Raw genomic sequence first — 144,179 nt, 5'->3', positions numbered from 1 at the left:
ACTGTCATTTGCTTAGTCTGTGCAGACATGTTGCTTTGAATTTGGTGAAGAAAGCTGAGATACAGTTAACACTGACTGATGATTTTTAGCATAGCATAAAGAAAAAGATTCATGGGTTTCTTGTACAAATCTTATCATAATAATTAGATTTCATACTGTCATCAAATATGAGGCATAATATACGTCTTTGCCCTTTCTGGTGATGTTCCGTTACGTTCTCAGGCACATTTATGCTGGCTTATTTCCCGGTTCATTAATCCCTGCCTTCTGCTTTCAGTTACTCCATGTTCTTATTTTGTACCTTAGTTTCCGTCCACATTGGTTTATAGTTTTTTTTCATATTAAAACATTTTTGTTCATTGGTTTTTGTCGCCTCACAGAGAGAATTTATAAGAGATTGAACCAACTGGGCTTCTTGTTACAGTAATAATTAGAAGTTTAGTGGCAGCTTTGTCCTTTGTGGCTGAATTCCAGTTACCCAGGAGGATGGGCAACAAGATTAAAATTAAAGACTGCTAACCCTGATATGATTATGGGCACTGGAAGTTTCTAAAGTTTGCCAAAACAGCTCAGGTGAGGAGACATGTATTCACTCACTGATGTTTCAAAGAGTACCTCACTGAAATGCAATTCTTGGAATCAATGGCAACTAAATTAATGTGAGAACTATTTTTCCCAAACTAAATCACTATTTGCTGTGGATGTCACTCTGTATAAATAAAATGCTGATGGGCCAGTAGCCAGGCAGGAAGTATAGGTGGGACAAGGAGAGAGGAGAATTCTGGGAGGTGGAAGGCTGAGTTTTTGAATGAGATTTTCCTGTACTTTGTTGTGCTATGGATAGATAGTCTTAATCCTTCTCTGTTGCATGCTGTGTATTCTAATTACTGCTAAATCTCTGTTTGGTCATATTTATAAATATCATTTGATTTTCACTGAATATGAACACATCATTTATGTAACCAATCTACCTTTAGTCTTATCACGTTGTTTAGTTTTATTAGCAGCAACTAAAGGAGTACTATTTAGTATCAATGCAATTTTAATTATAAATACAATATAGACACTGAAATTATATGGAGATGGTGTGGTCATTTAGATGCTTTAGAATAAACTATTAGTTTTATGTAATGATCAGGATAGAAACATGCAAATTAAAAATTTTTATAGAGCATGACCAGGTCTTTGACACTGTTTTTGGATTCTCAGGTGGTGATATCTACTAGTTTGAGAAACATTAGTTTGCTTGTCTAATGTTTAGACCAGTGAATCTTGAAGTCTGACCCTGACTAACAGCATCTGTGTGACTGGAAGACATAGGAATACAATTTCTGAGCTACGGGTATGGCTCAGTGGTAGAGCACTTACACAGCATGAGTGAGGTCCTGGGTTCTATCCTAAGCATTTACAAGAAGAAATTCTTCAGCTGCACTACCAACTGGTTGATCCAAGAACTTTAGAAATAGATCTCAACTTTAGTTTCAGTTTCCTACATATTTCAAATACACCTGGAAACACTGTCTTAGACTACAGAGAATGTTGCTTTTTTAATTTGTTTTCTGGGATTTGCATATGACTTGGTTTTTATATCATAAATTATTAAAATATTTTAAAGCTATAAACCATATAATAGGGAAAAATTCCTTTAAGCCATTCTTTAAACAGGGGATGAAGGAGATCAGTATCAGGCTACTCAAAGACTGGAATGTAGCCTCCATGACTGGTCCCTACAACTTACCTATGAAGATCAATTGATCCAGGAGAAGGTGGATGCAAAAATGAAGATAGCACGTCCTCAAGAAACAGGGTAGAAGCGGGATCAGGGGTTAATGATCAGTATTCATGAACAAAGCAAGCCTGAATTCTGAACCAGTTGGAGACAATAAGTTGTTGCTTTTCTGTTGCCATGGAGACTTACTTGGACTAGCTCAGACCCATGATTGTGAGAGGGCAAATTGCTAGTACTTTTAAAATTTCAGTGTCCTGATAATTACAGTTTAGAATGTTATGTTGAGGGCTATTTTCTGACATTGTATTAAAGAATATATCAGAATCTGAAGACCACAGCCATCTGACTCTCACCTAATCATTCAGGGGTCAGAATAAGTTTAACTACCTCAAGGGAGGTATATCTGACTCTGTAAGGACGGAGGAAAGATTTCTCTTGTGTTCCAGAGCATCCTGAACTCATCCTATCAGACATTTTCCATCACCTCCTATAACATAAGGACCCCAACAGTTCCTGTCTTCTCCAGTATATTATAAATTTATGAGGTATTGCTTTGGGAAAGCCCCAAACTCCTTATGAGATTTTCTAGAAAGGTCCACAGAACCCTTCATGTAGATGACTAACACTATGACTATATGGAAAATTGCATACATTGATGAGAAGGAAAGAAGGGAAGATTTTGTAAGGTTCTGTGTTCTTCCTTATGTTCGCTCCATTCCACAAAGAGATACAAAACATATTCTCCACCAATACAAATGGCGCATGGTCATACGAGGTTTCTACCTGGACAAGCCTAGTAGAGAAGATGCCCACAACTACTGGTGGAGGCCGGGCAAACCACATCTTCTGCAGAGAAAGTGGCAGACTTCCACACACTCAGACATAAATCAGAAATACAGCCTAAACTCTGTAGCTGTGGACTGGCCACACTCTGGTTTATCAGTTAAATGTTTACTGAGAACACCAAAAGAGTCAGATTCATATTTGCCAGGCAAGGCCAACTTTGCAAGCAGACCTGTCCTTTTAAGCATTGGGACAAGGACCACATCTACTGCAATTCCCACTATTTCTCTAGAAACTTGAGATGCAGAAAATCTTCTGGAAGTAATTGGTAAGTGGATTTCCTAAGGCAAATCTGATAGACCAGTACTGTCCTAGAGGTTTCAGCTTGATCATGGTTGCACACACACACACACACACACACACACACACACACAGAGAGAGAGAGAGAGAGAGAGAGAGAGAGAGAGAGAGAGAGAGAGAGAGAGAGAGAACACAAAACCTTTAAAATGTTAGGAGTTACTGAAGCACACAAAGCTCTGCAAATGTGTCATTTGATTAAAGGCTTGGGTTACTGACTCACTGAAGTTCTCGTATATGTATGTCAGAAATCTAGTAGCTCCTTCAAGCCTCACACTGTCCCTTAATTTAGTCCTAGTGGGAGTAGATGCACAAAAACTCGGGTGCAAGTTATCTTCTCTTGCCACACATTTTAATTAAGAACACCAAATTGCTTCCTCTTTCCTTTCCCACCACAACCACCACCTACTTCTTAGAAGTATATCCTTCAATGTCATATTCCCACACAGGCTGAGGCGAGACCCAGACGCTGGGTCCAGAGATTACCTTCTGTTGAGAGCACAGAGGTTATTGTTCCCACAGTTAACCTCTTGAACATGCAGTTAACCACTTGAACATGCAGGGCTGTCTCTTCAAAGAAAGTTGTATAACCTGTTTTCTGTCCAGAAGTTTGAGAATAGAGGTGATTAGTAGCCTAGCTGACCTCTGTACTATTTGTAGGGCCAGACGGCATCTGGCTTGTCCAGACTCTTACAAACAGGACCAGAGGTGGTTAATAGCCTAGATGACCACTGTGCTGTCTGTGTGATTGAGACCATATTAGGCCCTTAAGATAACACATGTAGCCTATCTATAGAGGAATCTTCATGGAAGAAGTGGCATGTACTTTCAGAAGAATTTTGATGCAGTTATGCTTCATTGTGAGCACAGGATTGTGCTATATCAGGGAACTTTTTTCAAATTGAACTGTACTTAACTATGCCTGTAATCATATCAGAGGAGGCAGAAATCCCTCACAACCTCCTTGAAGGAGGATCCCATTATGTAGCCCAAGATAGATTCAAGCCTCAGATTGTCTTCCTCCTAAAGTGCTAGGATTACAAATGTGCACAAAATACACCCTGTCTTCTCAATTTCTAAAAAATAAAAAAATGGTTTAGTTTAGTTTTAGGTGTGTGTGTGTGTGTGTGTGTGTGTGTGTGTGTGTGTGTGTGTGTATTTGGGTTTATGCAAGTGAGTGTCTTTGTCTTTGGGGGCCAGAGGGGTCAGATCCCACAGATCCGGTGAGTGTGAGACACCCAGTGTGGCTGCTGGGAATGATCTAAATCCTCTTCACGAGCAGGGTGCATTATTTTCCTCTGGGCCATCTCTCCAGCTCCTCTTTTTGATTATTAATATGGTATTACCTTCATTTGATTTTCTTCCTTTGTTTTAGGGTTGCTGGCTATCAAATCCATGCCTGTCACATATGCTAGATGAGTACTCTGCCAGCAAGCCCAGCCCCAGTGTCCCCTTCCAAGTGCCTCAACTGTAGTAGAAAGTCATAGGGCTTTAATTTCTGATTATGCTTCTGATAAAAAAATTAATAAACATCCTGTTTTGTACCATGTCAAAAATATGCCTAAAATCAACTGCCCAGTGTCAGACTCTAGCAACTTGACCCATCATTGGCTACTGAGTTGTGTTGAACTGGACTTCCAGTTTGTCTCATGTGGATCAATACTTTGCTGGCTGTGGTGTTTGCCGAGACTCCCACAACCTTCCTCTTCCCAGTGGTATCCTCCATCCCCTTTGCAGCCAGTAAACACACCAGGTTTTACTTCTTTCTCTGTAACTATCATAGGCTAAAGCAGTCTTCATTCACCATAGAAATTACAGCAGCACTGGGTGGTGGTGGTGCACGCCTTTAGTCCCAGCACTCAGGAGGCAGAGGCAGGCAGATCTCTGTGAGTTCGAGGCCAGCCTGGTCTGCAGAGTGAGTTCCAGGACAGGCACCAAAACTACAGAGAAACCCTGTCTTGAAAAAACCAAACAAAAATAAATCTTAAAAAAAAGAAATAAGAACAGCAATAGTTTCTTTTCTGTTTCCCATCTTTGTATCACTTCACTATGGGTGTGTGTGTGTGGTGGTTGTGCTGTCTTAGTGCCAGCAACAAATAATATATATCATGTGGCATAGTATAGACATTTGGAAAATTCATTTCTAAATATGCTATATTTGGGGTGTGTGTGTGTGTGTGTGTGTGTGTGTGTGTGTGTGTGTGTGGTGTGGTGTGTGTGGTGTGTGTGTGTGTATGTGTGTGTGTATATGTAAAACAAAAGACTGATCACCAATACTTGACTCTATTTATCTTTCTTATCTTAGCTATGTATGGTGGAGTCCGTTAGACATATGAGGAGCTGGTCTATCCTCACTTGGACAACAACCAACAGTGAAGAATGTTAGCCTGTCTGTATTATAAAAGTTTAACTAGTCAGGTATAAAAAGAGAAAACCATTTTGTTGCAAGGTACATTAAGAATTGCCTGGAAGGAGGGGACAGGACCTGCCTGTACTGAATCCACCAGGTTTAAATGAATCCCCAGGGGTGTCTTGGTCCTGGAGGACATGGGAATGGAGGGGAGGGGCTGTGGGTAAGGTAGGGGTAGGGGCAGGAGGGGGGAGGACAGGGGAACCCATGGCTGATGTATAAAATTAAAACACATAATAATAAAAAAAAGAGAGAGAGAGAGAAAAAAAAGAATTGCAGCCAGGTGGTGGTTGCACACGCCTGTAATCCCAGCACTTGGGAGGCAGAGGCAGGTGGATCTCTGTGAGTTTGAGGCCAGCCTGGTCTACAGAGCTAGTCCAGGACAGGCTCCAAAGCTACAGAGAAACCCTGTCTCAAAAAAACCAAAAAAAAAAAAAAAAAAAAAAAGAATTGCATGCAACTTAAAATTTTTCTGTAATAATTTTCATGTTTATTAGAGTTTCCTTTGCCACAACAAAATATTTTGGAATGATGGTTTAAGTTCCTAGGACAATGTCAAAAAATCTTGACAGGCCAAAAATTAAGATAACATTGAAATCACACAATTAGGTGAAACAGACATAGAATCTGGTGCTTGCCTGCCATTCTTTGTGACTCAGAACACTATGTACTAAAAACTACTGGAGAGGAAGACTGATCACTTGGATCACTGATAGACAATACCTAGAGACAGAAAAAAAATGCTGAGGAAGACAGATACCAGGCATTTTCTCCATGGGTACCTCTTTGGAAAAGAGGCAGATGCATAAGTAGATGGATAGCCTGTGTATGACACAAATGCCATTTGTGTTAGGTTTCCATTGCTAGGTTAGTCAGTCAGATTTCAGTGACTGAAATATAATACCTCAGATAATTAGATGAAGAAAGGGCCGGTAGGCTCACAGTTTCAGACCTTGAGGTCCATGACCACATAGTTTGTTGTTTTGGATCCATGACACTATAGTATACCATGACAGGAGTGTATGGTGGAGACCTGATCATCTGATGACAATCAGAAAGCAAAGAAGGAAAGGAAGAACAGGACAGGGTCCCACTATTCCTGTCAAGAACGTGTTCCCAGTGACCTAGCTTCCTCCAATTAGGCCCTTCCTCTTCCCATCAAACGGGAAGACAAAGCTTTTAACACAAAAGCCACGGAGGAGATTTATATCCCCTAAACAGTACCAGGTGTTTGGTTGGTGCATTCAGATTTCTTTGAGATTATGGTGGTATATGAGGAAACGTAACTAAGGGAGATTGGAAATTGGAAAGGTGCACTACAACTAACCTAATAATTGGAAATCCTCTTTCATTGTGAAGATCATAGGTGACAATGAATTTATAGTGTCTGGTGCCATGGACTTTTGCTGGGAATAAATAACTTTCTAAAGGCAGATAAGCAGGATTTCCCAAGACAAGTCTCTGAAGCTGTTGAAAAAAAAAGTTAATTTTTTTCATAAAATGCAAATATTAACTGTAAAATAAGGAGTTATTTAGAATTCATGAAAGAATGTAAGTGAAACACTGTCCAAGTGATAGACAAATTAGCTTCAGAAGTCAGTCATTAAAGTGGGGGCAAGGAATGAAGTCTTTGAAGCCTTTTCATGTTTTAGAAGAACGCATGAGTTTCAGACTTTTAACTCCGTTAGAAAGGAATTTATTCATTTGTGTTTACATTCATCCCCATCACAAACACTGAAAGCTGAGTGAGTATGTGCCAGAACCTATATCAAAAACAACAGGTACAGAAGTGACTCGGATTTGGTCTCCACATTTCTGAAATGTGTGGTCCAGGAAGAGAGGCTTTCATGCAACCAGTGATTCCAAGATGATGAGACAGAAGTCAGAGCAAGACACAATATTATCATAAAATAAGCAGAGGCAGAAAGTGCGAAAGAAAGGAGTATTATAGTCTTTCTCTGTCTGTATATATATATATATATATATATATATATATATATATATATATATATATATATATATGAAGCTTAAAGAATTGAACTTCTTACAAATTTGTTTAAGCTAAATAGTGCTACAGCAAGGTCTCCCAGGACTAAAGTAAATGTACTGAAGTATTAATTCCTGAGTCAAACATCAGTTCATTCTCAGAATCTTTCTTTCCTTTCTAGAGTGCAAGTATCAAGATACTAAATGAAGCTATTCTGAGTTGAGGCAACTCTGCACAGTTTACAATCACTGTTGACGGCAGAGAATGTTTTGAAGTAGAAAAGTTGAACATGATTTAAGTTTGGGGGCTGATGGATCCCTTTCTGATCTTTACATGTGAAATATCATCCAAGGTGTAGTGTATTCATGAACATATGAACACACACACACACACACACACACACACACACACACACACACACACATACCTCACACACAAATTATTTCCAGTATATGTATGATATTATAGCAAAACAAAATTAGAAACCACACAAAGAAACATTCAGATGTAACAAGGAATAGATGAAATGATATACATTTTGTATTGAAATCTGTTTTCATTCATGTTTTCTTGTTTGCAGGGGGACTGGAGCTCATTTTGGAGCATTAAGAAACAATGACTATTGTCTCAAGATTCTGTGCTGTAGGGCAGTGATTATAAATAGAGGATTTAGGATCTGTGAATCCTAGAATCACTTCAGTCAGGGATTCAAACACAGTACTGAATTTAGAAAAGACTTTGTTTTCTTGTCTGAAAAACAGAGAGGAAGTTGCAAGTTTTTCTTTACAAATGCATTGCAAGGATTACACAATATTTATAAGTAACTTAATACATGAGATCATGAGTAAGAGCCACTCAGGCTTTAGGAGTGGGCTTATACCACACTGGGAGGGGAAACATTTTTTTTGTTATAAGTATAGGAGAATTGATAACTAATATAAGAAAAACTATATACAAAAGTACAATAATTATATACCATATATACAAACAATAAATACCTAAACAATGTCTTGTCCATTTGCATTTGACAAATTCAGATAAAAACTCCAATATATATATTAACAACGTCCAGTCCAGTAACATTTGATAAACTCAGACAAAAAAATTTTCATTACTTATCCTATTTAAAACAAGTAGTTCCTTTTTAAAAGTAGATTCAAAAATTGATCTTTTTCTTATCATATTCATATTCTCTCTTTTTTCTTTTCATAAAACTTTCAATAATCTACCTTTTGTCATTTTTGTATCTTTCCCTTTTTCTTTTTAGTGTAGATTCAATGATCTACCCATTTATCCTATTATTTCTTAATCTTTTTTCTCAGGGTAGATTCAGTGATCTACCTCATATCTATATTCTCCTTTTTCTTTTTTAAACCTCAACTCTATTTTTGGGTTAATTGTCAAGTCCTGTATCATTTTGCCACTTCACAACTCATGCAGCACTAGGCTGCACACATTGCAATGCCCACTAACATGACCACATAATGACTGGCTTTGGGTTCATATCTCAGGAAGTAATTTCTCACTATTCAGTAAGATGAGGCAAGGACTATTTACATCAGATGATTCCTGGGTGAATTAAATGATATGATGCACATTGAATGATTAACTAAATTCTGACACATATGTATTCAACACAGGGTAACTAGTCTCAATATTTTGGTTCCTATCAGGAAACTTTTTATTTGATGGAGTAGTAAGATGATCTATTTATTTATTTATTTATTTATTTATTTATTTGTTTGTTTGTTTGTTTATTTATTTATTTATTTATTATTTATTTGCTGAGGATCGAACCCAGGGCTTTGTGCTTGCTAGGGAAGCAGTCTACCACTGAGATGATCTTTTGATGACTTAACAAAGTCCTATCAGAGAAGCAACAAAGTATTTATTCAAAGGTCATGCTGTTGTTCTTCAGAGTGTAGATGTACAGAAGCGGTTTAGTCAAAAGACGAAGAAGTCTAAGGCCTCGATACAAGACACACCATAGCATGAAGGCAAGCTGTGAATAATTTACACTCCCTACCAAGCTGTCAAATTATTGGAGATTTTTTCAAAACAGCTTCTGACCTGGTTCCTCAGACCTTCCTCTTTAAAAGAAGGCACAACTAATAGGGAGAAAAAGTGTCCTCAGGTCTCAAGTTCTGAGTATGTCAAAGCATGCTATCTATCCTTGCTCTCCATCATCGCCTAGCTAACAGAGTATCTACACCACCACTTAGGGTACTGATACTTGCTTTATAATCACGGTTTTCCTGTTTATTCCAATGTCCTTCATTTCTACTGATAAAATGGCAATAATGACGCAGTTCAATTTCCTTTGGGCTTCAAACACTGCCACATCGTTTTTAATCCTAGGAGGAGGATAAGAATAAGAGAAGATATAAATATTGATTTTAATGCTGTACGTTATGGCTTGTTTATGTTTACGTTTTGCAAATTTTAATTTTTTTAAAAGAAATTTAAAAGAAATTTCTATTTCTCTCCACAGAGAAAAAAAAATGCTAGCATTTTGCTAGGGAAAGAGATTTGGAGTGACTTTTTGTCAGGAATAACAAAGAGCTGTGTAAATATCAATTTAATTAGAATGTAATGAGACAACCGAAAGCAGAAATTATCTGCCTGACACCTGGTTGACACGTCTACTTGGCAAGGCACTTCTCAGACTGGCAGCATTTGGGGACGACTTAGGAGTTTAAATATATCACCTGAGGCTCCAGCCCCACTCATAGCCTATCAAACTTCAGTCTATAAAGACGGGATCTGAGCCTTTGATATGTAAAAAAGCTATCTTCCCAGCTGACTCTAATACACATCAGAGTTGAAAAATATTGTGAGCCCAATATAAACGAGAGGGATCCATATGAGGCCCTCAGGGCAACAGGCTATAAGGTTTTAAGAAAGCAGACACTGCCAAAACAAACAAACAAACAAACAAAAACAAAACAAAACAAACAAAAAGCACAAAACAGCTCGCCAAACCAAAATATAAATATAATAAGATAATTTGATATTCTGGTTAAAGCTCTACCCCCCCCCCCAAAAAAAAAAGGCTACAAGTAGTTTATCAGGGAAAGCTGGACAAACACACACTCCCAAAGTAAGACATCTAGCTTTTAAAACTCTAACTCCCTCATCCTCAGGTTTCATGATCTGATCAAATTCCCACAAGCATGGTGCATCTTTTTTGTTTGCTTGTTTGTTTGTTTTTTGAGACAGGGTTTCTCTGTGTAGTTTTGGTGCCTGTCCTGGATCTCACTCTGTAGACCAGGCTGGTCTCAAACTCACAGAGATCCACCAGCCTCTGCCTCCTGAGTGCTGGGACTAAAGGCGTGTCCCACCTCTGCCTGGCTCTGTGCCTCTTCAGTGGTCTCTTTCTCTTTGGTTTTCTCCTCAGTCCAGCAGACTGGTGCTACATTCCCCGGTTATACCAGGACTCCAGAAAAGCAGCTGGCTCCATTCTCTTTTATTTCCTGGGGAATCGTGGGTGATTTTCCTCAATTCAACACATTCCACCCACCTATACCCCTATTCTCTGATGTGTTTGAATTCCTAAGGGGCTCCCAAAAGTGTATATAGCATCTCTGGCTGTAACAGACTAGTGTATAAAATCCCCACCCACGGAGAACTGCCCACATAAAGTAGAAGGAATTCTGAAAGATTCCTGTCCTATTCCTGAAATCTCAAAGCCCACTCCTTCCTCTGGAGCATCCACCTTGGTCCTCCCAAGACTCTTAAATACACAGGCCCTGAACTAAGGTAGCTCTTCCATTTAGAAAACGGCGCTCCAAATAAAGAGAGAGGGAGGGGAAACAATATCAGTAAGAAAGGACTGAGTCATTCCGTTGACTACCGAGTGTTCCACCCACACTAAACTCCCTGGATGAGCTTTGTCTGATATCACCTCTGCACTCAGGAGCCAGTGACTGTTAGTTAAGTGACTCATATCATGGCGTTTTTCTTCTCAGAAATCTCCAATTAGGTATACTGGTTAGTTTTTTTTTTTTTTTTTTTCCCATCTTGGCACAAACTAGAGTCATCTAGAAGGAGGGAATCACAACCGGGGAGATACGTCTAACAAGTTGGTCTGTTGGCAAGTTTGTGGGAGAATTTTCTTGATTAATGATTGATGTGAGAAGGCCCACCTTCATGGTGCTACCCCTAGGCAGATGGTCCTGGACTGTATAAGAAGACAAACTGAGCAAGCTGTGGAGAAAAAACCAGTAGCAGCTTTCTTCTTGGTGTCTGCCTCTGCCTCTACTTCTTCAGTGATAGGCTGGGATCAGGAAGGGTAAGACAAATACAACTTTTCTCCACAGATTGCTTCTGGCAATGGTGTTTTATTTTATTTTATTTTATTTTATTTTATTTTATTTTATTTTATTTTCAGCAATAGAGGTCATGCTATCACAAGTAGTCTCCTAACACCTGACACACATGGATGAAAGTTCATCCTCCATAAGACCTGTAAGATGTTGTGAGGTCTGAAACTCCCACTTCTGTAGTCTGTTCATCTCAGTCTCCTGCCACTCACAAACCCCCACAGAATTGATTCCTTTACTGCCCCTGAGACACACCAGGGACCTCAAGGGCTTTGTGCCTGTCGTCTGATAATCTGAGGTCTATCTCTTAGAATGCTGATGGCCTTCTTGCCTTCTTGGAAAGATAAACTGGTCCTCTTTATATTTTAATTTTTAAATTTTCATCTAAAGTTTCAAAATGTCAGTAATTATGCCAAAAGCTACATATTCCTAACAAGCTCTCCCAGTTGACGGACCTTCATTAAAACATGACCAACACTCACTTCTGCTAGCCTTCTCCACGCTGCTTTCCTTTGTGTCTTGTGGCTTTTACTCATGATATTGTTCTTAGTTTATCAGCTCTTGTCTCTAACAAGAATGGCATTCCAGTCCAAAGAGAGGTCTTCTTTGGCACATGACTGTGTTTCCAGTGTTTAGATTGGGGATTAACGAATCCAAATTGATGTCAAGTTTTTGGCCGTATGTTGGAACATCGCTGACATGACATTCCTTGGCAGAGATATTGCGGCAGAACACTGGGAACAGCTGTCTAGCCTATTCTGCTTCAATATCTCAGTGTTAGCAGGGAAGCCACCGCTGGACAGGGACTCATTTTCTCCACAAAAATTCTCCCCAGCACCCAGAGCAACACAGGGCTGTCATCTCTGCTCAGTATATGTTTGTTGAGTGATACACAAAAACTGAACCTTCTACAATTCTCAACACAGCCTCCAACCTGAGACTCAGCCTTGACACCTTCCTTTTGTTACATCAAATCGTATGAATTCATGTGAATTCTGTTGCATTTATACTGATGGACTTTCTTTAGTTCTGTGGCACTTACTCTAGGTTTTTAACATTGCCCTCCTCATTATTATAACTGTCACCCACCTAATCTCCCTATAGGAATTTAGTTTGATTCTAATTCATTCTTTCAGACTATAGCAAGAATGTAGGTTATTTTTAAGGTGTTTCCTATTATGTCTTAAAGGGAAACTTGTTAAAGACTTCTATTTGTGTTCTGGGTAAAATCTAAAATTATTAAAGAGGCCAACATGTGTTGACTGACTGGGCAATGATTTATTTTTCATGTTAAAGTCTGCCCTACAGATAAACTGACTAGACTCTTCCTTAGTGCTGGAAGACAAGGGTGAGAGGGATTCCTGTTACTAGAAGAAAAGCCTTGATCTCTTCACCATCCATATCTCTCCTCCCCTTTCAAGACTGGACAAGGTGCTTTGTTGAAATATTTTTCTCAAACACATTAAACATAAAACAGATTTTATCTTTTGGAAGCAAAGGCAGTGTCTAAGTAATTCACTACAGTATCACTAGTTCCAAATACAAACCCCGGTAAACAATATGGATTGAGCAACTGTTTCTTGTATTACATCTTGCTCAAATTTAATAAATAGGGCACATAGTACAATATATACCATGCTGTGTGGCTTAACTTTGAACATTTGTCATGTAGAATAATCACTATACCTCATAACTATTAGGTTTTTATTTTTATGGAAACATATTAAAACATGTTGGAAATACTTAGAAAATACAAAATGCATACCACATATATCATCCCAACAGTATTTTCAAACACAATCTTGTTCACTTTTGGTAAAAAGCCAAGATGGTAGCATTAATGAAAGTTTAGACAAGGAAGAAAACAATTAAGATCATTTTGTGTCAATATAGATAACTCTTGACTAACTGGTAGAAATTAAGAAATAATTATCAGTTTTACCAAACTTCCCTTTTTGTGTATTTTAGTTGTTCTTTAGAGACACATATTAATGTTATGACTAGGAATATGATAATTACAGGGCAATGCACACACATACATACCAATACTAACAATTCTACAATTGAATGGAGGTATGTGGTAGTAGTAAGAGCCTGAGCCTAATCATTTAGACAAATTTGTTTACAGATTACATGTATAAACCTGGCTAAATGTATAAATTTGGCTAAATCATAATCTCTAGAAATCTTCATTTATTTACTTGTAACTCAAGAATAAGTACATCTAAATTTTTAGAATGGTTTGTATCAAGTGAGTCAAATTCTGCAGGTATAACTTGGCATACAGAAAACACAGAATTGCAACCATAGTGTCTGATACATTATTATTGTTACTATTTAAATATAATATAATATATTATATTCCATCTTTCATGTAATTGGATTGTTGTTGAGCAATAGTTGATCTTAAGTTCCAAGACATCTCTTAAACTAGCTAGTAATTCATTCATTGGCCTTGACTTGCCTCAATATCAAATTGTAAAATGTTTAAGATTAAAAAAAAATTTTTAAAAATCATAAAAAAAAATTGGCCGGGTGGTGGTGGTGCATGCCTGTAATCCCAGCACTCAGGAGGCAGAGGCAGGTGGATCTCTTTGAGTTTGAGGCCAAGCCTGGTCTCCAAAGCGAGTTCCAGGAAAGACACAAAGCTACACAGAGAAACCCTGTCTTGAAAAACAAACAAACAAACAAACAAAAACAACAACAACAAAAGAAAGATTTTAAGAAGGTAAATATAAATAAATTGCTTCAAAAATTTCTACCGAGCAGAAAGTCTGGTAAGAAATTAGCAAGGATTATAACAAAAGAACACTTTTAATTTTGGGAACTTAATGCTGTGAGCTTTGAGGTTTTCATGCAATATATACCACCCTGAAACTTGTGAGTGATCCAATGGAAATTTTATGAACTCTGTACTATAAGATAAATGCTTAGAATTGACCAGTAGATGTATTGTGCATAATAATGATGGGCCATTCCAGAAAACAAACAAACAAACAAACAAAAACACCAAAAACTTTGAACATAACATATAGTACTGAGGGGATGGTTCAGGGTAAAACACTTGCCTTCCATGTGTGGGGATATGACTTTGGGTTCACATAAACCAGGTGCAATAGTACATGTCTGTTATTCTAGTATTTCTATGGAGATCTAGGATATGAAGACACTCCAATCTCCAGAATCTTCAAGGTCAGCTAGCAGCAACTACAGATACCCTGTCTCACACAAGGTGGAAGATGACACATACCCACGGTTGTCCTTTAACTGCCACATGCATATTATGGTGTGTGTTGTGGAATATTATTATTATTATTATTTTTGAGCTGAGGATCCAACCCAGGGCCTTGTGTTTGCTAGGCAAGTGCTCTACCACTGAGCTAAATCCCCAACCTGTGGAATATTATTTTAAGGTGTGTTACATTTGTTTATGCTGTGGAACATTTGTTAAATGATGCAAAGATGTTTTACATTATTTTATGTTGCATTTGTTTAACTCTATGAAGCTGTGTTACTGTGCTTATCTAGAACACCTGATTGGTCTAATAAAGAGCTGAATGGCCAATAGCAAGGCTGGAGAAACAATAGGTGGAGCTGGCAGGCAGAGAAAATAAATAGAAGGAGAACATTGGGGAAAGGAGGATCAAGAAATGAGAAAAGAAGGAGCCAAAAAGCCAGACACAGAATAAGAAGGAAAATAAAAATATACAAAAACAGAGAAAGGTAAAGGACCAGAGGCAAAAGGTAGATAGGATGAATTAAGTTTAAAAAAAGTTAGTAAGAAACAAGCAAAGCTAAGGCCAGATATTTATAAAAAAAGAATACTCCTCTTTGTGTGATTTATTTGGGAGCTGGGTGGCAGGTTCCCCAAAGAGCTAAGAGCAAGAGTAAAGAAAACCACCACCAACAGGCATATGTACTTAAACTCATACACATGAATGCACAAAAATTATATATATTATATTCTACATATACACATAGACACACATATATGTACACAGATACACATACACATATACAAACACAAATTATGCATATATCCAAACACACTCAATTGCATACATTAAGTATTTACTGTATTATTTTCTGTAAGAAGTCATACTTCAACAGGACTGTGTAAAAAGTATTCTTACCAAATTGAAAAGATTACTTTTGATTTTCTGAAGTTCAGCAAGAGATCAAGGGAGCTGACATCCCAAAGGCTTTCTCTAAGTTTCAAGTAATGAATCATTTAGAGGGAACATCTGTTGCATCTACAAGTGAACTATTGGGAGCTGGAAACATTCTTTGGAAAACATAAAATCTGAACCTGTGTCACAGACAATTTCACAGTTTCCAAGATTAAAATAAAAAGCAAAATTAGAATCAGCTCTCATGACTACCATACACGTTTCACAGCACTGTGCCAACTATACTTACTGTTCTTGTTCAATAATGAAATTTGATCTCTAAAACTCAACTCAGAGAATCAATCAGAATGGAAATTTGAATACCGTTTTTCTTTGATTATAAGGCACCCCAACTCTGTTCTCTACATTCAGTGTATGCATACATTTCTTTTTCTGAACTTTAGTTACACTGAAAATCAGAAGTGGCTCCCCTCATCTTTCAGAGGGCATAATATTGTGACAGAAAGGTAGTAAACTTCTAATTAGGCTTAATTTGAATCCTGTGTCTGCTGCAGAGAAGCTGTGTGAATGCAGTTAATTCAGATGACTAACTTCTATTTGACAACATGGACTTGTCTCATACATTACTTGGGGATCATCATATCCATGTTTTATTGAATACATATTGAATAAATGAGCATTTGATGTTCTCATTACAGAATAATACAAGCACCTTCCATTCTATCTTTATAAAATTCTACATCAGCTGTAATGAAACATCTTGACAATCCTGGAAGACTGAACACAAGCAGAAAGCAGCAATCGTGGGAAGCATTTTTGCAGTGGTCCTTTGGTCTATAGGTGGATAGTGTCAAATTAGTGGGTCTAGTATATCTGATGATCACCTTAATGTAACAACAATATTTTAATAGCACAATGCAGGTATCTATTGACTGACTCCTTGTGTGCACAAGCATGGTGTGTGTATGTTTATGTATGTGTGTGTGTTTATACATGTATATGGGGGTACATGTAGAACCATAGTTGATGTCAAACAACTTTCTCAATTGTTCTACACCTTACTTTTTGAGATGGAGTTTCTTATTGAACCTGGTGCTCACTGCTTTAGCTAGGAACTTGGCTGGACAGCAAGTCCCATGGAGCCATCTTCTCTATCTCCCCAATGCTGGAGGTATGTACAGCTGTGCCTGGCTTTTAAGTGACTTCTGAGGATCTGAACTCAGGTCCTCATAATTGCACAGCAAACACTGAATGAGTTATCTCCGTAGCTGGTGTAGGCACTTTGTATATTTTACTTAATTTCAGTAGTAGAATTGGCATTCATTTTAAGTTAATTCAAACATTTTATTATTTGAGAGTTTCATGCAATGTATTTTTTATCATCTTCACCCTGGACTCTTTCTACAACTCCTCCCAGATCAACCTAACCTCCCTAACTTCCCAATTTTGTCTTCTTTTAGTTTTTTAAAACTATAACACTTCAATTCCAATTTATGCTGGGTATGGAACCATCCACTGGAATGGAGTTGACACACCATGAACCACACCTGCTAGTGGCCATGTCAGAGGAACAGCAGGTGGAAATTGACTTCAGGGGATTACTCCACCACCACTCAAGGCACTGATGGGTGAATCTTGGATAGGCAAGGTCCAAGAGCCTTGGCCCCAGAATGTCTCTTAATACTTCTGTGTCATTATATGTTTGCTGCTGCCATTTTTCTCTGGTATCTGGCATGGTGTGAATGGCTGTGGGGAGATCCCTGCTTCCTCTAATGTAATATGGAAATATCTCATTCTAATGGGCATTTTTACCTGTTTTTTTTTATTATGAAGATGATTTCCTCCTAAGCTATTCTGTTTAACTGAAGCAATGGTTTTATAGAATAATAGTGTTAGTTTAAATAGGATTTTGATGACTGAGGGTCTTTAATAAATATTATGGTTGAGGTTATCTTAGTGGGAAAACTAATATAGGTAAAAGCAGGATATGGTGTTGCCCCTACCACTGATAAAGCAGGGCCTGAAAAGGATAGAAAATAAAACAAGGGAATGTCACACAGCTAGTTTCTCTTGAGGAGACGTATAGACTGTGGCTTAGGTTAATGATTAAGAGAAACAATTGAGTCCCAGAAGCTCAGTTCAAATTCTTTCAATCTTAATTGTTGAAAGATATCTTTACAGGTTTTGGTGTGCATCATAGCTTTAAATATGACTTAAGTTTAGATTAAGATGTTTTTGTTAATAGCTTTGAGGTGAAAACCTTGGGAAACAATCTAAAATTTTAGAAAGGCACATAGTTGAGTGAGGGGCTCATTAAGGTCAGGGAACAAGAACAAAGCAGCCCGGTTATTATCAGCCAATGTGCGTTTCTAGTTAGAATGGGTTGGTGATCAAAGGTCATGATTAATTCCTTGTGCCCATTTCTGTCCTCAGCTTCCTGATATATATAAAAAAAAATGTTGATGAATGGGTGTGCACTGATGGTTTTTCATATATAAAAGTTTAGGTTTGTGATTTTTTAAGATTCCTTATAAGATTACCTTTTGAGATAACTAATAAAGTGATTGATCCTTTCTTTGTAATCATAAATTGCAGCCTGCCAGTGAAAAAACTGGTTAAGAAAAACACTTTGCTTGCTTACACTCTGTTAATATATAACAAGTTGCTTGGATATGAATATATGTGAGTTCTTGAGATAATTTATTTTTCATCTATAATAAATGGGATGTTCAATTATGTAAGGAAAATGAGAAACATGTTTTTTTAACCTGTATTCATTATAATCATTCACTTGAAAAAAAAACAGAATATAATCACATTGTAATTTTTCTATTCTCGGAGACATTTTTTGTTGGGATATATAAACTGTAAAGGAAAAATAAAGAAAAAAGGAGAGAGAAAATAGAGACAATAGAGAATGACCCTAAGAGTGCATGTATTTTTTCTATTTTTTTGCTGGCTCCAGAGGGTTAAATTTAGCCTGCTTGCCTCTGAGAATTAAGCATTACTCCCTCAGATAGAAGTCAAGTAGAGTGATAGTCCACCAACTCCACTGGCTCTTCTTCCTTAAACTCTGAGCTGCTAGAGGCTTAAAGAAAACTGGCTCCTTCTTCACCAGAAGCCATTAACTATTCCTAGATCCTCAGTTAGGGGTGGAGGATCATGAAACTTTCCAACTCCATGCTAGACTGTTGATTGGTTTTATCTTGTGCAGGTCTTGTGCAGGCCACTACAGCTGCTGAGAACCAGTAAGTGCAGAGGTCCAGTAATGTTCAGAAAACATTATTCTCTCCATTCATCCCTGACTTCTGGCTTTTATGTCTGTCTCCTCTTCCACAAAAGTCTGTGAGCATTGGGTATGGAGTGTAACACAGACATTCCATTTGTGGTTGAACACTGACACCAGTTCTCCATGCTTTAACTAGTTGGGAGTTTTTGAGTTAGCTCATTGTTATGTTGCACACTGAAATTTCTCTGATGAGGACTGAAAGCTGTACTAATTTATGGACAGAGAGGGCAATATAATACTATATCCATTTAGCAGAATAATAGTGTTAGTAATAAGACCCCAGCATCTGTGAGCTCTCCAACCATGGATCCTTGGCCAGATTTATGGTACCAGCCATTCATTTCCTCCTGTGGAGTGGGCCTTAAATCCAATCAGAAAGTTGTTGGTTACCTTTATAACATCCGTGCTACTATTGAACTTATGGGCATATCATATGTGTGTGTGTGTGTGTGTGTGTGTATAAAATATGTGTGTGTGTGTGTGTATGCATGTGTGTACATATGTATACTCTTCATACAAAAGTGTTTAACTAGTTACCTTATACAGGAGATGATGCTCATTCCAGAAGCCACTGGTTTCCAAATAAAATGCCCAGTGCCAGACAGAGATACCTTCCCTAAAATTGTTGGTCAGCAGTGTCCCAGAGATTCCCCCAAAACACAGGCTATTGACACTGCTCTTGGTTTCTCACAAGAACTTGGTGGTACGATAATATTGCTGAAAATATCACACATATTAGTCATAGGATATGAATAAATCAGTTTGATACTTACTAGAAAGATCCCTCCTTTGTAGCTAGCACCTATGATGCTGATCATTGTCATATAGGCTGCTTTGGATTGAGCGTTAAACACCAATGATTTTACCTGGCATTGAACCCTGTGAAATGCTAGGTTTTTGACAAAGCTTTAAGAGTATAACCCAAATTTGTGTGGATGTATTGGGACTTACTCTGAATGTAGCTTATAAGGGAATCCTTATACATCCTGTAATTTATTGAGAAATATGACTTGATTGAATAAGTTGTTCTTCAAAATACAAATATAGAATTTAGATGATGCAGAATAGGAAAGATTTGCATTCCATTTCCTTCTCTACACATGAACCTATGAAAAATGCACATATCTTATGTTAATACTGCTGATTTTATCACTCTATACAGTACCCAGGAGGGTACCTTGCTTCCTAAAGGACTCCATAAACATCAGTGCCTTTGCAACTGGGAACACAGCATTAAATTAGTTGAACCTCCTTTTAGAAATAAGCAGTACAGTCTCTCTTTCCATAGTTTGATAAATGTTTGCTATTCATTACTTTGTGCCATCTTCTCCCTCCAGCTCCGTAGAAAATTATTCATCTATGTGCAGTGAATATAATTTATATCTAATTATTTTATAGTATGATAACAATTATGTAAATCATTGAATTAGGCTAGCTTTAACTTTTCTTCTGAGTACAACCCAAACTTTTGCATTCTCAATAATCGTAATTAGCTGTTCCTGTAATGTGTTAGTTGTGGTTTCAATTATAGTAGCAGAAGCTGTGAATCATCCTGATAGAAACAAGAAGGAACTTTACTGGGCTGCATCACAACTGTTCAGTTATTATCTGCAAAAGGATTTGATTCAGTGGCTCTGATCTTAACACCGGGGACCCATGTTAAGAAAGAATGTTTGTCTTTATGCTCTACTCTTTAAAGTGGCTTCCTAGGTGTCCCAATGTCCTCTCGTTATTGCCATTAGATGGCTGCTTGCAGCAACTGAGCAGCATGGTTCCTTGTACACATCCAGACTGTGAGAGAGAAATACCCAAAGACTATAGGCCTTTCATTTTAGTCTGATTGAGGGAGATAAACACAGAAGCCCGTTCCTGTATCAGTAACTGTTACAGAGGGTTGCTGGTACTGATAATTTCTGTGAGACAACTATCTACTACAGATGCTTGGGATTACATCATTTTCCTCTTAACCATGGAGACTCTGTGTGGGGATAGAAAAAAAAAAAAAGATTTGGGCCAAGGGGGGGAAAAAAAAAGGATGAATGTTAAGTGACTAGCCAAAAGTCCCTAGCTTAATAATCATGCAGAGGAATGGTATTATGGTTTAAAATTTAAATTTCCTCCACAGGTCTGGATTTTAAATACCAGGTCCCCAGGATGGGGTTCTATTTTGAACAGTGTAAAAACTCAGGGATGTGGGGCCTGACTGGCAGAAGCGGGTCATAGCCTGAGTCTTTGGCAGTTATACTTAGCCCTGCTCCTGGCTTTTCGACATATAAACAAGTAGCCCAGACATATTCCCAGCACTGTAAATGGAGCCTTTCCTGTTGCTACACCTTTCCAGTTATGATGGACTGAAATCTCTCTGAAATCATGAGACAAAATAAGCCCTGTGTCCTTTAAGCAGTTTAGGATAGGTATTTTAATCACCACAACACAAATATTACTAATAGTGAAAAGGATATAATGTACCAATAATCATAATCATCCCACAGTTCTTTCCATGTGTAAGTACAGCCATTACTGTACTGTGGCAGGAATTAATACTTTAGATACTTGTGAATTTTGATCAATTTAGGATCGAAAATTTCTAAATACCTGAAAATATTTCTGTTACTGGTATTCAAGTAGTGTACAAGATAAAAATGGTCATATGGATTATTAAATGGATTACAATAGTAATGGGCCACAAGGTATACACTTGCTAAGTTCAAAATACTCTCTTAGACTCCTCCTAAAATTTTATTAATTAACATTTCATTTGTTCTGTGTGAGCTACTCACAATGAGGTATTTAGGTCCCTCACGAATATCAGCTGCTTGTGACTCTATACTGTCACTATCCCTCAGACACATTGGATATTTCTGAACCTGAAGCCCCTCTCGGTTCATTCAGTACACAGTGTCAGTTCCCTTCAGGTATCTCACTGTGTTGGCAGCCTCCAGCACTAACAGCAGAACTGAATCTGAAAGATTAAACATCTTTTATGTAAATAAGCCTAAGCTATAGTCTCTGGGGAATTGAATAAATGATTTCTCATGCTAAAATCAATTTCACCAAAAGGAAGAATTGATGTCATCTAATTAAATCCTACTGGACTCTAAAGGCCAAGTTTTTATCAGACTTTGTGATATAAGACAATGACTTGAATTTATAAATCCTTTACATGGCAGATGCCCCTGTGCTTTGGAGAGTTAACTTAGATCATGCATTCTCCAATTCATAAATCCACAGCAGTTAGAGCCAGTAAGTGAATGAATATGAGAGCCCATTTGTTAAGTAATAATTTTCAATCATACGCAATGCTCTAGCCAGTGTGCTAGGTCAAGGCCACCCTGTTCTCAATTTTGAATTGACATATATATGTAATTGCAATGAGATACTTTTTGGATACAGAAATCTGCAAAGTTCAGTGTACAGAACAAGTGGTAAATTCTATCTAAGGATGTCAGGATGGCTTTTACAGAGACATCAACATTGAAGCAAAAGATTTGAAATGGATAAAATCTCCAGAAAGAAATGAGCTGAAAAACATATTTTTAAGAAAAGAATCTTATGATCCATGCCACCCAAAACTGAAAAAGTATGGCAATGCCAAGTAATATTAATGTACAGAAAATTCTTAATATGGTTTCAGGAAAAGATCTGAAGGAAGTAATAGACACATCGTGTAGAAATCTGTAAGTAGAAGAACTGGAATGTGAGAGACATGGGTTTGAATCCTTAGTCTACCACTATGAAGAGCTGTCATCATCTATAAAATACATATGTTAATTTGTCACAAGTGTGTCCTGACAAGACCCCTGACTACATTGTGACATGATCACCATCATGACCCTCTAAATCACAACTTTGGTTCCTAAGAAGAACTCTGGTAGGAACAGACCCAACTTTCCTTCTAGTTCTTATGTAGGTGATTGGTACACCAGTTTCTATCAACACATAACTGTGCCTTGTTTGTCCTAAAATTCTGCCAAGGGAAAGGCTTAAACATTTTTAGAAGGGATGTTGATTTTTTTTTGTTTGTTTTTTATTTTTGTTTTTCAGGACAGGGTTTCCCTGTGTAGCTTTTGCGCCTTTCCTGGAACTCACTTGGTAGCCCAGGCTGGCCTCGAACTCACAGAGATCCACCTGCCTCTGCCTCCCAAGTGCTGGGATTAAAGGCGTGCGCCACCACCACCTGGCAAGAGATGTTGATTTTAAAAAGATTAAAATAGGAAAGATAATATTTGTTTGACTTCCAGATAGACTAGGCAGAAAATAGACATGAAGGACATGAGGTCAACTGAGAAACTCCAAATAGCCTCTAAAGTTGATAGTTGTTATAGTGTGCATCAATGTTAAATTTCTGCTTTTGAGAAAGGAGTATCATTATTTGAGATAATATCTATATTTGGGAAACCAAACAATTGGTCCCTCTTCCACTTTTCACAGTTGCATTTACCTATAGTCAACATTAAATAGAAAAGTTTAAAAAATTATTCACATTTTTACTATCATTTATTTTTATAATTGCCATACATATTATATTATTAGCCATTGTTGTTAATACCTTTCTGTAGCTAATTCATAAATCAAACTACATCAAAGGTATGTGCATACAGAAAAAAGTATAACACATATAAAATTTGATCACATCCATGGGTTCAGACTTCCATTGGCAGTTGTCCTATGAGTGTTCATTGTCAACTTGACACAAAGTAGAATTATCTGAAATGGAGTCTTGATTAAGGAATTGCCCAGGTCAGGTTGGTCTGTGGGCATGCTTGTGAGGTATTATTGTGATAACTGATGTAGAAGTACCCAAGCCACTGGGGGAAGTACCATTCTTTTGTCAAGTCATCCAGGGCTGTATAAAAAAGCTAGCTAAGCATGAGCCTGAAAATGATCCAGCAAACAACTTTTCTCCATGGTGTTTTCTGCTACAAGTTACTTCCCTTTTTTTCCTCAATGATGGACTATAACCTGGAAGATGAAGTAAATCCCTTTCTTCACAAAGTAACTTTTGGTCAGAGTGTTTTCTCATCATAACAGAGGGAAACCTACAGCAGTGGTCTTAGAATAAAACCTACACAGATAAAAAGGGCATGTTATTCCCCAAGTTATAGGTAAATGTACCAATACAACCCATGTGAGCATTTATGTGTGTGTGCAAACATATGTAGGCAGAATTTTCTTGTCTCTTGAAATTTTTACATTAAATTTTAGATGTTATTTTAAATACAGGGTTAAGGAGCTGGAAAGATTGCTGAGTTTGTCTTCTTGCACCCATGTCAGATAGCTCCAGGTTCAGGGGATCTTATTCTCCCTTCTGTATTCTGTGGTCACCTACACTCTGCATATATACTCACACAAATACACACACACACACACACACACACACACACACACACACACATGCACACACACATGTAACTAAAATGAAAAAAAAAACCTTTCAAAATAAATAGGCATTTAGATGCCATACTATCTAATGAGCCATTAGTTTATTCACTAGATCCTTCTGGAAATATGACAAGTAAAAAGTGACTTCAAGAGTGCTTTCAGAGAGAATAGGTAAAGAAACCTCAGTGGGCAGGCGGCTTTTGACCCTCCTCCCGGAATAAGAGTAGATGGCTGTCCAGTCAATCACTACCAGTGCCAAAACTGCTTTTTCTGAAAAACTGTACTGAATTCTTGGTATAATGTAACTCTTTGTGTGTGACTCGTTGCTCAGTTAATTTGTTCTGACTTTTCTCCAGACAAGCAGGAGGACCCCTCCTTAATTCTGTCTTAGTCTTTCCTTGAATATCCAAATGCTGTGGGATTGTGTAAATATTTCCTCTTAACTGAATATTCCCTCCAGGAGGAACCAGGGAGTCTCATAAGACTCAGAAAACTAAAGAAAAATAAGGAGTAAATTCCTTAGTGTACTCAAAAAGCTCAGAATGATATAAAACTCACAAGTCCCAGCCCCTAACCCAGGTTATAAAAGCAATAAACAGTTGCTGAGGTGGGGAGATTCTTTAGCAGAACATCCTGAAGTTGGGCAGGGAGCTCCAGAGAGGTAGTGGAAGAGATCAGCCACCAGTGCTGGAGCAGTCTCTCTAGGAGGAGGCTGTCTTTGAGGCACCCACACCAGCAAACTGCACTATCTGGATAGACTCACTTCTCATGTCTGTAGTAAATGTTCTACCTGAGGTGAATGTTTGCTCATGTCTTCCCAAGGTGGGAAAATCCACCATTTGTCGAGAATTATCTCTAATAATAGGCCATAAACTAATAGGTGTGATTTTTTTCCAATTGGTCAAGTCCTCTGAATTTCAGTTTCAGCTACATCTTAAAGAATTTTTAGAGAACAGGAATCATGTGCATGTACTTTTCATTATTTACGTATTTATTTATATTTTTATAACTCTAAAACTAAATACAAATTAGAATTTTATGTAACTGAATTTTAGTGAAAGAGACTTGTGTGGAGTTTAACTATTCTGTCCTTTTAATTCCTGGACTTCAGACAGTAGTCAGTTTTAAGGATTTCCTACTTCTGGTATTAAAATGCTCTTGGAGGCCAATTTTCAGATGAAGCAGACGAAAAACCTCAAGAACCAGAGGATCAGGGAGTTTGTTGTGGGATTGTGCTTGCGAGCTGTGTCAGCGGCCACACTCTTATAGGCTATATGATTGGTCCATAGAATGGCATAAATCACACATAGAGGCTTATTCTTAATTATAAATACTCACCCAGCCTTAGCTTGGCTTGTTCCTTGCCAGCTTTTCTTAACTTTAAATTATCCCATCTACCTTTGGCCTCAGGGCTTTTATCTTTTGATACTCCTGTATACCTTTTCTTTCCTTCTTACTCCATGTCTGGCTATGAGGCTGTGTGGCTGGCTCCTGACATACTCCACTTCTCACTTGTTCCTTAATCTTTCTCTTTTTCCTCCCAGATTTCCCCTTCTATATTTTCTCTCTGCCTGCCAGCCCTGCCTAACTTTTCTCCTGCCTTGCTATTGGCTGTTCAGTCTTTATTAGACCATCAGGTGTTTTATACAGGCACAGTAACACAGTTTCACAGAGTTAAACAAATGCAACATAAAAGAATGCAACACATCTTTGCATCATTAAACAAATGTTCCACAGCATAAACGAATGTAACACATCTTAAAATAATATTCCACAACATGAGAGTGCATATTCCTTTGTTTTCAACTATTCTTTTATTTTTGAGCTGAGGATCGAACCCAGAGCCTTGCGCTTGCTAGGCAAGCACTCTACCACTGAGCTAAATCCCAACAATTTTAAACATTTTTATTTTTAAGCTTTCTTAAATGTGTAATTAAAAAAGATCACATTTTAAAATTGAGTTTCCTTACTACTAACAACCCCTTCCACTCCCACCTCCTTTTACTCATATTCCATGGTTTTTAAATTTGCATATTCATATTCTTTGTCTATTTTGAAAATTGCTCGAGTTTTACTGATTTAATTCTCTATGGAAGCTCTTCAGATCCTTGTCTTCAGTATATTTAGAAAAAATGTTTTCTCCCATTTAGCTATTTGTTTTTAAAAGGCTTTATGGTACCTTTTATTATGCAAAAATTAATTCTTCATGTATAAATCTTGGTGATTATTTCTTCTCTAGTTTAAGTGTTCTGCAGCTCATTTGGGAAACTATAGTCATGTCAAAGTAATTAAAATATTTTCCTATCTTTTTCTCTAATACTATCTTTTTCAAATTTTGAGTTTTAATATATCTAAAATGTTATGTGAGAAATAAGGTCAAATGCTTCTCCTCTAATAGAAACTAAATTGTTTTAACATGTCAATTAAATAATTTATCACCTCAATGATTAATAGAGTTGTTTTACTTAATTATTTATTTTTCTAGTTATCGTCCCCCTAGATGGAGTGTTCTGACATACATTTCCAGAAAACCAGGCCAGTCCTCTCCTGGGGTTCACATCTCATGTTGAAAACATCTCATGTTGAAAACATCCAACATACAAACACATTTGTGGAATGTATATATATATACATATTAATATGTCTCGCTCTCAATATATATATTTCTATTTCTGTCTCATTTTTCTTTTGCCAAATATTCTATGAATATTCTTCTACATGTAGAGTTTAGAATGCAGACATCAATTTCCATGAAAAGTCCCGCTGTGACTTTAATTGAGAATAAATCAAATTATGAATTGATTTGGGAGATTTTTACAACACTGAATCTCTCCATGCAGAAATATGACATGTTTTTTCTTAGTTCTGAGCTTTTGGAAAATAGTATGGTTTACTTCAGACAGAAAAAAAAAAGGGAATGTACCTTAGAGGCAGAAGGTGACCTCAGCATACACAAGGTCCAGGGTTCAATCTATAGTACCAAAGAAGGGATAAGAGTTGAAAATTAAACTGAGTCCTAGGATTAAAGATAATTAAAAGCATGCACTGCCATGCCTAACCAAACATTTCTGTTTTCTAAGAAATGTGTAAATTTTGTTGTTGCTGTAAATTAATTTTTTTTCACATTAGCTTCTTCAGTTGACTAGTTCTGTTCTGAAGAGACTTTTGTACATTGACTGGCATCTTTGGATATTGCCTCTAAATCCAGCAAGTATATCTTGTGTTAGCTGTTGTTTTTCCTCCTTTGAGGGGTTATACTCTTTGAAAATTAAGTTTATTTATTCTTCCTTCTACCTCTGCATGGCTTCCAGGGATCAAACTCAGATCATCAGCCTTGTTCACTGTGCGTTTCTACACTGAGTCATCTCACTGGTGGCTTTTCTAATCTTATCACCTCCAAATAAATCAGTTGTGTTTTCTGTATTTTGTCTTCTAACAGACCTTTGATATGTGTGCCTGTTATGGTTGGTTATCTACTCTTCATTAAATAGTGTTAGGACATTAGCAGCAGCATACAGAAGCTCATATGCAATACTTACTCTGTATGACCTTGTTAAATTAGCTCTCCAGGTGATAATTACATGAGAGATTAGTGTCTAATCAAACATAAAGAAACAAAAGTCTAGAGACAACAAGCCAAATAAAGCATGGGGAATTTCCCAACAAGAAAAGCAAAATTCCTTTTAAATAATTTCTTGATTTCATAGCTTGTATATCATTTTCCTTAATTATTGTACTGGCTAGTTTTATGTCAACTTGACACAAGCTAGAATAATCAGAAAGGAAGGAACTTCATTTTCTTAATTATTGATCAATGGGGAGGGGCCTGGCCATTATGGTTGGTGCCATCTCTGGACTGTTGATTCTGAGTTCTATAAGAAAACAGGCTGAAGAAGCCATGATGAGCAAGCCAGTAAGTAGCACTCCTCCATGGTTTCTGCACCAGCTCCTGCTCCCAGTTTCCTGCTTTTGACGATGAACGTTATATGCAACCGAGACTGAAATAAACCATTTCCTCCCCAAGTTGCCTTTGGTAATGGTACTGTTTCATCACAGCAAAGATAATTATTCATTAATAAAAATAGTTCTTTCTTTTTCTTGTAATACCCTTATCACAGAAGGGGAACACATTTCATAGCAATCCTTTTTTTGTTGGACTCCATTTCACTTCACTTCACTGCAATGAGATGAGATGTTTGCCTTTCATTCTTTTCCATTCTGCAATGTTGCAGACTATTTGTGTACACTGTAAAGATGTGTCTCTGCTTAAGGCACCTTCTGATTGGTTTAACAAAGAGTTAAATGGCCAATAGTTAGACAGGAGAGGATAGGTGGGATTTCTGGGGATAGAAAGGGAGAGGAGAAGGAATCTAGGTGCATGGAGGACAGTACAGAGAGAGGTAACCAAGTCATGTGGCAGAACATAGATTAATGGAAATGGTTTAATTTAAGTTATAAGAGCTAGTGGAACAAGCCTAAACTAAGGCTAAGCTCTCATAATTAATAATAAATTTTTATGTTGTTATTTGGGACTGGCAGTCCAAGAAAGTCTGTCTACACTGCAATTCTCTCTATCTTTGCTTTTTTCTAGAAACCCAAGTTCCAAGTTCACTTTCCAACTATTTATGAAGTAGGTCATAAACACTGAAATGGCTAATCAAGTGTTTCCAAATAGCAGAAAACTAGATAAAAACTGTTTGTTTTTAGAGAAAGAAAAGAAGCAAAGAGCTGTCAATCAACTTGCCAAATGGTACTTCTTTCATTTACAAAGAACACATATAAATCTGTAGAGCTTTTAATCCTTTTTGTGATATATACATGTTCCAACATGGAAGAGACATGGATGAGATATTGTTCCAGCAAGCTGGGTAATTCAGAGATGCATGTCCCTGTTTTATATTGTGAAGAGCCATAGCTACAGTTAGTAACAGGTGAAACTAGGAAAAGCCTAGTTAGTCTTAGCATCATTTCACTGTCTTCCCCTAACTGTTCCTCCTCCATGTTCCAGCTCTTTATTCAGGCATTCAAAGAATTCCCCAACCACAGGCACCCACTCAAGATAGATTTTAAGGTCTACCTTTGCTTCGCTCTTTGAATAAATAAAAATATGAATTTCCTTAGGTTGATAAGCTTCAGTACAAAGATGAGGTCTGCTCTTGAATATTTAGGATGTATTTTCACGCAAAAGTTAATGAAACTAATATTCCAGATTTTATTTCCTTTCTAATAAATGGGAATTATTCCCTATACTACAGAGTCAAACCCTCTAGTGGTGGTTCATTCCCCAAATGGATTCAGCAACACCTCAGCAAAATGGGTAAAACTTTAATATAAACAATTAAAATGTGAAAATGATTAAAAGGGTTCTCTGATGTCCTATAAATAAATCAATAAAGGAAATGTCCTGCTTTTTCTTCTAATATGCCAACTTCTGAACCAGCTATTATTTTGTTCATACTGTATACACCTGTCATTACGTTTGAAAGTATCCTTCTATGAAAGTGCACACTTCAACACCTATAAGCTTGTACATCTGGAACTTTTACATATTCATGTTTGCACATGAGCATTTAAGACTTGGCAGACTAGTGTGATCAAAGGAGGGAAAAAAGTGGTAGGGAGAAAGATGAGAAAGAAGGAGAAGAAAAAGAGAACATGGTGGTATACACCTTCAATCCCAGCCCTTGGGAGGCAGGGGTAGTAAGTAAGACCAGGCATTAACATCTACTCTGATTATACAGCAAGTTGGATGATGCCAACCTGAAATAAAATGGATCTTGTCTCTAAAACCCAAAAGCGAAAGTATGAGTATGGATAATATTGATCTAACTCTTAAACATTTTTATTTGTTTAATTTTAAAGCTGCTTTAATGAGGTGTGAGTGATGGACAAATCTATAGGCTTTTAAACAACTATTTTCAAGTGACAAATGGCCATACATAGGTATTAAAAATGAGCACAGAAAGGAGTAAAAGACCAGGAATGATGACACCAGTAACTCCAGCACATGTCAGGCTAAGGTAGGGCATCTCAAATTCCAGAGTATCTTAGACTGCAGACTTTCAAAGACAGGATAGTGTATCAGTTCATATGAAAGAATTTGATTGGAGTTATCTTACACAGGAGGTGATATTCAACCTGGAAGCCATAAGTTGCCAAGTAAAAAGCCTAATGCTAAGTGTGGCCTATTCCCCCTAAAAGTCATTGAAGACTGTCCCAGAGACTGCTCAAATAATGCAGACCATTGCCCTTTTTCTTTGTTGTCCTTCAGAACTTGATGGCAAGATCCTATTGCTGAAGACACCACAAATATTGTTCACACAAATATTGTCACTGACCAGGAAATGTCCTCACTGATTTACTGGAAGGTGTTATGTAGGTTGCTGGAGGGCAAAGAAAGTCACCAATAGTCTTACATAGCTATAAACTCGGTGATCAACAATATTGACTACTGTGGCAAGATATGTTAATGAGTGCAATAGTGGCATGGATACTATAGGACAGCTAACTGCTTTCTGGTTGGATTTAAAGCCCACTATACAAGAAGAAATTAATACCTTTACTGTAAAATATGTCCATGGTTTTGGAGCTCACTGGGCTGAGTGGTTGTAGCTATCACTATTATTTTGATAAATGGACACACTATCAATCTGCCCTCTAAACTTTTATTTCTCTATCAGCAGATTAATGCAGCTCCCAGACCTCATCAGAAAATTTCCATTGTACAATGTACAAGTTGCTCAGAAACTCACAACTGGTAGAAGTATAGAGAATAGGTGGCTGTGTAATGCTCAGCCCCAAATGGAACATGTATATCGCATACACCCCCACTCAAAGTTGAGGGACCATTGTAGAAGAGGAGACAGAAAGATCGTAAGAGCCAGAGGTCAGGGAGGACTGTAGTGAAACAATGTGCTCTGTATATAAAGGATCTGGTGCAGCCATGAACCCACTGCAGCTCAGGTTTCCTGCACAAGACCTGCACCAAATCAAGCAAATCAATGTTTAAGCACGGAATGGAAAGGGTTCATGAGCCCCAAATCCTAACTGAGGTTCTGTGGGCAGTTGATGGCCCCTCATCCAGGAGCATATAGACAACACACACTCGAGTCAATGGGTTATTAAAAGAAAAGAGAGGACATGAAGTAGAGGCAGGCCTAGGGATGTAGGAGTGGATCTGGGAGACATCGGAGAGGGAGTTAGCATGGATATGATCTCAATACATTGTATGAGATTCTCAAAAATTATTAAAAATATTTTTAAAAATTCAAAAAGTGAGACAGCTTCTTTTCAGAGTAAATTTTTTCCAGGTGCCCCACTGTAAACAATATGATTATAACAATTCCATAAATCTCCCCATGGACTCCTTAAATTCTCATTTTAGGCAATAATACAGAGGTTGCATTGCCCTATACTCCAGAAATACTCTGAATCTAGACTGAATATTCTGAGATCATGACTTAGTTATATCACAAAAAGTTTTGTTTTGCGATAACCTTGATGTACTTTTTATACTGGAACCATCTAAAGTGCATCTTAGGCAATTCTTTGCTTAATAAAGATAAAGGATTTAAATTTTTATGTAAAGTATTACACATGTAAACACACATGTACAATTAGATTATGTAAAATTTTATCCTTTTTATTAAATTTTCTTTTTATTTATTTTGTGTCTTTCACATCATGCATCTTGATCCCATTCACTTCTCATCCCTTTATAGCTGCCCTCTGTCCTTGCACCCCAACCCCCAAATAAAGTAAAATAAAATTTAAGAGAAAAAAGGGGAAAAAAAGGAAAAATCTTATCATGGAAGCTGTAGTATGACATAGCGAGTCATTCAGTATAAACCCTTTTATCCATGCATCTTTACTTGCAAGTGTTCTTTGCAAAGAGTTATTGGTGTGTTTCCAGGTCTCTGGTTTCTGCCACACTATTGTTGCTGGGCCCTCACTGGGACACCTCTTGGATATCCTGTTTCTGCCCTGTGTTGTGGAGCTCCTGTAGCTTTGGGTCTCAAGGCAGAGTCCCTTTGAGTGCTCCTGAAGATCATAGATGGGGTGGATGTTGGGGTGGGCCAACTCATAACTCTGTTTCTGGGCCTGGGTAGTTGCAGGGTTGGTCAGCCCTGCTAGCTCTCCTCTGTCTCCACCACAAGGGTGAGTTCCCCAGCATTGCAATGCTAGGTCACCAATTGCAATGATGAGCAAGGGATGGGGCCAGCTCTCCCACACCTACATCCTCTGGGCCAGCTTTACTGTGCTGTCCAGGTGAGGTGCAGGGTCCACTTTTCTGAGTGCTGTAGCTGGTATATAGGAAGGTCAGTTGCCTCACCCACCACAGGTACAGGGAGGGACAAGGAGGCAGAAGGCATCTTTTCCTCACCCTCACCACCACATGGCAGAGGGGGAGGGTGGCAGCTCTCCCACTCTCATACCTTCAGGGCCAGCTCACCCATACCTCTGCCCACAGGGTCAGCTCACCTGTGCTATCCAGGTGTGGTGCAGGGCCTGCTTTCCTGAGTACTGCAGCTGGTAAGAGGGAAGATCAGCTTCCTAATCTGTCACAGGTGGTGAGGGATAAGGGGGTGGGCATCTCTCACCTACACTGCTGCATGATAGTCCAGTAGTGGGGATAGCTCTCCACACTCACAACTTTGGGGCTGGCACACTCACACCTCTGCTAACAGGGTTAGCTCTTGTGCTGCCCAGATGAGATACAGGGCCTGCTTTCCCAAGTGCTGAAGCTGGTGAGGAGCAGGGGCAGCTCTCCCACTGTTAGGACCTCAGGGCCAGCTCTCCCACCTATCTTAGGCACTGAGGGGCAAGGCATGGGGCGGGCAATCTCTCCTCCACCCATACTGCCATATAACAGATGGGGGTGGGACCAGATCTCATGTTCTTGGGGCCAGCTCACCTGTTCCCCCCTGACCTCCTCCACCCCTGTCAACAGGATCAGCTCCACTGTGCTGCACGATGAAGCACAGAGATCGCTTTCCTGAGTGTTGCAGCTGATAAAGGGGAGCGTCAGCTTCCTTGACAGTTGGAGGCAGTAAGGTAAAGGGGGGAGGGCATCTTTCCTTCACCCCTACCCCCACACTGCAGATGAGGGAGGCAGTATCAGCTGTGCTCCTATCACACCCTCAGGGCTCACTCACCCATGCCCCTGTCTACAGGGTCAACTATACTGTGCTGCCCAGGCCAGGCATAGGGGCTGTTTGCCCAAGTGCTGCAGCTGAGGAGAAGTTGGGGCAGGTCCCCCACCTGTTGCAGGTGATGAGGGGTGAGGGGAGGAGGGTATCTTTACCTCACCCATGTCATAACATGGCAGACAAGAGGGGTGTGACCTGCTATCCCATTCTCATGGCCTCAGGACCAGCTCGGCCATGCCCCAGTGAACAGGATAAGCTCTATTGTGCTACTCAGGTGAGGTATAGGACCTTTTTTCCTAAGTGCTTTAGCCGCTGAGTGGCCGGACAAGTTCTCCCTAGTGTTTCAGCCTGTGAGGGGCAGGGCCAACTCTGTACAGCCCTATCCTCTCAGCCTTTAGTGGTATCAGGAGCCACAGACATCATCATAGACCATGTCTGCATCTGTGAACCCACATGTAGGCCCTGGCAGCATCCCAGGCTCAGACCCACACATCACCAAGCCACTCACCTCAGCCTGCTCCTCTCTACTTTCAACTCTTCTGATATGCCTCTGTCCACAGGACATGAACCATTCTGTCTCTCTCTTCTGTATCACACCATACATTTGCTCACCATAACAGTGCCCCTGTTTTCTTCTCAAAGCCTGGGATGTTCTGTCCCTGGCCTGCATGTGAGTCTCTTTCTCTTACTCAGTCCATCATGGAGTTAAGCAGGAACATGCTTCCTCTACCAAAATCTTATCTTCTTATACTGCGTCAGACTATTACAATATAGGTTTTGTAGTCAGACTATGGTATTAGACCTAGAGGTGTGTTGTTGTCTGTTTTCTTACTTGAACTTTTAAGTTCTTTAAATGTTCCTAGGATATCTTAAAGGAGCTTCTCAAGCTGAGATTGTACTCAGAAGACTCAGAGTTTCGTGAAAAAGATTTGGGCATTGGTTTGGAATGTGTCACTAAGTCTCCCAGAGAAGTGATGAACTACAACCAACGCACACAGTACTCAACAATGGACCATTTCCTTCTTCCACTGTTCATTATAGCCCTGGCATGTTAGAGTCTATTTTCTTCCTATGTCTACCCCTTAATTTCTCACATTTCCTCGCTGCTTTGTCAAAGGTGCCCCTTGAAGAGGACCTCCTTCCATTTCTGACAAGTAGACTCTTCTGAAAGCCATGCTCAGCGCCTCTCTGCCTTGCTCATCGTTGTTTTAAAACGTGCATTCTCCAACCATCCTGCTCTTCAGCCAAGTGCAGAGAGGTAAGAACAAAAGCCTTTATCGTGATTGGAGCACAGATCGTGGGGCCGGGTGAAGAGCAGTGTTGCCCTCGGGAAGTCTACAACTTGGGGAAATGCACTTGGACAGCACCGTTTGCACACTTCCCCAACTGCCTCCTGCCATGTTTTCTCCTTTGACCCTGGATAACGCATGAGCAACTGCACTAAAGCTTATGCATTTGTGTCTTCTATTTTACACTCAGGCCTCTCTCTTTAAAGAGAGAACTTGGCACCTCACTCCATTTCTCCTGCTAAGTCATCTTGTATCTCCTCAAGAATCCAGTGCCCTTCCTCCATCTGCCAGTTTAAGTAATGAAGAGGCCACATCACTAGGTCATTTATTCACTCATTAGTATTCACAGAAAAGCATAAAAATAATTTTCTTAATTACAGTACTTGCTGCTGCTGTGTGTCTCCCAGATTTCTGTGTGTGATTTTGTCTGGGTAGCAGGCTCTCTGCCTGAATTCAATACCTTTAATTGCTGAGGAACTTCTGCTAGGAGAGGTAATAAGCAAAAAGGGAAATCAGCTTCGAAGATTCCATTTAAAGAATGGATTTTGCCCCTGCTCTTATTGGGTTTGGGGAATCAGGTTGAGCTGTGCTCTGTGATTTGCATGTACAAGCTGAGATGAAGCTTCTTTGGGGCACTGTTTATTTGCTAATAAAAATGCAGGAGAAGGTCTAGTTCTCACTAATTCCTGCTACCCCATGAAAGGACAAAATGGGTCATTTGGTAGGCTCTAAACCATGGAAATAGCAATTCCACAGCCTTTCACCATGCACCTGAATTTTATGACCCCATCAGCTGATGATTGTAGTAGTGTGTCTCTGTGGCCTCCCTCCAAGTGCACAGACAAGGTTCAGCAGCTTTAGGTTTGTTGGGCAGCATGCTTTATAATCTCAGTCCAGTCTCAAGACTCTCAAAAGAGCAGCTGAAAGCAGGATAAATTTGTCTGAATTTATTGGCATTGAAGATCTTAGCAGCTTAATCTCCCAGAATTCCACCTTAGTACTTTTTGATATCACTTGCTTTCAATAGTGGATATTTTTTCCTTTCTGGTTATTTCTAGACTGGTGATAACCAAATATGTATCATTCTGGATTCCCTCTCCTCATCACCTCCATACTAGCTGATGCGATTGGGGATGGAGAAGCATTTTGAAGCACTGACAGATGATGCCATAGGTTGTATCAATGCTTTTCCTTTGAGCCAAGTTGAACCCAAGTTAAATACATTAGGGAGTCCCATTATGTTTTCTTTATCTTAAGCCTTGTCCATTCAGTTTCCCCAGAGAAAATAAATAAAATAAGTGACACATTTGCTTAATCCTTAAACATCTATTTTTCAATACAACAGTAAAACTAATTCTTTTTTCCTCTTATCTTCTTTATGAAGTTCCTCTTTCTTTCTTTCTTCCCTCCTTCCTTCCTCCCTCCCTCCCTCCCTCCCTCCCTTCTTTCTTTCTTTCTTTCTTTCTTCCTTCCTTCCTTCCTTCCTTCCTTCCTTCCTTCCTTTCTTTCTTTCTTTCTTTCCTTCCTTCACTCCCCTCCTTCCCCTTCTTTCTCCTCCTTTTCTTCTTCTTCTCTCCCCCTTTCTTTCTTTTTCCTGGTTTTAAAAATAGATGTTTTATTATGATGCTTATAGATCCAGCCAAATACTGCTAATGAAACTCAAAATCCCATGACAACATAAACTCTTCTGGTTTCAAGGTCTGCTATAACTTGTGAAATTCTAAAACTTTTGCATGTGCTCAATTTTTTTTAATTTAATTTTTTGATATACTCATGCATGAGTACACTTTAAATCATTTCTACTTCCCCCTTCAACTCCTCCCATGTCCCAAACACCCTTGAATTAAGGATTTCTCACTTAATAATTATTATTGTTACATCTCTCTCTCTCTCTCTCTCTCTCTCTCTCTCTCTCTCTCTCTCTCACACACACACACACACACACACACACACACACAACCTACTGAATCTAATTAGTGTTGCCATATATATAGTTTAGGGCTGACCACTTAGGAATGAGAAACGTAAGGGGACTTTTCTTTTTGTTTAGTGGTGAGGACTGAATGCAGGATCCTCTGAATGACTTCTCTTTACATTTAAGGGTCTAACTAATTTGCCCAAGCAAGCCTTAAACATGTAATCCTCTTGTTGCAACCTCCTGAATAGCTAGATTACAGGTCGGAACCTCCCCCATCCATTTTCACTGCACCCATCTGTTAGACCAGTCCACTGTTCAGGTGGGCCAGGGCCTTCTGTTACATTCACAGGTTAGCTTGTGTCAAGAGAAAAAAATATAGTAAAGGTAAGAATTTAGTGACTGAAAATTTGAAAGAAGAGATGGCAGAGGCTGGGTCCAGCTTGTGTTCCATTGTCTAGCAAGAGAGCAATTCTTGGTGGAAATGGAGAGCCTGTTTTCATAGAAATCATTGTTCCACAAGACATAAAAAATATTGTTATTGACATCTGCAGATACCTGCTGGGCTTTCCAGGTTTTTGTGTCCTAGAACAAAAAATTAAACAGCCACACTCAGTTACAGCAGAAACGGAGTTTTCCAAGAAACAGTATACTTCTGGGAAGCAGAGTGGAGCGAAGAGAAAGGGTGGGCATAAAACAACAGCGCTGCACAAAGGATGGAGACATTTATAGTACACAGGCTGGACCTTTCAGAGTCATTGGTATAGTGCAGGCTCTCTTGCACATGGTTCATAGAGTTTATAGTGTCACAGCCGCTTTCTTACTCTCTGGAGTGCCACTGAGCCTGCCCTGAGGCTTGGGGACTCCAGGTTTACTCATTGCCACTAGGTTTTCCTCACACTAATTTCCTGCCTCAGCATACACAAACAAGATCAGAACACAGAAAGCATGGCTTTCTGATGTGTAGGACAGGGAAATGCATGCAATTCTTCTTGGAAGTGGGAAACCTTTGTGTTTTTGAGGTCAGAAAAGGATTCCTGGACCAAAGCTGCACTTCACTGTTTTGGGGTGGAACCAGAAGCCAGGCAATGGGGAAGTGCTCTTCCTGGGTCAGATTTTGCATATGTGTTTTCTTTCTAGGGCATGGAAGGAAAAGGTGAAGGGGAAGCCAAAGCTCCCTGGTTAGACAGTTATTGGATTACTGGCAAAACTGCCCTTTAGTATTAATATGACTTAATTAGTATCTACAGGACAGAGAAGGACAAAGAAAACCAAACTCTATTTGCTTCTATCTCAGACAGTTCAAATGTGTGTTTGGGACCTTCAGTTTCATTCACTTGAAAACAGAAGCATTGACCTATTGTTTCTGAGGGCCCTGTGAGTTTATATCACATTCTTGACTGTGGTGATATTGTGTTCCTCAAAAAAATTGTGCACCCTAAGAAACTTATCTGGGGTCAGAGAACAGAACAGCCACTAGATACAGAGGCCAGAAAATGGTGGCACTCACACCTTTAATCCTAGTATTCTGAAGGCAGAGATCCATCTAGATCTCTGTGAGTTTAAAGCCACACTAGAAACAGCTAGGCATGGTGACTTACACCTTTAATCCCAGGAAGTGATGGCAGAAAGGTATATAAGGTGTGAGGACCAGGAACTAGAGCTGGTTAAGCTTTCAGGCATTCGAGAAACAGTTCAGCTGAGATCTATTTGGATAAGGACTCAGAGGCTTCTAGTCTGAGGAAGCAGGATCAACTGAGGAGTTGGTGAGGTGAGGAATATGTGGCTTGTTCACCTCCAATACATGGCTTCAGGTTTGTTTTTATTAATAAGAACTTTTTACGATTCCTGCTATAATTGACAATTATTACCTTGTTTTATTTCCACTATTTTATATTTGCATCTGATGATTTTTCTAAAGTCTGATGAGAAAAACTTTGTTTTAGAGTGTTTCAGAAATGGAAGCCTCAAAAAGTGATTTCTCCTAGTAACAAAATAAATGAAAAACTTGGTTTCTTGGAAGGCACAGTATGCTGAGTAAATTGGTTTATTCAAAGAGGGGTGAGAGGGGATGATGGAGGATGTTGGAAAAGCAACAGATACAAGGTTGAGGAGGCTGCTGGAAAGTGAAGTGTTGGTGATAGCAGCAGGAAATGGTACAACAAGAGCAGCTACCCACATTAAACGAATCCTTTAAGTAAGCAAGGCAGATGCTCAGTTGTTTGCTGTCTGTCTGTCTGACACACGTTAACTTAATCTGACAAAGTCATTAAAGGATCAATTGTTTCCATAAGAAAACTTCCTGTGACCCCAACTAAGACTCCAAGCAAGTGGAGAGGGTGCCTGAAACTGGCCTACCCCAGTAATCAGATTGGTGACTACTCTAACTAACTGTCATCACAGAGCCTTCATCCAGTAACTGATGGAAGCAGATGCAGGGATCCACAACCGAGCACTGGGCTGAGGTGGAAGAGAAAGAGAAGGGATTATACTAGCAAGGGAGTCAAGATCATGATGGGGAACCCACAGAGACAGCTGACCCAAGCTGGAGGGAGCTCATGGACTCTGGACTGACATCTGGGGAACTTGCATAGGATCGAACCAACCACTCTGAATGTGGGCGACAGTTGTGTGACTTGGGCAGTTTTTGGGGCCCCTGGCAGTGGGGCCAGGATTTATCCCTAGTGCATGAACTGGCTATTTGCAGCCCATTCCCTATGGAGAGACATCTTGTTCAGCCTTGATGCAGGGGGGAGAATCTTGGTACTGCCTTGCCTTGATATATCAGACTGTTGACTCCCCTCTCTGATGAGTGGATGGGTGATGGGGTGAGGAAAGGTGGGAGGAGCAGGAAGAGGTGAGGGAGGGTAAAGTGTGGTTGGTATGTAAAATGAAAAAAAAAAAAACTTTTAAATTAAAAAAAAAAAAAACCAAGGAAAAAAAGATAAACATCCTGACCTGGACTTGGAATTTTACAAGTTGTGTGTTGGGCAGGAGAATGGGATTAGGATGATTGAGAGTGAAATTTAAGGCTGACAAGAGGAAGAAGCTAGCCACTAGCCACCACCGGGAGACAAAGCACAAATAAGCCAGGAGAGAGAGCATTTTGCTAATCTCAATTCAGCCAATTTTTCTAAGCAAAGATAATGTTCAATCTGGAAATAATAAATGCTGTTTTGTAAGGCACAGAATGATCTGGTAGCTGCACTTGAATGAGTGGTTTATTAAGTATAAAGCAAGCAAAATAAAAGAATAGAGACTATCAGAAGAAGAAGCATCATATAGATAATAAAACATCATCAATTGCTCAGGAAACCCATTAGAGATTACTGGAGTAGCCTAATTGATATAGAGAGAGGAAAAGCTAGCATTAGCAAGTCAAACATTCATCAGAAATCAGCTTGCTGTGGGATGTTCTGTATGCTGTGAATGTGTTGCTCTGGTTGGTTGATAAATAAAAAGCTGATTGGCCAGTAGCCAGGCAGGAAGTATAGGCAGGATAAACAGACAAAGAGAATTCTGGGAAGAGGAAGGCTGAGTCAGGAGACACCATCTCACCATCCAGGGAGCAGCATGTAATGGTATATAGGTAAAGCCACTGAACACAGACTAACAGAAATGAGTTGAGTTTAAATGTAACAGCTAGTCAGTAGTAAGCCTGAGCTAATGGCTGAACAGTTTTAATTAATATAAGCCTCTGTGTGTTTACTTGGGGGATGGGAGTGAGAGAGATTTTTGCAGACTGCCAGCAGGCTGGGACACAGGAGATCTTTTGGCTACATCACCTGGGGGAGCCCTGGTGAAACAGCCATACTGGAGTTCCTCATTGAAAGGTCCTAGCAGAACATAGTATTTTCTCCACAGTTGAGTCCCCCCATTCTCTTTCCCTAGGAAATTACTATATTACGAGATTAATAATAGTAGTGCTGGTCAGAGTACCTTTTAGCTATTATTATGAACACAATTTTTACTTTTGAGCTTTTTTAAAAAATATTTTATTTCATGTGTATATATGTCTGTTGGATATTTGTATGTGCAGTGCCCATGGAAGCGACTGATACCCTGGAACTAGAATTACAATTGTGAGTTGTCATGAGGGTGTTGGGACTCAGACCTAGGTCCTTTGGAAGAGCAGCAAATGCTCTGACCTGGTGAGACTTCTCTCTAGACCCATTTTGTGTTTTTTTGGTGCCCGTTTTTCTCCTGGTTACAGACTTCATTGCCCAATCCGCTTTCTAATCAAGGAGTATTGGAGGACACTTGAAATAAATGTTCTTAGAGTCTGGAATAGGAGAACCCCATTCACTCTCAATGTCTACTTGCAACAAGCTTAATAAACATGTGCCAGTGCACCAAGACAATGTACATTACAAAGCTGTTACCCTACAGGACTGGATTTTCCCTCTGCTTCTAAAGCTAAATTCGTTCTTACCGCAACTTCCCTCTTAAGACTCGCTTCCTGCAGGTGTCAGGTTTGATAGAGCGCCTCAAGCTTTCCATGTCTCCATTATATTACTCTATTGATTATATAATGCCAATCACAAGACACAGCAGTATTAATTTCTATAAAAGGTCCATCCTTATATAAGTGATGTAACAAAATGAGGTAGAGCAATTCATAGTAACCATCTTCCTTGCCATCTCATGTCGTCAATCATAAGAATGACTGTGAGCTACAGCCCAGATGTTCAACAGGTCAGACAGCTCAGCGACTTCCATCTGGAGTGGGAAGTTTGTTTCTTCATTCTTTATGTCTTTATATTACACCTTCTAAGTGAGGGTGCTGATTCTTTCAGTTATCTCAAGCATTTCTGGTGGCCAGTGGGATTCAGCCCAGATAAAAAGACTGATCATAAAATACTTTAATATCAAATGTGAAAAACCTTTCCTTTCATGAAATAAATCTAAGACAGTAAATGTTATTTGGAAGCATTTTCACTAATTCTTGATTTAAAAGATAATTTTTATTTTTCTTGTCTTAGTCTACCTGGTTAGGAGTAACATTTCTAGATGTTTCTGTACAGCTTAGTTCAATGATAAGAAACAGGACTTAAATACTGTGCACATTGCTACCGCCAATTGCTTTTCAGATTTTTTTTGTCCAATAGTTAGAGTTAGTGTTCCATAAAACTTGAAAATTACCACAATTAACAGATCTTCTTCAGGATGTAATTTAATGTTTAGAGCATGAAGCAAAAATTTCAACACCTCTTTTTAATCATCAGTGTGGAATTTTCTGAGGACATCATGGCAAAATCAGAGTCATTAAAAACTCATTTAAGTTATTTTCCAGCTTTTGAGAACACAAGAATTCCAAGGTCATATAGAGGATATATCATGTATGTTGACTGATGAGTGATACATGTATGGAGTGAAGGGAAAATTATTTTCTTTTTATTAAATATTATTTTATACATCTGAAAATTCCTTTTATACTTCTGAGATCTTTCCTGGCTTATGCTGCTACATAAAAAACACAGAGCCAACTTACTGAAGTGCAATCCATCTACAAAGATCCTGACTTGCTGCACTTAAACTGTGTTTGACAGTTAGGACCATTGTCAGCTATTTGAAAAGAAGGTTTGTATAATTCCACCATTTGGCTAATGTTTGAAAATATCTACTGTGGTGCTAAAATAACTTTGAACTTTATAGGGAAAACATTCTAGATAGAACCTAATGGACATCCAATGCTAATATTTTTGTTTGCTTGTCTGTCTTTTAGCCAGCATATTCTTTTGGATAATTTTAGATATGCAGAATAGTTCCAACTATTACCATTATTCTAAACCAGAAAAAATTAAGTAAAATAATATTGTTATTATTATTATCATGCTTTATATTTTCAGGAAAGCATCTTAGTTAGGAAGTGAGACATAGCCCAACTAAGTATTCCGTTTGGATGAAAATAGCTTGATTTCAGTGTATTATCTCATTCTTGACACCCCATTGAAAAAACATATGTACTGTGGCCAGGTATCTTAAGACCACTTTTAAATGTAATTTAACCCTTTTAGTTCATTCATAAGTCATGGTTTTCCATTTATATGTAATGATTACAGTCTCCAAGAATCAAATATTCATAGGCTCCCTTAGAGATAGTGAAGAGAATAAAGTTAAATTTAAAACTTAAAAATGTTATAACATTGATGGTTGACGGTGCCATAAAGTAGATCATGAAGGAAGGGTTTGGAAACCAATTGTTTGTGTTGGAGGTTATTTAGAAAGCAGAGGGGAAGGAATTAGGGCAGTCAGATTAAAAAGGAAGGAGAGGGTTTGGGGGCTATTTCCCATATGGACAGTGGAAGCCCAGCCATGCAGACACTTCAGTAGTATTCCACCAGAAGATGAGGGCATTTCCCCAGTGGGTTTAATCTTTCCCTGTTTGACTACTTTTCACATGTGTCTTAATTCCCTTGACATTCTGGGCTATCTGTGTTCATACTGAAGGCTTTCCATAGCTTTGAACCATGTGTTGGCCAGTAAGGCTGTCACCTCACTTTTCTCAACATGGAAGAACTGCAGTGTGTGTGTGAACCTGTCTACTACAGCTGTGATGAAACCACAGAATCATAATGAAGTTGGGGCACAAGACACCACAAGGTGCTGCCACTACTAGTGTGTACTGATTCGCAATGACATAATAAATGTCACCTTTTACAACAGATATGTCAGCCAAAAGGGCATTGTGAGAAAGGGATGGAAAAGGCAAATGGCTTTCATGTCAGAGGACATATAATTAAGTGGTGAAGCTGAAGCTATTTTCAGTTTATTGTGGATGAGTGGGTGCTGTTTGATTCTGAGGAGTCCTAATGCTTCTTGGTGTCTATGGGGAATCTACACTATAGTTAGTATGTATCATGTACAATGTTTCATCTTCATTAAAACTACTTCTTTAATAAGCTCATTTATTCTCATCCTCTGACAAAAGATTCTTGAAAGGTCCACTATGTCCCAGATACTGAGCAAATGACTATGCTTGGGTGAACTTGGTGAGTAAAAATGTGCTTTCATCATCTTTTATTGACATTTTCAGGTCTAGAAAAGGAGATACAGAACTTGGTAAAATCACGTGAAGCTAATTATCTTAGACAATTGAAAACTTCTAAAGCTTAAAGTGTTACACATCACAATATAGAAAAGTATTCTTGGAATGGTGAATAGTATTAATCTTGAAGCATCTAAATGAATCTTCTTTTACCCTCTGAAAATTATAATGCTTCAAGTACACACACACACACACACACACACACACACACACACACACACTTAAACCTCTGTGTTCAATTGTGAAAGAATGGGGTCATCCAAACAAAGTTGAGATTTACTTAAGCATGAATTTTCTTTCGTATGCCAAGATGCATTTCATCTGTTTGCTAGTGGGATGTTCTAGGTACTGGCCAAACCTGTTATACCAGTTATAGCCCTGTGTGAGATTATTTGGAACTGAAAGATTATCAGCGCAATCGGCTTTACACATGAAGATTTGAGTATAATTGCTATTGATGTAAAAGCAACAGTAAGAAATATTTGCAGAAACTACTTCAAGCAGCTTCCCAAATTTCAACTATTTGTTAATTTTTCCTCATCTAATATTAACATTAAATGAACTCATTAATGTCAGTGTAATCATGGATGACATGATAAGTTAGTCATTTTTGAACCAATACACATTAAATTTCTTATTAAAATCGAAAAGTATCTATTTGTGCATTTACTTATAATTAGCTGGAAAAACAATCAGTGGTACATGCCAAATAACAATGTATCAAAATGAAATGTTTGGGGTAAAATGTTTAGAGTCAAGCTATACCAAAATAGGATGATTTCAAAGAAAAGAAACCAAAGGACCTGGATCTTTCAGTTTGACACTTTATTTCTCACCATATACACACACAAACAAACAGTTTCCACTGTAGAGAGGACGCGTAATACTGCACTTTCTTAGAGAAGAATCTTCGTCCACATGGACACAATGGTTAACTTCCAAGTAATGAAATGAATCAGCCTGCAGCTCTCTACAGCTGGTAAAAGGAAACCAAAGCATTCAGTGGCACGATATAAGCAACATGCAAGTCAGCAGGTTGTGAGAATATAAAACTATTAACTGCTTTTTAGTTTCACATTTAATATGGATGCTTAGGTTCATGAAGGGCCTATGAACTAGCTTTGATCTCTATGTTTAGCATAACTGGATAACTGCATGGCTGTTAAGGAACTCTGAATCATATATACAGAAATAAATATTTCCCCATATATGATGACAATGTGCTATAGAAAAGATGTATACATACACAATATTGTTTTTACTTGGAAAATTATAACTTTAAGAATACTTTCAGAATTATAATACACAGAGAACATAAATAGTGTACTATATTTTCTGTAGATAGTAATGAAATTAACAAGGTTTAGAAAATACACAGTAGCTTACTTACATACATATCTACCTACTATGTCTGGGTGAATATTTCTCATCAAATACAAACATCAGAAAGTACTTTATTTCTTTTGCTTTCCTTTTTACTAGTTGCTGGTTTAAACTAATCCCTGATTAATCATGCTGCACTGGACATATATCCTTAATATCTAGAGTTGATTCTTTTTACCCTTAACTTATTCAAAACACAGTCTTAATATCCAGAGTTGATTCTTTTTATCCCGAACTTATTCATCTCCTTTCTCTTACATTGATTGTCTTTTCTTAACTATCTAAACCAAGTCTATCCTTAAAAGAAATCCAAGATTCTTCTAGTGATTCTAGGACTCACTGATATTCTTTTCCCCAGGAGGAATTCTAATCTTTGTAGTCTGAAATTATATAACTTGTCTTTCTACCATGTACTCTACATATTTTGTTCATTTTATTCACATTTCAGTGATAATATGTTTTCACTCTCTGAACATACAATGTATTAATCATCATCGGTATTAAATTAGATGAGAGATATGAGGGTACTATTGAAGTTTGCGCTTATAATATATACACAAGGGATGGTTGTCACCATCATCCAACACAATTATAGTACATTTTAATGAGCTAGGAGAATGGCTTAACACAATAAAAACAAACAATAAACAAGTTACATAATTGTAAAGATAAACCTATGGAAAAAACAGGCATCATGAATATTTTAGGTCATATTTCTTAGAGATTCATTGATTCACTTATTCATTCATTTATTCAACAGAAAATCACCATCAAAGTCATCGTCCGAGTTTAATTTGTGGGGTACAAAGATGAAATGAAGTTGTCCTAATGGCATTTCCTGTTTATTTGCTTATTCAAAGTTATTCAGTATTCAAGATTCTTGAAGGATACATGTGGAGGGTAAGAACAAAGTAGTTTTCAGGCTGTTCTCAGAGTCATCCAGTAAATGATAATTTCTCAAGACAGAGACAAACAAAGCACATATTAAGATACACTCTTCAGTAATTTTTATGTATATCAAAACAGGAATGTCTTGTACTCATGGCTAGGGATTAAATGTTTGCTTCCTTATTGTGGCATCCTGTACCATTTTGGTATCATGATGTCCTTACTGACTTCTGAATGAAGGCTTTTGGTCAGCTGGAACCACATTATTTTGAGTCATATTGTACTTGTTTCTTTTCTGGAAATATTTCACCTGTATTAATACCAATCCAAGATGTTCTTGAGGAAGGTCATATTTCCTCCTGTTTGGCAGACAAAGAACAGTCATATGAACAAGAGTGGGGTCCATTCTTCTGTAAAGAAAGAAAGAAAGAGTCACTTTTAGGCTTGCAGGAATGCTGAATAACACTACTAGTTATTTCAGTCTCTTAGGATAACTTTCAATGTCCTTCACATTTCTGTTATTCCAGTTGAGAGACTACAGTATGGCCCTCTATCAAGACTAAAAGTCATCATTATGTGACTATGTGGTTTATTGGCCACTAAATTCCTTTCTTGTCTTATTACATCCAAATTTGATAGTTTTGGACAATGTACTATCTTCATAGGTATTACATGTTCTGGACTTTTATATTTTTCTAGATATGATTCTTCAATTATGAAATAAACATTCTATTTGGTTAGCATGAATTGAATTTGCTTGGTATAAAAGAATGCAATTTACATCTTGTTTGATCTGACAAAATTGAATATAGACATCCTTTATCACTCTTATCAAAGGAGATTATTTAGGTATTGAATTAAGATGATATGGATAAAACTTGTCAGTCAATGTTGTCCATTTGCTGTTGAAAATCTTAATAATGAGCTGCTTCCCAATATGCAGCTCTCCTGATTAACAGTGCTGAATTATTTGAAATCATAATTATGAAATAAACATACAAGGAAAACATTCCAGGGTCCTTTATGGCTTTCTTTATTTTTGTGGTAAGTAAAAATAAGAGTTAAAATAGTTACTTCTGATTACAGTCCATTAAAAATAGAGTATGTAAGTAATCCTTCTGTCAAGTCATCTTAGGAATTTGCAAGTAGACTATTAAAAACTGTTTTTGGTGATAGTTCTGATGACTCTAATCTACATTCTAAATATTGCCTAAGAGTTGCATCTTGAGGTTATATCATACAGATCTGCTTTCTTTCATTTGGGTGTGAGTTTTACAAGAATTAGAAAGACATATTTTTCGCATAAAATTTTAGCAATCATTTTATATATATAATGTTCTTTTTCTAGTTTCTGACTAAAGCTTGTGAAATGTCAAGTCTCTATTCTGTGAAGAAAACAAGCCATATTAAACAACTCAATTCTACATTAGTCCTACTATATGAATCATCACAGACCTACATAGGAATTTTAGAAGCAACAGACCATTTTTTATATTAATTAATGGAGATTTTTATAAAAATCAGAATTTGTATAGTATTTGCCAATACATATTCAACAGCACATTTGTACTTAAGATAGTTCAAGTCTATGTTTACTCTTTGAGGAAGTTAGCCAAGTTTTCCTGCTCTGAGCAAAGTGATATTGTGGAAGGATGAGAGCTTGGGAGGTGGGAAAGGGGAGACACCATTGTCAACAGAGGGTTCTAATAGCTTTCTTTTTGTGTGCTAGTGTAACACTTTCGAGTTGTTCCGTTCAATTTTGTTTTGGTGGATTCATTACTAGCTGAGGAAATCCAAGATAAATTGCTTCCGGGACTCAAGTTTGTGCCCTTGCTGTGAGAGGGATTCTAAGTATTTGAAATGTTTCTTCAACTTGGGGCTGACTAGATGCTCCTGAGTCTTCTCTTGCTCACATATGGCTTCCTGACTTCACATGCAACATCCCATCCCCTCCTGAAGTTGAATCGAAAGGAAAATAATATTGAATATGTTATTTGTAAAATTAATCAAATTATAGGTTAATAATTTAAATTACTTTCCTCTTATAACTTCATTTTCTAACATTTTTGCAGACTTAAAGTAGTTTAGAATGGCATCACTAGTAGCTTCACTTTTTAAAAGAAGAGACCAGAACAGCATAGCTCCTGCTTTCCTAAGACACATACTCTCCATAAAACAACTCCACTGTCCACTTAAAACTCAGTTAGATTTCATGTTTCTTTACATGGCTTTCCTAAGCCATTCACACAAATGACCCATCACTTTTGGTAGATGATCAAGATGTACACATGATCCTGTGCATTTCATCGACTTAGACGTGTTTATAGAATTTGAATTTTTTCCTATTTATCTTCAGCATGTAGAATACTCATGATATATGTCAGACTTTGAAAGTTTGACCCTATAGGGGAGGAAATCCTAAAAGGGAATTTATGTCTGCTTTTTTTATTCGTTCATCTTTGCCCACTTCTCTCAGGTGTGTGACCTCCCTGAAGTCCCTCTGCAATTAACAGAACTGGAAGTAATCCAACTACTCCAGAAGCTTCAGGGAGTCTTGTAATAAGATTATTTCACCACACCAGCAAATTTTAATTTAGCCCTCTAGCTTCCATTTGATGATATATAGTTTTGATTGTCTTTGGAGATACTTTATGAGTTAATGTAGCATGATATTGAATACTTTAGAAAGTTATACCTCCTTTGTGTAAATTCAGCTAGGTGTTGGACATTATGCAGAAACGTTTACTTTTATAATGGCATTTTCTTTAAACTTGAAACACTATGGATTGAGTTCTTTTAAATTTCTTATGTAGTCAAAAAACAAGACTAGCAAATAACTTTTCAAAAATTAAAAAGGGGGAAACTGAAGCTATATGTTAAATGTTCAAAGGTCAGAAGAGTGCATTTTATCATGTGCATATTATGTAAAACATGTTGTTTTCAATATCTGATATTGGTGTGTGTGTGTGTGTGTGTGTGTGTGTGTGTGTGTGTGTGTGTGTGTATGTGTGGCCCATTGGGTTACAAGAATTTGTCAACTTTACAAAAGGGAAAAAATATTTTCTCTCTGTAGTGGCCACACTCTTTAGGAAAACATTATGGATACTTGTCAAGACATGGTAATTGAGATAATGGTGCTTAAGTATCTACCAGTGTGTCAGACATAGTACATGTTCAATAATAGTATTTCCTTTTCCTAATGCAGGAGGTCTAATATATTCCAATTCTCTTTTGTAATAAATTTAAATTTATGCACACATGGGTGTGTATTTCTTTGTACCTAAATACATACTTATGTGATTTGAGGTTGGGTCATACTATTTCCCTACTCACATTACTCCAATAATAATAATTAATACAGAATAGAAATTGAATTAAAATAGATTGCTTAGTGTTATGTAGCTAGACTTTTGGTACTTTCTGTAAATATTTTACATCTTTTTATTGATATTGTGGACAGAGTAGATGAGAAAGATTTCATACAAGTGTACCTAGAATGGTTCCTGGATAATGGAGCAATATATTCTTTTTAAGAAAGTTTAAAGGGTTAATAATCATTATCAGTTAAGTTTCAAAGAAACACCATCAACTAAAGATATAGACCAGAGGGAAAAAAGTACCAGCTTTCTGGGGCACTTCAAAATATGGCTCTTTGACCCAACTATTGAAAAATAATGACTATGAGACTATCACCAAGGCCTATTTATAGTCTTCAATATCTGACTGGCTGTATCCCAGTGGGTGAGTTATTTGAAGAGGATTAAAATGATACCCATAAGCCTCCTGGGTAGATGCACATTCACACCTGTCTAATAATAATTGGAATGCTAGGTCAAAGTTAAAACTGTAAAGATGAGCTAGCAATAACCAGATGAAACAGTTTTAAAACAAACTCAGGAGACTTGCAGTGTCTTGATTTAGAATGTGTAAACAAAATATCCGAAGCATTTAAAATGAAATGAGTCTGAAAAATGATAAGGGGGAACAATGAATGAAAGACAAAATTGCAGGCAAGTTAAAGTCCAAGTCAGAGTGGGTCATCTTCACCTTGAGGTCAAATAGCCAGAATTTGGCTGATTTCAAATAACAACTGAACCTCAGAAACTGCTTCCGACCTTTAAGCTTGGTTCAGCTGGAAGAATTCACTTGACACAGCTCAGTAGTTTATGCACAAGAATGTTCAAAGGAAATTTTGACTTGAAAGATTTTGAGAAATGTGAAATCATGTTTTAAATACTCAGCCTGGTACTTGCTATATATTTAAATTTCATTGTATGTTAGCTGGTATCTTCATAGTAGTTTAAATTGGATATGCTTTTATTCCACTCATTATGTAGGAAACATGAAGAGTTAATAAAACTTAGGTTTGCTTCAAAATCAAATCCACATGTCTGCAATTTTGAGGGTATTTTGAGTCTCTAATTCTTTCTTTTTTTTTAAAATGTAGTTCAGATTTATTCATGAAACAGTACTGTTCTTCCTTAAATGAAATACCAAACTAAACATTTAAAAATCACATCTTGCCAAATTCCCAAATGTGCTGATATCTAAGAGAGAGATAACAGCACAGATTCTCATTGACTGTGATTCAATTTCTTCTCATTTGTGAATCAGCTCTGACTAAGGGTTACCTCAGAAGCCAAGCAGGTGTCATCAAATGACACTTTGGTGGTTGACACATAAGTGTCAGTGACGGTGATGTCATCCAGCTCTGTGCTGAACCGGTCTGACTCCTTGATGACGCTGTAATTTAGAGCCACACTGTAGTTGGCAGGTTTCTCTGTGGGCTTCTGCTTGCAATTGCACAGCTTTCTGAAGGCTGCGCGGAATTTCTGAGACATGAGGTTGTAAATCACGGGGTTGATGGCACTGTTGAGATAAATGCAAATTCTGCAAAAGAGCAGGAACCAATTTTCTTGGAAAGGGCTGGAGAGAAATGAGTTGACAACCACAAGAGTCCTGTAGGGCATCCATAAAAGGGCAAACAGAATTACAACCACTGCCAGCATCTTGGTGACCTATGGAGAAACAGAGAGAAATGCAGTATGAACACCAGTGGAAACAAATCAAGATGCCTATCACCTTCTTTCCCACCTGAGTCTAATGTTTTTCAAGATATAGTCCAAGACTGCCTTTCAGTCATGTTGCTTCTTTGGAAGTTTAACCAGAATGTTAGGTTGAGGGAGCAGAGGAGAATGTGATCTAGGAGGAAAGAACAAAATAGGAGTTTGATAGAGATAGCTCTCGCTTAGACAACTGGACTCAAATTCTATATTTCAGAATTATCTGCTCCAAAGGACATTTATCCAGCAGCTGCCTGCTGCCAGGAGGATGTCCCTAAGGATTTAAAAATCTATGTATTTCCAGGACTTCCCATCTTAAGAACTCCTGGGGTCTTCAAGACAAACTCTTCTGATTAAAAAAAAGTACTGACATACAGGAACCACTGAGTACCTGGAATGGGATGCAGGCAGGAGCCACCCACTTCAAGAGTGGGTAGGATAAGTCCAGCTAAGGCTTTTATCACAGCTCCCAAATGTGTCTGTGACACACATCTCCTTAGCTGTAGGAAATTATCTTAGCCTTTCTCATAGACCATCTGTAAAATGGGACAATAGTACTTTCCATCATCAAATGTGATAACATAATTGTGTGAAAAGATACAGAAAAATTGCAGGAGCTGTGTGACATCTGTTCTATATGAGGCAACACACTTATGCTGCAGATTTCGTATCTCAACTGAAAAGATTAAGACCATTCGGAGTGAGTAGTTTATCTGCCAGTTTTCAGATTAGAGAACAGAGGTTGTTCTGCTGCTCAACGTGTTGGAGGAAGATGCTGAACTTAATGTAGGACTGGAATCTGTGTCAGCCTGAATGCAGAGCTTTTGTTCTTGCCACAATTTGACTTCCTTTAGGCTTAAAGGGAGGGGCATGCAGACAAAATTTCTGTATTTTTTTTTTTTTTTTTTTTTTTTTTGCTTACAAATTGTATGGCCGTGGCAGGCTTCTTGCTGTCTAGTTCTTATATCTTAAATTAACCCATTTCTGTTAGTCTATTAAGTTGCCATGTGGCTCGTGGCTTACCAGTACCTTACATCTTGCTTGTCATGGTGGCGGCTGGCAGTATTTCTCTGCCTCAGCCTTCCACTTCCCAGAATTCTCCTCTCTCCTTGTCCTGCCTATACTTCCTGCCTGGCTTCTGGCCAATCAGCATTTTATTTACACAGAATGATATCCACAGCACTTCCCCTTTTTGTTTTTTTAAAGGAAGGTTTTAAATTTTATATAGTAAAATTATATATAACAAAACAATTATTAAGCAAGAATTATAGTTACAATATTAAGGAGATTGAAGACTAGCAGTTATAGTTACAACTTTATATATATATCTTAGATAGACTATATTAAGTATTAGACTCAGGTTTTTTTTCCTTTTTTAAAGTTTATTATATTTGTGTTTTAATTTTACACATCAGCCATGGGTTCCCCTGTCCTCCCCCTCCTGCCTCCACTCCCACCTTCCCCCATCCCCTCCTCTCCATTCCCATCTCCTTCAGGGCCAAGACTCCCTGGGGATTCATTTAAACCTGGTGGATTCAGTACAGGCAGATCCAGTCCCCTCCTTCCAGGCTGAGCAAAGTGTCCCTGTGTAAGCCCAAGGTTCCAAACAGCCAGCTCATGCACTAAGGATAGGTCTGGGTCCCACAGAACAGTTCAAGCTATTCAATTGTCTCACTTATCCAGAGGGCCTGCTCCAGCTGGGAATTTATCTCCCCCAAGACCCAGCTGTAGCACTCTTGGGCATATTACAAGGAATGCTCAATCATACCACAAGGGTATTTGCTCAGCTATGTTCATATCAGCATTGTTTGTAATAGCCGGAACCTGGAAACAACCTAGATGCCCTTCAACTGAAGAATGGATAAAGAAAATATGGTACATATACACAATGGAGTACTACTCAGCAGAGAAAAACAATGTCATCATGAAGTTTGCAGACAAATGGATGGATCTAGAAAAAATCATCGTGAGTGAGGTAACCCAGACTCAGAAGGACTATCATGGTATGTACTCACTCATAGTAGGATACTAGATGTAAATTTCTATAATTTTACCCAGAGCAGAACTATTCTGAAGAACAAATGAGATACCAGAGGTAGGAAAACGGTTAAGGTGAAGTTAATACCTATGACCATCCAGGAGTGAGGTTATCAACAGTGTCGTTCAGCAGATTCTTCTTTGTTGCTTAGTGAAATCTGGCACTGCTCACTTTGGACTTACAGTAAGACCATCTGGATTTGATTCTACAAATAATTTTAAGACCTTAATCAAGTTATTATGTTCCATTTGGACATCTGAAGATCTGCCTGGTTATAATGTTTTCTTCACAGAGTTATTGAAGAATTAAAACAGTGAGTGGGTTGGGGCTTAGAAACCCTAAAGCACCATGAAATCTAACCTCTCATTAAGGGCATTATAGAGAGAGCATAGTATTCCAGCAACTTGATGAATGTATGTAATTATTGCAGAGATTATCTTCGCATGCAGAGATAATAACTAGTTGATTTTCTTCAAATGCAAAATTCTACACATTTAACAAGCTTTTGGTCTTTTGTTGTGTTGGAGAGAATTAAGTTTCCTTAGTCCACACTTTATAGATGTTCTAAAAATGAACAATACCAGGCAGGAAATATATTCTTTTTCTTTCGACATTGAGGTAAAGTGAGTTGAAAAGAGTAGCCCTGTTGAGATTTGGTGTGTGACAATGTGGACAAAGTGAGTAGAGTACTACCCTTTAGCAATCATGCCCCATCTTCCTTCTACCTTCCTAAAGCCTGGACCACTACTAATCTGTGTGATACTCCTATAGAGTTAGCCATTTCAAATATTCCATATGAATGAAACATATAGTCAATTGTACATAACTTGAGACATTCAGCATCATAGTCATAAGGTGAACTGTACCGCAGCTTGTAATCTATCTATCTATGTATAGTTATTTATTTATTTTCATTGCTGAATAGTATTTCATAGTGCATATATATAGCAATAGATTTATCCATTCTTTAAATATTTAATTGTAATCACTAGTACTGCTATGGAACATTGGAGTCTAAGTTTTATGTGAATGATTGTCATTATTTCTCTTATCTGTTCAATATATAGCAGTGAAACTACTGGTTCGTACATTTTTAAAGTGAGATCTTCTGCAATAATGTGAAAGACTCCTTTAATCTTTGAAAAAATGTTGGGAGATAATTCTCATTATGATACATAGCAAAAACACTAATTGACTTTACAGAGACATTGGAACAAGAGAGGCATAGAGTAAAATAAAACTAAAATAATTGGGATGCATATTTTTATGCTGTTCTTGAAAATAGAAGAATAGGGGCTGGAAGGATGGCTCAGTGGTTAAGAATGTTTGCTAATCTTCCAGGGTCCAGTTCCCAGCACTCTCATCAGGTGGCTCACAGTCCTTTGTAAGTCTAGCTCTAGGAAATCACATGCCATGTTCCTTTTCTGGTTTGTATACACACACACACACACACACACTTTTTCAGATATGTCTGTTTGGAGTGCATTCAAAAGAGAAATAGAGAAGTGGGTGTAATTGAAATACTTGTTTTTTTTTTCTGGCAAGGAGAGTAGAGAAATCATTGTCTTATTGGAGAGGCATGAGGAGCATCAGTTTCTTTCTTTCTTTCAAAGATGGACTATAGCACGGCATTTTTGTTTCCTTAAGAACCAGTTCCATAAAGAAAAGCAATTATGATCCAGGAGAGAACGAGGAATCAGATGCTTGAAGGAACAGTGTTCAGGATGGAGATTATATCCAGTGGGGATATAATCAGTGGGTATTTCAACCACATTTAAGAGATCAATACAATGCATAAAAAAGCTTAAAATATTTTAATCATTCTCTATAATCCAGTAGCAATAGTTAATTTTTGAGATCTTTGAAATTAACAAAATTCTTTCACATTACTAGAGCATCTGTGGGAGAAATGTTGGTGTTTCCATTTTGTTGATGAGGAAATGGGAAATGAACTCATAGAAGCAGAGAAAAGGAGCATACTTCAGGTGACAGAGCAGCTGTTGAACCAAGACCCTTGCCTCTAGTTCTTATTTTCTTTCCAGGGATGATAAATTCAACAGATTTATTAAGCTAAGACATGTGCTTGCTATAGATATTGTTTGTGTATTATCTGGAGAGGATGATACTGTTACCAGACATCACTGGTAACCCTGAAACCTGCATCCTCCCGCACTCCCATTTCTTTTGGCCCCAAATTGGAGTCTTGCATTTAGAGTCCTGACTAGGAAAAGACAGTTGTCACAAGGCAGTCACTAGTTCTTCACAGCAATCTGTTTCCCCCGGAAACACACAAACAAGACAATTGAAATGCAGCAAAATAATTACAAAAAGTAATGGAAACTCGAGTTTCTTAGGACACAGCCCAATTAATTGCAAATCATTATTAGGTTCTGGTTTCATGGGACCTGGGGACATTTTAATTAATTGTCAGAGATCAGCTTATTAGTCTTTCTTGATTCATACCTCTGTTCCCTAGGATATTTAGTTGGGATTCTTGTACTGATTCAGAAAAATACCTGAACTTTGATTCTGTGAATGATTCAGAGGGGAAATGGATTCTGTGTGTAGTCATGGGACTTGCTGCTGTCAGGGAACAAAGAAGACAACATCACCTTGCGCACCAGTCAATGACTACAGTAGAAGAGGTGGAGTGGGCAGACAGTATCAAGGTTTTCCAGTTTGTGTCTGCCTCCCAGGAACATGGAGCAGAGAACATGACCCATGGCTGGACTTCTGTAGTCAATTGTATTCTCCAGTGTAGAGAAGGTATTTTTGTTTGTTTGTTTTTGTTTTGTTTTTTTGCTAATGTTAAAAACGTGAAGTCCAAACTTGTCATTAAGCTCCTATTGACAACTCTTTTAATGAATGGCTTTCCAGGTTTTATAGCAGGAAATCTTAATTTGTGAGCAGGTTACCAATTTTGGATTCCCTACAGTATAAATCCACTGCTCTACTTTTGGCCTCTCAAGAAACATAAATCAAGAAGACACTTACAAAGCACATCTTGGAGACAAAAGGTTAGGATGAGTCCTTAGTACAGAAGCCTGACACATAACAAGTGCTCAATGAATGTTTGTATTATTGAGTAAATGTTTATTCTTACCAAATATGTATGAGATAAGAGTTTTTAAATTAGCAAAGTGCTGTGGTTCTTGCACTTTTTTTTTTTTTTTTTTTAATGACTGGGAGACTCACTTTCAGAACACTTCATTCTGGAAGCAATTGTTGGTTAATGAATACAAAACAGTTATCCTTTAATATTCTAATGCCATCTTTTAGAGGGCAACAATACATTCTGTGTCTGGACTCTATCCATGTTCTCTTGCTTTCTGAATATTAACAAAATGTCCTGAAACTGGATATATTTTGCTCTTAGCCCTCAGCAAAATGATCAATGACCTTTTGCATTTCGTTATATTAATTGAGGCAGTTGAAGGATAAACTGACTTGATAATGAAATAAATTAGAATGTAGCCAAGCTTCTGTGCTGATTAGGGCCCTGAGGTTTTCTTCTTGCAGAGTGTTTCACTTTGTTTTGACATATGTCTGGACAGTCAATTTTGAAAAAAACACAGTCAGTGTGAGGCGCTGCATACCATCATGTGAGGTCATTACTGGTGTTTAAAAGTTGAACGATGAGACTGGAAAGGGTCTTAGAATCAGCTCAAGATCAGTTAAAGTATAATAAAAATGAGTAGAGGCTGAGTAGTGATTCATGGTGAAGAGACCATGGACTATCAGATGTTGCTCCCCACATCACTTATTGATCTCTTGACAGGAAGCCATGCCGAAATGTAATTCCATGGGTTTCTTGACTCCTCCTGTTTCCCTGTATTAAATGCTCTATTCAGAATCATCATATTGGCAAGAAGTAGATAGAGTACATTATGAGTTCTATTATGATTAAGATGTCTATGAAAGAATGTAAAAGATTCATAATAGAGAAGTTTTTATTGTATTTGGTAATTCTTTCTCAAGAGATGGGAATTGGGGGAAGGGGCAGACTGGTAGATGGTTTGAATGGTATGGGATTATGAGAGTGATGTATACACAAAAATGCCTTTTTTTCCCTCCACAGTTCTAGAAGGAGTTGAGGTGAACGTTTTTCCTAAAAGAAACAAACAAGAAGATATAATTGGACTTTAAGACTCAGGAGGCCCACGGTTTTAGTAGGACCACAAGATCTGCCATTGGAAGTTACAAGAGTTGAAGACACATGCAAATGTATTTCTATGCAACACACAGTGTGACTCTTCCTCTGTGTGCTGCATAGAGGAAGTGCAGTTCCCCAGGAAACTATCCAAATGTCACCCAATGCAAGTGTGAAAGCCTTTCTACGCAAAATGGACAGAGCTTTACACAGAACTCTGATACAGGATGACTGTGAGACAAAAACCCACAAAGAGGGCATGGTGATGGGACTTTAAGCTGTGTGAAACTGGGGTCCAAAGGAAACTTACATCAAACATTCTTAGCATACAAGAAAGCTGAGCACCTGTTATATAGGGAATGTGCAGTAATTTCTAAACATTTTCATATAAAATGGCAACACAGGATGGATGCTGAGAATACTCTAGTAATAAGAATTAGCATATTAAAGGGAAGAAAATAATTAAGATGTCTGACATAATCTGTGCTGTTCCATGGTGCATGTTTGTGTATTTTCTTCATATCAACTCTGCGTCACCTGCATTGTGGAGGTTAAGACTGTTGGCAGAAATTAGTATGTTAATGATTAACGGCTACCATAACTGACAGCACAGCCTTTTTCTCTTTATTAAATACCTTAAATTTTGAGAGAAAATATTTTTCCTGATGTCTTCAAAACAATGAACAAACCAGAAGTCTGGGTTTAAAGATGGAGTTGGTGGAGGCTGTATGTAAGAAAGAAGCCAGCGTGAAATGAGTTATTTCTAAACTGAACCACATGTCTGAAGTACATAACTAGGCTATTTCTATTCTCACTGTGACACTAAATCCTGTTGGGACATGTTTTTAAATGCTTCTTATTTCAGGGTTCTTCTGTTACAAGTGTAAACAATTGTGTTCTAAGTATGATCTGTAGTTAGGCTCAATACAAAACTTTCCATAATGTTAGCAACTATTGTAGCACGGCTGTTTCAGGATTGATGACTTAGTCTTGATAGTGTTGCATGATGAAAGGCTGGCTCTTCTCCTGTTGCTTGGATGTTTTCTTGTTCACAGGAGGTAGATATTTGAAAACATGCTGGGAAAGGAAAATCTCAGCTGGCAGCATTGAGATTCAAATTACAATAACATCTGAATTTAGAAAATAAAATGTCATTTGATTTTTTTTTAATGAGCCATGCCACAAAAGTTCCACATTTTATCTGCTGTGCTTTTGGTTGAAATTGAGCCTTTTTATGTGCTATCTTTTCTAGGTAAGCTACCAGCAAACTGCTAACTGTAGGTAAAGGCTGCCTTAAACATCTTACATTGGTTTTCTTAGTTTTGCTCTTTAGGTTATGGTTACTGTTTCTGGACACTTTTCTGTTCAGAACCTATGGTGATATTTTATTTGTGCTGAAATGTGACTTTATTTGTATGTTAATAAAGTTGCCTGGGGACCAGAGCTAAGAGCAAGCCATTAAGCAGAAGTCTGGTAGTAGTAGCACATGTCCTTAATCCGATCACATGGCAGGCTGAATCTCTGTGTGTTCAAGGACACAGCCAACATGGTGACACACGCCTTTAATCCCAGTACCAACCATAGAGACCCAGAGGTCTGTAGAGACAGTCAGTGACAAGGAAGTCATGTGGTTGGGTTTACAGCCAATGAGAAGGCAGAACAGAAAGGTAATAAAAAGACAGGACAGGAGAGGAAGGTCTCTTTCTCAGGGGAAGGACAGCAGTGAGTAGTAAGATAAGGTGGTCTTAGCTCTTGGCTCCTGCTCGATCTCTGGGCATTTAACTCTTTATTTGGCTCTGGGTTTCTTATTTAATAAGACTGTTTAGAATTACATCTACAAGAAACAGCCTTAGAAATTCTAAATGGTCAGGCATCTTGGATAGACAGCCAGGATTTTGGTAGCTAGCTGTACCACTTCTCTGCAGATTCTTTTTTAAGGTGATGTTTTCCAAACTTTGCCTCTTTCCCTTGCTGATCTGGCTACACAGTCATTGTCTGGCAAGAGGAGACACTGTAAACTGTTGTCATTTATCCATCAACTTTAAGCCCAAACTTTTTGTTTGTTTGTTTGTTAAAAAATCTAAAGTCTGAATGACAGAGGAGAGGAAAGGTGAGTTGATATATAGAGGTAAAGCTCTCAAAGGTGTCAAGAGTTTTGTGGACATTTAGTTTTTTTTTTTCCTTCTAAAACTCTTGGGCAACATCTTCTTCATGGGACTGGCAGTGCTAGCATCCAGCTCCTTCGGTCCCTGTGTCTCACTCAGGACAGACAGTCTGTACCTTGGTGGGACCTGTCATGAGCTACAGAGCTAATTTTCTTGCTAGCCTGGAAGAATACACAGAAACAAACTTCAGGTGAGCTCTGTTTCATGCCTTTGACAAATCACAAAGTCAACCACTTTTCATGATGCCAGCTTTTCTTAATTTTTATTTTTAGATAGGGTCTCAGGTAGCCTTTTACTTCTTATCATTCTGCCTTCACTGCCTAAGTCATGGTACTACAGACATGCATCACCACACCTGGCTCAGTTTTAGCTCTCTGGAGTGCTCCTGGTTCAAAACCAAGACTTGATTGTTAGTTTACATTATCAACCAGTGTCACTTAGAGCTCCTTTGAGTTCGATGTCTGCTCTGTGGAATGTATTTAATATATGAAAATGTATGTGTGGTGATTAATCATACAGAAGATATGAAAATCCAAAGTAGCATTACACACTCTTTCAATGTATGGGGTGGTTATATTCACTGTCCTGTTGTGGAATCTGCATCCTTGGGGAGGGGTTACTACTTTATTATCGAACTAACCCAATACCCTGAATGAGGCTTCTTTTGAATTTGTCTTCTTATCTATTTGACTAGAAAGTCAGTTGAGTCTATAAGGTCTAGTAGACAAAGCAGGGCTTGCAAGGCCTGGGTCTGTGGTCTAGGCTTTTGACACAGATTTGTATACAACAAAATACATTGTGGGTGCTATACTCCAGGTTGATTTAAGAATTATGCAATGGCTAAAGCTTATGCAGACAGGGTTGTACTCTATTTCAAGTTCTACCAATATCTGGATGACAGGGAATAAGCCATTTTACTCTTGAAGGCTTCACCACTATTCTGTGAAATAAAATATCAACAGTCATGGGGGCACATACTTGTATGTGCAGCACTGTGTAGGTAGAAGCAGGAGTATCAGGAGTTCCAGGCCAGACTCAACTGCACAACAGAACCCTGCCTCAAAACCAACAAACAAATAAGAACTATCATAAATAGCATGCTCAAAAAATAAGAGATCAATTTATATCAGACTGACAAGATTTTTAAATATAGGAGAGACTAGGCGAAATTAACCAAATAATCCATTTTGAAAGTAGCAATACTTAATATATATCTTAACCACAGTGCTAGGGACTTTGTTGAATTATTTAAGCTTTAGCATGTTTGTGAGGTAAGTATTCTCTTCATTTTTAAAGGAGGCCCAAAGAAGTTAATCCTGGACAGAAGGGTGGGTACTAAACATTCTGCAAATTGTTCTCTCTCCTGTTCTGTTGCCTTACTCTTACTTTTGTGAATAGCAAAAACCTGTACACACCCTGTTCCTGCATTTGCTTGCCTGCTTCTTGCTCTTCTTCCTTCCTAGAATGATGAGTCCTACTCTACCCTAGTTGCATGAAGCAATATGAACAACATGAATATCTGGTATGAAACAGGTACGATAGATGTTCAGGAAATGAGTGGGGAAAGAGTCCACTGATGCTGTGCATAGCCTTACTGCCTCCATAGAATTCCAGAGGCTGGTTTATACTTCCAGTCCCAATATCACATGTCAATATAATGCTGTGTCTCCTTTCTTCTCTGGCATGTAAGAGCTTGATGGCGGGACTAACATTTTGGGCATGTTTTTATTCCTACCTTAAAACTAAGTTTTATATAAAATGCTGAAAATAAAAGCTGAATTTAGAAAAAAAAGATGCCTTCTCAAAAAGAGACATGACAAATCAATTTATGCTGATCCTCCAAAAGTTTTTTGAGGCACAGTTTTCATTCTGTGAATATATGAATTATTAGGTATACTGTTATAAAGAATTTAGGAAGATTAAGAACCAAGGAGATTCTAACTTAACGTGATCTATGCTTGGATCATGTTCAATAGCAAATGTTGATGATACTATACATCAGACTTAAGTGAGATGGGATTTGCCACCACAGGTTACAGCTGCCATTCTGACATCTCTTTTTGTTTTTTCTCATCTACCTGCTGTCATGTTCAATCAACTGTGGCTCCTCTGTGACTTACAAGTTGTAGAAAGCTGTTTCTCCCAGTACCACCCTGCACGTAGAGATGGTAACTTGGTCTTCCAGAGTTTATTGATCTAGAATTCTTTACTACAATGGGCAAAGCATCTTCTTTAGGGAAATTCAGAGTTAAGTTTAAGAAAATGATGTTTGTGCTAAGTGGCACTGAACCTTTTTCAAACTAGTACTGTGACTTATGGATAATTTTTCAGGTCTTTTATCTAATAATTCATGGGTTATGACTGAGATTAATAATTGTAGATTTTTAGCTTGGGGACCAAAATTGGCCTTTAATTTTTAGCATTGATTTTCTAGCAATTTCTAAATGTTGTCATGGAAACACTGTACTTTTAACAAGCATGAAATCAAGTTTTCTAGAAGAGGAAGAACCCTAAGAATGATTAGATCAGGAGTTATGTAGGAACAAGCACATGTGGCCTTGGAAAATACATGATTTGAATCAATGGGGGTGATGTCCTGGTTCTCAGCTAGTCAGGTTCTCAGCTTTCCCATCAAGTTCTCCTAACTTACCAGAAGAAAAACCTCACCTAGTCCACAGCAGTTGTTCTGGGTTACCATCCTGGCCAGAGCATATAGAAGTTATTAGACCTGGGCCATAGCTATTTCTAATTTTCATCTTTTTCCTCAGTAAAATGGTGACAGAAATTTCATCTCTCTCACAGGGGTATTATGTGAGAAGACAGTGACAAAAATGTTCATGGCACTCCTTGGAACAGAATAAATACAGGAGAAATCAAAGACATCTTTAGAAAACACATTACTTACTGTGTTTCAAGAACCATTTGAAATACTTCACATGTTGGTTAATTTAATTTCAACAACAGTACATAGGAAAATACTCTGTTTACTTCCATTCAGAAAATGAGGGAATCCAAGCACCAGTTCCACTTATGAATGGTAAGATCAGTATCTGAGCCAGTCAGAACAGTGCCATGTCCCATTTTTCCTAAAAAGGTAACTTCTGTTCCTCGGGTTGAGAGATTATTATCCTTTCTTCCACAAATGCTGAGACATTTGGATAAAAGACCATTTATCACAACTTCTATTATCTATCACTCTACCTAATGGTCTTTATTCTATCATTGAAGAATGTTTCAATTCTTAATTAGAACACATAAGCCATTTTATTTTAGAGTGAATGTTAATAAATGTTATGAAATAAAACTGAATGGCATTACTAATGCCATACTTCTTTGCTTAAAAGCCTAAAGATCTCTGTAGATCAACTTGCTGCTTTAATATTGCAGCAATATGAAAGACTTGGTTGAGTTTCAAGCATTGGTTTGTTCATGTGTGCATATAGAATTATAATTTTAGGACATCTTAAAAATTGTCATTTTTAATATGAGAAATCTTCTATTTCATCCTTTTATTATTCCCCTTATATTCATAAATTTTCTTCAAAATTTTGTATTACATCTTGGCATAGTATTTGTGTTTACTAATTTTTCTATTTTCTTTTCTAATAGAATGTGAGGTTCATGGGATGAAAGTTTGTTTATTGCTGATTTCTCGAGTTTTAAATTTGTTGCTAGAATATTTGAGGAGATAGTCAATATATTTTTTCTTGTTAAATGACTAAATAAATTAAACTGCTATGTATATAAAGAAAAGTTTCATTTTTCTTGGACAAATATAGCCCAAGTCCATCTTTGCCTCATATTCAACATCCTTTTAACATGGACAAAGGCTGTGATTACACACTAGATTAGATTTCTTGTTCTTCCAGGTTTTGAGGACCTTAAAAAATCTTAAGCCTCGGATCTCTATTCATTAATAGCAATAGCAGCAAATGAGATGGCACATGAAAGCCCCTTGGCACCATGCCTAACCAACAGTAAGAGTTCAGCAATATTACCTACCATAAAGGTTAAAACACGCCTGATACCAGTACAAGTGGGCAGATGGTCTGCATTGGCACTGTCAGAAAAACCAGACAAGTAGTGTGGTGTGAGCTAGTGAAGGAAGAGTGTAAGCAGGCATGTTTTAACAGTGGTTCTCAAAACAGAAAGAGGAAGTGTGAGGAGGGCTTTAAGGAAAAAATCGGAAGGCTCTCCAAGTCTCCATGCTCCAAGAGATCCTACAATGTGGCCCACTTTTAGAATTTGAATCAGCTACTAAAGAGACAATTCTCTGTGTTTCAATGGGTTTAGAGTAGAATAAATGTTGAAAACAAACATTAAGATAGAATATATTCACATCTTTATGATGCGTGTAAACATGTCAAACACAAAAAGTATTGGCTAGCTAGTACACATGAAAATCACTATTTGTCTCAGTCTTGTATGCATTGTATTTCCCACAACACTAATCTCTGACCATTTACCAGGCTGTTTTACTTCTCAGTGCTGACATTTCATTTCTGTTTAGGGAATGTGTCTTTGTGAATTTTATGCTTGCTGGTCATTACTCTTCAAGGGGCTTGTATGAAAAGTTATGGGTGTTTCCAAAAGAATAAATTTCTCATTGTTACAAAATATGTTGATTCTGTACTTAATTTAAAAGAACATGTTGGGTCAAGTTTAGGTCAGTTGAAAGGTGGCCTTACTGAATAAACAACCTACTAATGATGAAAGTTTGGCTTTTTAGATAGCAGAATTATTTGATAACACACATTTGCAAAATTACTATTTCTTTTTTAAATACCTTTAAGACTTTCTCCATGATCACTAAGAGTCATTTGAGGCAAGTTAAGTTTACCACAGCCCAGTAGTTTGATTATCTGACTACTGAAGCATAAAAAGAAAATGTTTCCTTCTAAGTACTTGAGCAGTGATTGGTTAAAATATTGTTTTAAAATGATAAGTGCTTTTTAAACTTACAGTATGCACACACACAAATATTTGTCCATTTAAAAATATGATTATGACAGAAAAAATAAGCCTAGTGCAATTCAATAATATCTCTTGAGAATGATTCTGAGGTGTACCCAGATGAGGAGCAGCTGGTAACAAGGACTGTTACTCATCAGTTTAAAAGGTATGGCTGACCACAGCAGTCAGTTTCCCACCCTTCCAAATTTTGCTCTGCACTGGATTTTGAGTGACTGACACAAAATTGGGAGCATTTCCCTAAGGAATAAACAGACATCCTGTGGTGGTGATGTATGAGAGTGATGCACAGATAGAGAACTTCTGGCTTATTTCTCTAGTGTGCTCAGTCAGAGCTTTCTGTGAGGCAAACACACAGAATAAGCTTGTCTGCAAATGAGGAGTGAAGCACTCTTGTAGCCAACCCACTTTATTAAGAGCGTTTAGGTATCATGGTGCTGCGTACCTTTGGGATGGAGTCAGCACTAAAGTCAAGAACTGTGGGCTTTTATTCCAAGGCTATTTTTTTCTAAGTGGATTTCCTGAATTCTTTAGAGACAAAACAAAAAGAATCAAGACATCTGAGTTAAAAAGAGAAGCGACTCAACAGCAGATATGTATGCAGGAGATGCAGAGAAAGGAGAGACCTCCCTTAAGATGGGGCTGGGGGATGGGAGAAATTTCTCCCTGTGAGCTTTTTTTTATTTTTTTTATTTTTTTTAAATTTAGAGAGGTATTTAGCCTCTGTTGATTTGGATTAGGGCTTCAGATGGAACTTTTTTTTTTTTTTTTTTTTTTTTAGCAGATAGAGAGAGCCAGGCCCTGCAGTAATGCATCCAATCTGATTCAGTCTGGCCATCTGCCTTAAGATCCTGCATCAGTGAAGGGGGTATAGTGCCACGTGCAAAATGGTACTAATTGTAATGTATACCTACTGCTGCACAAAAGAAATCGCCTCAAGGATACTATCAGTTTAGCTTGTGGGGAACAAACTGGTCCATTCAAATGTGGTTTAGCAGAGTGAGTCCAGGATAGACTCATTGGAAAGTGAGCATTTTCACGTCACTAATAAATGCAGATGTTCAGTAATTTATGATCTTGCTAGCTCAGTTCTTCCAATCACAAATGGGACTTAACTCTGTTATCATCCTATTCATAATCTATCTCCTCTGTTTTCTTCAGTGGACAGCTATGTGACTCCTCTTCCTGCAATTACCTGCACCAATCCCATCAGGAAATTAAAGACCGGCTTGCAAGGACTCGTTACTTTCTCCTATAACTACATTTGATCTGCACCCATGATAACCCATCTCTCCTCATTTCACTTGTAGTCCTGCTTCTATCCATCCCTTTATCCATCTGTTTACTGAAAACTTCCTAAATCCTGCCGTGGGGGCCATTCAGTACCAGGCATCACAGATAGTTAAGTGAATCAGACACACAATTCCTGCTGATAAGGACAAGGGAGATTTCTGTAACCCTTCTTACCACCTTGGGCATCAGTGTTAAGACTTGTTTTACCTCAACAAATAATTCCTTCTATCCTATTGGCTCTTTCTCATGAGGATTTAAAAGGCTTGGATTCTTCTGTCTTCAGAAGGAAAGCCAAACATCTCTCCATGTTATCACTGTTTTTTTCATCATTGGGCTTGCCTCTTTCTAGTTCTTTCTCTATCCATAATCTATCATCTCCCTGCAGTATGATTCATCTCCCTCAATGCTTTATAGAGTCTGCACTCACCACATTTACCACCAGACCTTTGACAGCTTATCTTTACAATTTTCTACTAATCACTATTGAAACAGTAGCCTGGTTTTCTTGCTTACACTCAGGGTATTTTCTTTTCTTGACAGTTTCTTTATCCCTAGAAATCTGGCTACTTTAAGGTTTCCTTCCTGACCACAGAATTTCCTCCAGTGACACAAGTCTGTTCTTGTACCATCATCACATGCTACTTGCTCAGAACTCTGTATTTATAGGATAACTGATTCTTCCAAGCCCAAGATCTACATTATTAACCATGCCTTTGTGGATTCTAAATACTTCAGAGGCAAGGCAGGTTCACCCCAATGAAATCTGTTATTACCTATTTACTGCCCTAATTAAGGTAAAATGCACTCACCATGAAGGATAGTAATAATTTATGGTTATTATTTCCATATTCCAGGTACTATGATAAGTGCTTAAATTGGCTTTTGTACTAATCCTAATTATTTTTGAACAAAGGTATTACTATTATCATTTTTTGACAGATGTGCAAACTGATGCTCAAGATTGTAAATTAAGTGGTTCACATAGCATTGGAGTGGCCAATCTTAGCTCTGACACAATGCTACAATATTCTAGAATTCATGCTCACAAATTCAATACTACCTTCTCTTCTAACAGTTTGAGGATCACCTTTGAATTCTTTTTCTTTCATTTTCTACCCATCTCTTCACACTAAGTCCATCGATTCTATTCCAAATGAACTAAAGACTTTCTACATTCATTGCTATTTATCTAATTTGGGTACCCCTTTGTATGATGACTTGCTGCAGATCTCCCCAACATGATGTCTTTGACCCTGGCTCTCAATTATTTTCCTAAATAGAAGCTATTCATAGATCTTGCTACAACACAGGTTTTTGCCTTGCAATCTCCTGGTGATTTTTCATAGCCTTTAAATCTTGTCCAACTCCCTAAGTAGATTAGACAAAAAGATTTTCCAGTGCCTTCATCTTTCATTAGTCCTAAGGAGCCACTGGCAGTTACTGGCAGGATCATTCTTCCAGGCCTTCTTGTCTTTACTTGTATAGTTCCCTCTGCTGAAACCATCATCTTTCCATTCCAACCACAAACATCTATTAATTAACAAGGTTTAGGAGTCCTCGTTTCCACAGAGCTTCCTGTTCGCCTACTACACGGAAAGGTGATGCTTACCATCACAGCTCTTACTCTTTTGTGGCTTTAGTTATTGTGACGGGTTGAATAAGAACGGCCCCATAGGCTCATATGTCTGAATGCTTAGATATAAGGGAGTGGTATTACTTGGGAGGAATTAGGAGGCATGGCCTTGTTGAAGGAAATGTGTCACAAGGGGTGGGCTTTGAGGTTTCAAAAACCCAAGCCAGGCCCAGAGTCTTACTCTTCCTGCTGCCTGTGGATCCAGATGTTGAGAACCACTGTAGTAGAGTGCAGAGGATGGAGGAATGAGTTTGAGAAAGTAATGAGAAAATATATCATTAATATCCCATCATACTATGATAATAACTTAGAGTTTCAATATGTAACAGGTGAAATTATTGGATGATTTCAAGATGGTGAGTAATGGCACTGTTTGCATTTTAAATGATTCTAGCAGTACTCTGAGCTGAATAGGAAGAGGAAGTGAAGAGACAAGGAGATTGCCTCAAGAGCCTCTGTGAGTTTGCTGAGAGAGAGACTTCAGGAGTAGAGGGAGTTTTGAAAATGACAGCAAACAAATAAACAAAAAAGAACAGATTGTAGTCCTGAAAATACTGCCAGAGATAACTAAAGGCCTATTCGGGAGGAAACTTCAAGAGGGCGGTGGCTGCGGTTTGCAGGATGGGCCTTTCTCTAGCATTCATTGCGTGATGCATTATGTTTGGTTTTCTGAACTCACTGTTCCAACCTCAGTCTCTGTGTCTTCTTAGTTTATTTTCCATGTTTGCATAAAATGAACATTTGGCTCATGTGCCAGCATTTCTCATACAGAGATCCTGATTCTCATACTGGCCTCTTCTCTATTCCTCTATGATAACATCATTTTACACTTCTCTTTATCTAAAATGACTCTTCTTTCATTCCTTTTAACTTCTCAAGATTGTTGTGGAGATTTACTGAGTTAGTATGTGTGTTCAAAGTACCCAAATAATATAAACCATATAATAAAAGGTCAATGAATGTTTCTCATCTGTCATGTACACTTAGTATGCTTTTCTCTGAGCATGTAAAAAGAACTCAGGTATGACTTACTGATTTAATGTTCTTTTATTTTATTTTATTTATTTATTTTGGTTTTTCGAGACAGGGTTTCTCTGTGTAGCTTTGCGCCTTTCCTGCAACTCACTTGGTAGACCAGGCTGGCCTTGAACTCACAAAGATCCGCCTGCCTCTGCCTCCTGAGTGCTGGGATTAAAGGTGTGCACCACCACCACCCAGCAGAGGAAAATATTTTTTTCTTTTTTTTGCCAGAGCTGAGGACTGAACCCAGGGCCTTGCACTTGCTAGGGAAGTGCTCTACCAGTGAGCAAAATCCCAACCCCCTTTATTTTTTTTGAGACAGGGTTTCTCTGTATAGCTTTGTGCCTTTCCTGGAACTCGCTTTGGAGACCAGGCTGGCCTCGAACTCACAGGGATCTGCCTGCCTCTGCCTCCCCAGTGCTGGGATTAAAGGTGTGCGCCACCATTGCCCGGCCTGATTTACTATTCTTAATATTCTGTTAGATATGTTGTCTGTCTGTAGTAGAAATACCAGTCTATACCTATCTTGATATTTTATGAATGAGCAAATAAGTAGTATTTTTAAAATAAGTGCTTTCACTAGACACCTAAGGCTAGCAAATAAAAACCCCAGCACCAGGAGTGGATTATCTCTTTCTGAGTTGTTGGCCAGTGAGATCTTATAGACCCACAAACAATACAGCCAGTACTCTTGTTTACCCTCCAGAACATGAGGGAAGATTTTAAAATTTGGTCTTACATTATTTTACGTGAATGAGTGTTTTCCTTCATGTAAGTCTATGCATAACATGAATTCTTAGTGTACACAAGGCCAGAAGAGAGCCCCAGATACCCTGTAGCTGGAGATACAGGCAGTTTTGAGCTATGTGAGTGCTGGGAATTGAATTGGGTAGAGAAAGTCAGTAGAGCAACCAGTGATCTTCATTGCTGAGGCAACTCTCTAACACCCTGACCTGGAAGCTTCATCCCTACTAAATAGCCTTCCTAGTACCAGAAGGTTCTATGTATACTCCTAGAGGATAAAAGTAATCACCAATCTTACCTAGCTGTGAACTCTGGGAGCTTCAATAATGACTGTCCTAGAAAGACTGAGACAGCACTGTCCCGGTAGTAACATGAACACCGTGGATGTAACCAACCACTTTCTGCCGGGATTTTAGGCCCACTCCACTTTATCAAGACCAGAACCTGCTGCTAGATACGTCATAGGCCCTATGAAAGAGCCTACTACTATTATTCTAAAAAATGAATATGATGCTAAATTAACTCCTAATGATTTATTATCATATCCATATATTAAGGCATTTCTCAACCCTCATTAGGGTCAATTCTTTCTGCAGTAGGTGATGATTAACACAGAGACCCAAAACTGGTCAAAGTTTGGAGATAAAGGGACTGTAGAATGCTCAGCACTTAATAGGACATCTACATCACACCTCCTCCTTTCAAGGCTCAAGGATCATGGTAGAAGAGGGGGGATAAAAACTGTCAGAGCCAGAAATCATGAGTGACTCTAAAGTAGCTGTTTTCTGGGCATACGAGGCAGTAGCACAAATGAACTCACAGTGGTTTTGACAATATAAGCTCAAGGCAGACAAAACTGGAGCTAGGAGGTGGGCACAGAGTCTTACGCCTGGTTCAGGAGCTCCTGGCACTGGTAACTACAGAGAGAGGGAATGTCCATTTTCTCTAGGAATATGGCCCATGGTAGGTTGCCTATACTCCAGTGGAAGGGTACACATTCAAGAACATAAAATGAACCTAATTAGTTAAAAAAAAATGACACAGAGTTGGATAGGTAGGAAAGGAGGCTACATCTGTGTGTAGTTGGGGTAGGGGTGAATATGATCCTAATACACTGAATGAAATTCTTAAAGCAATAATATAAATACTTATTAGATGTAATGTTAATTTTTGAGTACTTATGATACAGTATGTTACTTTAGAGCAACCTAATGAATTAATCTTGTTAATATCCTATTGTATGCATTGATAGAAAGTATAATAAGCTGGGCTGGCTAGATGCCTCAGTAGGTAAAGGAGCTGGTCAGCCTGAACACATGAATCATTCCCATTTATGGTGGAAGGAGTGAACCAACTCTTGCAAGTTGTTCTGTGACCATCACATGTGCATACGCAGGTGCGGGGCCCCCACAGTAAATGTAATAAAAATAAAAAATTTAAAAGTATAATAAATTAACTTACCAAAAGTTATAGAGATAGTAATCTGATACTTCTACTGTGCTTTTCTGGCTATAGAGGACATACTTTCCTGCCTCCCAGTATTTTTCTAGTGTACAGAATCCTTTGATCTACTTTGGCTTAAACTGAGACCCTGAATGCAACATCACCAAAGCTCAAAACGAGAGAGGGCCTTAGAGGGAAGGGTACAGAATCACAACAGTGAAAAATAGAAAGGCATAAAGTTGGTGTGTGTGTGTGTGTGTGTGTGTGTGTGTGTGTGTGTGAATCTTAGTTGATATATTGGATCTGTAGGGAAGAAATAAATACAGATAAAAATGTTCTCCTCCCTGTATCCTGTGCTAAGTGCGTTCCAGCATTCTGTGCATTTCAGCTAAGACTCCGTCTTCCTTACCTGTCACATTTTGCTGTTAAAGTCTGCTGATTTTGTTTTTGCCTATTTCTTATCTGCAGTCCTTCTACCCACCTCAACTATCGCTCTTACCCCAAGTTTTACATCCTTCTTGCTAGATTGCAATGATCTCATTTCTGGCTCCCCGATTCTTACTGGCTAGACCATATAATTTTGAGAACCAAGTTAAAAAAAAGTCAAGTCCCATTTCCTACCAGTACAGGAAAGGGTGTGGTTGGTTCTCTAGTGTTTTATGACCAAGTAAGTGTAGAAGCCTTCAGACGTCACAAAGTGCCTGCCAGGGTCTTATTCTGGACACCTTGGTTACCCAGATGACTTCTGCTTCTATGAGTTTGTGCATTTTGTCTTGGCCTGGCAGACACTTAATTGTTCTTTACGAAATGGAGTAGGTCTCACTGCAGTTGAGACTTGCTCTCCAAGCCTTAAGTGCCATAATCTCCGCTTTGTTGTTGCCTCTCTGTACACTGTAAACCTTAACTGCCAGCCCTCTCTTTTAATTCGTGTCAATCTTTTACGTCTTACGGTAAGTTCTATACAACAGTGACTCTATGGCTTCTTTACCATAGTGCCTAGCAAGAAATTGGTGCTCAATTAGTAATTACTGAATTAAATAAACAATAAATGAGCAAAGCCAGAAAACATGATAAGGTTTTTCAAAGCCAGTCAGAGGAGAGTGGAAATACTTTTTATAGGACATGATGTGAGTGAAGTATTTTAGGAAAATTAGTCACACGGGGACATTTACCTGGCTCTATTACTGTCAGCACTTGGGCACATATTGGTTATCCTCCCTGGACTGCCATTGCCTTATTTCTTTGCTCCTCCTGTTCAAAGTAGCTCCTCCATTTAGGAGAGGATTTTTAAAGTCCATGGAGAAGGCAAGTGAACTTCGTATTACAAAGTGAATTAATGTCTGATTTCTGCAGTGTTTCTGAGTTAGCCATGTCAGAGTTGTAGGGAAAGAAAATCTTCCTAAAAGGTCTTATCTACTAATTTAATCATCATCCACCAATTAGTTCCATTTGAGTTATTTTGGATTTTGAAGAAGGGTTTAATAGAAGAGGTACAAATTTTACTTATAATTAGAGAAGGATGTGACATGCATAGGCAGTGTTTTCTCATGGGGCAAAACACTGTTGGATATGACTAAGACCCTAAGCACACATGCATGTACTTTTCACACTTTTACTTATATTACATATGAAAAGTGATGTTTTTGAGGTATAACCACACAAAAAGAAATATGCTGATAAATATTTCCCATTTATTTATCCAGAAAAAAGGAGGAAAGACTATCGTTACATTTGTTGATTTCTGTAGTGAAGTCACACTATACAAGGTCAATTTTAAGCAATGTTGTGATGGTACTGGGTACAGAGGTGAGAAGAGACTGACAACCTGCTCTTGTCAAACCTGTGTTCCCAGGATGCAGTACACCAATGTGTCCTTACACTTGTCCTTACCATATTCCAAACTCAGTGCTGAGCATAGTAGAGGATGCAAGGTCTCACTGCTAAGGCTATTGGAAGGTGCAGAAGGCAGACAAGTTAATAATTCTGAATGGCTAATATTGCTAAATCAGAAATATATACAAAATACTTTAGAAGCATAGGAAAAGCATTTAAATGTGTACTACTAGCTAGGGAATTGGATGTGTAATTCTGCCTGAGAATGTCAGAACAGGCTTTACAGTATGCATGAGGGATTGATTTGAGATTTGAAAGACAACTGGGAAAGTGCCAGATGATGGAGTTTCTGGCTGAGAATGGAGCATTTTCAGAGGACTGAAAATAACCCAGTGCTGCTGGAGCATAAAGTGTAAGTTGAAAGAGCCATGGGGGATGAAACTGAAAAGTATGGGATGGTGCCAGGATTTTATTTGTTATGCTAGGTAGTTTAAATGTTAGGCTTCAGGGAACCCTCAAAACTATTTTTGATACTGTAGCTCTGCACGAGAGAGACAATCTAGTCAGCAATGTTGCTGAGTATTTGGTGGGGGCATAGAATGGGAGTTGGAGAGACGGGTGAGGTGTGCATTGAAACAGAACAGTGAGAGGTGGTGAACTGGGACAGTGGCAGTGTGGGTGGAGGAAAAGTGGGTCAGCTATGAGAGTTACCACTAGAACCACGAGGTTGTTACTACTGCTTAGATCTAGGTTAAGGCCTAAGAGGAGTGAAATGTGCTCAGGTGGACTCTTGGGTTTCTATCTGTAAACACAAAACAGGGGAGAGAGAGGCACAGGCATGTCACAGTTGCCCTCATCTCACCCCCACCCCACTCTGTCCTCTTTCACAGAACCTTGTGCTTGACTCAGGATTGTTTGTGTGCATGGCAAACATGGAGGTCCTTGAAGAGGAAAACAATTGTCATCCCATATCCCTGCATCCTCCCCGTTTAGGATGGTGTCCGGTACTTCCTGTTTGTGAAAGAATGTTTAATGATGTTCTAGAGGGTATCGACTGAAAAGGAATGAGACACGTAAAATTTGGTTAAATGTTAATTCAGGTGTACATTTTACTTTTCTCCTACTCATTGCAAAGCCAATAAGACTGGGCATATGTTACAGATTAGCCTCTGCTGCCTGAAAATTTGGATTTAAAGAAAAAGTCCACAAGGAACTGTATGGTTATGTATAAGTATGGTTTGTGAGTCTCAAGAACAGCTGATTTTAAGGCCTTCTGGTATGTCAGCCAAACAGAATTCTGCAGTGGCACAGGTTATGTGCAATGGGGAAAACTTGGCTGCAAATCTATAATTGCAAACAGGGCTGTGTTTGTCTAGGATGAAGGACACAGAGCACACAGCGGCAGAGATTATCACTTAGTGTGTTTATGGGAAATTTTCTTGAAACAATATATGAATCAGGAAATGGGAAGCTATTCTTTAAATAGAATCAAAGTGACATCCTGAGTGTTAAGTGATAAACTGCTTTGTTTTTTGCAACTTAGATTTTTTTTTTATATACTAGTATGAACACAGTTGAGTCCCCAGGATTGGAAGAAATAAAACAATGAAACATGCAAGGCAAGCCTGTGTAAACAGTCTTAGCAAATTTGGGAAACTTTTTTGAAGACAAGGTTTCTCCCTGTAACAGTGGAACTAGCTTTGTAGACCAGGCTGGCTTTGAACTTGGAGATCCACCTGCCTCTGCCTCCCCAGTGCTGGGATTAAAGGCATGCACCACCAACTTTAATGAAGGCGCAGTGATGAAAAGTCAACTTGTCTCTGCCTTGTGAGGGCAATCATTGGCTAAGTTCCTGGGTGAGAGGGAAGATTATATTATGTTGAGCTGGATTTTGAAGCAGGAGGAGGGGAGTTGTTCTTTTAGATGTACATGCAGCTGCCAGCTACATGAGTAATGCTACTTAAAAGACTTTGAGCTCCCAAACCCTACAGCCAGGACATTCCACCATGATGCCTCTGCCTCTTTGCTTTGTGTTGGTTTGTTTGTTTAGAGTCTTGTTATGTTTATTAAACTTCTCAGCTGCTCTGCTAGCTGGTCTTGAACTTGTCTTCCGGCCTGAACTTTCAAGTGCAGATATCACTGAACCACCTATGCTGGACTTCCTTTGCACTTTGTCCAAGATTCTTTCTCTCTTTTTAAATACTTTAATTTTTTGAGATTATAATTACCTAGTTTCCCTCCTTCCCTTTCTTCCTTCCAAGTCCTCCCATGTATCTTCACCTTGCTCTCTTTCAAACTCATGGCCTCCTTTGCTTTAATTGTTGTTGCTGCTGCTGTGTGTGCGTCCACGCCTATGTGTGCGCATGTATTTGCATGTATTCCTAAATGTCTAAATACAACCTGCCTCAGCCTGTATGATGCTACTTGCATGTTTTCAGAACTCTCTGTTTGATACTAGATAACCTGTTAGTGTACTTCTACCCACAGGAGACGATTTCTCCTGCTTTCAGCATTCTTTAGTTGCTTGTGGGTCTAGAGTTGAGGCCATTGTGAGCCTTCCACCTTCCATGTTAGCGTGACTCCTGCTGCCTTCCTTGCTTCTTTAAAGAGCACACAGTGGGCTTGGAAGATGGCTCAGTTAGGAAAGAGTTTGCTGCACAAACATGAGAACTGGAGTTCACATCTGCAGCACCCACATGTGGTGTTGCTTGTGTCAGCAACCCCAGCACCATCATTGCAAAGACAGGAGGATCCTTAGGAACTTACTGGCCAGCTCAAGACAAATTGGTGAGCTCTCTTAATGAGAGAACTTGTCTAAAGAACAAGGCAAAGAACAACTGGAGAGGATACCCTTTGTCTGTCTTTGGCATCCACACACACAAGTATGTGCATATTTATCTATCATTGCACACATGTGCACATGCACATGCACACAAGGTGCGGAGCTAACATTAGAGAACTGGAGGAAGGCAGGAGGATAAGAGAGTAGGCACAGCACAACTTTTATTTCCATGAGCACACAGAATGGCTAGGGCTGCATCAGAACAGAGGGGATGATGATGGAAGGAAGATTTAATTCCTAAAAAGCAGTGATGGATAATGAGAAGCTGACAGGTGGGGAGAGAGCAAATATGAATCTTGTCTAGTGCATCTCATTTGGTTTCAGCAACAACTATACAAGTCAGTTGATGTACCCATTTTATTGATGAGAAAACTGGGGCCTAGAAAAAAACTGATTCATGATTACTTTTACTGTTTGTGTTCTCTTTAATTTCATTATTTTGGGAGTAAAAATGAGAAGCAAGCATAAATAATGTTGTATTATAATAATTTAAACTGACCCATTTAAAATGGAAGAAAAGAAATATAAGAAAATGACTGACAGTCTTTGACAGAGAGAGTCCCCTTATTATTATTTTAACTCTTCATGTGTCCCACATGACACCATTTATAGCATCGTAAACACCACCACCAACATCAGTGTCATACCCAAATGGCATGTGTTACTTTAGAAAGGGAAGCTGGTTTTGTTTTGTGTCTTGGACTTTCAACATTCTTGGTAGTAAGCAGTTTACAGAAGGAACAGCTTTTTTAAAAAAGTATTTTGAAGAATGGATTAATCAAATAAACCTATAAAAGCTGACAGCATCTCTGGAAGCTTCTATTGGGATGAGGTCACATTGTCCTGCTCATCATGCTGTAAGACAAGAGAAATTGCTAAGTGGAGCCACTGGAAACAAACCAGAAGTCTGGTTGGTCAAATATCTTGCATATCCCTGTAGCCCGTGAGAAGAAAATATTTAAAATGAATTTGTCTATTTATAGTACAGAATTTTAGCAAAATGGTAAGAGTTTTACTAAAAGAGGTTCCTGTATTTCCAAATTTAAAATTCAGTTAGTTATGCAGAAATACACAGTCAATGACAGAGAAAGCTTCTCTTCATAATGCTGAACATAGGAACTGAGTGGATGGAGGTAATTTGTGGCTTTGTGTAGGTTGAGCTAAAATGTAACAAATACCACCATTTAAACTCTATGTCCTCAGAGTCAAACCATCCAACTGTAAAACAAAAGACTAATTCAATCAGGCAAATCCTTTACATAGCTTCTAGCCACGGAGTAGAGTTGAATTTAATTTATCTCAACTCAGGTGGTTTACTAAAATATAATCAAGTCTTTGAGTAATAGAAACAAGTTTTTGATCTAGATTTTTTTATATTGGAAATACAAGTAAAAAAAAATGAACAAGCAAAGAAAACATCATATTTGTCTTTCACAGAAAAAACAATCTTTCTTTATTTTCTTTAAAAATGTAGTCCTCTAAGCTATGTATATTTAATTTTATTTAGTAACTTGGCTAGAAGGCCCTGGCCCAGATAAGTATTTATTAAAATGTAAATTACACTTGCCTAAAAGAAAAAAATCACAGAGAAATATTAAAATAAAAGTCCTTAGGTTCAAATCCCCTTAGGACATGGGGATTTGAACCATATGAAGAATTAAGATTTTCCTAGAAAAGGAAGAGGTCAGAACTTAGGTCATTAAGTTTGGAACACATTGGCCTCACTCACAGCTGTGATCCCATTCCCCAGGATGGGGAATGCATCTCTCAGCAACAACTATACAAGTCAGTTGATGTGCCCATTTTATTAATGAGAAATCTGGGGCTTAGAAAAACTGATTAAGTCATGATTACTTTCACTGTTTGTGTTCTATTTGAGAATAACTTCAATATTTGGGGAGTCAATGTGAGCCTGCTACCACATTGAATGGACCTTTTCTCATCCCTTGTGTCTCATATGAAGGAATAGGGTTTAAGAAGAAGATTCTTCTTTAAATTCACCCTATAGAACAGTGGTTCACAACCTGTGGGTGGTGACCCCCATCAGGGTCAAATGACCCTTTCACAGAGGTCACCTAAGACCATTGGAAAACACAGCCACTTACGTTATGATTCATAACAGTAGCAAAATTAAAGTTATGAAGTAGCAGTGAAAATAATTTTATGGTTGGGGGGGTCACCACAATGTGAAAAACTGTATTAAAGGGTCTCAGCATTAGGAAGTTTGAGAACCACTAGTATAGAGGATCTAAATTATGCAAGCAGATTACCACCAACTGCTCTCATGGGTAACTTTCTGCCACCCATCTCTCAACCTTCATATCTTCCTTATCCAGAGCTGCCAGTTTCTCATTTCTAAACACTCTACCTTGCTTTCACATGCTCAACATTAACATTCTTTGAAAACATTGTCAACATGTAACATAATTATATATATATAAAACAAAAATATGAATGTGAGTATAAAGATCAAATTTTCTAACTAACCTTCCTTGCTGCTAATATTAACTCATGTTTGATTCCCAATTAATGCATATTCTTTATTATCTTACTGTATTTGTTAATATTTGCCTTGGCAGATGGCCAATGTATCTCTCTCCTTCTCTGTGAATCAATCTTTGGGTAATGTCCAGCTACACCTTGTATTAGGGGACATTGCTGTCTGTCTAAAGAAGTAAAGACTTGGTAGTAGTTACTCATGTGTCCCCTCTGTCTTCATGATAAATGTCACGTGACTCAAGTGTCACATCTCACTTAAAATACTGCATGCATTCTCTTCCGCTACAGTCCGCCTTTTATTGCAGAACATTTTCACTTTTATGAGTTTGCTTTGTTGTGTGCCTGTGTACATGTGTATGTACTCATAATTCATAGCATATTTGGTAACCTAGAGTTTAAGAATTAATAGTATGGATGATCCACATACATGCTTTTAAAAGCACACTCAGTTTTCTACCTATCCAAATACAATACACTGTTTCCCTTGCAGAAAATAAAGAGAAAATTCAGGTGATTTGAAAGAAACAGCATTGTTGATTTCATGATTTCTCTTTTTGTTATGAGAATGAATATTTACTGCATACTTATTACATTCAAAAGAGAAGGAAAAAGAGCTGAGAGGTAGGCTCATGAGTACCTCAGGACAGTTGTGCAGACACAAACAAAAGAGTATATATCATAGAGCCTTTTATTTTCACATTATCTTATAAATGAGATGCTTTACTCACTAATAAAACCATCATTTCACTGTGGCCACATGTGCACTTAGGTAATCTGGGAGCATAAAAGAGTTCCAGTTTTGCTAAGCTAGAAAATCTACATTAAAAATTAGTTTTTAATTGATTGAACTTGATAATGGCTATTCTTTTGAAACAATTTTTCCTGAGGAAAATGTATTTCCAGGTTCTGCATGCTAGGATAACTTGGAGAGAGCTAGAGAAAAGGTGTAGAGAATCATCTTTCATCAAGATCAACCAAATAAGGCTGATTACCTGTCTTTTGCTAGATCAGTTATGAGTAACTATGTGCTGCAAGAAAAGTTTCATTATTTTGACTCATGATATAGTCTCAAATTCTCTTGATAATGGTGTAGTAAAATTCCTGAAAGGTAATTCTTTGTAATGCTTCAGAGGGCTGAAGTTTTCTAAATGTTCAGTTAACATTTTTGGAGAGGCACAAGTGTTTTAAATCAAGATTTCTGGGGTTCTGTCTACAGGGCCCTATATCTTAACAGGGAACTGCTTCCCCGCTAAAGTGCTATCAAATCCCTCCATTTATTTTTAGATCTTCAGTTGATCCAGAGGTGTGTTTAATATGCAAAGCAGAAGCTTAAACTGTAAAACATTTGCATGATTGTATTTTGGTTTTGCCATCAGCTAAGTAGGACAAAGTTGATCCTATCTTACAAAAAACGATTTCACATTTCCTCTCTTGATTTGGAAGTTCAGCTTTGCTTACCTGCTTCCTGGAAGATACAGTGCTGTTGAAACATCTGTTAGTGGCATTTAAATTCAAATTCTTGTTCTGATGAATTGAGTCATTTTTCCACATCTTAGAGTTCTCCTTAGGGTCTGAAGGAATAGGGTTTAAGAAGAGGATTCTAGCTATAAATCCATAGAGTACAGTGGCCAGGATCATTGGTACAACATAGAAGACACCAAAATCCATTAGGTAAATAGGTGAGTAGTAATTCCTGGAGATCTTGTAGCCACAGGATACCACAATAGCATTTTTGTAGGTGCTAATATTGAGATCCAGCAGGAAGAACCAGAGCATACAGTAAATGGATGTGAAGGCCCAGACAAAGATAATGATCTTTTTGGCTCTGGAAAATGTGCAGAGAAACTGGGCTTTGATGGGGTGACAGATTGCTATGTACCTCTCAATGGTAAAGGCTGTTATTGAACATGAGGATGCATTAATTCCTAAGTACTGGAGATAAGTAATGCAGAGGCAACCAGCGTAGCCATAGACCCAGGAACCATAGATGCTGTCAGTTATATTGGGGAGGCCTGCGGCTACCAGGACCATGAGATCTGCCACAGCCAGACTCACCAGGTAGCAGTTTGTAGGGGTTCTCATGTGCTTGGTTCTCATGACCACCAGGACTACCATGATGTTGCCCACAATGCCCAGTCCACAAATAATGAGCACAAGCAAGACAGTGACCACCTGGTACTCGAGTGTCACCGCTGCTTGTGGCGGAAGCTCGGTCTGGTTCACTTCACTGAGTGTTTCATTCTCCATCTTCAGTGGCTTGAAGTTTCTCAGACACAGGGACTCTTTAAAACATCTCTCCAGCCTTCACCTTGATTTAAGTAGTTCTTTCCCCTGTGAAAAGTCACACACACGTTCGCTCACAATGCCATGATTTCCGGGCAAGTACACTCACTGGCAACTCGTTTCCTCTCTTTATGTCTCTGAGTTTCTACAGAGATGGGGTCCCTATGCACTTCTGAAAACTCTTACTTTGCTGTTCTAGGCAGAATGAAGTAATTGTTCTGATCACATCACCTTAAGAGGAATGAGTTAACACTCTCTTCACAGGGAAGGACGCTTAAGGAAGGAGAAGCAGAAAATGCTCCTATTTTGAAACTGGATCCAGTGGGGACAACAAAAATCAACAAACAAACAGTTCCAAACTTAAAGAAAAATCATGTGCTAGCTGCAAAATAAATACAAAGAAACCTCTCAGACGCTCGGAAAAAGTACAATAAAGAAGCAAAAGGTATCAGTGGAAAAACCAAAAGGCTCCATGGTCAAGCCTGGGAGGAATTTAGCTCCTGCCTCTGGCTCGCTGGAGTGAAACACTGTTCACATACAATAGCAAGCCTCTGCACCTAAGGTCCCCATTTCCCCAGTCCCCAGCCTCAATAGAAGGCAGTTGTCTTACCTTTTCCCTCTGTCACGATGCCTGCTTCTCAGAGTAGATGAAGGGGGAATAAGTCCAAGTTTCCAGTCCTGCAGAAAATCTTGCCTAGTCTGTCTGGCAGGGAGATCACTTCGCAGAGGCTCAGTCTTCAGAGCGGCAGTTCCTCTAAACCCTCACATCCCTTTCAACTCATGACAGACCCTACAGCCGCAGTAACAGAAGCAACAGCAGGCGCAGCAGAGAGGCTGTCAAATCATGGATCGTCCCTTAATGAGAGCGCTCTCTCTCTCTCTCTCTCTCAATCTCTCTCTCTCTCTCTCTCTCTCTCTCTCTCACACACACACACACACACACACACACACACACACACACACACTACACACACATTCCCAAGTGCCCGTCAGTCCTGACTGAATCACAATCTGTTGAAGAATTTACTTTTAAACATGTGGCTAATACACTGCTCAGTGTGGAAGGCTGATGGCTGGTAAAAGATCAAGGAGCAGCTGATCTTGTAGGTAATGATGCTCTAAGTTCTGCAGAAACTCCTGTGCCTGAGCTGCTCTGAAATATATTTTTACTTCTTGCTTGACAGGATTTTAGAAGGTAGCAAAACCTTCTGGGCAGAGCCCTTGAAGTCTGCAATGAGATCAACTTCTCTCTCTGCTATGGAAACCCTTGGACTGTTTCTTCAGTAAACCAGCAAAACTGGCTTCCTCCTTTCATGTCATATGAATGAAAAATAAGTTTAAATTGATTTTAAAACATTTTAACTGTGAGCTTCTGATGCTCACATAAAAGTATTAGCTTTAGAAAATGAATTGAGACTGGGAGTAGTGGTGGGTAGTGGCAATCTCAGAGGTTAGGAGTTAGGAGGACTGGGAGATTGAAGCCCGTTTGGGCTATATATCGAGACCTTGTCTCAAGAATAAAAACAAATAAATAAACTAACAAAAACAAACAAACAAATAAATAAAATGAATAAATGAACAAAAGGAATAATTCGACCTAAAGCCACCTATCGAAACGTGTAGGGCTCAGGGGTCCTCTGTTTACTCCAAGTACCTTTGTTCCTTATGTTGTTGCCTGAAATGCCAATCACAGGAACTACCCATGAGAGCTTTATCAAATATATCCCTAAGAGGGAGAATTTGCTAGTGAAATTCTAGCCCAGGGTCACTTCTGCTCTCTAAAGCTACCCGTGGCCAGTTCATAACATGGCTCTTGTCTGGATACCGACTGAATGCCCCAGCTGTTCATGTTTGTGTGCTTTTAGCTGACCATCTTTCCATGAAAAACAGCGGTTAGCTGGACTCCCAGCATGCTGCACCAAGTCTCTATTTTGGAAGATCAGATCCTTGGGGAGTCTATTTTAAGTGAACAGGACCACCACAAGGGCACCAGAACTGTGCCCACAGTAATAAGGAGATTGAGGCAAAGCTGGGGATCATAGTGATTGACCTCTACATTGACTCATAGAGGAACCCCTAAGTACCCATTTCCTTTTCCTCCATCACCTATTGTTACAAAGTAACATCTCAGCAGCCACATTCAGGCTTCGGGTGTGTATTGTTTGGCCTGTACAGGACCAGCTCAAGTGTAATTTAGAATACCTAGATTACTGTTACCTTTCAAACTTTAGAAATTACATATTAAAATCAGGATTTTTTTTCTCATAAAATGTAAAGGGTCTGGCCCTGATGGACTGCAGTCTTGCATGGAAGTTAACTGAGGACAAGCGGTCCTGGGAGTCAGAGTCCATGATGTCGGATGCAATTGCTCCCACATTTTAGACGTCCCACAGCCTTCTACTTGTCTTTTGCACAAGCCAGCTTTTGTTTCTGTCATCACACGTGTATGGTCTCTGTCAGTGTTGGAGTGTTGGCCTCTGCATTATCTCCAAATGGCAAAGAGGAAACCAGCCAAATGTATGTTTTCTCATCCTAGGCACATCTTTGCCTGAATTTTAGTTTGTTCCTTCAACTGCTTTAGCAGACTGACCCTTTCTCCCTGGCCTACAGGGCAGAGATGACTCTGAATGGTGTCCTTCTTTCCTGTTAATCAGAATGAAAATGCTTTTGAGGGAGGCATGGTGTCCATACTCTAACTTCACTACTTCATGCTAAAATCTTACTTCATAAATCTCACCTTCCCTTTTCATTCTCTCAGAGCCTTTAGTCAGTCTCCAGGTCCCAGGTGTGGCATGACTACTGTGCTGTGTATCTCTACAATAATGTGAGCAATTGAAGGAGGTCACAGATTTGACCTCCATGTCAAATCTTTCCTATTGGCATTCTTCAGCATCTCTGTTCTGAGTAAATACTCTGCCCCTCGGGTTTTTTTTTTTTCTCCTAACAGATAACTGTTAAGTTCTTATTATGTGTTGGATGGTTAGTGAGTAAAGATCACATTTTTACCTTCAAATGGCTCACAGTTATTAGTAGAAACAGACTCAGGAACAGTTACATGAGTTGTACATTGAAAACGGACACTCAGTGTGTTGAGTTATGAAGCAAAGGTGCTTCTGAGTGGCTGTACAGTGGACAGAGGGACCAGGTTGAGCTGTGCCACACAAGGTAGCATCTGAGAGCAGTCTTGAAGAAAATCACAGTTTGCTTTAACAAGAGATGACACTGTGACTAATGATAATGAGATATGCAAGGTTGTGTAAAGTGGTAAAGATTTCACAGGGTTGGAGAGATTTCACCACCCCTTTGACCTAGAGGAGTTGAGCTGTGATGAGACAGACATTAGGTGACTGCCAGGTAGGGTGTTTAATGAGGGTTCTCCCTGGGCTGTGACTCACATTATTCTTGAGTCCTCTTCCTTTGCCCCTTAAACTTGTTCTTTACAGGCTGGAAAAAATTCTTCACACACTTGCCTTTACCCCTAAACTTATCAGATCATTATGTGTCTAAATGTTTCCAATCAACTTCACTCTCCTTACAACACTGTATTTTTTAAGTAACTGTTATTTTGTAAAGTAGATTTTGTTTATAAACCTTAATGGGGTAATATATTATGTATTTTTATTTGCAACAAATAACACAAAAATTAGGCAAAATGTTAGCAAACCTTATATTCACATTAAGATTTCTTAATAATACTATCTTAATTTCTAACCAACTGTGGTCTTTATTTAAGTTCTTCTAACTAGAGAGAAATAAAGGCATTTCTTTTGAAATAGTCGGCTAGTAACAATGAGGACAGTACATAAATGATGGACCCAGGGTGACGTACACACATCTCAGGTCCACCTTCTGCTTGTCTTTCTGGCCCTCAGCTGTTTAAGCAGGGCTTCTCAATCATGTACCACATTTTGCACAGGGAAAGTCAGCATCAGAATTCATAGGGCACCTCATCAAATTGTCTCGGTTCCTGCTGGGATTTGTTCATTTGTGACTTACACTTCCCCTTTGAACCTGAGAAAACAACGAGCACTTCTTTTGAGCCCATCATATTCACAGTCAGATGACCTGATTATGGTACTTGGTTTTTCCTTTCCTAGTTGCCACAAGAAAGTTTCCATTCATATGACCAAAACCCCTGCCACAGGACATGCATGGCTGCATGCTTTCAAAACCATAGAAGTAATTCATAAGAGAGTTATCTCTAGGTCTAGGAGTGAGTTTTTCTAGTGGATAGGTGGTTCTTCACTAGTCATCACAAATACACTAACAGGTAATTATTTATGTTATCCACCTTTCTCATTTTAGGCTACTAGAGGCCATGGGAGGTGGCATCAAATTGTCATAGGTAACTAGGCAAGATTTAGAAAGGTTACCAGCTCAGAAAATGAGAGAAAGAGAGAGAGAGAGAGAGAGAGAGAGAGAGAGAGAGAGAGAGAGAGAGACTCTTTTGGGGAAACTGCATGGAATTCAAGTTTCTGGGCTCTACAGATGAGAAATATGATCTACCAAATTAGGATTTAGACACTGTCTTAGTTAAGGTTTCTATTACTGTGAAGAGACACCATGACCATGGCAACTTTTATAAAAGAAAATATTTAATTGAGATAGTGGCTTACAGTTTCAGAGGTTCAGTCCATTATCATCATGGTGGGACATGGCCGCATTCAGGCAGACATGGTACTGGAGAGGTGGCTGACAGTTCTACATCTTAGAATCAATAGGAAGTAAACTGAGATACTGGGTGTGGCTTGAGCATATATAAGATCTCAAAACCCAACCCTACCGTGACACACTTCCTCCAACAAGGCCACATCCACTCCAACAAAGCCACATCTCCTAAAATGCCACTCCCTTTGGGGGCCATTTCCTTGCAAAACATCACAAGGACTGTACCAAGATTCTGTTCCCTGGGTCTGAGATGGGACACCTTGTATCCTGGAGGTAGGCTACAAAGTCACTATAACTTGAGAATGGGTCACTTCAACAACACAGGAAGGAACTTGATGCCTCTTCTCTTCATGTGAGGGTTTCATCATGGAGTAAAACAGACATGTCATCTTATTTGTTCAGAGCTGTAAGAGACAGTTTGTGTCTGAGCACAAGCTACTGATTTTCATATTTTTGTTCCTTACATACTTCTATATTACCTGGGCCATGCTTGTGGAGAAACTGGCATCGTATATTTAAACGTCGTATATATAAAAAATGGAAATGAACCAACACACACATAGCTTCCCTTTCTTGTTCTTTGGGCTGTTCTTAGCTGGTTACCTGAACGTCATATTCAGGAAAGGTTAACACTGTTTGAAGACATTTCTCTAAAGTGCTACTCGAGGATATGATCTAACAAAAGAACAGACTTTAATCAAACTGTCTAGATTGTGAGGTCACTCATAGTTTGATTTATTACATGTTTTATGAAGCAATAACCTGATTTTCCAAAATGCATATAACTTGAAGTTACTATAAGAAAACTAGTGTGAAATCTGAATGTTTTAGTAGATTGTATCTAGACTTTCCTTTGTATTTTAGAAATTTTAAGCCAAATTTCCCCTCTACATATGAAAATTGTGTAAATCTTTGCTACTAAAATGGTATTTTTTCCTCACTGAGCTCATCAATATAAAACTTGCCTTTAGTTACCCTCCTAGTCTTACGCTTTTATTATACCACATGTGTATACAAATGAACACCTATGTATGCTGTTTCACAGAGCTCTTAGAAAATCATAAGGCTCAAACATATGCGTGTACATTACTAAAAGAAACTTCATTGAAATGTAAGTTCTGTAGAACGAAAGGATTGTTTTTATGAATTTTCTGAGCTGCAACAATCATGTAAGCTTCTTATAGTCATATCACAAGAAAACTCCTATCACCCTAAAATGGTCTCTGTGTATTGCTCCTGAACAATTCTGTAGTCAGCTCATCATGGCTCAGCTTTCTAGCTCTAGAAGATGTTTGTCTTACAGCATTTTCACATAAATGGAATTGTAGTGCATGCATCTGTTGTTTTTAACAGCATAATTTAAATATATTTAACCAATAGTTGTTGTAAGACTCAGTACTTTTTTCTTGTTGTTGCTGTATAATATTCCATTGTATAAATACAGATTATATCACAAACTTACTTATTGGTTCACTGATTTTTACAACTCCTGGTTTCAATGTAAATATTAGAACAACAAATTTTCTTCTTTAACATTAATGAAACTGCATTAATATGTTTTACTTTTATTCTCATTAAGTTCACTATATTCTCTCTTCTTTTCTCTTTCTCTCTCTCTCTCTTTCTCTTTCTGTGTGTGTGTGTGTGTGTGTGTGTGTGTGTGTGTGTGTGTGCACGCGTGCATGCACGTGTATGCATGCATGTGTGTGTCCAGATATAGACTTGTTCAGAGGCCACAGGAGGACTTCATGTGTCTTACTCTATAATATTCCACCTTTAGGCCTTGAGACAGGATCTCTCAATGAACCTAGAGTGAGGTTGACATCCAGGAAGCTCCATCAACTCCATCTCCAGTCTCTACCCTCACAGACACATTCATCTTTTTATAGAAGGGTGCTGAATTTGAACTCAGGTCCACAACTTTGTATAGCAAACACTTACCCATTGAAACATCTCTGAAATGATAGTTCATTTTACTTTCTAGCTTTTGTTTTACCATATCTTTAAGAAATTATGAATGGATTGTTTAATTTCCAGATTCTTGTAGGTTTTCTAGACATGTTTTTGTTATCTACTGTCTTTACTTTAACTCCATACTATATATGATTTCAACTCTCTTTAATGTATTGCAATTTATTTTTATGGCCTAGAACATGCTTTCTCTTGGTGGATAGTCCACATGCTGTGCTTTGGCTTGAAAGAATGTTCTATAAATATTGATTAGTTTGAAATGGCTGATAGTGCTAAGTATTCCACATCTCTATTGACTTTTCTGCCTAGTTGTTCTGTTGATTTCTGGGATAGAGTGTGGAAGTATACAAAAAAATGTATGAATTCCCCCATTCTTTTGTTATTGTCATGCTGTGAATAATGCATTTTGAGGCTCTGTTATTTTGTTTCCTTGGTGATATGGCATTATGGTCTCTATAGTGATGTGCCTTAGCCAAACCATCAAAAAGCTCATTGGATACAGAAAGAAATATTTTTTATAAGTTTAATATCACTTTGATGATGTTAACTGGATTTTTAACAAGTATAATGATATCAGTTTTATTTTTCACAGTTCCCCTTTAGTACTCATGAGTAGTAAATAGAAGCTTCAATTGCACATCCGCCACTGGACTGAGTCTCCAACCAGTGTATGGTATATCATTAATTTATCACAGCTATGCTATGAATTAAATTAAATAAAAGGAATCAAGTAACATTTACAGAGTAACTTTGTATTGTGATACACTGGTTTCCCTCCGTGATGCATTGGCTTAAGTATTATTTTTAGACAGAAAGGACAATATACAGTATTAAGCCAGATATGCATTTTCCCCCTCAAAATTTGAGGAAGATAGTAACCATGACTAAAATTCAATCAAGAATTCCAATTGTTAACATTAACAATTGAATGTTCGGTGTTACTGTGAGGTCATCCTAGCCCTGATGTCCAGCTACTGGATTTATATTACATTGTAGAAATGTTTTTTGACAGCCCATGGGTGGCCTAATCCTTGTAGAAAGTGGATTTGGTAAGAACTTGTTGGGAGTGGTCACGGTAGGCAACAATGTTTTATTTGAAGGAAGTAAGTAAAATTTGCCACATGCAGAAGTATCACACTTTTGATAGTCAAAGGCCACTTTAACAGTGGAAATATTAAACTATTAGTGTAACACAAATAACACTGAAAGCAGGATACTACTGAGATATCTTGTTATATTTTCCCCTAAAATTTCCAGCCTACTAGGAAAGCCTCTGTAACAAAGCCTGACAGAGAACTGTGGTGAATCAGCTAAGAGTCAACATTAAGGCGATTTCTCACCTGCAGTGTGGAGGTTTGTCTCTCCATCAATTCATACTGGTTAAGTGCTCACTTATGGACTGCCAGTCATTTGGCAGGCTATATGCCAGCCCCTGCAATGACAATTGTAAATATAGAAAGCACAGAGGAGTTCCTGGCCTGGTATTGTTGACTTAACATAAACTGCCAATTATAATGCAAAGTGTCCATTGCCATCACTGAGGTATGTATGTGCACATTGTCAAGTGAGAACAGAGATAGAAATGTATGATATAGAGTAGCTTTCCAAGACCAGGGAGAAGGCAAAGAGGAAAAAAAAAGAAGGCAATAGAGAGCTGGAAAAGAGAGCCTCAGACCAGCCAGCTGGGGTATAAGGAAGATGCTACACAAAGCAAATTCTCAGAAGAGAACAGTGAGTGCCTAAGGGGTCCTGTGGTAAGCTTTACTCTACAGCCCAGGCTGAGGCTGAATCCTCCCTGGGACTGGGGCTTCATTACTTAGGCCTGTGCTCACTGCATGACTCTTGACCTCCATCCTAGTTCATTTACTGCCAAGAGTGGCTAAAACCCTTTCATTTCTCTGTGCCTTGAATTCCTCACATGCAAAGTAGGATTAGTAAAAGTTGTTATCTCTTAAGGTTGTGTTGTTGTTGCTTTTTTTAGAATTAGGTGAAATTATATGAGTAGAAATTACTTGAATTATATGTAAGAAAATACATACTGTGTTTTAGCGTTGCTTCAATTAGAATAGATTGAAAAGACCTCTCTGTACTGATCATTGAGATTCGGACTTCTGAAATTGTTCTCAGTTTATTGGTACATACAGGGCCAACTGCAGAAAGCCTGAGTGCTCATTTGTATTATAGAGAACAGAACTTGAGTGCTAGAATGTAGATCCTTCTTTGATGAAAACATCCTTGAAATAAAGGGCTAGACTTATTGATCCTTCTGACTGAAATTGTCTAGTCTACCCATTCTAAAAGAAAACAATTCATTTTCACGTGAACTAGCCAAAAATAGATACATAAAAAGATACTCATGTCAACTAGCAATGGCATCAAATATTGAGCTGTGAAATCAAGTTAAAGTTCCATGAGAAATTTGTTTTAATTACAGATGATATGATTAAGTGTTATTTCATAAGCTTCCAGTTTTATTTATGTATATAAATAATATGGAATAGTTAAGTTGATCACAACACCTGACATTCATTGTTCTAAGAATTTGATGTGATAATTCAGTTAATTCTCACAGCAACCCCAAGAGATAGGTCTTATTACTAATATAAATTTGCAAATGAAGAAACTAAGAGTTTGAAAAACCTCCAAGGACAGAGTGAATGCCAAGTTGGAAGTCTGGCTCTAGAAGCTAGGAAAGGTATGAGGGTAATGTATGCTGCATGTCTCACTGGGGGTCTTCAGCAAAAGCATTTGTTTGAAAGACACGATCAGGAAGAGAAGACGAGCAGATCCACCACCCCCAGAATTCCTGGGCAGTGTACCACTCTGTAGACAGTTAACAGTCTTGGCAAGAATTCCTAGGGCCAGTGTTCAGGTTACTTCTGGGTTTTGGCCAAATGATCTAATCCATTTAAGAATGAAAAAAAGGAATAAAAGTGCACATAAAAGGATAAAGCATCAAAGTTTTGAAGGGCATGCTTTTAGGGACTTCTAGGATGTGCCAACTCTAAAAGTTCAGTATTGTTCACAGAACCTTTTATTTTAGGCAGTAAATATTATATGCATCTACACACTCCATGAACAAAGATAAATAAAACAAAGTCCTCCATGTGCAAGTAATTTATTGTGCTAATGGATAAACAACCAAACACACAATACAAGTTACAACAAAACCTTGTAAGTGTGATGATGACAATACAAGAAATTACACAAGGTCTGCAATTATACATAACAGTGACCATTATTCTGGCTTTCAGGTTCCAAAAACTTCCTGGGTAATCTTAAAGCTTGACCTCAACCTCGAGACTAAGCAAGAGGAGAGGTGCATTTCATGCTGAAGGAAGAACGTGTGCAATAAAGGGAAGGAATGGGAAAACAAATGGCTTATTCCAGTCTACTCATCAAATATCATGCTTTCCAATGCTGAAAATGTCATTGGAAATAATTATGTGATATTTCTTATGTCTTCATAACTGAAGAAAGACTGAACTTTGACAAAGTAGATATTTTCTTTCTCTGAGACCATGAACAACTGGATGCTATTGAGACAGGAAAAAAAGTGTCCCCAATATTATGCCTACTCTTAATAAATCCTCCCTGAAATGGCTTACCTAAGGGGCTGCACACTTCAAAGTCTGAAGCACTTTTTATTGATTGATATTGATCTTCCAAGAGAGATGCTGTGGGCAGCAACTTTAAACTTGCCTCACTTGTTTCAATTTGATTATGTCAAGTGTTTACCATTTCCTCCCAGTCAAACAAGTCAGTAGTTCTGTCTCTTACTTCTAGTCAGGGGTTTCTAACAACACGTCTCAGTAAGCAACAGAACTCTTGACAATAGTGTGCTTTGAAGTGATCCATTGTCTTTTTTTTCCATTAAGGAATTTTTTATTCATTTTACATACCAACCACAGATCCCCCTCTCTTCCCTCCTCCTACCCCTCCAGCCTCCCCCTGCCCCACCAAACCACTCCCCATTCCCTCCTAGAATAAGGTAAGGCTTCCCATGGGGAGTCAGCGGAGCCTGGTACATTAAGTAGAGGCAGGATCAAGCCCCTCATCCCGCATCAAGGCTGTGCAACGTGTACACACATAGGTAGTGGGCTCCAAAAACCCTGCTTATGCACCAGGGATGGATCCTGATCTTACTGCCTGGGGGCCTCTTAAGCAGATCATGCTACACAACTGTCTCGCTTATGTAGAGAACCTAGTCCAGTCCCGTGGAGGCTCCACAGCTGTTGGTCTAAAGTTCATGAGTTCCCACTGGTTTGGTCTGGTTATCTCTGTAGGTTTCCTCATCATGATCTTGATGCCCCTTGCTCATAGAATCCCTCTTTTCTCTCTTTGATTGGACTCCTGGAGCTCAGTCTGGTGCTTGGCTGTGGATCTCTGCATCTGCTTCCATCAGTTATTGGATGAAGGCTCTATGATGACAGCTAGGGTATTCACTGATCTGATTACTAGGATAAGCCAGTTCAGGCACCCTCTCTACTATTGCTAGTAGTCTAAGATGAGATCATCCTTGTGGATTCCTGGGAACTTCCCTAGCACCCAGTTTCTCCCTATCCCCATAATGTCTCTCTCTATCATATCTCTTTCATTGCTCTCCCACTCCATCCCTGTTCTAGCTCCGCAATCCTATTCTCTTATGTTCTTATCCCTCATCCCCTACCCTCCATTGTTCACCTCCATCCCCAGTTCACTTATGAAGATCTTATTTATTGTGTCTTTAAAACAAATGGCCTCAAGCTTCGGAAGAACAAGGGAGATAGGTAGCTGGTCTTATAAGTTATGGAAACAAAGTACTTGAGTCTTCCCCTTCTTGTTTAGAAGACAGCAAGATGGCTCAGAGAGCAGAAATGTTTAAGGACAGGTGTGGGGACCTGAGTTTGATAGCCAGATACCCCAAAGTGATAGGAGAGACTATTAACATCTACATTCTTCCTTTGACTTCTGTATGCATCCACCTACTTCTTCCATCTCTTTTGTCTCTCTCTGTCTCTCTTACACACAAATACACACACACACACACACACACACACACACACACACATACACACACACACACAAATAAAAATTTCAGTAACCCATAAATCAGACAGTCCTGGCCTATTTCCTTCCATTCTCCGTGCCTTCATTTTCTCACTTGTGAAATGCAGGTTAGAAGAAGTGACATGTTCTGCTTTTAATGTTGGATTTGAAGATCATTTCAGGCTCAGCTGGAGAGTCACAGAAGGTTCTGGTGGCTTGTAGTCATGCCATAGCATCTCTCCCAGCTGATTAGTTTGAGGAAACTGAAGTGAATGTTAGTTTCTTCCAATGACAGACAAGGCTTTGTTTTGATCTTAGACTGTGTTGTTGAACCTGCTGCATGTGAACCCAGGTTTTCATCACATCTGTAAAACTTTGTTGCTTATGTCTACTGGATGCCTGTCTGCGAGGCTGCTGTGTGACCTCTGCTATGCTGTCTCTATTGTACTTCTTTAGTTCCATTGTGGAAATGCCTCGCCTCTTGTGTATACAAGGCTTACTGCCGCTAGCTGGTGTTTATGAAGACTATGAGTTATATAAAGAAATAGATAAAAGCCACACATTGATGTCAAAGAACCAAGAATGGGACTGTTGGATCTCTGTAAATACACAGCCACATCTCTTCAGGGTAGAGGGATGCCTCCTATTTGGAGGTAATCATGATATTTACCCACTTGTTTTCTATGCTTATGTAGGCATATTGATCCAAGAGGAAATAAAACAGAGCTCTATAGTCTAAAGACGTATATCTTATGGTCTTTTTGTTGTAAATTCTCATATTTCATCTGTTATCAACTTAATTGTGGCTTCGGAAATGCTGAATCCTGCCCTGGCTGTTGCTATAGTGATTCCTGAGAGACAAAAGCCAGGCATGAAGTATTCAGGTGAAAATTTTACCAAACTAATGTTTCAATTAATGTGCCTCTGACTTTTCATGAAAACATTTGAAATCTGGCCATCTGGGAGGACGAGGCCCTCCTCCCCAGTTACTTTGTCCTCTCTTTGGTTGCTTTTGTATGCACGTGTGTGTCTTTTGCAGGCGTGACACACCTGTAGCGGCTTGGCTCATTCTCTGGCGAGGATGGCTGAGCCACAGAGAAGGCACTGGCTGATCAGCTCAAGGCTCTTTGTTTCCAGAGTGATGGCTCAAACTTTGATTCTTTGATAGGAGCACTCCATCAGAAAGGAGTTTTCAAATGTGCATTCTCCTTTCCCCCTAAAACACCAGCCAAGATGGCTCATATATGCATGTGTATGCATGCGTGCATGCGGGTGTGTCTGTGTGTGGTATATAACTGTGTGTGCACTGTGCACATCTGTGCATGTGGATCGCAGAAGAGGACATTGGGTGTCTTTATCTATCCTTATCTGACTTATTCCTTTGAGATGGGGGTCTCTCACTGCATCTGGGGCTAGTGTTGAAGCAAGCAGGACACAAGTCTCCTGTCTCTGTTCTTCCCTTGCCATACAGAGGTTACAGATGCGTATCTCTCCAGGCCTGGTATTTTATGTGGGTACTGGGATCCAGATTCAGTTCCCCATGCTTGCATTGCAAAGATGGCTTACCCAGTGAGCCATCTCTTCAGACTCTGCCTCCAGCTACCTTTTAAATCAAACTAATTACACTTATGGAAAACTACTTTATTTGTTAATCAGTTTTATATAGCATGTCTTCCCTTTTTATCGCTGGTGTTACATGCTCATATCTCTGCTTACACACTTCAGTACAAGCTAATCTCCTGGTTGTGTGTAACAGATTTCATGTTATGCCGTGCTTCAGTTCAAGAGGAAGATGTGAACATGGTTGGAGGGTTGTCTTGGGCAGTGTAGACGACTAGATCATTACATGGGGACAGGGAATTTGTTTCTGTTTCTATGTATGTGTCTTTGTGTATGAACATTCATGCGTACTTGGGCTCAGAGGATGCCAGAAAAGAGTGTCAGACCCACTGGAACTGAAGTCACACGTAGTTGTGAACTGCTCTAGGTGGGTTCTGGAACCAAACCCAGGTGTTCTGACAGAGCACCAAGTACACTGTGTTGTTGGAGAGCTTCTCTCCAGCCCCCTGCCAAGCCCTATTAGTCCAACAACCCATTTATAAAATAAACACACATTCATATTATTTAAACTGCTTGGCCATTAGCTCAGGCCTACCATTGTTTAGCTCTTACTCTTATATTTAGCCCATTTCTATTAATCTATACTTTGTCACGTGGCTGGTGGCTTACCAGTACCTTACATCTTGTCATGGCAGCGGCTGGCCATATCTCTCTATACCTTCGCCTTCCACTTCCCAGAATTCTCCTCTCTCCTTGTCCCGCCTATACTTCCTGCCTGGCTACTGGCCAATCAGCATTTTATTGATATAGATCAATATCTACAACAACACTGAACCATATCTCTAGGACAGAAAAAAAATGCAGCACCTAGTCCATGAAGTACTGGGCATTTTTTTTTTCTGTGATGATCCAAGGAAGAAAATTTGAGGGGCTGTGCCAACTGCCAAATCATATGTTGCAGTGACTCAGTTCAGCCAATGTAGCTAAAAAAAAATAGTCATAGATAATACACACAAGAAAGAACTTCACTGTGTGTCAATAAAACTTTATGTGTTAGCAATGAATTTAGAATCTTGTGTGATTTTCATATATTATATAACATTCTTTTCATTTCCCGTTACTTTTAGTTGATGGGCAATTGAAATAGAGGTGTTACTGTGCAAAGTAGGAAGTGGTTTACAGATTTGGATAGAATGTTAAGAAAGTGGGTTATGGGTTCATACTAGCTCTTTTGGAAGCCTGGATTATTTTTTCTTACTCAGTTTACCTTACTCCCAATATATACCAGGAAGTTGGTAATAATTTGAACCAAAGAAATGTTTTGAGGGTTAAATAAGGGAGTATGTACCTCTTAGAGTTTTTCTTCACAAGATACGTTAACTCAGATTATTATGAGTCACAATACGCCTCTGTGGACTATGGAAGATGTGTGGCCATTTATAACTAGCTGAAATAGGGAGACATGATCTAGAAAGAGCTCATGCAGCCTAGAGTAAGGCCATCTCCACCCCTCCTCTTTTCCGAAGTCAACAGAACATCATAAACCTCTTTTTATCCCCCTGCCCCTGCCCACCTGCTCCTGGCCACCCTCAATGGACGATTTACAATGAACGATTCTCCAAGGAAACAGCTGCTTATTGTCTGCATTCTGGCACCTTCTGCCACAAAAAATTTAATCATTTTTATTTTCACTCTACTGCAGTTTCTAAATGTTGACACGGTGCTTTCAGGACTGGTCTCATCATTTTTAGATCTTATGATGGCCATGTTTTATACCTCATAAATCTAGACAGGCAGATATTTTGCTGAACATTATACAGCTGTTGGGCAGCAGGAAACTGCCCTATCAGAGTCACCCATTAAAAAAAACAGTTTTTAAAAAATGATGCTCATATTGTTTTGTGATTTAACTGTTTCCAGTTATTTCTCCCTCCTGTTCCTTTAGGAGAGTTTAGGGCTGAGGATCTGGTGGGGTGTGGGGGGCAGTGTAGAATAGAGAGGATAGGCATGTCCTATTTGGAAGGAATTTGCAAATACCTAGAGATTATCCCATTGGTGGTTAGCATCCTTTTTGGAATACAGTGGGATTTAAAAGTCCCTTAGCAGTTTTTCTGGGATACCAAAACAAAAGCTGGTTTACTTTTCTTTAAAAGAGGATGAAAGTCACAAAAAGGACTGTTGTACTGAAATATTTTCTTTAACTTAAAGGTTTCAGACATCAGTGTACAGGATTTAAAAATGGAAAACACTCTTAGAATTTTTATTATTTCTTAACAAATGTGGCTGATGTTTTTGAGATTAGTCATTTTCATAGATTAAGCCTGTGAAAAATATTTAGATATGTGCGTTTTAGAAGTGAGGTTGCAATTAGTTAAATTATTCATTCACTTAATGCATGAAAGCCTGAGTTCTGATGTTAGTTCTAATTATGGCCTTAGAATTTAGTAGCGTTGGGACTTTGGTGAGTTACTGAAGGTCTTTTGCTGGATGATTTTGCTCCTGTTTCTTATCTAGTTTTCTTTGAGGTTAGACATTGTGGACACAGTAATTACATTCACAACATAGACTTGTGAAGAATGAAAACAATAGGAGTTATGGTAGTCTGAGAACGGCGTCTGGCATGGAGCGGGAACTTCATGTGTTCACTTTTTAATTCAGTTCTCATCTGTGTGTCCTCAGATCTCCAGACCTTGGCCCCTCACCTGTGTAAGATGTGTAATCTTGGCCAAGTTGCTTCCCTTCCTGATGCCCGGTTTCTCATCTGTAATCCTTGGGTAACAACAGCACCTTTGCACTGAGCTAAGAGGAAAATGCGATAATACATTTAATATATTTAAATCACACTACTTGGTAAGTGTTCATTTTCATTGCTGATATCCCTTCGTTTGTTATTTCCCAAGGGTAAGCATATTTTGAGATAATTTCCACCCACAAGCTGGTAAGTGCGCAGGTATTTGTAATGAGATGTATCCAGTGTTTAATTGAAAGTAAGTAACTATAACCTGTCTTCTCCCTGGAAGCCAGTATCTTCAGGATGCTTTTAGTCTGCGTGTATTTTGACCAGGAACAGAAGACAAGCAGCTTCATTGCAGCAGGAAGCTGAGGGGTCCAGAGGAATGTGGGTATAGTCAGTCATGCATGAGTTTGGTCTTCTGATATTTACTAATTAAGATCCTGTTAAGGATTAAGGTTTAATATAAAATGTCCAAACAGTATCATGTTTTGAACAGTTGGTCCCCAACTAGTGGCATTGTGTGGGAGGTTCTGGTAACTAGGAGATGTTGGCTAAGGAGCAGGTCCTTAAGGGTGTCTGTCCCTGTTTATGCCTTGTTTCTCTTTCTTTGTTTCGTGGCTGCATGACATGAGATGCTTTGCTCCGTAATGCTGTCTATCTCTTGATGGCAGGAACCAAATGCATTCTTCTTCTTCCTGTAAGTTGTTTATACAGGCATTCTGCAACAGCAATGAGAGAGTAACTAACGCAGATTTGTGGGGTCCTCTTTCCCTCTCCGCTTGTTGGCCACCAGGTCAAGAGGGGGAAGAGGCAGAAGAGGTGACAGAAAGCTTTGTACATGGCCCATGAGCATGGATGGAAGGAGACCTCCAGGAGACATATTTCAGTGAATCAGCTTAACTTTATTCCAGAGCATAAGGAATATAGAAGATTAGGGAGCCTGGGAGCAAGTCCTAATTTGCATTAAATGGCAAGCTCCTATTACAAAGCTTACTATGTGGCAGAGGTCCTATAGCAGAGCTCCTAGCACAAGCCTTCTTAGCAGAGATCTGTGCCAAGGGTCATGCTAAAGATGAATCAGGCATCTGGTTTAGAGACAGCTTTTAGATAAGGTCAATTGCCCAGGCCCAGGAACATCCTCCAGGAAGGGCAGGTGGAGAGCAGGAAGCTTTGCTAGAAGGAGCGAGTTCCATGTTGTTGAGCTATTGGGATAAGATGCCAGGCCATGGAAGACTGTAACTTCCAATCAACCAGCAATGTCTTCCAACATCGCCCCTCTGTTTTATTTTAAAATGGAGAGCTGTCATTGTAAGCTCTGGGGAAACTGTCATCTGTGTCAGAAGGATCCAGGGTCTGGTAGTGAACCATGACCTGACTGTTGGTAATTTTAGCAATGGTGGTGATCTGTCACCAGAGGAAGTGAATAAGATGGGGAGGCAAACATCAAAATAAAACATAGCATAATCAGAGGACTGATAAAGGGTAGGAGTCAATAAAATAAGGGGTTATGAAGCCAGCTAATTTGTTCTATGGGCTAGAATTTTAAGAGTTGATTTTAGTGAAGTATTTTGAGAGGGTTGACATTAATTCTTTTTTTTTTATTTATTATATTTGTGTTTTAATTTTACATATCAGCCATGGGTTCCCCTGTCCTCCCCACTCCTGTCCCCATCCTCACCTCCCCCCCCATCCCCTCTCCTCCATTCCCATCTCTTCCAGGGCCAAGACTCCCCTGAGGATTCAATTCAACCTGGTGGATTCAGTACAGGCAGGTCCAGTCCCCTCCTTCCAGGCTGAGCAAAGTGTCCCTGTGTAAGCCCAAGGTTCCAAACAGCCAGCTCATGCACTAAGGACAGGTCTGGATCCTACAGCCTGGGTGCCTCCCAAACAGTTCAAACTATTCAATTGTCTTACTTATCCAGAGGGCCTGATCCAGATGGGGGCTCCACAGCCTTTGGTTCATAATTCTTAACAGCATCTGGTTTGTTTACATAGAAGCAACATTCTTCCCCCAATACCAAGCAAGTCTCCCCATGTACAGCAGTTATTAGGTCTACTGCTCTTGTTTTGGAGCATGACCATGGCAAGAGAGATCATCTGTCTTTGAAATGACGCAAGGCTCTCAATTGTAGATGCCATTGTCTGATCAAGTCTGTGTCTGAAGTCTCGAGCCAGACGATGTGTCTGGATGACGGCAGTTATTGTAACCCCGGAAGATCCAAGAGAGATGACAAGTCCTAATTCTATCAGTAAAGGAAGGAATATCTCTCATCATTGATTAACAGCAGTGTTGTTTCTTCCCGATCATATAGATAGACCTGTGGAATAACCAAAACAGGGGTACAAAACCCTGGTGGGGTGTCTATGCAGAAGGTTATCTTTCCCTTACAGCAGAGAAGGGGAAAGGCATTGCACATCAGCCTGGGGAGAATGATGTTAGTGAGACATTGGTCCTGGGGTAAAGAAGAGAGAGGTACTGACCAGTGAAGCTGTCAGCGGAGGTCTACTGCTACATGGGTAAAAAGCAGTTAGAGGCATTAGGGTGGGTGGTGAAAGGGAGAAAGTTAACAACATATTAAACCTACTGTAGCCAGGGTGGGCTGAGCATTTCTTCTTAGTTGTATCTCCTGTTTAAGAACATTTTTATGGGTTAGCATGGACTGGGGAAGGTCTGCACTAGCTGTTGAGAAATGTGAATGTCAGCAGGGGGATGTACAGCATAAGCAGTGGGATATAGTTTTCCCATGACTCCTGCTTTTTATCTTTCATTGCAGAAGTTATTTATAATAAGGATGAGATGGTTATTTGGGTTTTGAAATAGGAACAGCATCCTAGGTTGGGGCAGTCCGTTGATACAATCTCCTGGATTTTTGTCCTCAGCATCTCCAAGGCACCAATGCTTCTTGTTAAGTGAGCTTTATCTCACCTAACTGAATAGATGTTGGGAGAAAATATTCGTTTCATACCTGGCACAAGAGAGTTATGCATAAGGTTCTGACATTAAAACTATGGCGGAAGAAGTGAATACCACTGCTGAATATATAATACAATTAAAAAACCAATCATTTGTTGATTTAAAATAAGGTCTAATCACTCAGCCTTCATAGACAAAAACATTGCCATCGCTAGTCAAAATTTAACATTATTAATTTTAAACTTATGAAGAGTGACAGAGCAAGAATGTTTGTTGAAGACATACAATAGTTTTGGCTCACAGAAAAAATAATTAAAATTTTCAGAAGAGTTACATTTTAAAAATATAATTCATGCAACAAATGATGGTGAAATAATTGGATAGTCACATGTAGAAGCCAAGCCACTTAGGACATGGTATGTAAAGGTTTTCAATATCAAGGAAATACAAATTACAATGAAATGCGACCTAGTAGAATCACCCAACTCTGTATATCCAGTATCAGATGGTGTGGAGGCCATGGAGCAACATAAAAGTTCAAGAAATACAAAACGATAGAAATATACAGGGTGACCATGAAATTTCTGACAAAGGTGAAAACACTCTTATAAATTCAACTGCCATAGTCCTTGATATTTATTCAAAGGAATTGAATCTTATCTATTTAAATTAATGTACTAGAAATAGCAATATTATGAAGGTAGTAAAATGATCAGTGATCACCCAACACTGTGGTCTAGGGAGAGATGGATGTATAGAAGAGAGGCTTTGGGAGCAGTAAAAATACTATGGATGGTGCTAGTGTGGTAGATGCACGCCACCATGTATTTGTCACAGAATATGAAATACCAGGTATATGCCGTCATGTGAGTTGTGAACCCAGAAGGTGATGCTGTGTGGATACAGTTTGTCAGTTACAAAGAATGTACCACTTTGGGGTGGGAAGGTGTTGATAAAGGGGGAAGCCATACAAGTGTGTGTCAGGGCCATGCAGGAAGCCTCTGTACCTTCCTCTCACCTTGTTGGTGAAATTGAAATTTTGCAAAAAAAAAAATTATCTATTTAAAAAGAAGCCCTGTAAAAGGTAAAATTAATGTATTTGTCAAGTCTTCATATAAATACTTTGTGTGTTATTGAGACAAATTTCCCACCATGTTTTTGTGAAAATATGTTTTTCTAATGTTATGTGATAAGAATTTTGTGGCCCCAAAATTTGGAGAACTGTATTAAATGAAATTATTTATTGAAGAACATTTCCTCTTCATGAAATGTTGACAAAATAAATAAGTACCTCTGTGAAAGGATAGAATGCATAGTATACGCACTTAATGTATTTAAGCATAGAATTCATTGGTATGTTCTTTCTATGTTTTATTTCACTAGAAGTAATTTTGGAAAATAATGCATTAGCTTTCATAGAACAATCACATATGTCTGTAGCATTGCCTCTCACATCCCTGTGGGTATTCTGAAGGTTAAAACATAATGCTCTACCAGGCATAGTCGTGTTTCCCATCTCCTGCAACGTAAAGGACTGCTAGAGACATTTTTACTTTGAACTGCCTCCAGTGAGTTTATAATAAACATCTTAAAATATTTTTAAAGGAAACTTTCTCAAAGCATCAGGTTAACACTTTGAAATAGGAAGAAAAAAAAAACTCACAAATAATGGGAAAGGGGGAACAATGATACTTGGAATCCATTGCAAATGTGTACTTCTCAGCCTTTCATCTCAGATTTGAGAGAATTTTGTTTGTGCATTAATAAAGCTCCCCCCGCCAGGAGATTCAAGCTTTGCTAGACATTGCTTCCAGTTTTTGCTCATATAATTCTTGTAACCAGGAAGAGGGACTATCCATATGGCATGGGCAAGGATGTGCTGCCTGACAGTGAATGCATTGTTTGAAGAAGGAGGAAGTAAATAGCAATGGCCAGGGCCAGGGGTCAGAACTTTTTACCTGTGTGTGTGTGAGTTGGAAAGTATTTAAGCAGATTGTCAAAAGACCATATGAGTTGTTTTGCTTCGTGTGTGTTTTCTTCTTGAGATAGGGTTTTACTACATAGCCTTGGTTGGCATGGACTCTCTATGTAGAACAGGCTGGTTGTGAACTCAGAGATCCACCTTACTCTGCATCCTGAGTGCTGGGATTAAAGGAGTGTGCTACCACTCCTAGATCCATATGAAGTTTTTTAGTATTTAGATCTATTTTGGAGGAAAAGTACACTTTTGGTCAGTACTTTGTATCTGTTCTTATCCAGGAGTATGGATTTATGTATTCATTCCAAATTCCTAAGCAATGTAACAACATTTCTAGAGTTTGTGAAGACTTTCCTTGAGGGATTCATTTAGAACTGACATGCAGACATGGTTGGCCTCCATTCAGGGCTCTTAATCATGGAACCAAGAGATCCATTTGTACCAGGGATAACTCAGATGTCCTTCATGTTCTGTTTTGCATGGAGGTTTAGGAATAACCTCTCCATCCATAATATGGAGTAAAGATTGATTTAACAAATTCAGTTTAGCCAAAATTACATTTGAAAAATCTTTAAAATTACCTGAAAATTAATTCTGTTTTTTTTTTTTCTACTTGATTGCATCATACTAAACTTGACCAGTCAGGCTGCTACAGCTCCATGTATACTGGATTATTGAAGAGCAGCAGTTACAGGCAACTAGAAGATGGATTTTAGATCACATAGTCCTGTCTGATGGGAATCTAAAAGAAGAACTGGAGACTGCCCTTCAATTTCTCAGTTACTTTTAATTTGTCATCAAAACAGAAATGTTGATTTAGGAACACATGTTCAGCTCTTTTTTTAAACATTATTGAGAATTTATGCTTTTAAAAGATTTAAGTCATTAATTATAAAGGCCATTTATTATTTTAAGAGCAAGTACTTAGGTATTCATATTTAATTTTATTGCTTATGAATATTTTGGGAAAAATATTAGACATAACATGTTCAGACTTATTTGCTCTCTAATACCATTTTCTTTCTTTAGTTGTTATTCTCATAGCCCTAATGCCTATACCTTACCTGAAGCAAACTAAGAACCCACTCTATAGAATGTAAACAGACTTTTCTCTGTCCCACGCCATCCCGTAGCTGTTTCCAAATAATCACTCAGAGGCTTATAGTAATTATAAATGTTTTTTATTGTTAAGACTAATTAGGATTGCTCTTCAATAAAACTCTCCATATCCTACCTTTGCAGGTGGGAAAACTTAGGTAAGCAAGATAAGAAATTCAGCCAGTTATGCAGAGCTGAGGCTGGGACATAGGCCCTTCCTGAGCTCTGGCTCTTCATCATGCTTTGGGCCTCCCTAGTGCTCACACAAAAGAGACTTTCCTTAGGATATACATATGTGGTATGCATTTGTAAAGTACTGCACTGTGGCTACATAGCACATACAGTCATTTCACATGGCCAAATGATAAGCTAATTTTGACAAACTAAATTTTAGCTAGTGCTGGAAGGAGAAGGTGATCACAGTAAAGACAGGGAATTCCTTTGGTTTATTAAGGTTCTGTTTTGTCTGGCTTACCATTGTCAATGAAGAAGATAGAATCATGTTGTTATGGCTGCATCATAAGGTGCTTAAATAATTTCCTTGAAAATGGCATTGGTAAAGGAATGCTGAGTAGCTCAGGCTCACAGGCTGATACAAAGCAGACCCTGTAGTCACTGTAAATAACACTTTACTTCTTTTGGTTCTCAGCCCACAGGATTCTCATCAAGTTTGTCTTTCTAGCCACTTTCCCCCTCCGAAGTGGAGTAAGGCCCTCCAGAGAGCCCCTCTATGATTGCTCCCTGCACTACCCACCCTGTTCAAGTCTTATGTCTTATAGATGACAAGATGCCAGCCTGTGCTTCATTTACATTACTCTCAGAATAAGTCTTGAGATGCTGTGGTTGTAACTTGGATGCTGGGAGTCCTGGGGCCTACTGTGCTCTTACAAGCATTCTGCATAGTTTTACAGCCATTATCCTTTCATGGTTTTGCCCACAAAATTTGCAATTCTCTGTTTGGGCCATGGTTTCAGTTTAAGAGTCTGAGAACTTTGTGACACATTGTAAATGAGGGCTGAGAAACTATTTGTTGACAAACTTAAATGAAGCCACCTGTCCCAAAATAAACTGGGGACAAGGCCACCATTATATTTGACAGTAATTTCATCTCCAGGAAAGAAAGCATATTTGTGAGGCATGATTTATGTAGAGAGGATTTCCTCCTAGATGTTTTAGCAGGTGTTTCTATCTGCCTCAGAATATTCATTCTCCCCTGGGTATTGTGATTATCTCTGACCTATAATTCCCAGCTGCAGGTGCATAAATGGAAGTTGTTCCTCCAGACTTCCTGGAAGGCTGAAATTTGTCTGCAAACAAAGAGGTGAGATCTTTGGATTTGTCTCCTCCTAGGAAGCAGAAGAGAGACCTCGAGATCTTACAGCCTCTATGGATCATAAAATAGCTTTTAGACACTGGCTTATCTTGCAAGGGGAAGCCTGGGTCTCTGCTTTCCTTGAACACAGCCATTATCAATTTCCTACATTTATAATTATTTCATGTTTTATTTGTTATAATTGATGTGTTTCTATTGTAGAATATTATACAATTATACAATTTATTCTTGATTGTCCTTTCTATTCTTTTTCTTTTCTGGTTTAATATTTTTATAGTCAACCTTTATTCTAACCAATAGAGGTTGACTAATGGTCCATCATGAGGGACAGAAGATGGCACCAGGCTTACTTCCATGAAGCCATGGCATTATAATTGTTATCCCTGTTTGCCCTTAATAATTAAACACACAATGCAAGGTAGGAAAAAGTAAAAAGACCTGGCTGCCATTTCTAAGACAGTTTTATTATCTCACTGACAAAAACTAAATGTTATTCACTATGTGACTGAATGCATTAAGCAATAGTTCCACAACTATTCAAGATGATAGGATCTTATTAAACAGAAGAAATTTAAACAGTAACACCTTAAAAGCTGGTCAGTGGCCACTGTCCCTTGCATTGAGGAAAATGAATCATGCTGCAGAATTAGTGAGGTGACATGGCTAGGGTGGGAAGGCAGTCACAGCAGACTGGGTGGAACTGTGGCCGCTTTGCCAGAATAGTTACCATGGCTACACTGGATGCTTCAGCTTCCTGGCTGAGAGAGATATTTTCAATTGTCTTAACATAATACAAAACTGTGGAAACAAAATCTTTGGCTTGTTAATGGAGGTAGTATTTATATTCTGGAATATATCATGAAGAAGACAATTCATGAAAAGGTTAATAAAAACAGAAGTTCATTTGGTTCCAGATGCTGGAACCATATTAATATCAGAATGGAAAGGTACCTGGATACCATCTTTTGACTCTAGTATATACTTGAATGTGAAAAGTCTTAACATAAAATTTTGGAAGAGATGTTATTGAAGACTAAATGCAGTTGAAATTTGGTAGAAATAAGATTTTGCAACTTTGGACTAAATTTCAAGGCCAGAACAGAGAATGGGAGAAACTTTTTCTTCATTTGTACTCTGTCTACATGACCATCACTACTTTGGATAATCACAAAAGACCTACTGGGAAAGATCAGTGTTTTTCATTTCAGCTTATAGGGAGTTGACTGACTGCTAATATGGCAGGGTGAAGAGTACAAAACCATCACATTATTTGAAACAAGTCTATTTTCACGGTGCTTCACTTTCTAATGATTTGAGATATTTTAACAACAAATTGGAATATATTTGATCAGTGTTACTGATGTAAAAGGATCAAGATTTCTAGTTCTTACAGGATCCAGAAGTTTTCTTGGATGAGGAACTTTCAGTTGTGAAACCTACAAATCCCCAAGAATTTGGGGTGGTATCCTCTTCTATTAACCATTTGTAGGTCTTTAAAACAAAACAATTGCCCACAGTCATTAAGAGACTAGGCTGCTACTGAGAATGAATTAATAAACAGATGAGAGTATTTATTGTTCCTATTAAAAGCTAGAGAAAATAAAGACAGAAATGTGTGAACATTCATCTCATTAAAAGCATAAACTCATAAACCCTACGAGAATGAGCAATCGTGAGGAGAAGGACATTATTGACCAATGAGGTTTGAAATATTGTTCAGAGAGGTAGGATATTTTCCTGTGAGTGTTTAATGAGGCATCAATGAAGCTCAGAATAAAACCACCATTTTCTAGAATCAAATAGAAAATACAGTGGAATTTCTATAATGATTCAAACATGGACTTAATAGAGTGAAGTTTATGATTTTTTTTCAAAGAGCTAACAGAAATTGTAAATGTATCTGAACCAGGCATTATTATACTTGTTTCAAATTTAATCCTCAGTACAACTATGTGAAGGAGATATTGTTCACGTTGGTTTTTTTCACTGGGACAAATACATGAGAGAAACAAGTTAAAGAGGCTTTGGGGCTCATAATTTCAATCCAAGTTTGGGTGGACCTATTGTTTTGGACCTAAGGTAAGGTAGACTATGAGAAAGGGCATGTGGCTGAGTCTGCTAACTTCATATGAACACAAAGAGGAGGGGAGGCAGAGTTGGGACAGAATATAACTTTCAAGGATATGCCCTCTCCCTACTGTTCTAATTTATCTAACTAGGCATACCTCTGAGAGTTTCCATCACTGCCTAATAATGCCATCTGAGTATGAATACATCCATGGTGGATCAGAACCTTCATGACCACATTGCCTCTCAGAGACTGTATTTACCACCTGGCTAATAATCCTTGAAAGTATGAGATTTGGAGAAACACTTCTTATTCAAATCATAACACTTATGGTCTCCTCTTTGAATTGGGGGAAAACTGAGGTATATTTAATGTGACAAAGACGGAATGCAAATCCAAGCCAATGGTTGTAGCATCTATGTGCTTACTCTCTGTGTTGTGTGCTGTCTAAAGTGTGATGGGAAGTGTGGTACATCTGTTGATTTACAACTCTTCTTTAATTTCTGAGTGTTGGCTGGGTGTAGTAGTGTACACCTGTGATCCTAGGATGTGGGAAGTGAAGACAGGAGCTCAAGACCATCTTTAGCTGCATGGTGAGTTTGAGGCATCTACATGTACTACATGAGATCCTGTCACAAAAACAAAAACAACAGAAAAGAACAAAGGCAGTATTTCAGATTTTTTTTTTCCCAGTGAAAATGAAGTATCTTGTGGAAAAGGACCACACCTGTTGGGTATTAGGAGTGAAGCTGCTAAGTGTTCTAAAGCATGTTTAAAATGCTAATGTGTCTGTGAGTATAGAGTACAAGCCATGGGTTCTGGAATACCATAAACTTGTATTCTTCTTGGCTGTGGCATTAGGCAAGTGTCTGTCTCTCATTTTTCATATTGAGAGATGAGAGAGAGAGAGAGAGAGAGAGAGAGAGAGAGAGAGAGAGAGAGAGAATGGGGTTATCCCATCCCCATAACAGGGCTAATAACCCTACTAGACACAATAGGTTAATGAATACAGAACTTAGTCTCAGGAATGCTTCATCCCTTTTGAGGATTTGAACAATGAGGACTCATACATCCTCCAACATTTCAGGGCACTGCCATTGTTCTTTGTTACCCTTTAGAACCTGATGGTAAGACTTCATTGTTGAATACATCACACACTTGAGTCATAGAACCTGATAAATCATTAGTATGGATGTGAAAGTGTCATCTTTACTAGCTAGCTTTGATAGTGCTAGCAGGTGCTGCGCAAGCTATAGGAGAAAAAAAATAATCATCAGTCTTACCTAGTTATGAAGTCTTCAGATTGCAACAATGACCAGAAATGCATGCCCATTGGTGTAATGACAGCACTAACATCATGTGAATAATGAATCACTTTCTAATTGGATTTAAGCCTCTCTCCACAGCATGACACTCATAACTGACAAGGTTCTTATGTCATGAACCTATGGCTAGTCAGATCATAGGACCTAAGGAAGAACCCACATCTATTATTCTGCTAAATGGACTAATTCCTATTAAACCAACTTCTAATGATTTATTGTTATACCCACAGATCAATGCATCCTTCAACCCTCAGATAAGAAGCTTCTATTTCCAATAGAATATGATTAATGCAGAGATTCTTAACTTGGCAAGGTGCAGAGAGTAAGAGACTGCAGAATGCTCATCCCTAAAGCAAGAATATATTCTGATCCACTACACCATCTAGGCTCAGAGACTATTGTGGAAGAGGTAGCAGGAAACATGTACAAGCTTGAAGTGTTAGATGACTAAAAGAAAGCCTATCTGGGTCACAGTAGGACAGTTACACACATGAACTATATAAACACACAGCAGTGATAACAGCCTACATAAATACTGTACAAATCCAAGCCGGACCAAATTCCATCTTGGAGAAAATAGCTGGGCACATCCTACGAATAGCCATGCAACGGTTGTTAATTATTAGGAAAGGTAGGGTCGGCTATCTCTAAGAGTGCAGTCTCAAGTAAGGAACCACTCCTCAGTGGAAGACCACACATATAAGAATATTTTGAGCAGCAAAACCTGAACTTGGATAATTTTTTTAAAAAGACACAAAGTTGGATGGATAGGGGAGTGAATATGGGAAGATTTGGGTGTGGTGAATATGATCAAAATATATTATACGAAGCCCCAAACTATCAAATAACTAATAAAAATAATTTAAGAAGAGACTATGAATCTAAAAGAGCACAAGGAGGGCTATATGGAAGGGTTTGAAGGAAGGAGAGGGGAGGGAGAAATGTTGTAGTTATAATGTTATCCAAAAAATAAAAAGTACTTTAAGGAAGAAAACTATGAAACAACAACAAAAATCTAAAACCAAACAAAAGTTACAGATTTTAGTTAACAAATAATAGACATAGCATTATTCCATGCATATTTCCCATGCTATTTCATGTAAGTCCAAGACTTCCTTATTTACAAAATTTGTAACAAAAATATATTCCTTACAACTGGAAGAAGATTGTCAAATAAAGCCTGTCTCTCTGAAACTACCAAGACTACCAATTTGAAAGTGCTGTTCTAGCCTTAGGTAGATACCTATACATTAAAAAAGTTAGGCTTGTAGGTCTTTATTAAAACAGAAATTTTCTAAGGCTACTTGTGTGATTAAAATCCTTCCTAGAGTATCTGAATTTCATTGATTTCTTAAAAACCAGTCAGGAATTATTTCCAGTCATGTGTTGTAAGAACATAGAGCTGGCAGAGTTAGTGGTCTAGTGATTAAGAATTACTAAATTGAGAAGTTAAAAAAAAAATCCTAACAGATAAGTCATGGGCTCAGTTTCAAATGAACGCTAGCATGTGATGCTTTCTTTCCTCTTAGCTTTTCAAAATTATTTGAACAAGGCCACAGGGATCTGAGCAATAGAGAATGATTAATTGTGATATAGTATTTTGAAACCAATACTGTTACTCTTAAATATTCAGATGGGAAACATGCCTGACTCCTGTAAAGACTTCCAAAATGCAGTTGTTACTGATCACACATGGTTAGTATTTCCTTTTAGGCTAGATATTGGATTCTCATGGCAATGACAAGAGGTTAAATGCTGGCTGTCCTGCAGAAATCTTCCTTTCTCTGCTCTAATTCCTTCTGCTTTCATCCATGTCCATTTACATCATCATTAGAGAAATTTATTATAATTGTATATCTCTAATTAAAAGGAAACATCCATAATCCATTGCTGCAGGCACACAAAAGAAAATGTTAATTTTAAGACTGATTAATACCATTTCTCAATTATAGAAGGGTTTTATGAGCTTTCCAACCATGGCAACTAGGAGCAAGCCACTAAGAGTGGGGAACACTTAAGTAAGTTATGCTTTAAATGATCGCATTTGCTTAAACGCAGAAAGATAGCATGCTTATTGTGACACCTTCATAAACCCATAATGACTTAGAGAAGGTGGCTAAGTATTTAAAATCTAGACATTATGCAACATGCTAGAGAACTCTCACCACTTTATGGAAAATGAAGTAGTTTATTCTCAAATTCATGAGATGAAATTATCATGTTCATCACATTTGACTCAGAACCACACTGATGACCTTGGTCTCTTGTTAAAGTCCCTTATTCTCAACTCTTGCCAGACTAGCCTGTTTGTAGTTTCTGTGACTTTTCATACTCCTGTTTTTTTTTTTCTATTATTTTGATTTTGTTTTTTTAACAAACATTTTCCTCTGATTGGAGCATCTTTTCTGTTAGTTTAAATACCTACTTATTCTGGATAAAACTTTCTTGAGTTTGTCATTCAACCATACATCTATTGTTTTGATATTCAAGGCCCAGCCAGCCAGCCATAATGTATGTGAAGTGTGGGGTGGGAGGTCCTATAATCACAAGCATGACTCTTAGTTGGCCACTCGGGACTTACATCTTGGCCAGAGAACATCTTCTACCTTTCTCTTGTGTTCATTCTTGGCTTTGGCCCTGAGAAGACCAGCCCATTAGATTGATAACCAACATCACATATGAAAATGCTTGCAGTAGTCACAGACAATCCTCTGTTTCATCGATTTGTAACTACTCTTGAACTTTGAGCCCCCACTGTTTGTCCTAAAGGTAGACAGGATGTTCCTGCCTTGACAGGCAATGCTTCTAAGGAATGAAACTCTTCCTGGCAGAGAAATGGAAATCTGGTGCAGAATGGAGAAGGATAAAACCAAAGTGCTCACTTGGCCTCTCAAATGAAGCAGCTTGAGGAGGTCAAGGCATTTGACTCTCACTTTAATGTCCTGGTATTGCTTTTCCCTTCATTCATGTTCCCTACCAGACACTATTAATGCTTGTTTCCTTAGCACTTGAAAAAGAACTTAGCACATGGTAGATAACCAGTAAAAATACACATTTAACTAATGAAGCAGATCAACCACTGACATAGCACATAGTAGATACTCAATAAAAATACATGTTAAGTGATGAATGAAGCAGATTGACCATTGACATGATTATGAATGTAGTGTGCTTCCTGTTTACAGAGGAGCCTTTAACATAGGTTGTCAATGTGAATACTGCTGGGTGGGTTACAGCATTGTACCATCAAATCCCACCACCCTGGAAAGGAACTGATAACAACAGTGTTTGATCATGAGTAGTGTTTCCACTTTGAGACATCAAAAACATTCCATCTTTACTTTCAATGTTTGGCCATGTATTGGATGATGAAGGAAAACAGAAAGGAAAGCTTCTCGCCCACACCAGCGTATTGTGGACAGACCACTAGTTTTCTTTTTAATAAACAAGAAGTAAAGTGGAATTAGAAGAAGATGCTATTGGATATGAGCTAAGTGCCTATTATGTGATGCTGAAGTGGCCCTACTTCACTTAGGGTCAAATAATGTAGGCATTTATTTCCTACAAAGAGTATCAATTTCCTTATTGAAACAAGATTAAAAATATCTACTCCCATATTTGGGGTGTACAATTCCTGTCAATTTTAAGCTTTCAAGTGTATTATGTCATCTCCTTTTATTCTCTTTTTCTTTTCAGAAGTACTGGGCTTTCCTTGTCCTTTTAAATAATGATATTTCAATTTGTTCTATGAAAAAAATGAATAAAATAAAAATAATCCATATATATGTATATATATATATATATATATATATATATATATATATGAGAATTATAGTCAGGTGTGACAGATACTGATGTACAAAAAGCTATAGTCAAGAGATTTAACTATGTTGGGCTGAGCAGATTTTATAAAGCAGTTGACATTTATGTAGGAAGCTGAAGGACATTATAAGAAAAGGTAACAGTATGTTCCTAAGCATGCATGCAAAAAACATCATGAACTACAAATACTATGGAATAGGGCATAGGTAGCAGTGTGGTAATGGAGAAACACACCCATCAGGAAAGCCAAAAAAACTGGTCATCAAAAATCATATATAAATGAAAAAGGCCTATGCATAATTCTAAAGAAAGTGGAGAGTTGTTGGGAATGTTTTTGTACTTATGAGTAATATTGCAGTTTTACGATGATTACTCTGGAAAAGATCTGGAAGATGAACTGGTCTGTGGGTATGATTTTTCTGAGAAGTGCTGTTTGAAGCTTGCCTTTGCAATTCAGACTTTCATCTAATCTGTAACCATGTTAATAGTATGGTTAAGACATTTAAAACTATGTATTCATTCAGCTTACATACTGTATATTTGACCTATTCAGAATTAACTGCCCTCTAAAGACACCACTGGAACCATTCTTAACCATTTTGGCCACCCCAATCTACCATGCTCCCTATTTTTCCTTTACGACTCTTTCAGAACAATCCTCTCTCTCTCTCTCTCTCTCTCTCTCTCTCTCTCTCTCTCTCTCTCTCTCTCTCTCTCTCTCTCTCTCTCTCTCTCTCTCTCTCTCTCTCTGTCTCTCTCTCTCTTTCTGTGATATGTGGTAACTGAGACTAAAACCATGCGTTTAAAGCAGTGAGGTGATGAAAGGGATCCCCCTCCCCTTCTAAAATATGTGGGAAACATGTAGGTATAGAGCAATAACATCTGATTCTGGCTTTCTGTGTTGTTGAGTTAGAAAGGCCAGAAAAACAACTTTCTCCCTTCTGAGACTACTGTAAAAGACAAATACGGAAGTTTCTCCTTCCTTGTTTTTACTGTATTTACTGTGCTGTTCAATAGATGAAGAGCTGGCCGTTGTTCACTACTTCTGCATCTACCTTTCAGATTATACCACCATCTTTTATACTGGGTTTCTTTTAGACAAGGGACCAAAACTCTTCTGAATAAATCTGTCTCACTCTTGGGTCAATGACATAAAGACAGTTTTTCTTCTTTAATGTGGCACTGCCTTTTGAGGTAAAATATATATACGGAAACAATTCACTTTAAGTACACAACTCTGCAGATTTTCTTACATCACACACTTGTGTGACTGTCACATGTAAAGCAGAACATTTCTTGCACCCTAAAATCTCTGTGCTTGTTTGCTATCAGTTTTCTCCCACCCATTCTCAGCTTCTGGCAACCCTGACTCCCTGGTATTACTAAAGCTTGTCCACTCTGCTCTTTCAAAAAAATGCTCTTTTAATAGTTTTGTTGTTTTATTTTAATTACAATATTACTACATCATTTCTCCCTTACTTTTCTTCCCTCCAATCTTCCCAATTTGCACATTCTTATTTAACTTCTTTCGCTTAGCACAATACTTCTGAGGTACATCCATGATCATGTACACCATTAGCTCGCTTCTTTCCATCACTGAGCAGCATTCCATTTGTGTGACTATCTAACACTGTATTGATACCTATTTACTGTCTATGGACAGCTAGACTGTTTCCAGTTTGGGCCTTCACCAATAAAGAAAGCTGCTATGAGTATTCAAATATGAGTCTTTTTTCATCCATATGTCTTTTATTTTCTCTACTGAAAATACATAAGGAATTGAGGTCAAAGGGGAGGCATATATTAGACTTTTCTAAAATTAAAGTACTATTTTCTCTGTCTTTACTACATGAGAATTTTACTTGTTACATATTCTGACACTACCAGGCACTATCAGCCTTTACTTGTGGCAATTCCAGTAACACTAATGTACTATTTCTAGGCTTTTTGTGAAGTACTTAATAAAATCTTTGCAATTATTTGGAAAAAAATGAATTGTCTCATTTTCTACTTGAAAGAGAAAATAATACATATTAAATATAAGTTATTTCTTGGACAAATATTTTGCAACTATTTGCTCTTAATACACCTTTCTTCCTTTTAAATTAGCCTTTACTAATTTCACAGAACAATGAGTGCTATTGATTTTTTCATGCATATGTATGTTTGTTTCTTTTTAAAATGATGCCTTGTGAATCAACAATAAAAATCTGCTTTTATGTATTTGTTTTTGAGACAGCAGCCTGGCTTAGAATCAACTACGGAGACAATCTGGCCTTGAACTTGAATCAAGTTTCCTGTCTCAGTCTCCTGATTGCTGAGTTTATAAACATGAACTACTATGTGTAATTAAAATCAGATAAAATCCATTTTTCTCTTTTATGATTCTATTGTAGCTAAAAATGGCCTAGTCAAAGGTTACAAGTATCTTCCATTTAATTTGAGAGGTTTTACACTTTTACATTCTATATTCAAGAGCATGACGCATTGTTAGTTGATTTGTATATAAAAAGTTAAAGTCAAGGTATTTTCTTGGTATACTTTCTTGGTATATTTTACGATCACTCTGATAGATATTGATTTATTTGTTTTACAAAATTGATTTGTACATTTTCTCTTAATGTTTCCATTTTTTAAAAACAATCAGTTTTTACTCTTATCTTTGAATCTTTTCTCTTTGGGTTTGATTTGGTTTCCTTTTATAACTATGGAGGGAGAAGAGAGGGTAATACAGATGGAAAAGGAGGAAGAAAAGATAGATACCAGTAAAGAGGTTTTTAAAAAGCCACAAGGATATATTATTTTACAAGCTTACTTAAAATATGTATATAACATAAAATACATACACATATTAAATGGAATTATGACTCATGGAGTGACAATGTCCTCCCAAGGTTCATAGCCTATCTAACGAAATCCCCTGTACTAGGCATAGGAAAATATCTCTCCTTGAGTTATTAGAAGGGAGACTCCCCAGACAATATAGGCTATTTACATTGCCCTTGCTCACCTTCCAGGACTTGAAGGTAAGACCCTATTGCTGAAGACACTGCATACTTCAGACACCGGACTTGGAAGACTCAAGGTAAGACGACTGGAAGCCTCCTCCCTGAGGACTAGCTCTCATATTATTGGAAGGTGCCACCAAAGGAAAAAAAATCATTCAGTAGCTATATTCAACTATAAAGCCTATGCACCACAGCATGGTCAGCTTGGCAAGACATCCTCAATGGTGCAATAGCGACACTTTTATCTTGGGTAACCAGTAGCTGCTGCCCAATCGAGCTTAAGGCCGACATAATAGTAAGGTATTCATGCCTGGTATTGTAAATCTAACCAATAGCAGTGGCTGAAGATGTCATGGACCCTAGGAAAGAAGCCGCCGCAACTGCCATTTTTCTAAACCAATATAATTCCTAAATGTATTCTAAATGCTTATCCTTATAACCACAGGTAAGTGTGGCTCTTACCCTTCAACAAAGAACCTGCTTTTGGAAGCACATAGAGGCTAGCACAGAGATCCAAAACTTGTCAAGAGGAAGAGATTAGGTGATAACAGGGTGTACAGAACAACTGGTACATCTGCAATGCAACCTCTACACTTAGAGGTCAGAGAGCCCTACAGAAGAGGGAACAAAGAGAGACCTTGACTTGGGAAGTGTGGAGATGGGGGGTGGGTTGGGAGGAAAGCTGGAGGATGGGAAGAGGAAAGGGGGGATCTGTGGTTGGTATGTGAAATGAATAGAAAATTTCTTAATAATAAAAAAAGATGGACTAACATAGAAACCATCCAAAACTCACCTTCTTGTAATGATTGATTAATAATGTAATGAGTAGAACTGTATTGTCATTGTTCTACAAGTTCCAATAAACTCAAGGCTGACTACTGACTGAAAAGAAATATTTTTGGATTTGTAGAATAATAATAAAAAAAAAACAACTATTTTTTTATCACTAGCCTTAATGTATTAGATGTCTTTTCAATACTTCTTTTAAGATAGGCAGATACTTATAGATAAGATACTTATCAATACCTAATTAGAAGTGGGTTTTAAGTAAAATTAGAATATTCAAAATGCCATCTCACTCAAAATATTTCTCTAAAATGTCAACACAAATATACATCATCATTATTTTTTAATGATAAGTCTTCATCCTAGAAATCTAATATTATTATTGTTCTTTAATAGTTACTTAATTTTTCTTCTTATGGCTTTGTTTTAAATAAAGCCAATAAGTAAAAAAAAGAGATCATAGGAACTAGATGGTTAAGACTTCTGCTAGGTAGTGTCTTCTAGATGTGACAGCGATGTTGCACGCATGAAATCTCAACAACCTAGTCATCCGGAGATGATCTGCTTAATGACAACACCAGATGACAAACTCATCTTAACAGAGGAAATTTCACAAAGTCCCACACCCAAATGAAGAGCTAGAGACAGTTAACAGCTGCTAAAAGAGGGAGAATTGGTCTGTTCCACAGACAATTTCCATTGTCCTTGCTTGCCTCTCAGGCATAGGCTATCCAATCTCAAAAAACACAAGTATATAAAAGCACCAATGAAGGGACTCAGTAGGTAGTGATTGTATATGGTGTGTGTATGTGTAACAGTAATAATTATAGAGCAAGAAAAAGATCACAAATTTAAGACAGAATTGTAGGGACAAGGTCAGAGTTAGAAGAGAGGGGTCAGTATGGTGTCAATGCAGTACTACTATATGAAATACTCTAAATATATTTTAGTAGATATATAAAAACTTGAATTGTTTATGTTAACTGGCTTCATGATGTTTTGATACATATATTTTGTAACACTTAAATCTCATTAAACAAATGTGTCTCTATACTAAGTTCATTCATTGTTATCAATAGGTATCTCTTGAATAAATGTTCAGTGCTCCAAATTTTCTAAGTATGGGTTTAGTAGAATCCCCTCAAATTTCACTTTGTGACTCAATTTTCATCCAATTAAAAATATACTTTGAATTTCACCTCTGTCTTCTCCCTTGAAATGTATGTCATTTGGAGTAGAATTGCTTATTATACAAATGGGCACAACATCAAATATCTTTCTATCATTGATAGTTGTTCAAATTCTGTTGTGCTCAGGTAATATACTTCTGTACAGGATTTCAGTTTTACTAGAAGAATTACAAAGAATTTCTTTGTGATGGGCTCTATGTACTCTTTGGTGTACTAGTGATCAGAGGATGAGCTGTAGCTGTTGGGTAGAATGCAAAAGTCAAATAGGACAAGTTGGTTGACAGTGCTCTAATCTCTACCCATAAGGATTCTTTCTACTTGGTCTATACACTACTGAAAGACAATGGCTGGCATTTCTCACTGTGTTTCTTTAGGTATCTACTTAAGTTTACCAGTTTTTATGTTTCAAAGCTCTATTCACATCAATGGTTTTAATGTGTGTTTATTTTTAAATGACAGAAAATCATATTTGAAAAAAGATAATTCAATATATGTGTATAATGTTGAATAGTTATGATAAATAACATTTCTATCTCTACTGTTTCTATGTATTGGAACCTTCAAACTGCTGTATTAATTCTTGATAAAGTATGTAATATATTGTTGTAAATTATAGTGAAGTTATATATTGTGACACACTAGAATTTATTGCTTTTATCTTAATTAATTTTGTTATTCATTATACAGCCTGCTCATTTTCCATGGCTTCTTTCCTTGCTCCTTCTCTAGAAATGACTAGTCCATTTTACTTGTATTGGAGATCTGTTTTTGCTTTCACCTATGAATAAGATTTTGAAATGTACCTCTGTGTATGTGACAATATTTTTTATTCAGTATACTTTGTCTTAAAATAATATATAAATTTCACTTTTTTATTATTCAATTTTTTTATTTTTATTTTTGAGAATATAATACAATTACCTCCTGTTCTCCCATCCCTTTCCTCCCTCCAAACCCTCTCATATGCCACTCTTTGTTTTCTATCAAATTCACAGCCATTAAATACACCCTGCTCAGTTCGTGTAATGTTACCATGCTAATGTAGATGGAGAAAAGCTCATAAGGTCTCAACCCTACTCAAAGAATTTCAGCTTTATGAAAAACATTTTCATGATGTAACATTTTTATTATTTTAATTTTGTCCTATGCATATCCATATTTAAAGTCCATTTCTTTTCTTTTCTTCTTTTTAAAGGACTCAGGATAAAATTCATTACCTGGTGCATGACAAACAAGAACTCTAATATTGAACTGTGTATATTCCCAGAAAAGTAAGTTTCTTGTAGGTTAAAATTAGTTACATCTTGTTTTAAACCTAATCCAATAATCTCTGCATTGTGGAGAAAGTCTAGACCATTTACAACTAGTGAAAATACTGATATGGTTGCTTTTATACAATAACCTTGGTGTTTATTTCTAATTTGTTATGGTACTTCTCCTGTGCCATATTTGTTACCTTCCCCCAACACACTGTCTTCCTTTAACTTAATCAATGCTTTTGTTTTACATTAACTTTACCTTTAATATTGACTTATAAAATATAAGTTCTTTAAATAGTTTAGTGGCTTCTCCAGGGCTTATACTAAACTCCTTTCAGTAGTAACACTTAACATTAAATAATATCATTCCAGTTCATATGTATTCTAGGAGCTGTAAAATGGCAAGCTTATCTTTCGTCTCTTATTTTTGAAGTCAATTTTCTCCAAATTTTACTTCTAGTAGATTGTATACCCTATACACCATTGGGAATATTTTTAAACATTCATTTATTTGGTAAAAGGGTTATAGAGTTAGTAAATTTGTCTTTCACAGTTGCCTAAATAAATACCAATTCTTGGGTTTGCATTCCCTTGATATCCTACTTTAACACAGATATTTATTTCAGAGTGATTTTTAATTGTTGCTTTCAAATCTCCCTTGAGCTTGACCATTTATTGGAAGTACATGTTTGTAATTTGTATCAAATCTATAAAATCTGCTGAGTATATTTCTTCAAAGGACTTTGCCTATCCCATCCCTTTTCTTTTTCTGGAGTTTGAATAGTAGGGTTGGGGCCCCTATGAGTGTCACATCATTTTGGATAATTTATATGATGCTTCCATGCTTATGGGTATTTTCTTCTATCTATTCTTCTTTGAATCCTGCTTGAGGCATATTTTTAAAATTCCAGTTATTTCTAGTTATTCTATTTTTGTATTTCATTATATTCATTTCTTCATCTGTTTTGTGAAGGCAACTGATGTGTTTCCATTCTTCCTCTTAAACACATAGGGTATTATCATAATATCTGCTCCAAAGCCTTTGTCAGTGACTCTAGACTATTGTTCTAATAGCATCTATCAAACAAAAATCGAATGTACTTATATAGATTTACATAGATTCTACTTAGTGATTTTTTTGTGTTGTATTATTTGTTTTCCTGCTTGATAATTTTTTTTAAACACCAGGCAATGTTGAAATTGGTATTTTCAGAATTACATTTAGTTATAGCATTTAAATGGTGCTAGGCTTTGCTCAGGCAATATTTACTTGCTTTTAGTTTCACACCTTCAGGCATTGTTTTTGAGACTTGTTTGGGATGATCAGGAGGAGGCTTAATTTTTAAGGCACATACTGCAGGGAGTTTGTGTGTGTCCTATGATGGGGCTTAACTATTGTCTTTTTAAGTCCGTGTCTTATTCATTTGGGTTTTTCTAAATTGAAGTGCAGTTCTCACACGTGTGCAAGCTTCTCACCAATCTCTGCTGGCTGTGTAAACACATTCATTCATTTGTTTATTTGTTCAATTAAAGAGAAAAAGCTACCATTGAATTAAAAATATTTGTAATTGTTACCATGTAAACAAAACTATTATAAAATTTTTCATTTATTGAGTTAAAAAATTTCCATAAGTTTGCAGTACATAATTTCGGCCTGATTTGAAAGTAGCTAATTCAATGTAACTCAGAAATAATAGTTGTTTCAAAGTAGAATTTCAATATACCAAGGAAGCTATGGCAGTGTAGAAAGAACATCAATCTTAAAAAGCAGAAAATCTGAATTGGAGTCCAAATTCTCATATTCTTCTCTGAATGATCATGAGCAAGTTATGAATGACTTTCAGAGGTAAGCAAACTGTGGCCTGAGGACCTGCCATCTGTTTTGTGAATATAGTGTTATTGGAACACAACCACATTCATTAGCTTAAGCATTGCCCACGGCAGCTTTCACATTGCAGCAGCTGAGTTGAGCAGTTGTGATAGAGTTTGAATGGCCCACAAAGTCTAAAATAATTACTTTCTGGTCTTTAATAGAAAAAGTTTTCTGAGTGCACCAATAGAACCTCAAATTATTTATCTGCAAAAACAGGAATGATAATGTCCAAACCCATACTATTATTTTAGGATGCTTACTAAGATACATATGTGTGGAATCTTTAGAACTGTACCTGGCATATGACCATTGCACAAAGGCTTAATAAATTTTATTCAAAAGTTCCACATTACACCTAATGGTTGGTTTTAAAATAAGCTACTTTCTTATTAACCTTATCTGTATAGCATGAAAGAATTACATTTTTTAAAGTAAGACTTTACGTTATTCCAAAAAAAAAAAAAAATCCCACTGCTACTATTTGCTTAGTCATCATGACTTTGTCAAACACTATGACCTTTATGTATCTTTGTCATAAATACTTAAAAAAACAATGACAGTTTCTAAAATACTGCAGTGAATGCAGTGTGAACTGAACAGACCATATCCTTAGAAAGAAGCTGGTGGAATATTCCTAAGTTTCTAAATGGTAACCCTTCTAATTTTCTTTATACAGCACAAGACAAAAAAGCTTGTAAAACAAAATAAGTTTACTTATGGCTCTTATTGATGCTGTTAAAATGTCCTAAATTTTTCCTATATTTGATATTTAAGAGCATTTTGAGTACAAAAAAATGAAAAAAAAATTTAGAAACTAAGATTAGTCCAGTATTCTACATAAAGCTTTGTTCCAGCTACTGCCTGCTGGAATTCGATGCTGCTGATGTGGATTCCGGCAAATAAACACAAAGGGGCCAGTCACCAGGAAGTATAGCTTCCTTGTAGAATTTCTTTTTAAGACATCACACTCTGCTGGAACCATCAGCCTATACTGAAATAAACTATGAGAACATTATTGAACATATCCTACCCAATCTTTGTTCAGTAAATGACTGTGCTTATCCTGAAAAATTGCTATTTCCATGTAATGGGTGATGTACTTGGAATAACTAATGTAGTTTACACTTTCTAGAGAACCTGGTGGACTGCTCTGAGCCAGACTGTGGCAGGGTTACAGTAATCTTAGAGGGGTTACAATTTGCATGTTCGTGTTATTCCTATTTTCATTTTTATGTCCTGTTCCTGCTTTTATGCTACACTTATTTATGCTTTCTAAATGCTTTGTGTAATGCTGTGATCTATATTCATTCCTTTCTGGAACAAGACTGCATATAAAAAGATAGGACCTAGAGAAGTAAGTGGGTAGGTAATTTCCATTAAAGTCCTAATATGCCTATCTTGTTCTCTTCTGGAATAACAGATAAGTAACACAAAATCAAACCCAGCTTGCCTAGCTTTATAAACCTTAGCACTTAAAGACAGGGATTTTGTTGTATCCATTGCTGAGATCTCTACACCATAGAAAATGAATGGGACAATATTGCTGAAACCTATCCAATGCTTCCAAAGTAAGCCTCTAATCTATACATCAACTCTCCTTTATTTACTTTGGAAATTTTATAAATTCAACTTCTTTTATTAATATAAATAAAGTCATTTCAAAATTCAATATACAGTGTAATATTTTAGAGGGATGCAAGTTGAGATGCATACTTGGTTGCAAAACATTTTGAAGTTAGAACACACTTCTGTATGATTTCCATAATGGCTGTCCTGGTTTTCACTCTTACCAACAAGGTTTTCTCTTTCTCCATGTCTTCACCGGTATTTCTTGTTTGTTCCTTAATTTGAGTCATTCTGACTGGGGTAAGATGAAATCTCAAAGCAGTTAGATGTAGTTGGAATCTTAAAAGATCTTATTAATAAAATCAAACCTGAGGCCAGTTATTGGGGTGAATGCTATAAGATCAGAGAGACAGAACAAGCCACAGTTTCCTCACCTCACCAGTTCCTCAGCTGGTCTTGTTTCCTCAGACTGCAAGCTTCTGTGTTCTCATACCAATGGCTCTCAGCTGAACTGCTGCTCGAAAGCCTAAATGCTTAACCAGCCAAATGCTTAACTAGCCAAAATGCTTCTAGTTTCTGGTCTTCACGCCTTATATAGCTTTCTACTTTCTGCCGTCACTCCCTGGGATTAAAGGCTGGATTTCTGGGATTAAAGGTGAGTATCACCATGCCTGGCTGTTTCTAATGTGACCTTGAACTCAGAGATCCAGAGGTATTTCTGTCTCTGGCATGCTAGGATTAAAGGCATGTGCTACCACTGCCTATCCTTATGTTTAATATTGTGGCCGTCCTGTTCTCTGTTCATTTCAGGGAACATACAATATTTCGGGGAACACAATACCACCACACAGTTTCAATTTGTATTTCCCTCATCTCTTTACATAAATATTTCATTTATTATTAAAGATGCAAAATAATTTTTAATCATATTTATTCCTTCCCAAACTATTTTAGAGCCAAGCATCATTCCTTATTTATTTAACCCCATGTCTCTTTATTTTCTCCATGAACACCAATTTTGTGTTGCCCAAGTATTCTTGGATGTGTAGTCATCTATTGGAGCATGGTTGACTTACCAGAGGCTACACTCTTAGAGAAAACTATCTCTCCATCCCACAGCAGCTAAACATTGCCAATAGCACCACTGCAAAGAGTAGAATTTTGTGTCCAGTTTCCATCTCCATACTGGTAATCAGTCTGGCATGGGCTTGCACAGGTTTTGAAGATGCTCTTACAACCATCATGAATTTCTATGTGCAGCTGCTCTTCTGTGTCCATAAGATTGATTCCTTATAGTCATCCTCAATCTCTGGCTCTTATATTCTCTCTGCCCCTTTTACACAATGATCTCTGAAAAGGGGTTCATTATATGCATTCCATATGGGACAGAGCATTCTGAAGTCTGCACCTTAAGCAGTTGTTTATCTCTGCAAACAGACACTTCTAAGTTAAGAGTTTAGGGATACACTGATCTCTGGCTATAATGGTAAGTCACTAGAGTCAGTTTAATACTGTGTTACCAAAATAACAGTAGTAGGTTCTTTCTTAGGGTCAATGTCTTGTCAAGCCATAGAAGAAATATTCATGGTCTGTAATTAAAGTGTTTTTTTTGTTTTGTTATTTTGTTGGGTTTGATAGATTAAGGTGATCACAAGTAGTGGTTCTGTGCCTGTGAGGGTTAGGAAGCATCTTATTTCTAGCCAACCTGGGATGGGTGTAGCTCAGATATGGAGCTCTTGCCTTAGCAGGTGCAAGGCTCTGGGTTCAACCCCAGAACCTCAAAATAAATAAGCAAACATCCAAAAGGTGTACAAGTGTGGTAGTTTGAATGTAATTGGCCCCATAAACTCATAGGGAGTGACATATTAGAAGGTATGGCCTTGTTGGAGGAAGTGTGTCACTGTGGGAGCCAGCTTTGAAATCTTATATATGTTCAAGCTATGCCTAGTTCAGTTCATTTTCTATTGCCTGTGGATCAAGATGTAGAACTCTTAGCACCTTCTCCAGCACCATGTCTGCCTGCATTTCACCATGTCCTGCTATGATGATAATGGACTAAACCTCAGTAATTGTGAGTCACCCAATTAAATGTTTTCCTTTATAAGAGTTGCCATGGTCATGGTGTCTCTTCACAGCAATAGAAACCTTAACTAAGAGAGTAAGTCAATGTACTCTTAATTGTCAATTAAGAGTAGCCATCACATCATACCTGCTTTCAAAATATTAAGTATAATATTTCCCTTTGACATGCCTCTTCTCTTTACTAAACTATGAAGTTCTTTGACAGTGTGTGCCCCATCTTGTTTCCTTCTTCTTAGCAGCATCTACATTGTGTTAAGATGATTTATTATGTTAAGCTAAATTGAGTTGAATTGGGCAAACAACAAGCCAGAGAGTACAAAGGCCATCTATTTATCATGGCTCATTCATTCAAATACCTCCATGCCTGGCAGATTATACAAATGCATGTTGTGTGATATTTGCTCTAAGTGGAGAAATATTCCTGTCCAGCTAACTGTTGTCATGAGTGATTGAAGCTCCATTCTGCAAGATTTAAGATTTTGGAGAAACTATGATGATGATGGTGATGGTGAAGGTGATGGTGTGTGTGTGCGTGCATGTGCGTGTGCGTGTGTGTGTGTGTGTGTCTGTGTGTGTCTGTGTGTGTGTGTCAGTGTAATTGCCCTAGATGTTAGTGGAATTATATTTAATGTTGCTAATGGCAGTAATGAAAGTATTAGCTTGTCAGTTGTAGGGAATTTCTGAGATAAAAATGAGTGCATAGATCTTTAAAGAGTAGTAGATGAGTAGTTGGATCCTGGTAGCTTCTTCTTGTGACAAGTTGCTGTGACTTTAATTGCTAGTGGGGCTAGCATATACAGCGATTAAAAATATAGGGAACAGAGTTAAACTTGAATTTCAGATAAACAACTAATAATTTTTAGTGTAAGTATGTCTTTTGCAATTTTTATTTTAGCAAACTTAATTACTGGTAGTCAGATTCTGGTTTGCATAATTTGTGTCACCTGTGTGTTCATAGTGCCCTTTAGTGAATCATCTAAGAAGACTGTAACTGAGTAAAGATAGAGTGCTAAAAAATTAGTGTGTGTGTGTGTGTGTGTGTGTGTGTGTGTGTGTGTTGTCATGGAATTCAGTAGTGTACCACTTGCCTAGCATTCATGAGGCCCTGGCTTCAATTCCATCACTGCAAAAATTTTAAAACATTACTTTTCTAAAAGAAGACTGGTATTTTTTAATCATAGTAAGGGATTAGGAATGTCAGAGTGTTGAAGTAGATCACTTTACTGATTTGCCTTTGCCTACATGTCTTTGCAACCATCTTTCCATCCACTTTGTATTTATCCATTCATAATATCTATCATATATTTATTGTTATCTTCATAACACATACATAACAGTGATGTTAAAATATGATAAGCCACTGATAAGACTAGATCACAGTTATCTGTTGTATTTCATGCTGTCTGCTTAGCTTCTGGGCCATGGGTAGTGGATCAGCAAATCTCATGACATAAGGTAGTATCTATTTATAGCTTAATGTAGAAGTAATAAGTAACATAAAGAAGGGCATCTGTTGTGGAATATTTAACTATGTAAAGAACTGCTACATTTGCTTATGCTGTAGAATATTACTTTAATTATGTAAAGATATATTATATTTATTTATGTTGCATTTGTTTAACAATGAAAGATGGGTGTTTAATTATGTAAAGAAATGTGTTGCATTTGTTTCACCTTGCCTGCCTAATGCACCTGATGGGTCTAGTCAAAAGCTGAATGGTCAATAGCTAGGCAGAGAGAAAGGATAGGTGGGGCTGGCAGGCAGAGAAAATAAATAGGACAAATCTAGCTTGAGAGGGAAGAGCAAGAAAAGAAAGAGGAGAGAAGAAAGGAGAAAGAGAATGAGATGCCCAGGGCCAGCCAGCCAGATACTTAACAAGCATGAGAAGTAGGACATACAGAAAGAAAAGATTAAAAAGCCCCGAGGCAAAAGGTAGTTAAAGAGAATCAGGTTAATTTAAGTTAAAAGAGCCTAAGCTATATGAGCATTCATAACTAATAAGTCCCCATGTCATTATTTGGGAGCTGGCTGGCGGCCCTGAAAAAGAAAGCCTGGAACAGACATTGTCTTTATTTTCTGGGATATTATGGTGCTTAATCTTGATTACATCCAGAAACACCCAGAAAATTAATAAAGCTACCCCCCCTATTGTGTCTATAATGGTGTTTTTCAAAGACTGTTAGCTCATGAGGACCTGACATAATGAACATTCTAATCATGGATGGTTAGAGTAGTATAAGAAGTTATGCAAGTGAGTGTGTACAAAAGAAGAAATGAGAGGAAGATAAGAACAAAAAGAAAGCAAGCAATGAAATATTCTGCTGTGCTTGTAGATCCACATCTTGCTCAGCCATCATCAGAGAGGCTTTCTCCTGCAGTGGATGGAAACAAATACACACACTCACAACTGGAAAATGTGTGGAGAGTGAGAGACCTCAGAATGCTCAGCCCTAAATGGGATATCTCCATCCAATTTCTCACCTCAGGGCTCAGGGAACTCTGCAGAGGAGGCAGAGAGAATGTAAGAGCCAAAGAAGATGGAAGACATTGAAGAAACAAGGCCTCAAGGCACAACAGGTATAGGAACTCACAGAAACTGTGCCAGCATGCAGAAGTCCTGCACAGGTCTAAGACAGATGGAGTCGCAGCTCTGAGAGGGGAAGTAGGTACAAGCCCTCATCCCTAACCCAGAAGCTCTCTCCAGTTGATAACTGTTCACAAAGGAAAAACAGTTTTCTCCAATGAAGTCTCACTGTGTGCACAAAATATACATAAGTGCAGGCCCCTATGCTCAGCAGTAGATGACAGACACAAAGTGAATTCAGTGGTATTTTTGGAGGGTTGTTGTCTCATAGTGCTTCATCTGGGCTTTTTTTTTTTTTTCTTTCTTTTTAACCATACAGGTCTTTCACTTATATACTATGATTTCTGATCTGTCTTTAAGGGACTCCTGTGTGTGCAAATGAGCATGTATCTGTGTTTATATGTGTTTTTTATGTTCTTTCTTTGGCTCTTGTTTGTTTATTGGTTATTTTTTCCTTCTTTATTTCTTTCTTGTTTTGTTTTGTTTTTTCAAGACAAGGTTGCTCTGTGTAGCCTTGGCTGTCCTGTAACCCTATCTGTAGCCCAGGCTGGCCTCAAATTCACAGAGATCTCCCTGCCTCTACCTCCCGAGTGCGTCACCACCACTGGGCTATTGGTTTGTTTTGTCCTATTCAGGTTTGACTGTTTTTGTCTTATTTATTTATTTGATTTTTTGTTTTTGAGATGTCTGTCTGTTTTTTAATGAGAGAGAGCAAAATGGGGTGTGGAGCTCGGTGGGTGGGGTGGTGGGAAGGATATGGGAGGGACTGAGAGAGGGAAAACCACAATCAGAATATATTGTATGAAAAAAATCTGTTATCAATTAGAAAAACAATCTTGGCTCTGTGACCTAGTTGCAAGTCCCTAGACTTCTATGTATCTCAGCAGCCTCCTCCCATACCAAATATTTGGTGGCAGTACTTCTCTTAAAGGATTATTTTTCACTGGAGTTTAGATCTAGATTTACTGCAGTATTTGATTTATGATTCCTCCATTCTCATTATTGCTGTGTGCAATGCCATTTTCTAATCATCTCTTTAGGATAAACCACCATCAGAAATAAAAAGACTAGAATACCGGTAGCAGATATTGACTCATTCTTCCTCCTCTCTGCTATATTAAACAATCCTGCTCACAAATGTGATGTTATCATTTTCCAGATTTCCTCATAGTGCAATTATCAGATCTGGTAAAAAGATTTTGAGTTGTTTTAAAGTTTATGAAAAGCTGTCATACATGCATCATATATTCCTTTGTGATTTATGTTTTTACTTAAAATTATATTTAGAATAATATTATAAAGTTATCCATATCTAGATTATAGATTTATTTGGTAGGACTTTGTGACTGATATCTATGTAATTTTGACTATGTATTGATTTTATTTTCAGTTTCATTGTTGGCAGATTTCTGCTACTGTCAAGCAGGATTGCTATAAACATGTATGTGCAAATGTCCTGGTGCCTATATTCAGAAGCTTCTCTTAGGTGTTTGCATAGAGAAGGAACTTGCAAATGTTCACTATATGATAAAGATGCCCCGGTTGCAATGCAATCAAATTGATTTGGGGTACAGTGTAAGGAAGGATTCTGCCATCTGCCTCCTTGCATATAACCTTATTCCTGGTCCATGTTTGTTTTAAACAGTCTTTCTCCCTAAATTATTTGACATGTAAACTGTGGCACATATAAAAACCTCACATTTGTTTATGTTTCTAAATTTTATGTACCAATGGCCAATTTTTCTCTATCTGCACCAGGACATAATTGCTGTGACTTCTAAATGAGCCTGAATATTTGGTAATGTTAAGATATTTTAGTCTCTCCATCTTTCAAGTCAGTTTGAAAACAACATATTATTTCATGAATATATATGACTATTGAATTTCCTTTAAATATAATTCAATGAAAAGCATAACTCTCTAAGATGGTTTTCTATGATCTGTTAAAGCTCAATTATACATCTTGAATTTTCTTGTTGCTATTTTAGCAAAGCTTCTTTTTAAATAATTTTCTAAATTATTCTTTGTGGGTAGGAATGATTTTCATTTCTTTGTCTGGCTTTGCTCTCTGAGTCATTTTTACAGAATAACTCAAGGATTAGTTTTACTTTTCTTTCTGTTGTAGATTGAGTTGCTCTCCACTTCACTGTGAGTGTACCTGTCTTTAAAACAATGAGATTAATAACTTGTCTTGCTATTTTAAATTTTCTATAGATTCTTCTCAGCTCCTCATGCAAGGGGAAGTATTGCCTGAAAATGATATTGTATTTTTTCATTTGCAGTTCTTACAACTTAATACATATTTTTTGCTTTAATATTTTAATTTATTCAGCAAAAATGTTATTAGAAACATTGTAATGAGAATCTTGATCTATTTTGCATTTTTCCCCAATGTGATGTTTGCTGTATGTTGTTTTATTACTGTATTTTATTATGTGCTTTCTATTGAATTTGTGTTGTTTGGCAAATTGTTTTTATTAACTTCTAAGAATTATACTATGGTTTAATCTTCTAATATGTAAATGTGATAAACTTATATTTATAGGTTTGCAACACTAAATGACAATACATGCCCAATACAAAATTTTGATATTATGCATTTTCACTTTATGTTGAAATAATATTTCATTTTGGATATTTAGCATTGATGATTCTGAGAGAAATAGACTTGGTTTTCTTTGATCTTGCTCTCTGAGTCATCATTTTTACAGAATAACTCAATGATTAGTTTTCATTTTCTCTCTGTCACAGATTGGGTTGATCTGCACTTCATTTTAACTGTACTTATCTTTAAAACAGTGAGATTAGGGAGTCTTCTGTGCAAGTATTTTAGTTATTTTAGAGATGGAGTTATTTAGGTCTCATTTCTTGTTGAGACCACTAAAATGGTATTTTTCTAGGAATTTAGAATTTTCTTTAAGTACATGACATGGGCACATAGTTATTGATGAGAACATTTTATTTCTTAGCATATTTTTAATTTAGGTAGCATTGCTTAAACCCAATAATGTTGGCTGTCAGGACATGGTCATTCCTTGTCAGAGACTGAATTGAGTACTTTTGTTGTTGGTCAGTGGTATTCCTAGCTTCTACTCATGACGTGCAGAGAGAGCCCTTTACATTATGATGGTAAAAGTCCTCTCTAGGTATTGTCAGCCGTATCCTGGAGAGTGTAATCATCCTTGGTTGAGAGCCATTGATCCATATGTATGACTCTTTTAAAATTTGTTATCTTCTTTGTCATTTTCTTTACTTTGCCATCGTCTAGTGTGTTTTGCCAGGAGCTTGTCTATATATTGTTAATCTTTTCAAAGAGCACATTTGATAAGCCTTTTAAAATAATTTTCTGGTTCACCAATTACTGTTCTTATTGTCCTCTCATTAAAAACAAAACAAAACAAAACAACTTTGGGGTGAATATATTTTATTTGCAAAGTAAAGTGCTTAGGGAATGGTTCTCAGTTATTGCCACCTTTTCTGAGAAACAGCATGTCACTTTGTGACTCAAATTAGCCTCAGACTCATGGTCCTCCTGTGTCAGTGTTCAGATTACTGGGATTACAGGTATGTGCCATGATATCTAACTTCCAGCCTTTCTTATATTTTATTTAAGACTAGAAGTTTCATAAAATACTTCTTTTGTTTTATTCTATGAGACTTTTATAATCATTTGACATACTTAATATATATGAACAGAAACGGCTAAAAATAAATTTAGAAGTAGAAGGAAATTAATGGGAAATTACCTGGTTATTTTTGTTTCAACTTCACACAATCTACAATCATCTGAGGGGAGGGAACATCATTTGAGAAATTATCTCCATAATATTAAGCAAACTTGTAGGGCATTTTCTTAATTAGTCATAGGGGAACAGCTCAGTCCATGGTACCTGGTTCTACCCCAGGCCTGGTGGCACTGGCTGCTATAGCTGGGCAAGTTCTGAGGAATAAGTCAGTAAACAGTACTTCTGCATGGCCTCTGCATCAACTGCTGCCTCTAGGTTAACACCCTGTTTGAGTTTTTGCCTCAACATTTGTCCATGATGTAGTATTATATGAATGTAAATGAAATAAATGTATTTTCCTTTTCAAATTGTTTTTGGTCATGGTGTTTCATCACAGCAATAAAAACCATGAGACAGTGTCTAGTAGGAATATTTTTTATATGTATGAGTGATTTGCCTGCATTTACATACATGAATGTTGCATATGCAGGGCCCACAGAGACATCAGAACATGTCAGAACCGCTAGAACTTGGGTTAAGTTGTAAGCTGCCATAAGGATGCTGAAAACAAACTTATTAAGGTGGTCAGTAAAATTTTCTGTGCTGGTTATGGATACAGAGAACATTTCTTTCTTTCTTCTTTTTTTAACTTTTCATTGATTCTTTGTGGATTTCATATCATGCATCACGATCCCACTCATCTCCACATGTCCTCACTTCTGCCCCTTGCCCTTACAACCTTCCTCCTAAACAAAATCTAAAAGTAAAACCAAGAAACCAAACTAAACCAAACCAACCAAACAAACAAACAAAACAAGTATGAGCATGGAAGTTGTAGTGTGGACCAGTGAGTCACACAGTTTACCCTTCAGTCCATACATCCTTACTTGTAAGTGTTCATTGCAATGAGTCATTGGTCTGCTTCCAGGCCTCTGACTTCTGCTATACCATCAATACTGGGCCCTCACTGGGACACTCCTCTTGGATATCCTATTGGTGCCCTGCCTCATGGAGATCCTGTCGCTTTGGATTTGTAGGTTCATCCCCTTCTTCAGCAGTTCACAGATGAGGTGGGTGTTAAGGTGGGCTACCTTGTAGTCCTAGTTCTGGGCCTGGGTGGTAGCTGGGTGGTCAGCCTGCCGGGTTATCTTCATCGTCACCACCCAGGTGTGCTCTCCAGCACTGCCTTGGCTAGCTCACCCAGTGTAGCAGACAAAAAGGAGAGGGGCCAGTTCTCCTGCTGTCACACCCTCTTGTCCAGCTCAAGCACACTCACACCATCAGGAACAACTCTACTTTTGCTCAGGGAAGGTGCAGGGCCCACTCTCTGGATTGCTGTACTTAGTGAGGACCAGCTCTTCTGTTCTCATGCCCCCAGGGTTGGCTCTTCTGCCTGTCACAGGTGGCAAGATATGGGGGGTGGGGATGGAGCATATTTACATTACCCTTATTCCATGACATGCTAGGGAAGGAAAGGGGGCACATTTCCTGCTCTCACACCCATAGGCCTGGCTACTCCAACAGGGTAAGCTTAGTGTGCTGCCCAAGCGAGGTGCAGTGCCTGCTGCAGAGAGTATTTCTTAGTGACACTGTATATATTAATAGTTTTTGAGGAAGATCAAATAATTTGTAGTTGGCCATAACCCACATTTGTCTAATAAAATGTACTCTGCATTTCTGGATCTATCTGCTTCTCTATTTCTCTCCTTCTTCCTTATTGATTTTATTTTTAATTGTGTGTCTGCTTATGGGTATGTGAACACGAGTTCAGATACCAGTAAAGGCAGAAGAGGGTATCAGATAAGCCAAAGCTTGATTAACAGGCAGTTGTGATCTTCCAGATATGGGTGCTGAAGAGCAAACTTGTGTTCCCTGGAAGAGCAGCAAGCACCCTTAACCACTGACCCACCTCCTTGGTCTTTTCTGCTTCTTCCTTTGGTTTCACACCTTTTTTAATGACAGCTGCCTCTCATGCTATGGGATTTGACAGTTTGATGAAATGTATGCTTATATGAAAATATAAATATTGGAAGGAATTAGAGGTTGACATACAAATCTACTACCATAATGAAATATGAAATATTTCCAGCCATTATTAAGTCAAAATGATTTAAAATATTGGGAAAAATGATTGAAGATTAAACAATAAAATTAACAAATTTGATTTAACAAACCAAGAGTGCATTGGAAACAATGTTTGGAGAACAGATACATTTTTAAAAATTGTTATAGAAAGAATATTTTACAAAGCTTGATCTAATGTCAAGGTCAGAAATCTTCTTGAAACAGAGTCGGTCCCATTGTAAGTTGTCGATATGTTAAGCTGCTTTTCTTCGACGTCATTTGAAATTTCCAAATTAGCATCCTGTTAGTTTATCTGTTTTCTCTTTAACTTGTCTTATTCTCTAGCCATTCCACTCATTTGGATGCAAGTCCACCAATGGCACTGTTCCACACCCAGGCTTCGGCTGCAGGCGATGCCTCCATGTAGGAGCCGTAACTCTTTCCTTATCATTCTATGCAGTTCACATAATGATGAAAAATGTCCCCCTTCATCAATGTTTCCTAAGCTTGTCTTTGAAAATGCGACTTCTAAATGGTTACCAAGCTGAGGAGTAAGTAGGGCAATAATTTTTCATTTTTATTGGCAGCTAGAAATTAAACCTTTCTGGGGAAGAAATTTAGTGGTAACTTTCAAATGCTTGTTTTTTAGTTTATCCTTTAAGTAGCTAATTCCTAGGTGATAGTGAGCGACTCCTTGAAACCAAAGGCAATAATTTCTTTTGAAGTTCTTGATGGCTATGAATAATGCTGTCTCCTCAATTTTGACACATTCAAGAAAATACATCTTTCTTTAATTGCTTTTCTCTGGTTTCTCAAAGGTTATAATGCTTGAACATCGAGTTCACAATGTCATTGGAATCACAATGAAAATGATGTGAAATTGAGAACCGACTTTCGATTTCTTCTCAGAAATTGCAAAGTAACAGAATTTAACAGTTTAACTACTAAGTAGATTTTTGGTTGCTAGAAAAATACTTTGCATTTTTGTTCACTGAAAGTCTGGAACTTTTGAACATTTTCCAGTGGAGATTAAGCTAAGGGCAGGTTGGTTTTCTGCACTGAAAAATTTCCAGCTATGAAAATCATAGAAGAACAACTTCTGTAAGGAGTTAGAACACCATATATTTCAGCAAAAAAAGATATTTAAAATATTTTATGCAATAGTTACAGAACTTTATGTAGTAAACTCCTTACTTAATTTTTTTCCTTGATTGTTTTTACCTAAATAATGGATTCTCTAAGTATTTCTTTTGTTTTCTTACTTGCTTGAGTTTTCTTGCTTGAATTAAGTCAGCATTGTCTAAAACCAGTAACTCTTGACTATATTCCATGAGACGTTGGCTGGGCCTCTGCAGTATTGATTCCTTCACTCATTCATTCCGTGCTTGCCTATTGAGCACATGCTGTGTGTCTGTGCACACTGTAGAAAAGAAACAGAGCCCAAGAGATTGCTGCTCATAAAATTTGCATTCTAGCAAAAGAGAAAAGACATCAACTAGTCAACAAACAATTCTGTAAAATAACATTAGTGAATAGTACCATGAATAAAATTAAGAGTAAGGGAAGGAAGAGTGGAGAAAGAACTGATTTTAGATGAAACATGTTAAATGACATGAGGGTGAAATGATCCAGAAAGTGGTGTGGAAGTAGTAAAAAGGCACAGCATAAGTGAGAACAGGATGGAGAGCAGGCAAACAGTAGCTATAGGAAGTCTTGACATCTCCCAGGAGCAGGACAGTGGAGGCAGATAATGACTGAATTCAGAGAGTACATGGTGAGACACTTTATGGACCTTGTTGGGGGTGCTTTCCATGATGGTTGCTAAGAAACCACTGGAACTGCTTTTGAATCTGAGTGATGAGCTTCTCTGACTCAGGTTATGTAGAGAAGAAAGGTGGAGTCATTAAGTAGAAAGCCTGTGTAGGTTGGAGGTAAAGGGTCAGATATTAACACTCTTTTGTTGAGGTGTCTGTGGTCAAGCATATTTTGGAAACACTGCATGGGTGAGATAGCTTAGTGAGTAGAGATCCTTGTCTAGAAAACCCAGCAACCAGAGTCCATCATGGGAGGAGAGAAGTAAATCCCAAAGTTGTCCTTTTACCTCCACGTATATGCTATATTCTGTAAGAGCGCATGTGCATTCATGCATGCTTGGGAACAAACACATGATACATTTTTAAAATTAATAAGAAATACTTAATTTGGGGAGTGGATATGGTAGTTTACTTTGTATATCTTGAATAAAGTGACAGAATGCATAATGTCTTCAGTTTTCAACACAGTTCTCTTCTGAGAAACTCTAAAAGGACAGTGTTCCATGAGCCACACTGAGGGCAGTGATGAAGTAGATGCCGCCTCAATAAATCATCTCTTCTGAGAAACACAGACACTTTCAAACAGAGGCAAAAGAGTAGTTTCTGTCACTGTCCCTCATAACTCCTTCTCTGACCTTCACTTCTGACCCTGATGAGATCGTTTCTTCTTCTTGCTAGTCCCTCCACCCTTGTCTTTTGAGTTGTGTATTGAAAATTGGCCACTGTGTATAATTCTAAATCCTTATACTATTTGGATGTTACAAGCCTGCAGTGTCCAGAATTTGACTGAATATCTGAATTTCTTCATTCAGCAGAGAAGATGCACGACAGACTATTGCGTGTCTCTGGGAAGAGAAGTTAGACTTCTTAGAGAATGACAGGATTAATGGGCAGGAGAAACTCAACTTTGTTAAGTGAAATGTTATGCTCTTTTGGGTAGAATATCCCCAAGGTGCCCAAATTATTCACAGCAATGAAGCACACTCATTATTCTACAAGTAGTTCTTTAACTAAAGGATACAGAGCAGTTATGGAAACTTTTCATTTTTCCCAGCCCCATGACACATTTCTTAATTATCCACGGAAGCAAACTTAACTTGTAACTATGCCATTATTCACTGCATTTGAATGTCTTAGAACAGATACTGACTAATTTTCTACCTATTTCTTCCTATCAGTTTGCTAAATTAAAATGTTTTAAAGGTTAATTGTCAAATCCTTTGGGGAAAAAGCTCTCTAAAGGCTGGGTTTCCAGACTAAGTAATATGTCCTTAGCCCATTTAAAAATACTTATTCAAGGAAGTTTGCATTTAGTATGTTGGAGACTGGGATATTTACAAAACTGAAAGATAGGAGAAAGGACAGAGTGGAGTGAGCTGCATCCCTGGGTTTTGTGAGGCTTAGTGCCTTGTCTTGGGGAAGAAGGTGAAGAAGACCAACTCTGATAAGGCGAAAGGACTGAGGAGTTGGGAATATTTTAGCACAAATCCCAGCTTTGGCAGTTTATAGTCTGGTTGCTGATCCTTGCTTACACTTCCAGCATTATTCTCTTTAGTAGGAAGAGGGTAGCAGCTCTGCAATGGGGCAATTGTAAGACAAGATAATAACTATGCAGCTCATTTATCCATGGGTAGAACTTATAATTTGTGCCAGTATGCTGATGGAGGCAAGCTGGGCTACTTGCATTCACTAGAACCACTCCAAAATACTTAGTAATATTTTGGAGTAAAGCAGGGGTGGGCACTCACATGGGATGAGACTTAGTAATTTAATTCAGAATTTCCAGTTACCTCTTGAAGAGTTAGAGAAGAGAAACTGTAAGAGTATACCCATTCATACTTTTCCCCTTCTAGTAACACAAGCCACAAGTTTTAAAGGATACATCTGCCCAACTAGAGGTGACATATTCTTTTTTTTCCAACACAATACTTTTATTGATTACTTAGGAATGTCACAAAATGTACCCCAATCACACTCGCTTTCCCAGTCCTCCCAGGTACCACCCCCCCCATGCTTGTGACCTTACTTAAGGAAAGAAAGAGAAAAAAACCCACCAAGTCTGATTTGTATTGCCAATTTTTAACCTTTATTGCATCCACATGTGGCAAATAGCAAAGTCAGGCTCAGGAAGCAAAAACAATAATGCCTGCAATGGTCTGGTCTTCCCCAAGTTAAAGCTACCTGTTATGGTCTGCATGTTTTCTCATTCCTATGGCCTCAAGAATGCTGACAACCAAAGTCACTTTGGACACTGTAACTTATAAACCAATCTTGAACCATTAAAGGCTAGGCTCACAACCAAAAATATAAGAATTGGGTTTTGAATACTTTCTTTTATGTTTTTAAATTATATTTACATTTCCCTCTGTCCTTTCTTGACTCCAAAACCTCCCATATAATCTTCCTTGATCTCTTTCAAATTCATCACCTCTTTTTCATTAACTGTTGATACACAATATTTATAAATGTATATACATGTATTACTAAATACATAAATACTTATTTTTCTTTTAACATTTTGAGATTATAGTATCATTAGATTACCCTCTTCCTTTCTTCCCTCCATCTTGCTACCTTTCTTGTGTAGTCTGTTTTCCATTCTCTCTAATCATGTCTTTACCATTTTTCATTCTTTTATCTATAAGAGAATCTTCTGTCACTGGAGCATATCTTCTTTAAAAGATAGAAGAGGATTATAAACTATAAATGATACATTTGTTTCCTTGCTATACATGGGGCCATCTTCACTTGGAGAAAGGTGTATAAAGATGTGTAGTGATGAGCTCATCTTCTGTTTTTCACTTATCTTTGTCTCATCTTTAAGGGGTGACATTAATCAAAGATTGTTTTCTGCTGTGGTAAATGTATTGAGCTTGCTGTGGATCAAAACTGATTTCTACAGAGACTCTAGATTGTGATTATCTGATTATGACATCTTAAGAAAGTTTTGGGCCAAAGAGAAGGTCCCCAGTTGACCATGGTTGATAATCTCATGACAGAAAAGATATAGATTTTATCATCAATCCTACTACTAGAAAGCTGCTTCAGTATAAATACTGTCAGGAAATCAGTATTTTCAGAACTCATCACTGGTTGTTTGGATTTAGCCACTTAGTGTACGGACTAATATCTTGTTTATCATGAATCTGAGATTTGACAAAAATCAAAATAGGTAAAACAAAAACTCAAATGTCAGTGGTAGTGATTATTTCTAACACTTTTGTTTTTTTATTATCTGACTATCAGCTTCTCTAATAACAATACAAAGCAGTTAAATTTATTACTCAGTTATAAGACACAGAGTCTTAATTGTTTCTAATCATTTCAAACCACAGATCAGATTTTATTATGATGTTTAACATACATGGCACCAAACTATAATCGACTTTAAGAGCATCCAAAAAAGCATCAGAATTTGGCTTGTTCACATCCAGAAATTGCCAAGGAAAGAAAAATGGTGACTAACAGGAAATGAGCACACATCTGTTGGGAGTTCCAGCTACCTAATATGTTAGTTTTGGCAGCCTTTGTGTCCTCTGTCCTGCCAAGGAAGCTGCTGTCAGGGAAATTGAAACATTAACTTCATATGGCTGGGATCAGCACCAGGAATGCCTCTGAACATCCTGGCCTTTCCAAACAGTTCCAGAAGATGATCTGAGGCTCAACTTGGCAGCCCCAAGTTACATGGTTCATTACCTATAATGGGAATGATGCATGTTTATTAGTGAGCTGATTTATTTTGAAAACATTCATAACTTTGAGCTCTAGAACTCATATAGAGATAGGAATTCACATTTAAACTAAAGCAACCTCAAACAGAAAAAGAAAAGGGGTTTAGGAGTGCAAATAATATGTTGTAGATGCCGAAGGTGAGAAGAAGGAAGAAATGCTGGAGACAGGGACTTGGAGAGGTCCATAGACTCTGCTCCATCCCCTTGTAGGGAAATGAATACTTCCCAAATCATCTGTGCTTCTCCAACATCTTCCTCACTTAAAACACAGCAGGGATAAAGCTGGGGATTGTGAAACCAATGCTCAGAGCATCTTGGCACTTAATTCTCCTTGAGCAGTTTAGTTTCAATGAACTTAACACATACCAGTTGTAATCTAGAAATTCTGGGATGTAAGTTTGATGTAATAAAAGAACATGCAGTCTTGTGAAACTACACTGGTGTGGATGCACTGAACAGACAGGAGAGAGAGACTGAAAAAAATGACCAATCGTTTAGAGTGTCACACTGGACTGCACACGTTCTAATACGTCAGATGTGCATAAGAAATCATTTTTTTCTTGTGATATAGAAACATACTTTATTACTTTGTGTTTTCTTTTGGGGCTGATGTTTTCAGAAAATGTCAACACCAGCCAATAAACTTGTGCAGATTCACCTTCTCCTGCCCTTCCTGCTTATGGTGCTGCAATAGAGGTCCCAATTTCCATGGGAAAGCAGGGGGTTGAGTGTCACCCATCTGGTGAACAATTTTTCTTCACAGTTATGTACTATAGACGCATTCCTATCTTTATCTTGTTTCTTTTATTTTCTACCTCTCTCTCAGCCAGTATCATTAATCTTATCTTCTAGAAAGTTGCTGACCTTAATGTTTACTGAATCTTCCCTTTTGTCAAGTGCAGTTCTTGGTGACTCATATACAGGCACATATTTAATTCTTCAAATACCTCTTAAGGAGTTAGTATTCCCATTTTACAGATGAAAAATTGTTGTTCAGCAACATCTATAACCAATAATAATACTAGGAAATGTCAGCAATGGAATTTGATCGCACTCCTTCTAATTCTGAGCCAATGATATGCCCATGTTATATTGCTCTGATATATTCATGATTGTTTTGTTTTGGAACAGGTTGTTATCATTCAACCAATGAAACCACCTCCACCTCCTAAGTGCTGGAATCACACAGTTGTGTGCTACCATTCCCATGTGGAGAGATGGCTTAGTAGCTTATATCACTTGCTCCTCTTATAAAAGACCTGGGTTTGATGTTTTAGCATCCACATGGTGATTGACAATTATCTGTAACTCCAGTTCCAGGGAACCCACCACCCTTTTCTGGCTTCTCTGAGTATCAGACACACACATGGTTCATATACATACAAATCAGGCAAATCACCTAGTAGACATACAATAAAAATAGATATTTTTAAGGTATTAAAAAGAACACAGACTTTTGGAAACAAAGTAATTACAGAGTGTATTAGATACTATCTGAATTTAATTTGGGAGTATGTCATTGGATAATATGGCTGGAATTCCAATCTTTAAGATTATTTTATTGTACCAGTTCAAGTCTTTTTGTTTTTCAACAGCTAGAGATTTCAGGAATATGACAGGAAATCTGAACTTGATTGAGAATGCCCAATTCACAGCAGCATAGAGTCTCACAAAAGATACTTTTCTCTTAGTAGACCCCATGCTAATGCTGTCTTGGAATCCATGTCATGATGGCATCTCGAAGGCAAACTCTTTGTAATCATAAAGCCTGCTGTATGTGGCTTTGACAGATCTCTCTCAGTAAAATGGGCACCATAGCACTTTCAAGACCCACTCCAGGTTAAGTTTTAGATTACAGAATCTTTGAAATTAGTCACTGTTTAGTTCCATGTAAAGCAGGCTTTCTCTTGGGCCACCAACCAGCTCCCAAATCATGACACAGAGAGTTGTTATTATTAATTATGAATGCTTGGCCTTATCTAATGCTTGTTCCACAGGTTCTCAGAACTTAATTTAGCCTGTTTCTCTTCATCTGCAGTTTGCCTCAGGGCTTTTTACTTTACTTTCATTCTGTATGTCCTACTTCCTTGCTGTCTCCCTCTCTTTCTCCCTTGTCCTCTTCTCTCTATTCTCCCTTGTTTTCTCTTCTTGTTATCTCCTCTTGAGCCTAGATTCCTCCTCCTACTTATTCTCTCATGCTTATCCCTCTACTGCCTAGCTATTGGCCATCCAGCTTTTTTATTAGACCAATCAGGTGCCTTAGGTGCAACACATCTTTACATAGTTAAACAAATGCAGCATAAAGAAATGTAACACATTTTTACATCATTAAACAAATGCAACATAAACAAATGTAACACATCTTTGCCTAGTTAAAGTACTATTCCACAACATCCGTGTCCCTGGAGGAATCCTTAGTACATCAGAGAGACCCATCCTATATTGAATGGCTGAAACTAACCCATGTAAATAAATATGAAATTATGATAATGAGTATTTCTTGGGAACTCAAAATGAAAAAAGTTTAAATAATCTTTTAATGTCATAGCAGTTTAGGTTAAAAGAAAAAAAGGGGCCTGTGGTGTTGGGCAGAGCAAGAGGAGTACATGGAGGCAGGACTCAGCCACTGCCGCCAGCAGGACCAAAGGGAAGCAGGGTAAGTTTGCCTGCAGATGCTGAGGTTTTGACAGTGCAAAATTATGGGCTCTGTGCTGTAGGAAGAGGATAATTCGAGAAAGCCATGGGAGTCTGCTTAAGGAGTATTAGGGAGTTTATTTGGATATAAATTGAGGAAATACACTCATGAATGAATACAGAACCAAATAGACAGCAGAAGTTGTCCTATGATCTGACCAGGAGCAAATCCACCGGGCAGTTCGATTACAACAGGAAACAGGAAAACAGGGAGAAGGGCCTTGTGACCCCTGTCCCTTTCCTTTTAAGACATCAGTAGGACAGCAAGAAGCACCGCCCGCCTCCTTTGGTATAGCCCAAGGTCATGGGCAGAGCAAATACCACTGCAAGAGGGACCTGGAGATTGTGCAGCAGGAGTAGGAAAAGACAAGTAAGCATGATCTCAGGCAACTCTGTGGCCTGTGTGTAGCCTTCTTGCCCTTCACCTGCGTGCCTGGAGCAAAAGCCACCATGCCCATCTTTCCCGTGTAGTGCTCACAGATCCCAGGACCCACGCATTCTCTTTGCTCCTTATTTGCAGTGAATTGCTTTTGGGTTTCCTTTGCTTCGGGAAGTTCTACTGCCACCCCAGCCATTCCTGGGAGAGAGGGGAAGACTGTTCCTTCTCAATATATTTTATTACTGAGGGCACCCCTGAAAGTGTTCAATACACTTTTGTAATTAAAACAACAACAAAACAACCCCCACCCTCAAAAACCCCTCCTGATGATAGTACAGAATTTCTATAGAGATTTAGCCTATTCAGGAGTGTTAATAGCTAACAGAAGCACAGTACATTTGCTACAATTAACAAACCAATACTGAGTATTTACATGATTTATTTGGAATTCTCATTCGTGAGTTCTTTGTTTCATTACTTTCTTTTTTTGTTATTTATTATATTTGTGTTTTAATTTTACACATCAGCCATGGGTTCCCCTGTCCTCCCCCTCCCACCCCCACCCCCACCTTTTCCCAGCCCCTCCCCTCCATTCCCATCTCCTCCAGGGCCAAGACTCCCCTGGGGATTCATTTCCACCTGGTGGATTCAGTACAGGCAGGTCCAGTCCCCTCCTTCTAGGCTGAGCAAAGTGTCCCTGTGTAAGCCCAAGGTTCCAAACAGCCAGCTCATTTCTATTCAATCATTTTTAACAGCATAGACTGGTATTTGTTTAGCCTAGGATCTAATATGCTTTTCTTATTGTACAAATTAATACTGTTATATAATAAATATGAACATTGTGTAATTTCTGCTATGAAAATTATTACTGAGCAGAATTCACAGAAGTTGAGTATTCTACAATTTCCCATTTAGTGGTCAGAATGGTGAGTTTGTGGGTCAGGAGCTGTGTCTGTTTTCTCTGTCCATGCCCATTTAAAACCTAGCACTGAGAGTTTAAGGCTTGTATGACTATTGAATCACAAGCATCATTGACTCTAAGATCTTGGATAAAGAGATAATTTATTTGCAGAGTTTATATCAGTAATGTGAATGCTTGGTAGCCTTAGAAACAACTTGAAAATTTATCTGTGGCCTCCTACATGTAATCTTACAAACACATCATACCCTTCCATGTCTGAGAATTATTATTGCTAGATTAGAAATTGCTCCTTTTCAGTGAAACTTCACTCTAGGAACCACAGAACAGAACTAGGAAAATTCATGTAGTCTATAAAAGTCTCTGTTGAAATAAGATCAGCAGTAAAGTTCTCCCCAGGCAGGCTCTGCTGTAGGATGAAATCATGTGATTGGCAGCAAGCTGTTCTTCAGCAGCCTTCAAAACTCCTTCACCTGTCAGTTGCAAGGACTCAGTCTGAGGTCAGAATAGAAACTTTCAACTACATGTCCTGCCATCCTCAGTGTGATAATGGATCTTGAAGTTCCCACTGGTGACAGAGCAACACAGACATTATTGTGTGCTGACCAGCCTTCTTACTGCTTCACAGTAAGTATTTGTTTACCACTAGGGACAAGCCCACACAGTGGCTTCAATTTATGGTGTCTGGCAGTTTCTACAACTGGGATCTTAGCCAAAGACAAGCACTCTCCTTCTGTCTGTCTTTATCCATTTTATCTCTCAGTTAATATTTTGAAGCATTCTTCTTATAAATTCCTAAATATGCCATTTGGAATTTGACTTGCGACAAACATGTTCCTCCCAACATCTGTTATAAATTATGCCTAAATCATTAATTTTGCCAAATTCCTATTCTTTCTGGATCAGAAAAATCTAGTTCTCTCAGCTTTGGGCAACTCATTAAAGCTCTCTGAGGTAATTTATTTCCCTGTCCAGTAGTTAAATTGCTTCCAACATGGTGTTATTAGGATTAGAGAAAAGCATAGTAAAGTATTAGGGGAGTTCCAAGCCCATATCAGGGGATAGAATAAATGACATATGTTTACAACTTTCATGGGGCAAATATAATAATATACAATAGAAAATCCTCTGACCTTGTATTCATTAAGAATTATGAACCTCCATAGACAGGAGGTTAATCTAACCACTGTTCTTGTTTGGTCAGGTCTTAGTTATCATTCTATAGCATTCCTTCATGAGGAGAGTAGTTTTCAAAGAGCTTAGACCAGGATCTAGAGTTGCCCTATGTCAATGTCTACTAATGCTGCTGTGGCTCAATAATAGGAATAATGAAACTGGCTTTAGATTTCATCTTAAATCCTGGAAATTTTGGAATCAAGAAGTGGAATATGTGGGAAGTTTTGTGCAAGGACAAGAGGGAGGCAGAAAAACAAATCTGAAAATGCAAGAAAACATTAAAGTATGTAAAAAATAAGAAAAAATCACAGTAGAGTTGGAACACAAGTCTAGGTAGAATAGGGATCGATCAGGCAACCAAGATATAACTAGTTTTACAAGCATAAGCATGGGCACTCCTAGATGAATCTTCATGATGAGATAATGTCTTCAAACACCCCAAGATACATATAAAGAATGATGAGTATCACATATCACAGAAGGGAAACTTGGTGGATTTTGTCTGTTATTTATGCCTTCTATGATGTCAGATACCAGCCAGTCATTCTTTATCTGGTATTTGGAGGTATTCTCCCACTAAAGGGATTCCCACAGAAGTTTCCTTGATGTATGTGTTTATCAGGCTAACTGCTTTCCTCATCTGGGACTACTATAACCCATCAGAGTGCTCCTATTGAAGCATAGAGGTCTCACAACATAGAGAGTAATATCATTGTTGAGTTAGTTCAGATGGCTTCTAGTAAGACAAATTTTGCTGCCATGGAGTTTCCTTGCTAGCAACTTATATTTCAGCCTTTTTCACACTGGTCATTTATGGGAATGTCTTAGAGAAGTTCCCTTGAAATCATCCTACTTAGATTAGAGACAATGAAATCAGTCATTACTTGCTATCTAATGCAATTGTCTTTATAGACCTTTGAACTAGATTCATCACATTCACCTCTCCTATATAGCCTGAAAATGAAAGCTGAACAGTGAGCTAAATCTTGTTGGATCATGTTTGTTTTGGCACTTACAGAATACTGTATATTCCAAGATCACAGGAGGAGTCACATATAACATTGGGCTAGCCAAGAAGATACCTCACTAAAGAATCTTCTTATGCTGCCACCGTTTTAGTTGATGTGTTTACATTTCCCAACAAGGATCTTTAAGGCATCTGACAGCTCTTTGCATACAATGTAAATTTCTTTTTTCTAAGAAGTTATAACAACTTAGTGGTTAAAAGTTTATGCTTTATCTTTCAACAACATCAATGAATAATCTTGATCTTTTGTGTGCTATTGCTAAGGACTGTATCTGTCTTCTGGTACCATGATTTTGACACTAATGAAGTGAACATAACACCTAACTCACTGTATTATTGTGAATATTCAATGGAACCAAAGTTGCTGGTCTATTTGATAAACCAAGAAAGGAAAATGGTAAATTCTAAAGTTCTCTGTCACTCTAAAGTTTCCAGTGTTTTTTTTAAATTGTTGTCACCAACACTGATACAAGATGAAAATAAGAACTTTGTGAGTCACGTCTTTTCAGTTTCCCAATCAAATCAGAAAAGTGAAGCAAGAAAACAAGTGTTGTCTCTAATTGAACGAGTAGGTGGAGGAGTCACACCCCTTTGACAAAATTCAACAAAAACACAGTAGGGTACTGGATCTCAGCCACAATATTGAGGCTTCTTGGAGTGATATAAAAAAATCACAGATGATAAAGCCTTTTTAACCTGAATAATAACAACATAAAACAGCCATATGTCACTACTAAGAAGCCATTGGTCTGAGGGCTGTGCTGAATACCAAGAAAAGCATGCCAAGCACTTACATGGTGGAAAGACCAATTAGAAATCATTTCCTTAGCAGAAAAAATAATTTAATTTCTATAGAGCATATATTTTCTGTTAGGTTATGACAATATAAACTAAGCTTGTAAAGGCAAATATACCAAGACCAATGCAATCCAAAGAATAAATGTATTCAATGAGGTGGCCTCACAGCTTTGGTTCAATAAAATTTCCTGCAAGAGGCTGAAGTGAGAAAGCATTATTCTAGTTTTCCTTGCCATGTATATCAAATTCTAAAAGAATTCAAAATCTTGGACTCTGTGTTGTGTTTACAAATGAAAGTTTGGAATGCTTATGATTTTATTGGATATTCATCAATGCATCTTAAACCCCTTCGGAATCTTGGGTTCTCCTCCTGAGTTTCCTACAGTACTAATTTTTTTGTGAGTCAGGCTGAGTTCCAAATTGCATTTGGGAATTTCTGCTTTGATAGCTTGGATATCACCCCTATGTTCTAAAATTAACCTTAACATATTGGTCCAAATTCTTGTCTTTCATACTTCCCATTTTAATCACCACAATCTCCATCACCTAGTTTATTAGTATACAAATATTAGTGCTCTATTATTGCTTCTACCATATGCATCTAATTGGTTGCAATAGTTATTGAACCATTACAATGATTCATCAGAAACATGCTTTAAACTCCAATTGTGTTATTCCTCTTCTTTATCCCTTTGCTCAGATTCTCCATCATTTCACATACAGATTTTGAGAGTTAGAGATTATACTTTTGAGAGTTATAGATTTTAAAATTCTACACAGATAGTAGAGGAATAATGTTATACATCATTCTTAAAAGTAGACTCTGAGTCCTAGTACTCTCTCTTGGTTTTACTTTGGTTAGCAGTTTGCTTGCATATGAAGGCAAGATAATCCCCTTTAGGGACAGAATGTTTCACAGAATACCACAGTGGAATATGGCAATAAGAAAGACACTCCATTGTCATG

General features: G+C 38.0%; 1 protein-coding gene across 2 annotated transcripts; it reads right to left on the bottom strand.

The window, feature by feature from the left end:
• Positions 1 to 44,617: 44,617 nt before the first annotated feature.
• Positions 44,618 to 80,921, bottom strand: Trhr (thyrotropin releasing hormone receptor). 2 transcript variants are annotated; one of them, XM_036208380.1, is made up of 4 exons: positions 80,649 to 80,921; positions 79,214 to 80,086; positions 50,693 to 51,079; positions 44,618 to 46,471 (listed from the first exon to the last, which is right to left on the bottom strand). In XM_036208380.1, exons 2-4 carry the CDS (start codon positions 80,000 to 80,002, stop codon positions 46,409 to 46,411), a joined length of 1,239 nt encoding a protein of 412 aa, XP_036064273.1. In that variant the 5' UTR covers positions 80,003 to 80,086; positions 80,649 to 80,921; the 3' UTR covers positions 44,618 to 46,408. The 2 variants fall into 2 exon arrangements, with proteins under 2 accessions (XP_036064273.1, XP_036064274.1); XM_036208381.1 differs by having other exon boundaries at positions 44,618 to 46,468.
• Between the last annotated feature and the right edge of the window lie 63,258 nt (positions 80,922 to 144,179).

Source organism: Onychomys torridus, chromosome 16 (genome assembly GCF_903995425.1).
Source record: "Onychomys torridus chromosome 16, mOncTor1.1, whole genome shotgun sequence".
Taxonomy (NCBI): Eukaryota; Metazoa; Chordata; class Mammalia; order Rodentia; family Cricetidae; genus Onychomys; species Onychomys torridus.
Note: the sequence above shows the minus strand (reverse complement) of the source record. Positions and strands in the feature narration are given on the sequence as shown.

Excerpts from the sequence above, each read along its gene's own strand:
- Trhr (XM_036208380.1), bottom strand. The coding sequence starts at position 80,002 with ATGGAGAATGAAACACTCAGTGAAGTGAACCAGACCGAGCTTCCGCCA. Across the intron at positions 51,080-79,213 it reads CTGTATCTTCCAGGAAGCAG|GTCACCAAGATGCTGGCAGT; the intron begins GTAAGCAAAGCT and ends GTTTCTCCATAG. Across the intron at positions 46,472-50,692 it reads ACACCTGCTTGGCTTCTGAG|AAGAATGGACCCCACTCTTG; the intron begins GTAACCCTTAGT and ends CTTTCTTTACAG.